This window comes from Malus domestica, chromosome 03 (assembly GCF_042453785.1).
Source record: "Malus domestica chromosome 03, GDT2T_hap1".
Classification (NCBI taxonomy): domain Eukaryota; kingdom Viridiplantae; phylum Streptophyta; class Magnoliopsida; order Rosales; family Rosaceae; genus Malus; species Malus domestica.
Window position 1 is genome coordinate 36844405 of NC_091663.1, and position 117486 is coordinate 36961890.

The window sequence follows — 117486 nt, forward strand, 5'->3', positions numbered from 1 at the left end:
TAATACTATTCACTTTACCCTTTATTTTGTCCTTATCATTAAAACTCAAAGTTTTCAAGACCTTTTCATTAGTTTTCCTTTTTATTATTTGACTTTAACAGTCAAATTTTATCAAATTTTGTTATTTTCGTCCTTGAAATTGATGAAACAACCCTTAATTTTATGAGAAAATTAATTGATGAAGTGATGTTACGGAAACTAAATTTTTAAACTAAATCTAATAAATTAAATAATATTGTTGTTGATTATTGGATTATTACTTAAGTGTTGGTTAACGAATTTATTTCTTATTAGTAATACATCATTCAATCTACAATTATTTTAAAATTTGATCTGCCTAACATTGCCCTAATTGATTTGATATTATAAGTCGATTCATACGTTTTAACAAGTGCTGACCGCCTTGGTGATTGAGGACATCAAATTACTTGCATTATCTTTTTCATTTATAACTTGGGCCCAGGTTTTTCTGGATGGACGAATATTCTAGTTGATGTTATTAATAGAGTTGGGCACTCCTTTCATGATACTTATATATAAGATAGATCCTTATCCTATAAATGTTTCTCTTTGATTGTACTTGAAGTAGTTGTACTTGAAGTTTCTCTCTTTGGATAAATTTATTTTTCCATAAAATAAAATAAAAATTCATACTCGTTAAGTGATGATTGTGTTACTCACACACTCATTGTTAATTTATGTCTTTTAATCTTGTTCAGTTCATGTAATTAGACCGTCGAAAATTAAGGAGGTGTGTGGGAAGTAAAAATGGTGGGCTCTGAAATTCTCCTCCCTCCTAAATTATTGTAAAATTTCGAATCTTCCCTCTTCTTGAATAATAGTAATTTGTTTTTAAATGCCAGGTATAATTATATGTATTTCATCTTAGTACATGAGTGCTTGCTAAGCACTATGCACAAAAGATATTTGGTTCCCATGTGAAATATTTTCCTTATGAATTTTAGTTCACATAGGTATTAGGCTTATGTAATTACAAAAAATATGATTAACCAAATGCTTGCCAAGCCCAATAGCGAGAGCTTGTAATTAAACTAAACATAACATGAACGTGATTGATTGTATAAAACGGTTGAGTGCTGTTTTAAACCTACAAGGAACACCCGACCTACCTAGGTTTGAGATTGAGCAAATGATTTGCCACAACCATTTGATTATGAATAATTGGTACAATCAGTCGCCCACTCGACATACAGTTGATTCATCCAAGAGCAATCAAAATCCTCAAAGATTAGAAAACCCTCAACATTTCCATCCCCTCCCCAAAGGATTGAAAGATAACTCGATCGAAAGGTAACAAGTAATTGTCAGGATTAGGGTTTTTTTCTTTCTTTCTTGTTTCTGTCGGTAGCAGTTGGACTGCCCCTTGTTTGTTTGCATTTGAAAGATAACGTTTGGGAGTGAAAGAATAAGATTGGGTTGTTGGCAGAGAGCATAGTTTTGTTGTTTCTTGGTCTCTACGTGTTATCATTTGCTCCCTCTTATTCCTCATCTGCAAATGGATGGCCATGACTCAGTTCCTTCTAGGTTTAGGGTTAGGGTTAGGGTTTTGATTTATCCACCAAAGGTCTATTCCACCTTCTACATTGATCCAATGCTTAGTTTATATACTACCAAAGGTCAAGTCAATACCGTATGTAACATGATGTGATGGTATTAACGAATGACTGATGCCCAAACATTAACAATCAATGCACATATGTAACAAAATGATATTATAGTGATATTCATATCGAAAAATTACTTGTTATATCAAATTGAATTCAATGTATTAGCTAGAGAACCATTTCATTTTCAGTTATAGGTACGGGGCATGTGTGTCCATGAGTTGATTGGGTTAGGGTACAAAGTTGGTGGCCGACATTGGTTGAGTGTGGACGGACAAGAACAACTAAGCTTGAGTTCAGACCCAATCTCATGTCCCATCTTAAGAGTAGGTTCATCATTCATGCATGCAAATGACAAAAGTTCGTTTAAAAGTGTTTTTAAAATGACTGCAAACGTTTTTTATGATATTGCTTTTAGAATCAGTCCTTAGTAAAAATAAAAGTAAATATTGGAAAAACACTTAAAGTTCTTTTGGAATCCAAAAACACTTTCACTAAAAGCGATTTCAGTTGTATTAAAAGTACGTCCAAACGAACCCAAAGTTTGCCGAATGTCTAACAATATGCATGGATATGTTATAAATTTAAGATACATTATCAATAAATAAATATGCATGTTATAACCTAAACACGCTAGTAGCACTGAGTGACAATGTAACGAACATACTAAAAGTATGTGTATATGTGTATCATCTATTCGCCTATGGTATATACTATTAGTTCGACTCAAAAGTTCACCTAACTTATTGCCACTAGTAACTAACTACAGTCTAGTATATTTCTCTACACTTATAAGTTGAAAAGTTTTGAGTCCGAATCATATGGATAACGAGTTTGATATGCAATCTATTATTGTTGGTCAATTGTATGTCAACCATAGACACCATGAAATAGAACATTGTTATATAAAATACAATTATGACTTATCTGTTAATTGGCTATGCTTGTTCCAATTGCACATCGTAATACAAACTAACTCATTAAATTTCTTTTGATAAATATATCGTTTATAATTTTTGGATTTTGTTCTTGTGTTAGAAATGGAGGGGATGTACATGTGAGAAACGAGGGATATAGAATATAAATAGTAGGATCCAATTTAATATCACTTCATTCAATATTTTGTTATCATTTACTCTTTCATTAACCTTTTTCGCTGTATACTTTTTTTTTTGATAAAAATAATTATGAAACGAGTCTTACATTTCACGATGTAGTTCGATTATGTCCGAAAAAGCTTGAAAATGGAGGGTAAGATTCAACTAGTGTGGAGACAATTAACAATTAGATATTTGGTGAGGCACATGTGCAAATGATTAAAGCTAATCATCAAAAACAAAACCCTAAATTCATGATCAAATCTGCGTGATCCTTATCCACTTTCTAAGGTCCATGTATTCTATGTTAATTATTACTATTAGGGGTGGGAGAATTCTAAATTATTACAATAATTTAAGATAAAAAAAGTTTTGAACTCAAAACACATGAGTACATGAGTATAAACTCAACACATGAATATGTAATTCGCATATCATAATAACTAGATCAACCTTGGAATTGCTATTTAAAATGCACAACAATATGGAAACGGGAATGACCAAAGTTTGAGTAACTACGACGCACTTCCACATTTCCATCAACACCATGAATGCATATGGAACACTGCTCGACTCCTTATAATTAAATAACCTATATGTACATGGAGTCGATGAATTAAAAGCACATAAAGAAAAAATTTCGTTCGAAAATCATGAACTAGCCTAACATACAAGGAGACAAGACATAGAATCGTGGCCATATGACCTTAAAATATTGCGGGCGAGTGCGCATATTCTTCTTCTATTTAGTATTTACAGCCTTGCACTAGTTGGTAACTTGGTATGACAAGAAACCAAGTTGCCTGCATATTTTCATATTGTGGAACTTCCTCAATTTTTTTTCTTCATGGTATTAGAGCAAGTTGTTTATGTGTGAAGCCCAACGACCATCGTACTTCATGTTGCCCGATTTGTATTATCTATGTGGTAGGCTTGACAATTTGCGACACGTGAGATGGTGTATTGAGAGTATTGATCCCACATTGGGAAAATAAGAGACCTTGCATGAACTTATAAGTAATTGAGCTATTTCTTATATTGCCAATTGATTTTATGGTTGAACTTCAATTTTATTCATGAAGATTTGTAAAACTGAATGAATAATATTATTGATAGCACAAGGTGCGATTATATACACGTGTATACTTGACGTACAAGAGACAATAACTTAATACACAAGAAATACAACTATGAAAGGATTCCTAAAACTAAAGAGAGTTGGGTTCCTTGTGTTTCACGCCAAGGCAATCAAGAATTAGGCGAGCAAGACTATACATGCGGGTTTTAGCAGTGAAGTCTCCCTTCCTTCCACTCATAGCAGTTGGAAGGAACCGAAGCATGTTTACTTAAAAAAAATGAAGGAATCGGAAAACTAAAAATGAGAGAAACTTACACTTTTTCGATTTCTTACTTGTAAGTAAACACATGGAAAAATTAAGAATTGAAATGATTCTCATACTTATATTTTAGTAAACGCAAGAAACTCAAGAACCAAATTATTTCAATTCATATTCCTTACATGCCCCAAAATTTCCACATGAAACGCCCCTCGTCCCCCTAAAACCCACTAGCCAAACCAAATAAAACAAAATAAAAAAGGGGAGAAATTAAATGGGAAGGTTCTCCGAATCATGTACAAAAAGAAGGTGAGAAATTAAATGGAAGGCTATCCGAATCATGTACAAAACACTGTTGATCTGTGCAAAATTCATGCAGTTTGGTTGATCAATTTAATCAGTTGGTGTTTGGTGTGGGATGTTGGATTGTACATGGTTGGAGCTAGTTGCATGCACATAACTTATCACTTGGAGTTTTTTAATGATGAAAATATTTGGATGCTTTGGAGTATTCAGTATTTTCGGTATTTTAATTGTTAAATTTAGATTTTGAATTTGTAAATAAAAATTTAATAGTTAAAACACTATGAGTATTTGGCATTCTGCATGTGATCTTGTCGACATAAACTGCAATTTGGCAAGTACAAAATTACGCCAATTCTGCATCAACAAAACAACAGTAAAAGGTCATCTATAAATTCATTGTATGATTTATAAGTGCCAGAAATCGAACACATGATGTAACTTGTAAAGTATGAGTTAGAAATTTGTCCATAATCACTGGACAATCTATGGTGTTGAATTGTGAATAATTAGGCTTCCAATTCGAAATAGTAAATAGTAATGCATCTTACCGATAAATGGAAAATGATATTTTTACTTTCACTTGAAAATCCCATGCTTTGTTATGGAATTTTCATTTTTTTTTTTTTGGTAATTGGAATTTTCATTTATATATATAAAGCCAGCAACCTCTTTTGGGGTCACAAGCTTCACTAAATTTTTTTGAACAAAAATGCTCTCAAAGCAAAAAATTTCAAAAGCAACCCAAAATAATGCACCAAATAATGTAGGGGGTATTTTCGTTATTTTAATAGTATTTTTTTAATAATAAATTCTTTTTGTACAATTTTTTTAATTAATATCTCACAATAGGCTAATAATGTGATTCAATTAGTTGTTCATTAAATACTATTTTCTCTATTTTTAAACACGTTCAAAACATTTTTAGAAGTGTGTAATGCCGGTTATAAAAAAGATCTTTCACATGTGCATAATAATGTGATTAAATTAGTTGTCAAATGATTTTTGTTTTAACAAACGATATTATCTACACTAAGGGTAGGAGGGTGGGCTTAGCCTTATAATAGACTAGCAATAATGTGATTCAATCAGGTTATTAAATATTATTTTATCTATTCTTAATGTAAATTCAATAAAATGTAAATAGAAAATTGAAAAACCGATTTTATTATTTAAATTCAGCTGATTTGATTGATTTGTGAGGAGTTTTTTCTAGCATGATCTAAGATTATTATTTACTTCAAATATTTGATTTGATTTTGTCAATTCACACGTATAAATACATTTAAAACATATAAATCGTGCATAATACATCGTAATTTAAAAAATATCTACGGCACGAACGTGAGTACGAAGGCTAGTTAATACATAATCCGAAATGCGAATCTCTCCAACTCCAAAAGCCGATATCTTGAATAATTATGAAACGTTTCGGAATCGAGAGTCAGAAACTTGTGTTAGCAGCTCTCTCTCTCTCTCTCTCTCTCTCTGTATCTAGCTAGTTAAGCTTTCTAAATACAAATAAAATTACAAACATTTTTCAAACCGGAACCAAAACACAAAAGGCTCATCGCTTCCACCACCGCTTTCATTACTTTCCCCCATTTGTCCTCCTCTCTCTCTCTCTACTCTCTCTCTAGAAACCTTATAAAACCAGGGAGAGAGAATTGAAAAATAAACAAATTAAAAAGCTCAAATTTCTTTTCTGATAACTAATAATAATAATCCCTTCAATCATTCATTCTTTCTACTTCATCTCTCTACCTTGTTTGGATCAGAGACGAAGACCCAGCTCCAACTCGAACGAAAAGCGCCAACTTCACCATGGTAGAAACCAGGCGCAGCTCCTCTTCCAAACGCGCCCTATCGGCCTCCCCTCCTCCCAACCCCAAACGCTCAAAGGTTCGTTCTTTTCCATTTCAATTCAATTCAATTCCTTTTTGCAGAAATGGGTTTTCTGGGTATTTGAATTTTGCGTTGCATGTGGGATTTCGGGGTGAAAGATTTGATCTTTTTGTTCATTTGGGGATTCCCAATTGCTTGATTGATCGGTTAATATTGAAATCCTAGGCGTCTGATGCTTCGTCGTCGAACAACGGAGTTAGGAGTGGGCCGCCGGCGGAGCCTTTGGGTCCGATTAAGGAATCTGGGTCCCAATCTCCGGAACTTGAGCTCCGACCCTCTGATCCGCCGACCACTGATTCGTTGAAGGCAAGTAACGGCTCTGATGCCACCGCGCTGGAGAGATCCCCCGATGCCATACCGGAAGGCGAGGCCTTGGTTTCGCCGCAGCCTTTGGGTACCAATCTTTGCTCTCTATCTCCTTGCATGTCTTTTTTTTTTTTTGTATTTGTATGTGGGTTTTAATTGCATGGATACGTTGGGTTTAGGGTTTGAATTTTGGTTTGTTTTGGGGTTTTGGGTTTGATTTCGAATTTCGGTTGTTGGGGGTTCTCAGGGGAAACTGCAGTCCGTGCGGGTTTGAAGCGGGCTAAGAAGCTTCCAAAGAAGACTGCAAAGTTGAATTCGAAATCTGCTTGGGGAATGCTTATTTCGCAGTGCTCAAAGGTGTGTTTTGTTGCTTATTTTCTCCATGTCATTTGTTATCATTGGTTTCTTTGATCCACAAAACAGAATTTGTTGGTTATTTTAAATATAAAGCCTGTAGAAGATATAAAACTTGATTATGTTATGCTTGATACTCTTTGTTTTGCTAAAAGAGATGACTTTATCGAATTCTTATATCGAGGTAATGATAGCACTCAATAAAGATCTTATTTCCGGTATATCCTTTCAATCAGTTGGACAGATATCTTAGCTAGTGTTAGGTTTTGTTAAATGCAGTACAACATGACACAGAGTAGCTGGGTGAGTGGGCAAGTTTTCCTCAAGAGTGATGGAATGATGGATTAAATTGTCTTAGGAGAGGGCCAAAACAGTGTTTAGGGTATGACAACCAAGAATGTGTAATTGATTGAGTACTACCCCACTTAGTGGGAAAAGGCTTTGTTGTTGTTGTTGTTGATTTCTTTGATCCACAAAACAGAATTTGTTGGTTATTTTAAATATAAAGCCTGTAGAAGATATAAAACTTGATTATGTTATGCTTGATACTCTTTGTTTTGCTAAAAGAGATGACTTTATCAAATTCTTATATTGAGGTAATGATAGCACTCAATAAAGATCTTATTTCGGGTATATCCTTTCAATCAGTTGGACAGATATCTTAGCTAGTGTTAGGTTTTGTTAAATGCAGTACAACATGACATAGAGTAGCTGGGTGAGTGGGCAAGTTTTCCTCAAGAGTGATGGAATGATGGATTAAATTGTCTTAGGAGAGGGCCAAAACAGTGTTTAGGGTATGACAACCAAGAATGTGTAATTGATTGAGTACTATGCCTCCGTCAACACCTACAAGCAGTCATATTGTGTCCATCAGTCCTCACAATAGAAATCCGGTTGTTATATTCACTGTTAGGGTAGATATTGATGGTTCAAGATATCTCTCTTATTCTTCCCGACTTCATATTTGAGCTTAGATATCTCTCTTTTATACTTTTGTGAACGAAGGCAGTTTAGCATACCTAAGTTCAATATGAAGTAGGATTGTAGGAAAGAATATGAAGTACCAGTCTCCATTTGTCAATATGACGATGTCATACATTGCTTTTGCATGCCTTCAACGTGGACCATAGTACTCTTCAGTGGTTCCTTAAAGGTAACTTTATAGTTGTGAGGATCTCATTAACATTGTTGTTGGAGTGCATTCAGTAAAAATAGTTGATGATTATATTGGATTATTTAGGGCATGTCTGGTGATCTTTATGTTTTTGGTTTTTCAGCACCTTTTTACTTTGTTACCGGTAGAGGAACAATGTGTGGGAGAAAGGAGGGAGAAGGGTGAATGTGGATGGTGTGAGGGAGGAGGAAATATGAAAGAGAATGTACCATTCAATATACATTCATTTCTTCCATCTCTTTTCTACCACCCTTTGTCATCCCTCATTTCTCCCATATCTTTCATCTCTATGCCTTTTTATTTATAGAAAGACATCGTATAAAATAGCTAGGTGCCAAAGAAGTGTTTCTTTTGCATTTTCTGTGGCTCATTGTGTGCTTTGAATGTTATCAAGTAGCAAGTTACTGATTTTTTTTATATATTTTTATTGAGGAATGATTCTTACTTGGTCAAGGTGTCCTCTTGTTATTTTAATCTAATTATATGTTTGTTTCTAATGCCTTTCCAGAACCCGCACCTGTTCATTTGTGATACTGTTTTCACTGTTGGTCAAAGTCGTGAGTGCCATTTATGTATTAAAGACCCATCCATTAGTACTACTTTGTGTAAACTGAAACATGTTAAGGTATTTCTTTCATATAGCTTCTACATAAATCTTGACTGGTTATATTTGTTGAACTGGGGTTTGTGAAAAGCTGCTCTTGACTGATATTATTTTCCTTTCAAATAATTTGTTTTTGAATAGCGTGAAGGTTTGTCCACTGCAGAACTAGAAATTATAGGCGGTAACGGTGATGTTCAGGTGAATGAGAAGACTTATCAAAAGGATACGAAGGTAATTCTTAATGGAGGCGATGAGGTTGTATTCAGCTCATCTGGAAGACATGCATATGTATCCTTTTCGCTGTAGTACCATCTAGAGTATAGTAATTATGACATATAATGTTCTCTGTTGGACTTCAGCCCTTCCCTTAACCTAATGCTATGTCTTGTATTGTTCAATTGATTCCTTAACCTTGAATCAGATTTTCCAGCAGCTGACAAATGACAATAATATAGCTGCTCAGGGCATTCCTTCAATTAGCATTATAGAAACCCGGAATGCTCCAGTTAATGGGATGCATATGGAGGCAAGATCAGGGGACCCCTCTGCTGTTGATGGGGCATCAATATTAGCGTCAATGTCAAATGTGCCAAATGACTTGTCACTACTTCCAGAACCTGCTAAAGCTGGTGACGAGCTGCAACAAGATGCAGAGATGACTTCTCTTCCTTCTGCATGTCGAGGTTCAGATGACCATACTCTAGACATTGTGATGAAGGAGAGTACTAACATTAATGATCAGGTTTCAGGTGATAAAGATATTGTTCAGTACCCTGACATTGCGAAAGAAAACCCCAATCTTGATAGCGTTGCATTGGATATGGATACTGAAACCAGGAAGGTCTCTGGGGCAACTCATCAACTAAGGCCACTCCTCCGTATGTTTGGCGGTTCTTCTAGTACCAATTTTGACTTAACTGGCAGCATTTCTAAAATGTTTGACGAGCAAAGGGAAATCAGAGAGCTTCTCCACAATCTTGACCCTCCAATGTTGATATCAACTAGGCGACAAGCATTTAAAGAAAAACTACAACAAGGAATTCTAAGTCCTGATGATATTGATGTCTCCTTTGAAAGTTTCCCATATTACCTAAGGTGCAGCATTTGCCTTTTATGTCGATTAGATCATCATATAATACTGAATTAACTTCCCTAATTGTGATTTGTCCATATTTAGTTGGACTCTTATTGGTAAATTCTGCACTCAGACCTTTACTCATTTTGCATTTTTACAGTGAAACAACAAAGAAGGTTTTGATTGCATCCACCCACCCAAATTTGAAATGTAGTAAGTTTGGAAAGTACTTTTCATCACTACCTACTGGGAGCCCGCGCATATTATTATCTGGTCCAGCAGGTATTTCTACCATTTTATGGTTGGTGATGCTTATAATTCTGTGGTTGATGATGCTTGTAAATTCTGAAATTTTATATTTGCTTTTCCTTTCCTTATTAATTCATTATGTTTTTATTTTAATTATTCTTTTGTAGGTTCTGAGATATATCAGGAGACCTTGGCAAAGGCACTTACGAAACATTTTGGTGCTAGATTACTAATTGTAGATTCTCTTCTCCTGCCTGGTGTATGTTCCTTAATTTCCCCATTTGATCCCTTTTTTAACTTTAATCTTCTTTGCTTACAAGCATATATTTGTTGTTTCTGGTCTTCATTTTTCTAGCTGATTTTCTTTGTCATTTTAGGAATTCAAGTTTAGAATTGTGGATTTTTCTTTTAAATATTTCTTGAAATATACTTCTTAATAGGTTCAGGCACCACCGCCCAAGGATTCTGATTCTGTTAAAGAAGTACCAAGGCCTGAAAGAGTTTCCATTTTTGCGAAACGAGCAGCTCATGCTGCTGGGTTCAAGCACAAGAAACCAACCTCTAGTGTTGAGGCTGAAATTACTGGTGGATCCACTGTGAGTTCTCAGGCACTGCCAAAGCAGGAGACTTCTACTGCATCATCCAGAGGCATTACATTTAAACAAGGCATGATATTTGTTCTTAGAGTGTCGAATGTTCAGTGGATTTCTTATTAGTTTATTGATCCAGAATTATAACTTAACACTATCTGTCTTTGATGTGCTGACCCTTATCGATCTATCCAGGTGACAAGGTCAAATTTGTGGGTGCCATATCTTCTGGTCCTCTGCAGTTGCAGAGTTGTCCTCTTCTAAGGTACTCGATTTGCATGATGGTATAAAATGTTACATTTCTGAGTAATTTGATATTCGTAAGTGGCATTTGTATATATCATTTTCTGAATTAAGAAGAGGGTTTGGTGCCTCAATGTTTGATGTGGCATCTCTTTGTAACTTCCATCTTTTCTCTTCCTTTTATTTCATCTTTACTTAATTGTGTAACTGCAGAATTTATTACTAGTTCATTGTGGCACCTAAGTTGAGAGAAATGATGCTGGTGGAACACCAGTTAAAAATATTCTTCCATGGCAATGCCTTGGCAAGTAATTACGAGCTGCCAAAGGCACTTGATATGTGATAAGTTGGTACATATGAAATTGATTCTCAGCTCCCGTGCCAGTTTGTGGCAAGTTTTCGTAGCAGTCCTTGTTCAAATAGTCCTTTAACAGTTGTTTTACTTGGATTTATAAAAGTATGTCTTCCACAAAACTCCTTGCACTTCAGAATTTTGAATTTGTTGGATGAAGGGTTTCTTTCTTTTATTTGGAAATTTTTACAAATTTCTTTAATATAATTGCCACTATATAAACTTTCTAATGAGTTTGAAACGGAAGAGGAAAAATAGTGCATGGGAAAAACAACAGTAAGCATGCTGTATGAATTTCATGGATCATTGATTGGAAAGTGATTTTGGTTCTAAATTTTGCAGGGGACCATCATATGGTTGTCGAGGCAAAGTTGTTCTTGCTTTTGAAGAAAATGAGGCTGCAAAAATTGGGGTTAGATTTGATAAATCAATACCAGATGGCAATGATCTTGGTGGGCTATGTGAAGAAGATCATGGCTTTTTTTGCTCTGGTGATTTCTGATGTCATGAGTTCTTCCTGTTAGTGCATGATTTTGCTTTATTTTACTTTCTGTATTTTTCTGTTAATAATTAATATTTACTATGCAGCTAGTCATTTACTTCCCTTGGATGTTTCTGGAGGTGATGATATTGACAAGCTCGCTATTGGTGAACTTCTTGAGGTACAATCGCCTGTACTATAGCAAGATTGCCCTTTACTATACCAATATAGTTGCAGTTAATCTGGTATTAATATCTGCACCAAACTTGTGCAGGTTGCATCCCATGAGAGTAAAAGTCTTCCTTTGATAGTGTTTTTGAAAGATATAGAAAAGGTTATGGCAGGTAACCCAGATGCATATAGTGTCTTGAAGAGTAAGCTTGAAAACTTGCCAGAGAATGTTGTTGTGATCGGCTCTCATACCCAGTTGGACACTCGCAAGGAGAAGGTAAAAGGCTGAGGATTTTATCAGTTAGCTGATTTTGAACTCACTATTGTAGTTTGACATTAAAGCATTATTTTATGTTTGCAGTCCCATCCTGGTAGCCTTCTGTTCACAAAATTTGGCTTCAACCAAACGGCTTTGCTTGATCTTGCTTTTCCGGTATGTAAGTTGCCATTATATTTTCCATTTTGTTTTTCTTGGTGGCATGTAATGCTAATGCAAGTTTTAACCACTCATATCTGCATCTATAATCATGCTGATTCTGTAACTATATTCTTATCTGATTAATTTAATTCTTAAAATCTGTTTCTTGTTTGATTTATATTGAATTCTGTCTCGTCCTTTCTCTTTCTCTTGCAACTGTACACAAATTCCCCAAGGTCAATTGAAACGGTGATGAGGGGGCTTTGTTCACATTGAAATATAAATTCAACCATATTTTCTCATCAATTAGGATCACATCTGTATCGGTGCAAATATTTTTCCAGCAGGGAGTCTGGAATTTGTCGTCAATGTTTATCACTAGTTGTTACCCTCTTGTTCATAGATGGTACTTTCCTTCTTAAAATGACACATTTATTGGTTGTGTTCAGGATAACCTTGGTGGTAGGCTGCATGATAGGAGCAAGGAAACTCCTAAAACTATGAAGCAACTCTCTCGGATTTTCCCCAACAAAGTGACCATACAGCTGCCCCAGGTAATCAGCCTTTTTTTCTTGTATGGTCATTGTGCTACTTGTTATTGATTGAAAGCGTTAATATTTGTCGGCTATTTTGGCAGGATGAAGCTTTACTATCGGACTGGAAGCAGCAGTTGGAGCGTGATGGTGAAACTTTGAAAGCCCAGTCAAATATCGTTACCATTCGCTCAGTAAGTACATCTGATCACATCTGCTATTTGTTCCTATTGTTCTTTCTCTTAAATATGTTTCTCATGTATACTGTTCTTACACCCTCTTGTGAACTTATTAAATTACAAGGAATTGAAGATTGATGCACATGTGCTTGCTAACAGCATATGCAGCGTGATCACATCTGCATCTTAGTGGCTAATGTAGTGTTTACTGCTTTCGATGCTATTGCTGTATATTTACATAAGGCTGATGCTTTCAGGTTTTTAACCGAGTTGCTGTGGATTGCCCTGACCTTGAAAGTCTCTGCATTAATGATCTAGCGCTTACAACTGAAAGTGTGTTTTCTTGAACTCAAATTTGCAGGGAATGTTGACTTAAATATTCACTTATGCGGTTCATTGTATAATCTTTTCTTTAACAGGTGTTGAGAAAGTAGCAGGCTGGGCTATTAGTCACCATCTTATGCATTGTTCGGACGCTTTAGTTAAAGATGACAAACTTGTTATTTCTACTGAAAGGTTGTACTATTTCTTAGGACAGTAGTTTAAACATACCGTCTATTATGTTTTCTAATCATATTTTATGATTCTATGCTTACAGCCTTAAGGATGGACTAAACATTCTACACGGCATTCAAAATGAAAACAAGAGCATGAAGAAATCACTTAAGGTATGTTGATTATTCTGGGGGCATACCATAAATGCCTTGCTTCCGACTTTCTGAAGATGAAACGTAAACTAGTTTTTCTATGATCAAGAACTTAAGTGTATATTGTATTGGATTTAACAACATGATTTTTCAGGATGTGGTTACCGGAAACGAATTTGAGAAAAAACTTCTTGTTGATGTTATTCCACCAAGCGATATTGGGGTTAGTTTTGATGACATCGGGGCCTTGGAAAATGTGAAGGACACCCTAAAGGAGTTGGTGATGCTTCCTCTTCAGAGGCCTGAATTGTTTAGCAAAGGACAATTGACTAAGGTAGAAACATGACATACTTTTCGCTTCTCTGTCTTTCATTCTCCCCTGTGGAAAGTGAAACAGTACTATGTTGGTGCTTCTCTTTCATGTTTCCCTTCTGATTACCGTTACTTCTTCTACAGCCTTGCAAAGGAATCTTGCTATTTGGTCCTCCGGGTACTGGAAAAACTATGCTTGCAAAGGCTGTTGCAACTGAAGCTGGTGCAAACTTTATTAACATTTCAATGTCAAGTATTACTTCAAAGGTATTTTTGCATATTATCGTGGTGGTTGGATGTTTATTTTGTGACATCTCTTGAATCCATATTGACACCTTTTAACTTTTTGTTGCAGTGGTTTGGGGAAGGAGAGAAGTACGTTAAAGCTGTGTTCTCCTTAGCTAGTAAAATTGCCCCTAGCGTCATTTTTGTTGATGAGGTTGGTTCAATACATCCATATATTTGTGCTATGTTCAGGGAACTTCTTATTTCTTCTCTTCCCTTTGAGTTTTCTCAAATCGGAAAACAATATTTATACAAAGAGTTTTCTGGAACTGTTTTACAAGCTGACATGATGGGCTATGCAAGAGACCATGTCAGTTTATGAGAGTTTTTTATAGAATCCTTTGTTCATGTGGTTTCACTCAATTTTATTCCCGTGCAAATTAATTTTTTATGGTTACCATTGTAGGTTGACAGCATGTTAGGAAGACGTGAAAATCCTGGGGAGCATGAAGCTATGCGTAAAATGAAAAATGAGTTCATGGTGAACTGGGATGGTTTGCGTACAAAGGATAAAGAACGTGTATTGGTACTTGCTGCTACTAATAGGCCTTTTGACCTTGATGAGGCCGTTATTAGGCGGCTTCCAAGGAGGTAAAATCGCTTGTTTGATTGTTCTGCAGCTACCGCGTCTGTTATATGTCAGTGCAAGTATCATTGACTTCCTGTGTACAAAATTAATCTTATGTGCAGATTGATGGTGAACTTGCCAGATGCCCAGAACAGAGAGAAAATACTGAGAGTTATATTAGCCAAGGAAGATTTGGAAGCTGACGTTGATTTGGAAGCAGTTGCAAATCTTACGGATGGGTATTCAGGAAGTGACTTAAAGGTTGCCTACTAATTTTTCTGAAACCTATCCATGCTGCTTACGAACGTAGTTTTATTTTAATGGTTATATTCTATGTAGTTTTGAATATTTGTGTAATCGGTTGTGTCCCCATTTTGTTGTGCTTGCAGAATCTGTGTGTTGCTGCAGCTCACCTCCCCATCAGGGAAATTTTAGAGAAAGAGAAAAAGGTTGGTTTGCACTGTACTTTTGGTTTTTGAATTCGAAGTGTTGTGTTACAACTAAGTAGTTCTTTCTCCGCACATCGCAGGAGAGAAGTTTAGCTTTGGCGGAGAACAGACCTGTACCCGAGTTGTACTGTAGTACCGACATTCGTCCTTTGAAGATGGAGGACTTTAAACATGCGCATGAGCAGGTACTTTGCGATCTAATATTACTACTTCTTGTAGTATTCTGTGTTGGTCGGAAGCGTTCAGTTGTGTTTCGGGGCTCTGCCGGTCTAATATCGAACTCAATGCAGGTATGTGCAAGTGTGTCATCAGAGTCGACAAATATGAACGAGCTCCTCCAATGGAATGACCTATATGGCGAAGGCGGATCAAGAAAGAAGACGTCTCTCAGTTATTTTATGTAGAGTAGGTATTTTTTTCGGCGTATAGTTCTTTGTTCGGTTTATTCTTCCTTATCGAGCTTATAAGGCGTAGCAAGAGATATCCATGGAAATTCCCGGCGAAGGTCACGCCCCCATTTGTACGATATATATAGGTTTTCTCTTCTTCATTTTCGCCCGTTTCGATATAAATTTTAACTTATCAGTTAGGAATGTCGTTCCGAATGCCTTTTTTATTTGTTATGGGTCCTCCTTTTGCCTGTACATACTAACTGATAAGTGGAAAACATTTTGCAATGTTCTAATATCTGTATTTTTGTCGATCGGTGTACGGAACGGTGATGTTTAGAGTGCTTGAATAGGTCCTGCTTTTGTTAACCAAATGTAGCGAAAATTATGAACAATCTGAACGCTTGAATCGGCGGCGGAAGAAGCCGGCAAGTCGGGTGGGTGAATGGCCTTCGCTTGCTCTTTTTTTTTTTAGGAAATCAGAATCAACAATAACCGGGCAAAGATGCCAAACAGAACAAAGAGAGCCTACACCGAGGCAAACAGCCACCAACTACTAGGAAAGGGTAGAGCGCAGAGGTTACAGAGAAAACACGACGCCGCAACCAATGCTAGAGCGTCCCCTCCACGCAAAACCAAAAACCATTAAGGTGGACAAGGTAAACCATCATTACATAATACATGAATCAAGGAAGATGGGGGTCTATCTACCCACACATGATCACATACTTCCCTACTACTTCGCGACGCCATTAGGTCCGCCGCCGAGTTGGCTAGTCTTGGAACCCAAGACCAGCGGCAATCAAGAAATTCCTTCCCCAATCTAACACACTTCAGAAGAACAGGGAAGACATCCCAACTGCCTTTCTTAGCCATGTCCCTCAGGCAAGAAATCGATTCCAACGAGTCGGACTCAATACTAATCCTCCTCCAACCCATCCTCTTGCCAAGCATACACCCGTGCAAGATTGCCAAGGCCTCACCCATAGCCACACTAGTAGCCAATACACCTGATCTACTGGCAGCAAGAAACCTCCCTGCCTCATCCCGTGCAACAATTCCCGTGAATCCCCTTCCATCACATGAACCCCAACTAGCATCCACATTTATCTTAACGAAGCCCTGACACGGAGGAGACCAACAAGCTTCAACCAACTGCACCTGTCCCCGAGGATGAGGCGTAATCCTAGGACCATCCCTGGCATTTTTAAATGAGGTGACCGATAAGGAAATGACCAAAATAACCTGCCTAGGATGAATTGGTTGCTGGTTGAAAAGCAAATTACATCGGGCTTTCCAAATATTCCAACAAGTGAATGCAATATACGATAGCATATTTTTCCTCACCTCACTCGCCCCCCTCGCTGAATCAAACCTCTGGAGCAGCCAGCCCGCCCAAGACGAAGTATCCGTCTGGTTAATCCTCATACCCAAGCTTCCCCTGAACCAAACAGCCTCCACCCACGGGCATTGCAAAAATAGATGCACAATTGTTTCATCCTGTTTTAGACAAATAGGGCACAACGGAGATGGGGCAGATCTCCTTCGGAACAGGTTTGCCATAGTAGCCACAACTTTGCTCTCTACAATTTGCATGGAAGCTTTAGTTGGGTTCCAACTTTACACAAACTAAGGGTTTCGACCGATTTCTCATTTACACGGGGTCAAGGGCTCGGATTTTTTGTTTTTAGGCTCCGGACATTAAAGTTCAAAGAGGATTCAAATTTCAAATTTGTGTTCAATCAATAGAATCCAAACGAACAAAAATAAGTTCTAACATCAACATGATTATTCATGCCGTGGGTCAAGTTGACACGAGCAGTGTGTCGGTCTCCACCCCTCAGATGTATAAGTTAGTATCGAACTTTTATACTCATATAAGATATTTCACTTATATGTGAATAAAACCAAAAAAAATATTTTAAAAATCCACGTCAGCACGTAGCACTAATAAATAGACAAAGGGTGTGCGGTTGTGCAGATAGCTGACTCAGACTGCGTAACGTGACGATTCGCATTTGCATTTCGTCCACCGCGCAAATCCAAACTACCAGAAAAACAAATCACGCAACCAAAGCGCGACGTCGCCGCCCAAGGACCTCCGAATCCATGGACCTCATGTCTCATTCCTCCACCTTCCTCCTCCCTACGATCCCGCCCAACCAAACGCCGTCTCCCACCTACGCGCTCGTCTTGCTCAACCAGAGCCTCCCGAGATTCGCTCCTTTGCTCTGGAACCACGGTACTTATCCTCCACCTCTCCATTTTCCTCTTCGTTTTTCAAATTTTCAGCTTTCGATTTTGTTTCTCTGAGCTTTTTTGTGGTGCGTGTTTGTGTAGAGCAGCACAACTACGTATGTGTGCCGATGGCGGTGCCAATCGCGTTTACGACGACATGCCCCTTCTGCTGCCGCACGAAAACGCCGTAGATGTTCGGAAAAGGTTTTTTTTTTTATTGTTTTCCTTGATTTTTTAAATTATTTTTTTGGGGGATTTTTACTGTAAGTAAATTGTAAAGTATGGCTTTTGATTGATTCGATTCTTTAACTGTGTTAGCTTAATTGTAAAAGTTGATTGCTTTTTTAAGCTGTTTAAATCCGTTGCTTTTTCCAGACCGCTTTTTGTTGTTTGAAGCAATTTCTGCTTACTTGCTCGATTTTTCTCGAATTTTTTTTGAAGTTGATTGCTTTTTGAAGCTGTTCAAATCCGTTGCTTTTTCCAGACCGCTTTTTGTTGTTTGAAGCAATTTCTACTTGCTCGATTTTTCTCGAAATTTTATGTTTCTTTAGCTATCTGTTGAAGTTTTGAAACTTAAGTGGGGTGCTGTTTGGAAGGCATATGGTGGAGTGTAATTTTCCCTTGTGTTTATGATGACGAATTTCCGCTTTTTGATACTAAGTGCTGATGTTTGTGCCAGGTACAAGCCCGATGTTATTAAAGGCGACATGGATTCAATCCGAAAGGATGTCTTGGAATTTTATGCTAGTATGGTAAGTGAGCTTGTTTGAACACGGATCTTCTGTGTAATTCTTAGTATGTTTAGCTGTCATTCCTTGTCATATCTACCAAACTTGTGGAATTGTTTGTTAATGTTGTCATCCTTGGAGTTATGTTGCATTTGATGTCGCGGTGGTACTGTTGCTAAATTGCTAATTGATTTGCATACATGCGGTGCTCTGGAGTTTTCTCAGGATGTCTCTTTTGCTATTTGAATGCAGGGAACTCAAATTATTAATGAATCTGAGGATCAGGACACAACCGATTTGCATAAGTGTATAACATACATATGTGACTCGGCACCAAACCTAGATAAGTCTAATGTATGTTGTGTATTATTATCTTTCCAACATTCGTTTTGTTTTTCTACTGGAATTTAGTCTGATTTTGTAGGTGCTTTCGTATAACTTTCGGTAACTAAAACTGTGTCCTTACTCCTTGCAACTTATTGTGAGTTGGGTAGTCAAATTTGTTGATTACAGATTTTGACACTTTGCTAAATAGACTGCTAGTTTGTTTTTCACCTCTATACATGAACTGAGTTTCTTCCCGATGTATTGCCAGCTATGCATTCTGGTTGCTGGGGCACTTGGTGGACGGTTTGACCACGAGATTGGAAACATCAACGTGTTATGTCGATTCTCAAACATTCGAATAATTCTCATATCTGATGATTGCCTCATCCATCTTCTTCCAAGAACACACCGCCATGAGATCCATATTCAGTCTTCTGTTGAAGGCCCTCATTGTGGACTCATACCCATTGGGATGCCATCTGGAAGTACTACAACCACTGGACTTCAATGGGATCTCGGTGAGTATCTCTTAAGAGCGTAAGGCTAGTTAATGCTTACTTTTATTGTATTAGGGGTTCACTTAGCATATACTTTTCTGGTCACCTCTTCCAGTTCTGACCTGCTTAAATGTGACCAAAAAGGGTAAAGGTGTGTCTAATATTGATTTCATTGTTCATGTTTCGAGTTATCTAACAGCCCGTGTACGGCAAGACACTGGTCACATATTCTATCTAATTTGAGTGGGAAACGTATGTGCAAGTCACATATGGTTTGTTGGTGGGAACTGCATTGAGACTTGGGTTGAGGGCTTTCTTTTACAGTGTGGTATCATTGGGATGACATGGTGAAAACATTTGATCTGTTCGTAGCTGTGCAATTTATTACCGGAGCCTAACTCGCGCTTTACTTTTCTTTTCCAGCTGAAACGGAGATGAGGTTTGGTGGTCTGATAAGTACATCAAATATCGTCAATGGAGAGAAAATAACAGTGCAGTCAGATTCAGATCTTCTTTGGACTATAAGCATTAAAAAGATGTAGTGCATTTGGAGATGAGGTGGGCAAAGCTGCAGATCCCACAATCTATTCCTTCCGTTTCCAAGGTTCCTTTCACTTAGCTGTGTAAGTTTGTTTTCGGGTTCAATTTTCATTGGTTTTTGGCGATCCTTATACGAAGAACGTTGCATCATGTTTTCGCTCCCCTCTTTTGAATTCTGTAACGTTGTTTAAACTCCATCCATATCATATTGTATTTTTGTAACTATTCTAAATAAAAGTCATATTTACTATGTAGAAGAAGATGTTGGAGTCCTTCTGCACACAATCTTTTGCAAATTTGTGTTCTTTTCTCAATTTCGGCTTAAATTTTGTTGTCACATTTCCTTTTCTTCTTGCCCCCAGTGGCATCAACATTGACCAAGAGCCTAAAATAGTGTGTAGGCACCGGGGGCAAGGTTTTGACGGAATTTCTTAGGGAGTTGACGAAAAAGTTCATAGCTGTATGTTTTGATGAGTTAAGAGATCAATGGTTAATGATTTTTAGTTGATGGATCATTACATTAATTGAGTTAAAGTTGAGAGACCATTGCTACAATTTTCTCTATTCTAATCACTACAAATGTAACTGTTTGTTAGATCTGAAGTGCCACGTAAGATTTTTCCTGCTCTAATAGAATTGAGAAACTCACTCTAGAAGTTTAAAGTTTTTGCCCACTCTCTAAATTTAGAGACTCACTATCTGACGAAGAATTTTTTTTCAGTTATTAAAAGATGCCATGTCAACTTGTTCCTACACAAAATAATTTTTGTCTAGAGATTGTCACTTGGAACCGAAATACGAACCAAATCGAATTGCACCAAACAGTTTGGTTGCGGTTTTGAAACCAAACCGCATTGTAGGGATCGGTTGGGTTTCAATTTTGGCTTTTGAAAACAACATCAAAATCGAACCGCACCGCAAATACTAAAAAACATTTAATTAGATGTCCATATGAGATGTCATGTTTTAATTGGTTTTTTGTTAGAGTTTCAACATTTAGGGGGGTGTATTCAATTGGGATTTTAAGGGATTTTAATTCTTTTAATGAATCTAGGGGTATTCAATCAGGATTTCAAGTGATTCTCTGAAATTTTAGGTGTATTCAATTAGAATTTTAAGATAGTTTATTAAAATCCTTAGAAATCTGGGTGTATTCAATTAGAATTTTAAAGAAGTTTATAACATTCCAGGTGTATTCAATTAGAAATTGATTTTAAAGAATTTGAGAAAGTTGAGGAATTAGAGAGAATTAGAGAGATTTCGTAGTGTATTTTAAGCATCTACAAATCTCACCTCTTCCCATGAGATTTCAAGGGAATTGAATCAAAATTTTATATGGAATCTCTACAAATCAATTAAACTCCATAAAAATCCATGGATTTATAAATCCATTAAAATCTCTCACATTTTCAATTGAATACACCCCCCTTAGTGTCTACTCAACAACATTAGAATATCGTCATTCATCATTTACTGCATGTTTGCTTGCTGCATATATAGTTGCTGGAGGTTTGTTTGTGCATATATTGTCCTAATTTCAAACAGAAATAGATTATCAAAACATCCTCACACATGCGTTCATTAATTAATGTATTGTGTAGAAAATGATACCGTCTTATGGGTAGATAGGTGTGTATTTTAAAATGTACATTTCTTTCTTAAAAACCGAACTGAAACAGCACCGAACTGGACCAAACGATTTGGTTTCATTTCGGTTTTGGTTTCAAAACCTCATCGAACCAAACCGTAAAAAGTTTCAGTTTTGATTTCGGTTTCACTCAAACCGTGCCCAACCCTATTTTTCTCAACTCGATTCTTATTATTAAATGATGAAAATTAATAAAATACTAAAAATATTGTGGAGTCGGTTGGAGCGTGATTGTAAAGTGGCAAAATTTGGTCTTCAAATTGTTACTTAAGTTAACAAATTTGTATTTGTATTTGAAGAGTTGAGTTTGGTGAAAGGGGCCGACTCTTTTTGTTTTGACTTGTAAAAACCCGCTCGATAACCGCTCAGCTCAGAGAGAGAGGGCAAGTGGAAGCAGAAGCCAGCCGCGAAAAGCTCGGTCCTTCTTCGCGATCCAAGCCTGTGTACTGGTAATCTTCTACATTCTTCAGCTAGGGTTTTGTACCGCATCATCGTCTTCTACCTAAGAACTCTTACCTTTTCATAATTTTCAATTTTTTTAGGGTTTTATTTTATTGCTTTTTTGCTTAATTTCTCTCCCTAATTTGTTTCCAGGCCTCTTGATTTTCTCTAGGTTCGATTTCTGAGCCCTAAAAAATGGTACCTTACTCTCCCTGATTTCTTGTTTTGTGATTTTTGTTTGGTTTCTCGGAAAACGGAGGGAATTGAGCTGAAATTATATGAAACCACACAAATCTTAGGGCTTTTTCCCCTTTTGAGCTTGAAATTTTGGATATTTTTGCTTCACTTTGTTAATTTTTACTATTGCAGCTTCCTCTTTCTTTGCTCAAGACTGCCCAAGGGCATCCTATGGTAAGATCTTGTATTGTGCCTTTGTTGTTTGTGATGATTCTGGAGTTAATATCACAATTTGACATAACCCCATTTTTTCAATTTGTTGTCTACTGAGAATTGTAATTTGTGGGTTTTCGTGTGCTGTTCCAGTTGGTAGAACTAAAAAATGGGGAGACTTACAATGGGCATTTGGTCAACTGTGATACTTGGATGAACATCCATCTTCGAGAAGTTATTTGTACCTCCAAAGTAAGGGTCGTTTCACTCATATTGTTAAGTTTTGGTGGACTTGAATTGTTATATTATGATGTTACGAAGAATTTCATTAAATTTTTGTTCGAATACTGTGTAGGATGGAGATAGGTTTTGGAGAATGCCTGAATGCTACATCCGTGGGAATACTATTAAGTATCTTAGGGTTCCCGATGAGGTATGCTTTGTGCTTGCTATAAACTTTTTGTCTTTACTATTCCCAGCATTCGTTTTCTGTCATCAGACCTGGAGTATGGTTCGTGCTGGTTAAGGACAAAAAGTCCGAACAAAAGTTTGATTATGGTTTAAGGGGAGCCATGTGTAACGTTATAAAAATACACTGACACAACCTTGTTACGTTTTGATCAATTACTTCTGTATAGTGTACAAGGATAACACATGCAATAGGAGTTTTGATTTCATCCTGCTTTATTTGCTCTGATTTTGTTCGAATACTTTAGAAGCTTATTGAATTGATCTAGTTCTGTTGCCTTTTGTATTTCAGGTGATTGACAAAGTCCAGGAAGAAACCAAGAATCGTTCAGGTATGATATTGTTATCTCATTTGGTAGTGTAGATCTTTTTATTTTCTCTCCCTGCATCCAAAATGGGTAAAGGAGACTTCTTGGACCATTCTTTATACGAATGCCTTCGACATTAGACAACTATCTATATTATCTGCATGATATAGCTTTATCCATTGAGAAATTGGTCTCTAACGTTGTGTACTTTGATAAACTTCCCCAGATAGGAAACCACCTGGAGTAGGTCGTGGAAGAGGAAGAGGTAGGGAGGATGGTCCTGGTGGACGACAGGCTAAAGGCATTGGACGTGGCTTGGATGATGGTGCTAAAGGTGCTGGTGGAGGCCGAGGCAGAGGTGGACCTGGTGGGAAGGCCGGAGGAAGCAGAGGTAAACACTTGTTTCTCATCCGCCCCTTTCAACAGACACCCTGATAAGTTCATAGCTTATAAGTCATATCATTATGAATCCATATACTGGACTCAAGGTTTATTCTTTGTTTTTCTGTCAGGTGGGGGTCGAGGCCGAGCTTGATTCAGCTTAGATGGGCAATTTGCTACTTTTAAAGGCATTTATTTAGCCCAACGCTTGTGTCAACTGCTGGGTTTTTGTCGTTGTAAGGAAGGCTTCTTATCATGGTAATGCAATTTATATGGAATGGTTCTTTCAGTAAAAACGTAGCCGATGTGTTTCTGTTCTGTAAGAAATGTTTGAAAATTTGACGTTGACGATATATATTCATCTTTTCACTCTTATTACAATCTGTCTTGGTGGTAGTATCTCCAGTGTGAGATGGTAAACTTTAATTAGCAGTACGAGGAGGTTTACAACTCCACCTCTCGATCGGTCAGGGTGGTACATAGTTGGAAAATTAAACAAGTGACATGAATTCAATTTTCTTTGGATCAATCTCTCATCTGTTTCCATTGAAACTTTAGAACATTGTAAATGGTGAATAAATCATACAAATATGGTACAGGCGACCACTATCCTTACCGAAACAGAAATTCAAGAGTTCAAAACATCCTTTTTTTCTAGTAGGGTTGGTGCCGTGTTGTGTTTCGGGTCCTAGGTGATCTTGAAACCAGCGCGCTTGAAATCCATGATCGGTTTATCTCGGGTGCATTATCTGATAACCAGCAACATAACCGGCCATCTTCACCGCCAGTCCATCCAAAAATGCCGTGACCTTGGCTGGATCCGCTGGGCGTGCTCGACATTGGCAACACGCTTCGAACAACACCTGTATGCCCACCTCCAAGAACTGCTTCAGCGGACCCTATAGCTTTGTTTCCTTCATAACTTACAGGGAAGTAACCTAAAGTGCCAGTATCAGTGCCACCAATTACCCATAACTTTTCTGCTTCTCTTGAGTAGTGGCAATCAACAAAATAATCGACCTGCCAAACGGAGTTTTTACTTGGCTTGGCTAAAAAGAAAAGCACTTTCCTACGCTAAAATGATGGCATGCATACGAAGTTTATCGATATCCTCCAATGTAACAGCATACAAGATGCATATCAAACGAATAATATGAAATTTTCAATTAAGGCTAATCAATAACTAGTAGACTAAAAGAGCAGAATCTGTTAAAGAATGACTTACATCGTCGAGTGTCCAGCCTTTAGAAGCCAGAGAACGAGCATCCTGGAAGCTCGTTTCGCTTGCATCTTTCCAGTCCCAGATACTACATGAGCGGTTATCAGGTTATAAGTCAGGGGAAATATAAGAAGCACAAGTACATGTTTGTACTCAAAAGCCAAGCCATCTGTCTTAACTTCGATCCTGTTTCGCGAGTTACTCCACTTGGGGTAAAAGATGCAAATCACTAACCAACCCAATACATGTTTATGAGACTATAGAATAAAAGTGGTGCATAGTATGACGGGGGTAAATTCATGATCAATTGATAGAAAGAGATACCTTAAGGTCTCAATATGGGTTAAACACCAAAGCTTTTGATATGTCTCTCCAAAAAACCCAACCTTCCCAATCGAAGTGCCAACATTTAGTACCTACATATTTTAGAAGGTAAAATGTCATGACTATGCAACACTATAAACTTTAAACCTCTTCAACTTGAACTTACTGAATCTAGATGATTGTCTTCATTGATATCTCCTTCGGTATCAAATATACACATCAATCCATCAATGGAAGCAGAAAGAAGCTTGTTTTGATGATCAGGGATGAAGTGAACCTATTGAAAACATGAAGTTATATATGCCGCCTAGTTTTATCAAGTTGCACAACCTTCATAATGCAATTTGGCGGAAGAAAATTTTTCACATAGCTAACCTAAACTGTCAAATCCATATGTTAAACAAGAAGAAGATGGATTAGAACGAACCTGGGTAACATCTTCTACATGAGAGTCCTCGAGACATGCTACTTGTTTATCGTTCCTCCAATCCCAGAATAGTATCTGAGTATAACAAGTCAAATAGCAAGAATGGGGAAAACAAATGAGATATTATCTGTCGAAATAAGTGAAGAATCATAAGCATAAAAACTTAAAATAGTTTTGCATCCAATGAGGTCTAGCAGACTAAAGAGTAAATGTGGAATGTTGAGCGCGCTATCCTCTGAAATTTTAGCCTATAACTGACACGATCTTCACTAATGTGGAACATCGAGTTATTGATAACACAAACATAAAACTAGAAAAATAACGAGCTACATGACAATCTTGACTAACTAATGACCAGAGCCGCAAAACACAATTAAAGCTGTTACAATAAATGCAGCACCTGAGTATCACACCCTGCGGCTAGAAGATTGTTCCCTGATCCTCCGAACGAAAAGCTGAAAATCTCTTGAGAAGAGCCGGAATGGAAAGATGAAACCTGCAGCATTAACAATCAAACAAAAACAAGTTAAGAAACATATGTTTATGTATGCAAAACATTGTTTGTTTATGTCTGCAACTGCAACTCGAGAAGCGAACCTGTTGGAATGTGCGCGTGTCCCAAGCTCGAATAGTTCCATCAGATGAGCAAGAGTGCAGGATATGTGGAGTTGATGGACCAGAGAATGCAATTTGGTTGATAGTTGCAGAGTGGCCCTTGCATTCTCCGTAGTACTGGCCCGTCACGGGCGAGTACACCTTCACGGCGTTGGTCGAAAGCGAAACTGCCATTGCCGTCCAATCATCCCTTCCACCAAAACCCCACAAAAATTCAACACCCAATGAATAATCATAAAACCCAAATAAGCACAATCCTTCTGGTTTCAGAACAAATTTACAAAAACGAAGAGATTGAGGTAAAGTGCGAGCTGACGAACGCAACCCAAAGGTGGAGTTGTTCAAATCTCAGAATTTTCCTGGGAAACAAACAGAGTAAAAGTTCGAAAAGGGACATACTTGGGGACGATTTGGAAGACATAGTCGTCGCCGAAGTTTGTTTGGATGGAGTTTTTGAGGGAGATACGCTTGAAAGGATCAGGATTGGACGGTGGTCGTTCCTCCACCTCCATGTCCGTGGCTTCCATCTCTGTCTGTCTCTGTCTCTGTCTCTCCCTTTCCGGCAGTCCGGCTGGACAAATGAACGTAATTTGGGGTTTAGGGTTTTAGTTCCGCTACGGTAGAGGTCAGCTAACTCTCGAAGATTTTAGCCACTTGGTAGCACTACGACATGAATAGTTACAAGTGCGAGGTTTTAAAGTTTGATTCTTGTTTATGAGAAATTTAAATCATATTATTATGACTAGTTCATTGTGAGATTTAGTCTACTTTGCAAAACTTTAGTGTAGATACTATTGTTGGTTAAAAAATACATTAAAAAAAAAACACTTCTAATTTTTAGTTGGTTTGAAGAGCTAATAACATTAGATTGTTAGATATTTAATTGTTAAGAGAGAAGAAAATCGGATAAAATTGAACCTGTACTAATATGCATAAGCATTCAACTACAATAAAACGTCATATGCAACCAATCTATCATAAACTTAATGTGTCATTTTCGCCACATTGTAACCTTAAAATTCATGCAGTGTGTTCGAAAAATGTACCAACACACAAAACTTCGTGTGCAACGTTTTAGGCATAAGCAGTATTCTAAAAGATCCTGCGTAAACACTGGAAGTGAGTCATTGCCCCGATTAATCTCGAAACGTTAAAAAAATAAAAAAAGAAACCTATACCCGCCTAACTTCCCACCCAACCCACCTAGACCTGCCTAGGCAACCGCCTAGACAGTTTAGGCTAGTTGGGCGGTTTAGTGACTTGTTGCTTTTTTTGCTTTTATTTAAGAAAATAACTTACTTTGCGACTCTCGCTTAGACAAAAAATTAGTAACTTCCGTTTCACATTTTATTTTTCAAGAAGTTTTAAGAGACTTGTTAGATACTTAGAAGAACATCCATTATATCCTAATTCCCCTACATTTTCAATATGTTCTAGTATTTCATAATTTATAATTCTATAATAAAATTTATATATCTCAAAATAAACATTTATTTATATTATATTTGGCCTATAACTCTTTGGCCCATTCGGTTGGAGATGGTTTTTTGTCAAAGAGCTATGTATGACTTATCGCCCTTTGGCCACATCGGTTGGAGATGATATAAAATATGACATAGCAATGTTCATTAAAATATAATTTCTTGCAGGGCTATAAGGCTAAAGGGAGCCCTTTAGTCATCCTTCGGTTGAAAATGGCCTAACTCTCTTAGTTTTTAGCCACTTGGTACTACTACAATATTCTTATTCACTTATAAGTGAGAGGTCTTAGGTTTGATTCTCGTTTATGGGAAATTTGAACCACATTATTATGGCTAATTCATTGTGAAGCTTAGCCCACTCCATGACACCTTAGTGCATATACTATTGTTTGTTAAAAAATACATAAAATAAAAAAACCTCTTCTAATTTTTAGTTTGTTTGAAGAGCGATGACATTAGATTGTATGATACTTAATTGTTAAGAGAGAAGAAAATCGGATAGAGTCGAACCCGCACTAATGTACATAAGCACTCAACTACAATAAAGCGTCATATGCAACCAATCTATCATAAACTTATGTGTCATTTTCGCCACATTGTAACCTTAAAATTCATGCAGTGTGTTCGAAAAATGTACCAACACACAAAACTTCGTATGCAACGTTTTAGGCATAAGCAGTATTCTAAAAGATCATGTGTAAACGCTGAAAGCAAATCACCGTCCTGATTAATCTATAAGCGTACATAAAGAAAGAAACTTATACCTACCTAACCTCCCACCCAACCCACCTACACAGTTTAGGCGAGCTGGGTGGTTTAGTGACTTTTTGCTTTATTTGTTTTTATTTAAGAAAATGACTTGCTTCATGACTTAGACAAAAAATTAGTAACTTTTATCATATATTTTATTTTTTCAAAAAGTTTTAAGAAACTTGTTAAATACTTAGAGGAACATTCATTATATGCTAGTTCCCCTACGTTTTCAATATGTTCTAGTATTTCATAGTTTATAATCCTATAATGAAATTTATATATCTCAAAATATTTCTGTAATTATAAAATATAAATAAATTTCATTCAATTAAAAAGTCACCTTGATCCCGCCTAGCCCGGACGCCATGCACTAGACTCCACTAGACTCCAACAGCCCGTCCGACTAGCGCCTTTTAGAACTTGAGCATCCGTAGTAATACTATTGAATTTTCCTCTTTTTGGCTTAAATACTGAATAAACAACTTACATAACTAAAAATTTATCAAAAACAACGTTCAGTCCAGGCTTTGAACCCACGATTTTTATTTTTATTAATTTTTAATTTTCCAATTTAAAGATACGTCTATAACAAACACAACATAACTCAGAGGGTAAGAGGACACAATGTAACTCATAGTGTAAAAGGGTTAACCCATAAGCAGGCAAACAAATCAAATATCCATCACTCAGAGGGCCTGGGTGCCTTAAAAAGGACACTAGTAGGAGGATTAAAATCCTTAAAATCCAGATCCGAGAAACAAATAACTAAAAGTACAACACGCTGCGTACCGCAACTTCTCTAAACCCAGAAGAACTCATCATTTAGCTAACACGAATGACGGGCGAGGATTGATTCGCACGGTTAGATAAAAACACACCTTTAGTAACTGAGGTGAAAAAAAGAGAAGAAAACACTCCATAGCCATGCAAGAGCTTGGCTGACCCTATCGGCAAGGGTCAGTAACACAAAATTATGCGTTCGTGGTAGCTTCCTTTTTCTCTTCTGAAGTACCAGCTCCGTCCTTACCAGCATCCTGCTCTTCGGCTTCCTTGTCGGTGGCCTCATCTTCTGGCTTTGACAGTTCTAGGTCTACATTAAAAAGCAAACATTATTGGTAACCAAGACAGAACATGCGACGATTGCTTTAGCAATCTTTATATTACTTATCATCCAACAAATGAACAGATTAAAGTAATTTTACATGCAACGATAAGCAGGCAAAAAATCCAAAGCAAGAGCTTATTCGAGGTAGAAATATTTAAGACAGAGAATTTGACCCTAAGATTAGAGAGCAGGAGCATTACCCCAATGCAATGGTCTGCATCAAAACCACAACGTAAACTCCTCCTAGGCACCCGAAACCTCAGGACTGAGACTGTCTAGGTAGAGTTATGTCCCAGCACCATTCGTACATTTAAAAATGTGGAAATAACTTTTAATATCGTGGAATGTTTAATCCTATATCTTGGTGTTTTGAATTCTAGACCTACACTTCCTAGTGAGATGTTTATCCATACTCGGCATGCCACTAAAGATTAAGCGAATAGTCTTCTTACCTTCGTCACTATCATCGAAGTCACCCATTCCTCCCATATCATCACCTCCCATGCCACCGAATTTCTGCATAGTATAATTAGAGTCAGAACAAAATATAGAAACATCAAAACAATCCAGGCAAGGGAAAACACCATAACTTAATATTTACTAACCGAGAAATCCATTCCTCCCAAATCCATGTCACCAAGACCTGATCCTGCTGAAAACAAGAAGTGGCAGTTTAATCACAAAGTACAACAAACATGCTGTTTTCGTCAAATTAAACATTCTGAGGAAATGCAACAGAATATGCGAGCTGCATACCGGCAGTGTCATCATCCTCATCTACCCATTTGTCCCAATCTACTTTGACATAATGCGGCGTCTTTCCATCTCCACTCAATAGCTTATTCCACCATGCTGGCTCCGCCTTCTCCACAATACAAAAGATACTCCTCACGCCAACATTAATTTTGCTTTCCTACAACACAACGCAACATACATGTCATACAACAAAATAAGAACCAGCATAAACAACAACATCTCGTAATAACGTAAGAGCATTTGTGATTGCATATACAAATCCTCACCTCCACATTAACCTTATCAAAAAGATCCAGTTTGAGTTCATACTGGTGATTCTCCGCACCAGCACTAGCCGAGAAGCTGAACACTCCCTCGGGTTCAAGCTTAACCTTGGCGTCCTTCGCATCAGGCAAAAGCACAGTAATGAAAACCTTATCCACCCTTTGAGCCCACTTCACCTCCGGATGACGACTGCGAAATTCGCAGCACGTTTAGCCAAAAACAAGCCCCAAACATGCATCAAAATCAAGTGAATATCACCCATACAAAAACTAAAATCAAATTCTCTCCGTGATTTCTTTCTGTTTTCTATAAATTTCGAACCCAAATATCAACAGAGAATTAGGGACAAATAAGTATACTTAAATCACTATAACAATTGTTCAATCCAACAGATAAAAAATACCCAATAAAGCAAAAAGATTCCCATATATTAATTCAATTTCTCGAACAATATTAAACATAGAAACACGAATAAAATTGAATTTAACCATAAATTACAGAGTTTACAAGTCTACAGAGAGCAATCGGTATCAGAAAAAACATACAAAAATTGCATACCAAAGAAAACAATGGCAGGAATGTAAAGACGAAGAAATCAGAGGGCGAAAGCAGAAGAATTGAATAAAATTGAAGAGAGAAAGATGAGATTTTTACCTCATGTTTTTGCAGGTAAGGAGAGAGAGAGAGAGAGAGAGAGAGAGAGAGAGAGTGTATGTAAAACCCTAGAAGCTGGAAAGAAAGCAGAGAGAGCAGAGCTTGAGTTTTACGGCCTTGCGGGAAGCCTACGCAATAGCAATAAAGAAAGGAGAGTAAGAGAGATTACGCGATGCTTCTAGACTTGTAGGCTTTCTGGGCTTTCGTACAAGGCCCAAACTCTGTGAAATCAGTCACAGTAAAATGAAGTGGCCCATTAACTCATTTTCCTAGGCCCATTATGTGTTAATTTTTATTTTTTTTAATATACAAAACGATGTTTAGAGAAATGAGTGAGTTGAGCACAGGATCTCGAGTGCATGAGTAAATAAATCTTTCATGTTATTATGTATGTTTTAATAACCCCCAGCCGAACGGGCACGTAGGCATCACTTTAATTTTTGCTTTGCACATATACCCTCATGTTGGGAGGGGCTTATAGCTCAAGTAACGACATTTTTTTGCAGGCATCACTTTAATTTTTGCTTTGCACATATACCCTCATGTTGGGAGGGGCTTATAGCTCAAGTAACGACATTTTTTTGCACATCTGATGCCTCCCAAAATTTACATGGATCATAACATGAGGGTAGTTTGGTGTTGTTGTGTTTTGAAATAAAAAACTGCTTCTATTGTGCTGTGAGAATAAGTTTATTTTTGCCGCTTCACGTTTCAGCTTTTTTTCATCCAAAATTGTGAAAATAAGCTGTTTTTAAGTATTTACCAAACACCTTTTTTAGCTCAGTTTTTTTTTGTACCCACTTTTTATAAAAGCACATCAATACCAAACCAGTACTATATATACTAAGTTATGAAATTTTTATGCACACGTGATGCCTACGTGGCATCGACACGAAGGAATTCAAAGCAACTCTCCCTCCCAAAATTTGTCAAAACATGCATAATATATATATATATATATATATATGTATGTATGTATGTATATGTATATGTATATGTATATAACACGAGGGTATATGCATGGGCTAAGTTTTCTTTGCGCACGTAACGCCTGCATGACATCGACATAAGAAAAGAAATATCACCTTCGCATAGCATTTTGAACGGAAAATTTTGTAGGCATGGCTGATGAGAGTCAAAATGACTTTTGAATGACGAAATGGTATTCACGAACACTTTTAGGAATCGAGAATCTTTCTGGATCTTGCAGTCTGGTGCGAACAGATCGAGAAATCTGGATCACTTATTTTCATATGACTCTCATTAGTTTATTTCACTAGCCCATCTTACACAAACTAGGAAACCAGATCTCTCTCTACCTCTCTTTTGGACGGTTTAGATATCTCAATCAATTAGTTTAGGACTGCGAGATCTGGAGAGATCTGAACTCTTAAGATAAATTTTCTCAAAATAACAAATTTATTAGATTAATTTCAACAACATAGCAAAAACATGCATAAGACAACAAAAGCACTAACGTCAATAGAGAGAAAAACGAGCTCAGATTAACAAAATACTAATAGACAAAATTGGCACAAACAACCGCAAATACACACATTGTTCAGGATGATATTCTCCCGGATCCTTTTTGTAAGGATTTCGAAAAATCACCTTATTACGTCTGTTCATTGTACGTGCATGCAGTTTTTATTAGGTATCATTTGTGTTCAATTTTAAATATAAATATTCAACATAATTTCTAATTGCAGAATAATCGATGATCGGACATATGATTCTCGAAATCCTCAAAAAAAAAAGAATCCTGATAGCATCATATCAGATAAAGAGAATCCGGATCCTTTTGAAGGCAGCATGGAATAATATCAGGGAGAATCCAGGTACGGTTGATATGTCAGCTCCATTAGGTGTTTGGTAAACTGGACGGCTTAACTTCGGCCAAGGTCCATGCTCAGATAAAGCGCGTGGACATAGGATATTAGGGTTTCTAATCCTTATTTGGAAAAGAAAGAATCTGCTAAAATGCAAGTATTTATGAAGAAAAATACACAGTGGTTGCAACAAGCAGTTCAGAACGCAGATCATCGTACCGTTTTCTCTTCTACCTCTTTTGATTGTTTGTACTTAAAACGTAGCTTTCGCCAAAGCCATTTAATTTGGTCCAACAATGCATTTAATTCTGATCCAACATGATCGATAAATTGGTCCAACTATTACGACGGTGTTTCATTTAATTTTGATGAACTTATAAATGCGAGACTCGAGTGAAATTGGACAATCGTCCACCTACTAAAGCTTACAAATTTCTATCTAGAGAATTAAGACTCTGTGGTCTTATTTGGTGTCTACGATTAGAACAATTAAATGACTTCCTAGATCTGACGTATATCTTGAATGAGAAGTGGACTTCAATTTCGATTTTATATCCTAGTTAAGTAAATTAAAAATGGATTAACCATGAAGAAAATTTATCCTTTCCGAAACTGCCATTTTGAGGGGGATGATCATCTAGAATGGAGAAGTGTTCGTCATGCCTAATCCATCTTATGTTTTTAACAAGGACACAAACTTGAGGTTAACATCTCTCATTCAAGATACATTGAATCAAAGGACCTAACCAATTCATTCGAAACCAAAGGATACCTACTTGACTAAGTCTCAATCCCATCGAATCTTGTTTACATACTAGCATCAGAACAGTGTGAGATAATTGAAAGGAAAGGAAAGCTCAGTGTGTGAATCCAATGTAAAGACACTTTAAGACAATAATACGACATGTGGGGCTTTGACTACGGTACCACTTTCATTATTATGTGTTTGTAATTTACATGTTTAGCTTGAAAATTCGTCTGAACTGTGTTTGTGCAATCATCCATTCAACTCCAACCATACGCAGGACTATCAAAGGCAGGGACAATATAGAGTGAGGCCCTGATGGGGACTAGATTAGTCCACCCTTCGATCAGTCCTTGAGAGAAGACACAACAGAAATTTACGTCTACGTTGTTTTGCTTGTTTGGTTTCCTGGATGCTTCAATCAAATGTTAACAAATAAAAATAGTGTTCATCTTTTCAACTTGGGCGTCTATCTATACGTCCAGATTAGGGTTTCCTCAACTCTCTCCATCATATAATGTCAGCTGTGACGTAATTAATATTTGTAATGAAAGGAGGATACTTGCGAACCTGAAATCTGGACCATATTCCTAGATAAAAAATGTTGTTTGAGTAAATTATATGGTGTGCTATCCGTATATCATTTTTTATCTTTCACATACCTTTCTTAATTTGTGACCATTGGATCGAATAAAAATGAGAAGATCAAAGGTCAACAATTTACATAAGGTATTTGAAAGGTAAAAAAGAATGCATGGATAACACCACCAAAATATATAAGATCATATAATTTATATATAAATATTCATGCATATGGTCACGAGATAAAATATTTCAAATGTGAGGAAAGAAATGTTCGCATGCGAAGTTGCTATACAATTACAATGAATGTGTCGTGTTGAATTATTGCACCGAATGCATCTGTTGGGTGAAGAACATGCTATCCAACTAATTATTGGTAATTCAATGTGAAGAACAAAGTGTCGGCTATCTATTTGACACACTTTTTTTTTTTTTGAACTAAAGATTAGCATCGTAAGATAAATTTACATAGACAAAATTACATGCTATATATAACTAATATGAAGAAATTTTTACTTTTAACATCAGATAAAGGTTTAATTTTTGTTATTATTTAAATTCCACTTTTTATATTTTAATCAGTCTCACATATTTTACTGTACTTATCTTTTGTGTTCCAATTTCTTCCATTTCAACTAATTAAATGAGGTATTAGTTTCACTGATGTAACAGGATTATTTGGTCTCCTTTTTTCGGACATCTGAAAATAGGTTGCCCACTGTAAGAGTAAGGTTTAGAATTAGACAGAAAAATGACTTTGAGGCACGTTAATATGTTTTTTTTAAAGTGATATTTGCCACCACTCTAATATGAGTTTGCTAACGGGTCTAAAGCAAATCACTTCCATGATACAACAAAGTTTGAAATTTTAGTTTAGCAAGAACTGAAATTCCCTTAAAATCTTCTAAAATGAAACTGTATGATTTTGATGAAGAGAAAGAGGATAAGAAATTATTGTTTGAAGAATTGTATATCTAAATATGCAGCCAACTTGGACTATTTATAGATTATATGGTACCCGTTGAACTTATTTCAAAATGTGCATAGAAAGGTCACATCCTTCAACTGAAAGTGTGTAAAGATCAAATCTTTCCAGCATTCTTTCATTTGCACCGAATGGATGAAAGTATGGTCATTTCATACATGTGCCTTTTACCAAAAGACAAGGCGCTGCAGCCTTTAGTTGTGCTTCTTCGCACAAGGCACTCCAGTCTTTCTCTCATCATGCATGCAACACCATATTTCATGTGTGTGTATATGGACTAGGATTCTCTCCCCTCTTCATTCCATTCTCTTTCATCTCATCCTTTCACATTCTTTATTTTGTCTTTATCTTTCTATAAAAAATTAATATAAGATGTTGACGTGGCTTAACCGTGACCGTTCAAACAGGAGGAGAGAGAAGGAGAGGGGAAAAAAGAGGGAATATAATCATACTCCTACATATATATATATATAGAAAAAAAAAATATATATATATATATATATGGAAAAATTAGTATCCGGTCCCTAGTTTTCACTGTTCATTGACTAAGACCTTATTAGTTCTCAAATTTTGATTCAAGTCCCTAGCACTAATGTGATAATGAATTTACATGTTTATTATATAATTTTTTTAATATAAAAATTAGTAATTAATTTAGGGTTTAATACTCACACCTCTATTAAACTTCTAATTAATTTATAATTCAAACATTTCCAAAATAATAAAAAATTAAATTAAATTAAGTTTGTACCTATTAGTTTTTTTTTTTATATATATATAAAAAGATGCTCAATTTTTTAATCTTAAATGTACCCATTCATATAATTTTTCAATTTTTTTAATCTTAAATGTACCCATTCTCAAATATATCAATTTGTTGTACGTAAAATGTACCATTTTTTAATATAAAATCCATTCAAATTTTTTAATCCATGTTTAAACTTATATGGGTACATTCTTTTTCGTTGATTTGAGAATGTATCCATGTTTTGGTACAATAACTTTTTTTGTTAATTTTGGTTAATGTACCCATACATATATGTGTATATACACACACACACACACACACAATATAATAGAGAGTATAATTTATATTTTATTATTTTTAATCCCATAAATTATGGGTTTTATTTAAAATCTCATTAATATAAACAATTACAAATTTCAATTTTTTATTTTTAATTAAAAAATATAGTAACTTCCATTATTATATAAATGTCAGGGACCTCAATAAAAAACTAAAAACTAATAAGGTTTCAATCAAATAATATTGATAGTTAGAGATCACATCTAAAGTGTCTATATATATATATATATATATATATATATATATATATATATATATATATATTAATGAAATACACCGACACCCCACAAGGGGAAGAAGTGGCGTTGAATAACACTTGTGAGGGAGAGAACGCGAAAAGGGTAAAGCGAAAGGGAGCAGTCGAGGAAGTGGAGGGGCTAGGAGAAAGGGTGGAGAGGATGGGAAGAGTGGTGGAGAGGATGGAAGGAGTGAGGAGAAGTTGTCACCGGCTCTAAGCCGGAGCAAGGAGCCAACGACTGAGGTGGGTTGCAGATCTAGAATTTTTCCTTTAGGGATGCTGCATGAGAGGCTGCGTTTTCGAAAACTTAAAAAAAACGCCAAATTATCTTCTTAGCTATCCTAAAACCCTAAGGGGTCGTTTGTTTGACATCGTTAGCATTCACTGGACAGGACTGGACTAACAGTCCGTGTAGTCCTGTGTTTGGCGTAGCAAGGGACTAACTTAAATGACGTTAAGTCGGACTCGCCTCGACTCCATACTTCGCTAAGCTTCGCTAGCTAGTCCCGACTGAAACCTTGGTATTAGCTAGGACAAAGTCACTGCCCCTTGTCTTCCCAGAATCCCTCGAGCCACCACCACAAGCTTGCATCGCAAAGGAGTGCAGAACTACCCAGAATCCGATTACGACCCAGAACCCCTAAAAATCTTAGAACCAGAACCACCCAAACGGGAAAACTCGCCATGGCCGCCGATGGAATTGGGGGAGAGAAGGATTTGGCCGGATGGATTTAGATGAGAAAACAAAGGAAAGAGAGAGAGAGAGGTTGTCGGATGAGAAAACTCACCATTGCCGCCGACGGAATTGGAAGTAGCAGCGTTGGGGTTTTTGTTGGGAATTGGAAATTTGGGGAAAAATTAGGAATTGAGAATTGAAGGTGAGGCATGTTTCCATTTTGTAATTATCAATCTGTGCACTGTGACTAACTTGGGGAATACAGGTGAAGAAACGGAAGGGGGAAGGGAATGGAGTTCTAGAAATGAAAAGAAAAGAGAAGAAAAAAAAACGAAAAAGAAAAATAGACGGAGAACAGAAGAGAGTTCTAGAAAATAAATATAATAAGACAAAAGAAAAGAAAAAGAAAAACAGATAGAGAGTTCCAGAAAATGAAAGAAAAAAAAGAAATAAAAAAGAAAAAGAATTTTATTATCCTACTTCTTAGTCCGACACTGTACCAAACGTTTCACTAAGTTAGTCCAGCTTAGTCTAGTCTAAGCCAGTCCAGGTTAGTCTTGCAGCTAGTCCAGTCCGAGATAGTCCGGTGCAACAAACTCCCCCTAAAAGGCTCGGTTTTTCAAGATTGTCAGTAAAACTAATAATTTCTTTAACAACATATAGTTGGTAAATAATGTAGGTAAAACTAATATTTTTTTTTTGTTTGTCAAAAGAGTAAAACTAATAATTTCACATTCCAAAATTCAGATTGTAAAAACTAAAAATATGCTCCTCCTGCATAGTTGGTAAATAATATTCCAAAATTTTAAAGGAACTTGTTTTTAGCATAATTTTATAAAGTATTGTTAAACTCATTCCGTTGTCTTATTTTTCCACTCACGTTTTAATAAAAATATTAGGGACATATTTATTATTTTTGAAAAAGACTTTTAAACCCTATCATGTTTCTCTCCCCACCTTCTCTCTTTGTCCCCCATTCTCTCTTCCCCTCCCCTGTGCTTCTCTCTCTCTCCTATTTCATCTCTCTTCTCGGCTTCTCCACCGACTATCACAGCCAAAAAGTTATTGTTTCTGCATAAAACCACAAACTCAATTCAACCACACTGAACCATTTTAGCACTTTACTGTTGGAGTTTGGAGAAAACAATTTAACACTTTTGCTTAGACACAATCTTTACAGTGAATAACATCTACTGAATAGAAAAGTTCAATCTAAGTTGTGTTTGGTTGATGCGAAAGCGAGGGAGAATTAAAACGGAAACATACCAATTAACACATTTTGCAGCTAAGGGAAGATCAGGAGGGACTGGTGGTTGAAACAGGACAATGGAGGTATGGTGTTGTGATTTAAAGGTTATTTTAGGAATAATAGTGGTTGGGAAATAAGATTTTACATTCTTTAAGTTTTTATAGTGGGTGAAATTATGATGTGGGTAGAAAAATCGGACGGTGGGAAATAACACTCTTTTTATAATGCTGGTAAGGAAATTAACATTAAATTGTGAAGTGATAGAGAGTTCATAAGGAATCTTACTTTAAAAGAGCCTTCTTAGCATTTTTCTTATGAATATGAGAAATGCTAAGGAGGCTCTGTCAAAAGTGAGAGTTTATAGACTCTCTACTACTTATGTTTTTAGTACAATATTTGTAATATTGATACAAAAATTAATGATAAACTGTAAAATAATAGAGAATTCATAGATTCACTTTAAGAAAGCATCCTTAACATTTCTCATATTCATAATTCATGCCCCGTACAGCTTTACTTTTAGTGGCACATGTATATTTTAGGGTAAATCTCAGTTTATTACCTTCAAGTTTTGTAGTTTTCAACATTTAGTATATGAAATTTTTTTTATCCCAGAGTCATACCTAAAATGTTAATTTTGGGATAGTCTCATACATCCGTTAGTTTGGTTGTTAAATCTCCCGTTAACTGATGACGTGCCGCTTATGTGGACAATGACTAAGCTCCACGTGTCATTAAGGGTCCACGTGAAAAGTATTTAAAAAATAATAATAATAAATATAAATAAAAAAAATCCAGAACTCCCATTGTCTTCCCCACCTGACACCCATTCATCCCATCCACCCCCTCCACAACTCCACCCCTCCACTTCTCCATCCCTTCATCCCCTCCACCCGAGCACCCCTCCACTCCCTTTGTCTTCTCCACTCGAGCACCCCTTCTCCCATCCCCCATCACCCACCCCTTGCCCACCCGAGCCACCATTTCTCCGATCCATTCCTCCTTTTTCACCTCCCCGACTCACCTTCTCCCTATCTCTGGCACCTAGGGCATGCTTCGATGTCGATGGGACAATCATCATCACAAGAGCCATCGACCACCCACCATTAAAAAATCGAGGTTTCGGGGCTCTAGGCTGGATATGGTTATATGTGGCAAGCAAGAATTTCAACTCTTCGAACTGTTATTGTCTGTTATACCAGAAAGACCACCAATTCTTAACTGCTTTATTCCGGGGTTGCCTGTAGACTTCAAGGTCCAAGTGTTTTTGCAGCTTCTGACGGAATGGGGGAGAAAGATAAGTGGGAGAAAGGACCATGAATCACTTCCCTTTCGTCCTGGGGTTCGGATTTAAGCATAGGAGGCTCGAATTTGCCTCGATTTCACCGTATTTATTTATGCAGAAATCTGCCTCAATTTCACCATATTGAGTTACTGCAAAAATAGCTGGCTGGTCGCTGCATCGCAGGGCACCCCTTTCTACACTTCCAAATTTAAGGCACCATTTCTAATCCCTAATTTCCTACCTACTGGTACTAAACTATCCCAAATTTTGCAAAAAATTCAAAGTTCCAAATTTTGAGAGAAATTTTCAAAACTCTTTTGAGAATTTGAGAAAAAGAATTTGAGGGTGCCAAGTTGTGTCCCTTGTGGTGTTTTAGGCTAAGGGGTCAACCTTTTTCTGAAAATTGGGGGTTGGGTTATGGAAAGAATTGAAGGAGTGTCGATGTTGTGGCCTTGCAATGGGGGTTAGACTATAGGGAGCTGCGACTGAAGGATGAAGGAAGGGGTGACGGAGGGAGGGATGGGATGGAAGGGTGGAGCTATGGAGGGGGTGGAGGGGATGGAAGGGTGTCGGGTGGGGAAGACGAAGGGTTTTTTTTTTTTTTTTTTAAATAATTTCCACGTAGACCCCTTAATGACACGTTGTGCCTAGTCATTGTCCACATGGGTGCCACGTCATCAGTTAATAAGAGACTTAGCAGTCAGACTAATGGATGTATGAGACTGTTCTAAAATTAAAACTTTAGGTATGACTCTGGGACGAAAAAAACTTCATGTATTAAATGTTGAAAACCACAAAACTTAAGGGTATTAAAGTGAGATTTACCCTATATTTTATATGGGAAAGAAATCCTCTCCGGATCTCTTCCACCAAGGTCATCGAATCAAATGAATTGAACCCTTGAAATTTGATCAAACGACTAAAGTTATTATAACTTTTAAAGGGACTCATGTTTTTACTTGTTTGATCAAATTTTAAGGACCTGAATCACTTGATCCAATGGCCTTAATGAAAGAGATCCGGATCTCTTTCCTATTTTATATGGATATTCATAATTCATGTCCCTTGCAGCTTTACTTTTTGCGGCACATATATATTTTATATTATATGGTAAATGCACCTATGACATCTATATAAAAGAAAATTGGACAAGGATTGTCTGCCCTCCCACTTCCGGTGCCCTCCCGTGCCCTCCTGTTTGTGTGGTCACGGTTAAGCGTTGACGTGGCTTAACCGTGACCACACAAACATGAGGGCAGACAATTCTTGTCCTTTTCGAAAAGGATCCTTGCCGGATTCATTTTCTGGGGATCCCATGAATTTTATGATCGTGATTGTTCATTGTACATCGTACAATAAAAAATCATTTGAAATTAAAATTTAAAATTAAATATAAATAATACATAACGAAAACTGATCACATAATATACGTTGAACGATCACGATCATAAAATCCTTAGAAAAAAAAATCGGCAAGAAATCTTTTTTAAGAAAATTAAGGATCTTGTTGCGAAAATCCACATGTACTATTTGCCAATTTTGCATGCAATGACAGTGGAAAGCAAATGAAAGGTGGCGAATTATTGATAATGATGGATCGAGCTGTTTTTTTCTTGCTAAACCCAAGCAAAATGTCCAATCACAGAACGGCATAAAACGACATGTTACATAAAACGACAACAAAAATGATACCCTTCATATTTTTCCTACCATATTTGTATCATATTTTTAATAAATATGAAATTCATATATGTTAGTGAGTTTTATGTCTATTAAAGAAGTAATATAAATATCTAATGAAAAACGTGATAAGAATTGCACTACTCTTTCGTTTATACGTCCCCGTATATAACATGAGAAATACTAAGGAGATTATTTAAAAGTTAGACTTTTCATAAACTTTATGTCACCTCACACTTTAATGTTAATTCTTATGCTAACATTATAAAATATTATGTTAAAACATGAAATGGTAGATAATCTATGAAGAGTCTTACTTATAAGAGAGTCTCTTTAATATTTCTCTCCACACACACACACATATATATATTCCCTACAAGTATACATACCAACAACTTATCTGCGAGCTACAATCAAGGAATGAGGATTCTCTACCCTCATATTCTCATCATCTTCCATCCTCTCCTCTCACACATTATTTTTTTATCTTATTATCTCTATAAAAAAATCACTATAAGATGTTACGTGATTTAATATTGACCGTTCAAATAAAAGGGCATAAAAGGGTAAAGAATCCTCCTCCACGATGAAGGCCCTCAGTCCTTATCGGGTAAATAAACAAATAAATAAGTCAAGAAATTAAGTAAAAATAAATAAATTAACAAATATATCATTATTTTGAATTGACTAGGAGTATTGCTATGATTAAGCATATGAGGGTAGGTATCACGTGTTGTCACAAGGTCGATGGAGGCTATAATATAATGAACTATTTCAAACCTAATTGTCAAATATAATTAGGTCTTACTCACCTACCAAAATGGATGAATTGTTGACTGTTAGGTGGGTATTTCTGCTTTTGTTGATATTTTTTTATATGTACTGAGCTGTGCTAAATATGCTCTAATTTGGAAGTTTTTCTTTTGACAAAGAAAGGCGTTGGTAGACTAAATTGTTAGTTAAAAGGAGAAAAGATTAGTGAGAGTCTAACTCTATCATGGTGTATAGCAAGCTTGTCAAACATGCCGTGTTTGTGTCATTTTTGTGTTATACCAGTTATTATAATGAGTCATGTCATATCAAACATGTTGAGATAACGAGTTCTTAACAGGTGATCCAATAACGACTTGATTCGTTAATGAGTCGTATCGTTTCGTGTCGAGTTAACGAATCATGCAAGTAATTGTCATATCTATATCTGGCGAACGATGTTATATCGGGTTCTTAACGAGTGACATGATACCAACCCGACACGTTAACGAATTTTTAACGGGTTATCCGATAACGACCTGACACGTAATTTAGGAAGGGCTCTTTAATAATTACTAATTTCCAACTTTTTAATTAATTTGGGAAAATTAAATTAATTTCCAAATCAAAACATATAGATTGGCATGGTTGCAAGTTGCAAAGTCGCAAACAAAAACGTCTCGAGTGGAAAAATAAGCCAAAACTAATAGACAAAGGAACTCATTGTCGTTTAGATTTGGAATTAGTTTGGCCGCTCAAATCTTTCCGTATACATTTTTTATTTATTTTTTGGATCAACGCCTTTATGCATTGCGGTGAGTCAATATATCATGTACAACAAAACAAATCTGAAATCGAAAAAACAAGAGAAAAATGAAAAGTTTGGGTTTAGGTCCACGCAATTTCTAACGCGTCTAGACTCACACTTGCTCATCAAGTATATGAGCTCATTTAGCAAATATTTTTAAACAACTGAAACCATTTTTAGAAAAAAATTTATATGAGCTCTCATCTCAACATAAATCTGATTCACTCTTATCTCATTCCAATTACTACTCAATTCAATTCCGATAAATTTTATTTGAACCCATATAACCTCTTTCTACACCCAACTTAAACTTTAAAAGTGAATTGTCTTTTTTACCCTATAACATAATTACCATTAAGTACAAGATAAAATAAACAATAAAACTAAAATTTATTAATAAACACACACACAATAATCAAACACTCCATAGTATTTATCCTACGTTCACCCTCCATCAAACTGGTTGTGCGGCAAATGCAACCACCAAATGCTTGGAAGATGTTGGCAAATATTGTCTGGTAAACTACCACTTAAATTGTTTAGGGTTAGAGCCAAAATTGTCAAAGAGGACATGTTGAAGACAACAACAAGAATATGACCTTTTAGAGCATTAGCATGCACAAACAACCACTCTCCTATCTTTACTGCCAATCAAGATTAGAATTCTTGAAAAACCAACACATACGTGATACGTATATGTATTGGAATGGTTTCTTTAAAGATTCAAGTCGTTGAAATAAAGCTAATCAACTTCAACCTGTGTAGATGAGACAATTCTGATGGCAAGGTACCACCAAAATTGTTGTTTCTGAATTCCAGCGTACCAAGAAATGGCAAGTTGCCTAGGTGGGGATTTGAAGAGCAGCTCGGTCTGTGCTGAAGTTGGCTTGTCCTGCTACTGAACCTATTTTTAAGATAGGTATGTATATACAAGAGTATTGGACCAGTAGCAACAAAGTTGTCAACGAGGGGAAACGAGTTATTGCCATTGTTGTGTGCTTTGAACCAAGAAATTAGAAGAAATAGGAACTCAAAAGTAGTCTTTTAATCTATTGGGCAAATGAATCTTTGGCGACAAGTACATATTGTCAACCCGGTAAATTTAAAAGTGTAATGAATTTTATGGTTTTTAATTTTTTGAATGGGTGTGAAGATAAATTTACATATTTGATTGGGTTGTGAGGGTGATTTAGGTAGTAAATTTGAGTTTAAAGAGATATCAATAGTTTAATTAAAAATTATATGGATGTAGAGAGTAAATTGAGGGTGCGTTTGTTGCGCCGGACTGTCTCGGACTGGACTAGCTGCCGGGACTAAGCTGGACTGGCTTAGACTGGACTAAGCTGGACTAACTTAGTGAAGCGTTTGGTGTAATGTCGGACTAAGAAGCAGGATAAGAAAAACAGTACTGGTCACCAGATTTATGTTTGCTTAGACTAGGACTACAAATTTTTGTCATTGTGTAATAGAGTAATGCTACAAATCTCATGATATGGGTTAATTGGAGCATATTTTTGCCATGTATATTATGAATCTTAAAAAAAATTGACAATTGTTTTGTTTCTATTACCTGCTAATAGAATTGGGTTTAATTTGCAAATGTAGCTTGGTTTAAACTCTATCACCCAACAGAAGAAAAATAATAGTGCCCAATACATGCAACTTCAACAAATACAAGTACATAAGAAGATCTCCATAATTTAGAAAATCCTAGTTAACATTAGTTAACATTAGCCAAAATAGATCTCCATAATTTACAAAATGGCTAGTTAACATAAGCCAAAATACTAGTGCAAAGCTAAGTTATAAGCCATAACATAAGATTGTATGATTAATAAAATACATCCATGTTAACATTAGCCAAAATCCTCATCCGCTTGCGTTGTCGCTTAAAAGCCTTTGGACGAACACTTTCTTGAGTTCCGGTTTGATTGCCCTGAACACTCCCACATTTTTTGGTTTATCCAAAATAAGAGACAATGCATCAATTTGATCCATAGGAGAGAGACCCATTGCTTCAAGTTCATTAGCTATGTCAGTATGATCTGCAGTACCTTGAACTAAAGCTTCAGTTACCATTTGCATCCTCTTCCCACTTTCAACATAAAAATCTTTCAGTCCACTGATAATTGCCTCGGTTCCATCACTTGAACTTCCCACAACTCTTTTCCTCTTTCTTTGGCTATTTTCAGATGGGATGCTTTGTTGGCTTTGTTGGTTCATTGAAGAAACAAAATTTTCACCTCCAATATCACTTTCACCAACATGATCATGACTTTGTTCCTCCACCATTTGAGCAGGGGTTTCGGCTACATTACCCGTAGCCCGATCTTTTCTAAATATATATGCAAATCTATCAAACAGTGGAAAAGGTTTGCTTCTCCATCCATCGGCTTCTTTATTTCTCTAAGATTATATCAACATAGCAAAACTAAAATTTAGCATGCGTAACAAATATAGCAGCAAGAATATAACTAATGTATAAATAAAATAGGATATGAACCTGCACATAAGTTTGCCATGCGTCATCACTGTCAACTTCAACGCACTTTTTGACATCATTCCATGCAAATCCACTTGTGTTTATCATGTCAACGACCATACTATATGTTTTTTTCCATTTCTTCAACTTGGACTCAATATGTGGATTTGCCTTTATATTTGAATGAGGACATAAAACATTGACAGCTTTTGCTATTTCAACCAAAGTACCTTGTTTGAAAGCACCGGTGTCACACCGTTGCTTCCGAGCAACAAAATCCTCAAGAACTCCTAGTAATACTTCTTCCTCAAATGCTTCCCATTTACGCATTCTTCCTTTTGGCTCTTGAGTAGCATTCAAAATATTTTCGTTATCCATACCTAAACAAAAAATATTTTAATGAAGGAAAATACCATACAAATAATCAATTTGCATAATATCCAATCAACTTGCATAATATCCAATCAACTTGCATAATATGCAATTAATTTGCATACCATCCAATCATTGTGCTAATATCTAACAAATGCATGATAAAAAGGAATACTAAAATAAAATGTTATCATTAACACATATAGCTAGTTCGGTTGCTGGTTCCTAATTGCTCTCCACTCATTATACATTTCCTGAGCTATGTCATTCCTCATTGCAGTCCACTGGTCAGATGTTTGAACACTACCAACATATTCACCTTCTTCTGTATTTTGTCCATCTTCTATTATTGGCAAATTCTCCATTGGATCTACAGACATCTCTTGCCTAATAAGATTGTGTAGTAGGCAACAAGCGGTAATTATTCGACCTTGTGTCCTTATCGGATAGAAAGATGGATTCCTTAGTATCGACCACCTTCCTTTTAGCAAGCCAAAACAGCGTTCAATTACATTCCTTGCCTTAGAATGCTTCATGTTAAAATATTCTTCCTTATTAGAAGGTGTTCGTCCCTCCCATTCAGATAAATGATAAGGTATTCCTCTATAGGGTGCAAGGAATCCTTCACCATTTGTATAACCACCATCTACAAGGTAATAATAACCTAATGAAAAAAAAAAAACAGACCTTATTAGTGTTTTGTAGTTGACAAACACAACTAGACCTAACTTACAAAGTTGAGACTAAGTAATAGTCTTACCCGCTGGTACCTTAAAACCATTAGGCCTAGTAATTGCATCATGTAGCACTCTAGAGTCTGATGCGGAACCCTCCCACCCCGGAAACACATATATGAACTGCATATCTCCTGAACACACACCTAACACATTAGTTGCGACTCGACCCTTTCTTGTTCGGTATCTTGGTTTGTCAATTTCAGGTACATGCACATCAATGTGTGTTCCATCCAATGCTCCCAAGCAATTCTTAAAAAAAAAAAAAAGTTTTTGTTAATTTATACAAAGGGAATGAAGAGTTAAAGATTAGGGAAAATGAAAAAAAAATTCTCATCATACCTTAAAACATCGCCACCTAGGATCTGTAGAATCAATAGGCACAGGCTGAGGGACTTTTAGTAGGATATCTTGTAATCGCAAAATTCCTTGCAATACGCTATTGAAATACCTACTTATAGTCTCTCCCGACCTATAAAATCTACCGCCAACACTACGATTCTTAGTATGATGTGCTAATATTTGTAAAGTCATACACACCTGCTCCTCTACAGACACCAAACCATCAGTTTTTACCCTCCCATCTTGACGAAGTAAGTCACATAATATGCCAAAAGTCCTTCTATCCATTCTCAATTCGTTGACACATTCAGTATCAGTATTCCCTATTATACCATTCATATAACACAAACTAATCTCTCGTCTAATAAGTGAACGGTTAGTCAATGTGGGTCGTTCAACATGTCTCTGTTTGCCACGTAGCATCATCAACACAAGAATCGTACAAATGCAAATTGTCTCCAAATAAGACATCTCTAACAATAAGATCAATAAAAGCTTCCTTCGATCCATATCTATCCAAACAAAAAAAAAACAAAAAAACAAATTAACTAGATCATTATATATGTAATATTTACTGTTATTAAGGGTGATGGAAATGAAGTGATTATGATACGAAATGAACTAGATCAAAGTAACTAGCGAAGTCACAATCCGAGGCATCAAATATACAGGTGGCGTTGAAAAAAAAAAGTTATCATTAACCCAAGGCAACAAATATACAGGTGGCGTTGAAAAAAAAAAGTTATCATTAACCCGAGGCATCATATTCAAAATGTTCTACTCTTATACATCTATAAACATGTGTCTAAGAACACTAGTATGAGGATTGCTATCATTGCTAGGCATTGCATGTGAATAGGGAAATTAAAGGACACCTGTAATGCAGTAGCCTTAGCCTTAGCCTTCCGTTTATGCTCATCTTCTCTGCAACCAACAACCACAAAAAATTGCAATTCAGCATCAACCCCACACAATACAAAACATTCACATTGTAATATCATGGTTATAAACCAATTACACACAATACAAAACATTCACATTGTAATATCATGGTTATAAACCAAGTACACACACACACACTGCATACATACATACACACACACACACACTGCATACATACATACACACACACACACACACTGCATACACACACACACACACTGCATACATACATACACACACTGCATACACTGCATACACACACACACACACACTGCATACATACATACACACACTGCATACACTGCATACACACACACACACCCCCACACGTTAATGAGTACACAAACACACACACACACACACCCCCTCACGTTAATGAGTACACAAACACACACACACACGGTACACTTACACACACACACAATACACACTCACACACTCACACACACACGGAGAACTTACATACACAAACACACACAAACACACACTCACACACACACACACATACTCACTCACACATTCACTCACACTCACAGTACACACTCACACACTCACACACACACGGAGAACTTACATACACAAACACACACACACACAATACACACACACACCCCCCCCCACGTTAATGAGTACACAAACACACACACACACACACACACGGTACACTTACACACACACAGTACACACTCACACACTCACACACACACGGAGAACTTACATACACAAACACACACAAACACACACTCACACACACACACACACACACACACACTCACACACTCACTCACACACTCACACTCACACTCACAGTACACACTCACACACTCACACACTCACACTCACACAATACATACACAAACACACACACACAATACACACACACCCCCCCCCCACGTTAATGAGTACACAAACACACACACACCCCCCCCCACGTTAATGAGTACACAAACACACACACACACCCCCCCACGTTAATGAGTACACAAACACACACACACACAGAGTACACAAACACATACACACACACACACACGGTACACTTACACACACACAGTACACACTCACACACTCACACACACACGGAGAACTTACATACACAAACACACACAAACACACACACACACACACATTCACTCACACACTCACACTCACACTCATAGTACACACTCACACACTCACACACACACACACTTACTCACACACTCACACTCACACTCACAGTACACACTCACACACTCACACACACACGGAGAACTTACATACACAAACACACACAAACACACACTCACACACACACACACACACACACACACTCACTCACACACTCACACTCACACTCACAGTACACACTCACACACTCACACACACACGGAGAACTTACATACATAAACACACACAAAAACACACTCACACACACACACACTCACACACACACACACACACACTCACACACACACACACTCACTCACACACACACACACACTCACTCACACACTCACACTCACACTCACACAGTACACACTCACACACACACGGAGAACTTACATACACAAACACACACACACAATACACACACCCCCCCCACGTTAATGAGTACACAAACACACACACACACACCCCTACGTTAATGAGTACACAAACACACACACACACAGTACACAAACACACACACACACACACGGTACACTTACACACACACACATAGACAGTACACAAACACACACACACAGAGACAATACACACACACACACAGACAATACACAGACACACACACACAGTAGACAAACACACACACACACAGTAGATAAACACACACACACCCCCCACGTTAATGAGTACACACAAACACACACACACACACAGAGAAATTACACACACACATATAGTACACAAACACACACACAGTACACAAACACACACGCACAGAGTACACAAACACACACACACACCCCCCCATGTTAATGAGTACACACAAACACACACACACCCCCCTCATGTTAATGAGTACACATAAACACACACACACACACACAAATTACACACACACACACACAGAAAGTTATAAAGAAACAAAATGAAACAAGAATTAAAAAAATGAAAACAAAAACTTAAGAGAAAAGAGAAATGCACAATCAAGTTATCCATGCTCAGTGACATTAGAATATGCAAACAGAATAATTGACCTCATCATCCAGAATAGTTAAGCTAAAGAAACGCAAATGTTTCGATATGAGCTAAAACATACCAAAACAACTATGCCCAGTTATGTTCGATTAACCTAATTTGGCAGTGAAAGGCCTTCTAGTGAATGACAGACTTTAACACTAAATCGAGAAGAGGAAACTCTTATGTACTAACTCATCAATTCATCCTAATTTGGCAGATAGAAACATACAGTGAAACAGGTGCTTGGAGAGAGTATGCTTGGAGACGAGGATTTTTGGTAATGACATACACATAAATTATACACACACACAGAAACACACACACACACGCACAGAGTACTCCCATTGTTGAAACCCCAATTTTTAAAAATCGAAAACAACATGTGGGTAGGACTTTCAAGTTTTACAACATTGACATCCTAAATTCCCAAGTTCCATCTCATCTTATGAAAAGCCCAAATCCTAATTTCAATTTCACCTAAATATCAAAACCCTAATTTATTCAAGTGCAGATCTCTATGATTCAAAAATTATCAAACCCAAAACAATCAAATCACATAAAACTCAGTAAAATTACCATCTGCAACACAAATACATGCAATTAATAGAAGAATCGAAGTTTACCGTACAACTCAGATGAGGCGAGCAGATGCAGAGATAGGAAGACGCTCAGATGAGGGTGAGGAGGACGAAGATGAGAGAGCACGGCAACGAAGATGAGAGGGAACGTAGAGATGAGGACGAAGGGAAGACAGGACGAAGGGACGAAGGGAAGACAGGACGAAGGGAAGGCAGAAACTCTCTCGGTTTGCTCTGGCTTACGAATCCGCTGGGTTTTGGGGTTGCTCGCGAAGACCACCTAAGGAGGTCCTTAGTCCAAGCGAGTCCGGGTTAAGCTCATTAAAGCTAATCCGGTTGCACACCAAACACAAGACTATAGTCTAGTCCAGTCCAAGCCTTGCTAATCTTATCAAACAAACGTGCCCTTAATCATTTAAAAATACTTATCAAACAAGTTCTTTTTCCATCGCAAGTAATGAGACGTGTCGACTTTTCTATGGGTGTTAGGTGAAGCGGACCAATGAGTTTCACCTTGACATCGTGTTTAGTGTCTTACGTGTGCATTAGTGGAGAAAAGTGTTAGTTATGACCTAATGCCCCAGCCATCCAAAAAGAAAAATCCACGTATGCACAAAGATAGTGCTATCTTGGATTTACACATTCATTTTATCTTTTACGTATTTTTTTTTTAAATTTATGTCATTAGTTTATTTCAATTTAGTTAATTCGATGATCAAAAAGTGAAAAAAGTGTGAAAAGTAAAAGTAGTCGTGTCGATGTCACTGCTACAAAGAATCATGTATTTATTTGTTTTCAATGCCCATTATATGATTTTACCTACTTTGGAGAGATATTAAATAGAAAGGTGTTGAAGAATCGCATATAAGTTAATAAAGGAGAGGATTTGTACTTGTGATTGTATAAGAAACAAACATGAAATTGTAAAACAATAATGACATTAAACCGCTCAAACTTCACATTTTATTAATTAAACACTAGCATATGGGCTCACACAAAGTGTGTGAGAAATTTTTTTATTTTTGTTTTTGAAATAGAAGGAAAGAGGAAGAGACTTTGAATTTTTTAAAAAAAATTAAAGATATGTTAGAATTATATGTAGGTGAGACTTTGAAAAAAAAAAAACAGCAAAATTTGGTTGTGTGAAATTACATTTCAACCCCATATTTCTTATTCATTTTCTGTTTTAACTAGAGAGTTAAACTGATAATTTCATAAAATTTTGGTTGACAATGAGTGTTTTATTAATTAGTAGAGATTAGTCATATGCTTACATGCTATGCGTATGTAATTAAATTGTTTATTTTTATTAAAAATATTCATTTTTATTAAAAATAAAAAAGAAAACTTAAAAAAAAGTTAGAAAAAATTGGGCGTGGCAGAAGGGAAGGGGGTTGAAGAGGGAGACGTGGGGTTAAAAAAACCTTCTCAAATTTTTATTTAATTTTTAAATTGTGCAATGCTATATTTAGATGGCTGTGAGGTTGATGAAAACAACAAAATTCATGTTGTCATGTAATTACAAGTTGTGTATATTTTTTTATTGTTGTTTAGTTTTGGTGAGAGTGTGTAATCATGGAAATTTGACTAACAAAAGAGTTATGTTAATAGGTACTTTACATTAGTTGGTTTGTAATTTTTATTGAAGCGCATATTAGTTGGTTTTTAGTTTTTATTAAAGCACTCTAAGTTTTGATTAACTGCTTTACTTTTATCCATTTTATTTTCTTAATTTCCAAATCAATGCTTTATATAAATGTTAAAGAACATAAGAGTTTTATTATTACTAAAACTTGAGATATAGAGGACCCCAATTCAATGGAAATTGTTTTCTCACTAAGATTTCGAATTTTCCAGAAACGTGAACTAAATAAATATGAGTCATTATTTCAATAATTCCATTAACTTGTTACCTACTAAAATTATGATAATATAACCTACTAGTCGCTGATGCGCATCTAAAAAATTACATAAAGTATGAAAATACTAATTTGTACATAAATTTAGATTACATAATGTAATAATAAAGTACCAAATTATTGGTACGATATATATCCTACGTGTAATATCACCGTTTGTTTGTAATTGAAGTTGTATCCCACGCTCTTACACGGCGCGTGCATGGAGATTTTCTCCTGGTTTGGAAGCCGCGATGAAAGTGGCAAGTACGTAAATGAGAAAACAAATAAGAATTAATTGGGTTAAGAGGTTAGAAACAAACTGTGTCTGTATGTTTTCTGTCCCATCCCTAGCCTCTAGCCCCAATAGAAAAAAATAAAAAAAAATTAAAAAAAAAATGTATATCTCTCTCGACGGAGTGAAGCCTGCAGAACCCCACTCCTCCACGTCTCTGAAGCCATAAATAATTTTCTTGTCCATTTCCTGCTCTGTGGACCGTGAAGCTAATCATACATAGACGGACACAGGCAGACCCTTTAGTCACAGAAAAGCAACTCTCTCTCTCTGTCTCTCTCTCTAAGCGTCTTCCTTTCTGTGTGCGTTAGTTATATATGCAACGCCAATATATTGGGTATGAAGGTCTGAGAGGTCGAGAGCTGATAAGGGACACGTTTCTAGGAACGGTGTTTTATGCCTTGGGATTGTCCAGCAGCTTTCAGTTCTTCCGAGTGTGATTCAATTGTCTGAGTCTCTCTCTCTCTCTCTCTCTCTCTCCCTCTCTCTCCCTCTCTCTCTCCCAAGATCCCTTGCTCTTTTTCCTCTTCAAACTCAACGTTCAAATAGCTTCCAACAAACCCAGGTAAGCATGCATGTCTCTCTCTCTCCCTCTCTCTCTCTCTCTCTCTTGCTTTGTCAATTGGGGTGTTTGGCTTTTACATGCATCAGCTATAAGAGAAAAGATTTACATAAAACAGGTTCATAGTCACCGTGACATTTCTAAGGACTAATTTAAGGTCATGTGTAAGAATCTCTACACATACACTTTGCATTAATTCCCAAGGATGTCTACCACTCAACCTGTTCTATGAAAGTATTTTTTCGAGCTTTAGCCTTCATTTTTACATTTTGTTCAAAATATTTTTGTGCAAGAATTTTCTCATTTTCTCATTCATCACATTCATCTGACTTCTCATTTGCTACCAATTGGTTTTTATTTAATTTACTCAATTAAAGGCTTAAAATGCATTTCGAGAAAGGCCAGAAATGTACGGAAGGGAGAAAATGGGGAAGAAATGAGTTAGAATTTTCTCACCTTCTTCCTTTTCTTGCTGCATATAGGTGAAGCTAACAATTTTTTTAACTGTTCTTAACTTTTTCTTTTTTGCCTTAAAATTTATTAATTTTGAATTGTGATATTGTTTCTGAGGTTAATGTTAAAATTTTGGTTTAATTGATTGAATAGCTCTAATTATTCTCCAACTACTGTAACACTGTGATTATTATAATATAATTCTGTTTATCTCTAGCTTAATTATTCCCGTAATATTTGCTACCAATTGATCTCCATCTGACTTGTCCTCTTCAACTTTACTGGTTATTTAATTCAGACGTTCTTGTAATTGTGTTCATTTGTTTTCTATTGGTTTCGTCTTTGACAAGAATGGTTTATTTAGTTTAATTAATTTAAATTTAAATTTATGTTATTAAATGAGAGCTTTAGTGTGCTAAATCTTTAAATGTTAAGTAACTAGGGAATTGGTGAGGATCAAAACCGCATCATAATGCATGAGCATTATTGTTTTGTGCGATTGTTGTAAAGCGCAATCTACGTTGGTTGTGTTCATGTGCTCTATCTGTGAAAGGAAAAATGTTAGGAAGACACCTTTAAAGTATGACTCTTTATAAACCCTCTGCCACTTCATAATTTGATGCTAATCTATGTGCATACATGACGTGGCGAAAAGTCTACGCAGAGTCTTCTGAGCATTCTCCGAGAAAATACTAAGGAAACTGCCAAGTAGTCAAAACAATGATTCAGTCAAAAACGGCACAAGTCTTGGCCTCATGATTTTCCTCATACTTCCTTAAGGATTTCAAATATTTTATACCTTTTTTTTTGGAACTCTACACTAAATCATATGAAAATTATGAATAATTATGTTGTTTAGCTGATGATATTTGATGTTGGTTATCATTAAATTATTTCTACATTGATAGAATCAATTTTCCATTTTTTTTAAGGTTTGTGTGACTTCTACAAAGAGGTGGTTCCAAAACATGTGTTTTTTTACCTTTCTTTGTTTTTATTACAATAATTTAGCTGTGAATGCAAATTTTCGCATTTTTCTTCTTTGACAAAATTTTACCTAAAAAACAATCAACATATTTGGTCAAGGCCAAGAACCTCACGCGTTCATGATGAATGGGGGCTTTGGTCGAAGAATCTCCGATGCCAAAGTTAGAATTTAGAGAGAAAAAATGTTTAGAGAGTTTTTGGAATTTTGCAAATGTGTTGGAATTAGCTTTTTAGAAGAAATAGGGTCATATATATAGGGAATGAGATGTGGCCGGCCTTTAAGTGTGTTTTGAGATGTTATTTGGTGATTCAATTAGCAATTAATATATTAATTAGGTATAAATATATTAATTGGCTAATTATCATAATAAAAGAAATGTTTTGGGAGGTTTTGAGAGGTTATGTAATGATTTCCTGGTAGAGGATATGGAGTAAAGATGGATGAGATAAATTTGAACTTATTACCTATTTTGGGCACTCTTGACTCGGTTGATGGATGATTCTTCACTGCTCGCATGTAGGAAACCTGGTGTGTCTCGAGGGCAATTTTGTCCTTTTCACCTAAAAATCTACATGTCGCATTTTGATTATTTTTTGCTCCACATTAGCGATATTTTATTTTAAATTAATTTATACAAATGACGCTTTTGTTCTAGACAATTTGGTTACGTTTACGCGTGCTATAATTTTCTATTAATTATTTCAGGGAAAAGGAAGAAGGTTGCTGATTTGATTTCAGCATAAAAGTCTGCAACTTTAGCTGCTGCTACGAAGTTTTTTGTAGCCATGTCTTCCGGGACTTGGATCACATCATTTTCGTGTTCGCCATCCGTGGTTCAGTCCTCGGAGGACACCGCCGTGACACCAATCTTTCAATGGCTGAGATTCATTTTCCTCTCTCCCTGTCCTCAGAGAGCTCTGCTGTCCACTGTCGACCTCCTCTTCTTGCTCTCGCTCTTGGCATTTTCGATACACAAGCTTTATTCCCGCTTCATCTCCGCGGATGGCGGCCGCAACTCCGACCTCAACAAGCCCCTCATTAGGAACAACAGAGCTCATCTCAGAACTACTCTCCTCTTTAAGGCTTCTCTGATGGTGAGCAGTCTGTTGACAATATGTTATGCAGTTGTTTGCATTCTTGCTTTCACTAGAAGCACCGAGTTGCCATGGAAGCTCGTAGACGGGGTTTTCTGGTTGGTTCAGTCCATAACTCATGCAGTGATCACAATTCTGGTGGCGCACGGGAAGAGATTTGAAGCGGTTAAGCACCCGCTTTCTCTTCGGATTTATTGGGTTGCAAACTTTGTGGTTATTTCCTTGTTCACAGCATCGGGGATACTTCGTTTGGTTTATGCTCAAGGAATTCAGGAGCCTAGTTTGAGATTGGATGATATAGTTTCAATGGCTTCTTTCCCTTTGGCGATTGTTCTTCTTGTTATCGCCATTAGAGGATCAACTGGGATTTCTGTGAACAGAGAATTTGAGGGAGTTACAAACGGAGACGCAGTATTATACGAACCCCTTTCGAACAAATCCAATGTGACTGGCTTTGCTTCGGCTTCTATAATTTCTAAAACCTTTTGGATTTGGATGAATCCTCTGCTAAGTAAAGGGTACAAAAGTCCGCTGAAGGTTGACGAAATCCCATCCCTTTCCCCGGAACATAGAGCTGAAGTAATGTCAGTTCTCTTTGAATCGAAGTGGCCAAAACCGCAAGAAAAATCAGACCATCCAGTTCGAACAACATTACTCCGGTGCTTCTGGAAAGAAATTGCTTTCACAGCTTCCCTTGCTGTGATCAGGCTTTGTGTCCTGTATGTTGGGCCTGTGCTTATCCAAAGTTTTGTAGATTACACCGCGGGAATAAGAACCTCGCCATTTGAAGGATACTACCTCGTATTGATCCTTCTATGCGCGAAATTTGTCGAAGTTTTAACCACTCACCAATTTAACTTCAACTCCCAGAAGCTTGGGATGCTCATTCGTTCCACGCTTATTACTTCTTTGTACAAGAAGGGGTTGAGGTTGTCATGCTCAGCTCGGCAGGCTCATGGAGTTGGACAGATTGTGAATTACATGGCGGTTGATGCCCAACAGCTCTCAGATATGATGCTGCAGCTGCACTCTATATGGATGATGCCGGTGCAACTTACCATCGCATTGGCCCTTCTATATAACACCCTTGGTGCAGCAGCGATCACAGCTGTAATCGGAGTCATGTGTATTCTTGTGTTTGTTGTGCTGGGAGCGAGGCGGAACAACAGGTTCAATTTTAATGTGATGAAGAATCGGGATTCAAGGATGAAGGCAACGAACGAGATGCTTAATTATATGCGCGTGATCAAGTTCCAAGCTTGGGAGGATTACTTTAACAAAAGAATCCAAGCTTTCCGCGACTCAGAGTTTAGCTGGCTGACCAAGTTCTTTTACTCAATCAATGCCAATGTCGTGGTTATGTGGTGCACCCCAGTACTTATATCAACTCTCACATTCGGGACTGCACTTTTGTTGGGTGTACAACTCGATGCTGGGACAGTGTTCACAACCACAACCATCTTCAAAATTCTTCAGGAGCCAATCAGGGCATTCCCGCAATCTATGATATCTATTTCTCAAGCTATTATATCGCTTGGGAGGTTGGATCGATATATGATGAGTAGGGAATTGGTGGAGGATTCGGTGGAGAGGGTAGAAGACTGCGATAGTAGGATTGCTGTTGAAGTTAAAGATGCCGCGTTTAGCTGGGACGATGAAAGCAATGAAGAGGCTTTGAAAAACATAAATATAAATGTTAACAAAGGCGAGCTAACCGCGATTGTAGGGACAGTGGGATCCGGAAAGTCTTCCCTTCTCGCCTCAATTCTCGGTGAGATGCACAAGTTATCGGGAACGGTATGATTTGATACTATTAGATCATTTTCCAGATGTCTCTTACGATGTTAAATCCTTTCACTGAAGCTTCAACTCAATCACTTGTTAAATTAACAAAATCTTTGAAAACAGGTACGAGTTTGCGGGAAAACTGCCTACGTGGCTCAAACATCATGGATTCAAAACGGAACCATTGAAGAAAACATCCTATTTGGTTTTCCAATGGACAGAGAGAGATACCGGGAAGTTGTCAGGGTTTGTTGCTTGGAAAAGGACATGGAACTGATGGAGTTTGGAGATCAAACTGAGATAGGAGAGCGTGGCATCAACCTAAGTGGTGGCCAGAAACAGAGGATACAACTTGCTCGTGCTGTGTATCAAAACTGTGACATATATCTTCTCGATGACGTCTTCAGTGCTGTTGATGCTCATACAGGGTCCGAAATATTTAAGGTGACAAAACTTTAGATTTTCTTCTACATTCGATTTCACAGTGATTGAATAGTCTAGCTCATACTTCACTGGTGCTTAGATGATGTATTTGATCTTCGTAATCTACAGGTTTTGAAAGAAAAACGGAAAAACAACGGTCTTATTTAGATCTTTGTAATCTAAAATGGCGCTTATAATTGTAATGTCTGGCTTTCTGCAGGAATGTGTGAGGGGAGCGCTTAAAAACAAGACGGTTTTACTTGTAACTCATCAAGTGGACTTCTTGCATAATGTTGATCTTATTTTGGTAAGTATTTAAGAATTGTTTGTTGATTCTCGAAGAATTTAAAAATGCAATGCGCTTATGTATCCCTTCTGTTTATAAATATCAGGTCATGAGAGACGGGATGATAGTACAAGCAGGAAAGTATAACGATTTGCTAAATTCCGGCCTGGATTTCAAAGAGCTTGTTGCTGCCCACGAAAACTCCATGGAACTTGTAGAAATGAGTACTGCTGATCCCAGCAAAAGTTCCCACGGACCTCAAATATCTCAGCAACTCTCTTCAAAACGTGGGGAAGCAAATGGTGAAAACAGCTCTTTGGACCAGCCAAAGTCTGATAAAGCGAGTTCTAAGCTCATCAAAGAAGAGGAGAAAGAAACCGGCAAAGTAAGCTTGCACATTTACAAAGTTTACTGCACGGAGGCTTACGGATGGGGTGGTGTGGTGGTAGTGTTGTCATTGTCTCTGATGTGGCAAGCATCTCAAATGTCGGGTGATTACTGGCTGTCGTATGAAACTGCAGCAAAGCGTGCAGCGTCATTCAAACCATCGGAGTTTATAATCGTCTATGCAATTATTGCTTGTGTCTCATTCGTTGTGGTATTGATAAGAGCACTTGTCGTGATGTTTGTGGGGCTTAAAACAGCTCAGACATTTTTCAAGCAAATTCTTCATAGCATCCTGCATGCCCCCATGTCGTTTTTCGATACTACACCTTCTGGAAGAATTCTGAGTAGGGTACGTTTTGGTCATACGTGATGACATATCCATAATCTGTTTACTCTAACTTCATGTATGTATTGCTCGATTTGTTAACTGATGAGAGTTTTTCTGTTCACCAGGCATCAACTGATCAGACGAATATCGATCTATTTCTTCCCTTCATAATGGGTGTCACCATTGCCATGTACTTTACTGTGCTTGGCATCTTCATCATCATATGCCAATACTCATGGCCCACTGTATTCTTGCTGATTCCGCTTGTTTGGCTTAATGTCTGGTACCGGGTATGTTTGTTCGTTTTATTACAGCGTTAATTTTAACCAACATTTTACGACTGTCAGCAATGGCGCCACCTTAATTATATACTGAAGATTGTTTTTAAATTTTTAGGGTTACTATCTTGCATCATCTCGAGAGTTAACTCGACTTGATTCAATCACAAAAGCTCCTGTAATCCATCATTTCTCAGAAAGCATATCTGGGGTGATGACAATCCGCTCATTCAGAATGCAAAGCTTGTTCTCCAAGGAAAACATCAAACGAGTTAATGCCAACTTACGTATGGATTTCCACAACAATGGGTCCAATGAGTGGTTGGGTTTCCGATTGGAGATGCTTGGGAGTTTACTTCTCTGTGTATCCGCTATATTCATGATCTTGTTGCCGAGCAGCATTATAAAGCCCGGTATTTAAACACTCCCGATCCTTCTTGTTTTAGTTCATAATAATTACAATGTCTGATTGATTCTCGGTTATGAGCAAGATTTGATGTGTGAGAGCGACAGTAGACGAGTGTGTTGCAGGGATTTGACTAAACCGGTTTTTCCTTTATGGTGCAGAGAATGTTGGTTTAACTCTCTCCTACGGATTGTCCCTTAATGGTGTGCTGTTCTGGGCCATATATTTGAGCTGCTTCGTTGAAAATAGGATGGTGTCGGTTGAGAGGGTAAAACAGTTCACAAACATTCCATCAGAAGCAGCATGGAAGATTGTAGACCGTGTTCCTCCTCCAAATTGGCCTTCTCGTGGCAACGTTGAGCTCAAAGACTTGCAGGTCAGTTTGTCTTCAATTCTATTTGTAACTTCCATGGTTTGAATGCACGTTTTCATTAGTTTGTCATCACCATTACATCGTCTAAAGCTATAAGGCCTCGGTTCCTTTTGTTGATATTTTAAACTTTGTGGTGAGCAGGTCAGATATCGCCCTAATACACCATTGGTTCTGAAAGGCATTAGTTTAAACATTTTCGGGGGTGAGAAGATTGGCGTTGTTGGTCGAACAGGAAGTGGGAAATCCACTATAATCCAAGTGTTCTTTAGGCTGGTAGAACCTTCAGGAGGCAGAATTATCATCGATGGGATCGATATAACCACAATAGGGCTTCACGATCTCAGGTCTCGCTTTGGGATCATTCCTCAAGAACCTGTCCTTTTTGAAGGAACTGTGAGAAGCAACATTGACCCAGTTGGAATGTATTCAGATGAAGAGATTTGGAAGGTAAACACAAGGCTACGTCGAAAGTAATAATATTGAATTACACATAATGTCTGTATGTCATCTTTCGCTTAGTTGAAACAATGCTGTATGCTTATTTGCAATGATCTTAATTTTCTTGTAGAGCCTCGAACGCTGCCAACTTAAAGACGTGGTTGCTGCAAAACCCGAAAAACTTAACTCTTTAGGTATGTGGATCTCCCCATTGTTTACTCTCTGCATCTTGAGACCGACATTTTAGCGCTAGGATTATGTACTGAACTTTACTCATGAAATTTTAACTTGACAGTGGCTGATAACGGAGACAATTGGAGCGTGGGACAAAGACAGCTTCTCTGTTTGGGACGAGTCATGTTAAAGCACAGCCGACTCTTGTTCATGGACGAGGCCACTGCATCAGTGGATTCACAGACCGATGCTGTAATACAAAGGATCATCCGAGAGGATTTCGCTGCCTGTACAATTATCAGCATTGCGCACAGAATACCAACGGTGATGGACTGCAATCGAGTTTTAGTAGTAGATGCAGGTGAGTGCTCCCTCTAACTTAATATCTTGTCACAATCGGCATTCGTTCACCACCTGAAAATTTGTGGCTGACACTCCTCCGTTTCTGTCTTTAACAGGACTAGCTAGGGAATTTGATGCACCATCCCGCTTGCTTGAAAGACCGTCACTGTTTGGTGCCTTGGTTCAGGAGTACGCCAACCGATCATCAGGACTATAACCAACAACGGCATTCTGCATCTCTCACCTCCTCATCGTTGCTTCGAGTGGCGTTTCCATTTACGCTCGCGAATTTTCCAAGAATCACTGGCACCCGTCCTCGAAGCCGGAGTAAAAGGGGCCGACTCCAATCAATTTTCCGAGAACAAGTCTTGCCTGCCACTGCAGGAAGTAGCTAATGTATAATGTATTTAGATTAGAAAACTCATATTTAAGCTTTCTTGCTGCACAAGAAATATGAAGATGCTTCTTGAAGCATTCAGTTATATTATTCCTGGAAATTTCAGAAACTCAAAATTTATGGATGCAATCTCATCAGTTTCCAATTTCAGAAACTCAAAAATTTGCAAAATTTGATTAAGAATCGTGAGTTAACATAAGTTCAGGGTTTTGCGATAAGTATAGCTGATAATTTATTGCATACCACGCGAATGAAGGAAAATGTTTAATCTTATAAGTATTATTAAAGATTTTTAAAGTTGAAAAAAAAAAAAAAAACTAGCGAAAAGTAAAAAAAAAAACTTTAGTTTTAATGAAAAAAGACAAATTAAGGTATAGTGAAAAGTATCAAGAAAATGTAAAAATGTGATTTTTCGTTAAAATTGAATAATACCGGGAGTGTTTCGTTGAAACTTCAAAAAACAAAATCAAGAGAGAAAATACTCACATCTATCAGAACTTTGGAAGTGCCTTTCGAGAGCTGAAGAGTATTCTTTTTTTTTTTGGTTTGGTCAAAGAATGATATGAAACTAGGTTTGATGATGGGCCTTGGAGAAACTTTTTAAACCAACTAAAAATCGTGAGTGCTGTAAGTGGCATTTTATCACAATTATGAAAATGTGTACCCTTGCATAACGGTGTGAGTTCAAATCCCATCATTAGCTAATCTAACATCTAACTTACTAACGCTATCGTGAGTGGTAACTTGTAACTTTTATAAAAAAACACAACCGTTGAGTTTTTGCAAACTCTTTCATGTGAGCGTTAGGAAAAACGTCACAAGTAATTTGAGTGCGAACTTTTCACTCACAAAATACAGTTTTGAAATTAATTAATTAACTCTTTATAAAAATAAAAGGCTAATGTGTAACAAAAATATCTTATCTAGACCAAAGGAACAGCATGGGGCATAATTCGAGAACAAGAGTAACTATTACTAGAGTTTACCGACCAAAACTAAACTTTTGGTAAGTTGAAGGACTTTTGCTACAATTTAACCAAATTGAAAATTATGAAAACTAATGAAAAATGCTTGAAAACTTTGAGTTTTAATGATAAGGACAAAATAAATGGTAAAATAAATAGTACCATATTTGACTTTTTAGTGTAAAAATATGGTTTTTCGTTAAAGTGAACAGTACCGCAGGCTTTTCGTTAAAACTCACTTTAAAATTTTAGGCAAAAGGTCAATACAAAACGCAGCGTTTAAGGGGTTGTTATATGCTTTAGGTCAGAGTAAGCTTTGCAAGCTCTAAAACCCCGGGAAACATAAACCCTTCATTCCGCCGTAAAACAAAGATTCGCAGAGCGGCGGAGAGAAAGAGAGAGAGATGGGAAGGTCACGAAGAAAGTACAAGCAGTCGCGGACGAAGGTGCGCGTGGGGCTGCCAAAGAAGAAGCCCAACGTCTTCAAGCCCGCCTTCTGCCTCCCTCCGAAGCTGCGCGCCTTGCTGGAACAACAAGGCCCGGCCTCCGCCCCCAAGTGGGACGCCGAGGGCTCCGTCATCCAAAACTACAAGTCCTTCGGCTTCGTCTCCAACCCTAACTTGGTCAGCCTCCGAGCTCGCAACTGTCACGTGGTCGAGAGCGATTCTCTCCAGGTCCCCCCACCTCCCTCCGATGACCCCGACGCCGCCGCCGAGCTCGATTTTGGCGACGGTAGCGACCTCGAAGAGGACGGTCAGCTCTCTCTCTCTCTCTCTCTCTCTCTCTCTCTCTCTCTGTTTTTCTGAATTAGAAATTGGGAATTTATGATTTTTCGCTGACATGGGGAATTTGAAGTTTAGGGTTCTTCCAATTGTGGTTGAATAACTGATTGAAATTGGATTCCAGATGTTTTTTTTTTTTAAAGAGTAAAGATTTCTACTTGAGCTTGAGGAGTATTCAAGTTTCCGAATTAGAAATTGAGAAATTACCCAAACCTTTTACTCGGCTATTAGAATCCAAAAGTTCCTAGAAAAATGGTTGTAATAAACTTTAGAATTGCAGGCTCACAACAGAGGTAAAAGATTCACATGGAACTTGTAATCTCATGCCTATTTTCGTACTAGGAATTGGTAATTTTTAAATTTTTGCTGAAATGAGTAATTTGAGGATTAGGGTTCTTCTCATTGGATGGATTAATGATTGAAATTGAAGTACAAATTGGGTTTACTGGAAAGTTTAGTTTTTTAGGGTAAAGTTTTGAGCTTCCGAATTTGGAATTGGGAAATAATCCAAACCACTTACTACTGGTGGGTTATTAGAATCCAAAAATTCCAGAAAAGGGGTTGTAATGAACTTTAGAATTACACCTAACAACAAAGGTAAAAGATTCAGAATGGAACCTGTAATCTCATGCCTATTGTCTACGTTCGTGTTTGGACTTTGCATACTCAAGCTAGAATCTTCTGTTAGATTCCATTTATGCTGTGTTTTCTGAAAAATCTTGCTATCAGTATTTGAGTAAGCTGAATCTTGAAAATCTTGTTACTTAAATCAGATGGTTATATTTGATGGGATGGAAATCACCATATGGAGTTATTTTCATCGTTTACGTACTTCAGTTTCTTTCTTTGAGTGGCATATAAAGACCTTTAGAATGCAATGATGTATAGGCTTAAGTGGATAGTGAAGACGGAATCTTTCTGTCGCTCTAAGAAATAAGTACTTGTAGACCTACTGGTCTTTTGGATTGCATATAGCATTTGTTGCGGAGTTTCTTGGTTCTTTCGTTTTTTTCTCTCTTCAAGTTGGGAAATTGAGATGTAGTTGATCATTTCTGGTGTTCATTTCTGTTTTTTTCCTTTTTAATCACGAGACGTTCCTTGGCTATACAGATTTGAAAACTAGTCTAGGGAAGAAACGGAGAGATGGAAAATCTGCACCACTACAACCATTAACAGCCATGCAGCGTCTTCATATTGGTCGGCTCATTGAGAAGTATGGCGATGACCATCAGGTGGGCTACAGGTTCTTGTCATATGTTAGAAATAGAAGTTTGTAATGTTGCTTTCTTCTCCTAAACGTGGGTTCTTGTTGCGTTCTGCAGAGAATGTTCATGGACACAAAACTAAATGCAATGCAGCATTCCGTTGCAACTTTGGAGAAATTATGCAAACGATATCATGTGCATAAAGATCGAAATCCCTTGATATTGACCCGTTGAGGAATATGCTCGATCTTACACGGCGGGCGACCTCATCCTTCCAGCACTCATGTCATCTCTTTTCCTTTTCAATATGTTGTAGAAACCTTGGCTGATGAATGATTAATTATGCAAAATGGAACGAAGTTTCCAATTCCGACATTAATATTTCTGAATTCGAACCTAAAATGTTGGAATCCGAATATTTTCGAAAAATTGGATTGGAAACTGAAATGCAGTTAGAGATTTTGAGAATTTCAAGTTTCCGATCCAAATTCTTTTTAAGTGTTCCGAACTTATTGCGATCCGATCAGATTCCTAAATTTTACAATGGAAATTGGAAATTTTGTTTCCGACATCACCATTCGAAAATCACCCCTATGTGAGCCAGTGTTTTAAAAGACGTTCCCCGAGGTGCGCCTAGGCGGCTTTGGAGGCGGGACGGGAGTGATAATGCCTCTGTCCAATGGGAGTGGGCGAAAACTCGTCGAGGCGTGTTCGAGGCTTGCCTAAAGGCAGTTGGCGGGCATTCCCAAATCCATCTGCGACCCAAAATTGAAGTCAAATACTCTGTTGTCAGGCTCTGTCATCTGGGTTTAGGGTTGCAGGGCGTGCGGTGTCTTCACGAGGAAGACGACCCTAAAGAAGAAGAGGAGGGACTTTTTTTTTCTTTTCAAGACTTGGTCCAAAACGACGTCGTTTTAGCCAAGTCTTTAATTTTTTTTTTAAATGACTTTGCCCAAAACGACGTCGTGTTGGCCAAGTTTGTTTTTCTTTTATTTTTAAAACCCCAAGAGTTCATGTTTCTTCTGTTTTTCTCAACAATCCCCTATTATTTAAGGTCCCGTAAGACTTCGCCTCACGCCTCACGCCTAAGCAAGAATATCCATGGAAGGCCTCAGCCTTTTAATACATTGGAGCCTATAGTGGAAATATCAGAATACCACCCCCAATACCCACGCTATCTACCAAGAGTTGAACCAAACTTCAACCACCAATCGGCAACTATGAGCAAAGCCAGAAACTTCCAAGGCCGCGCTGGCGACGACAGCGATAACGACAACTAGAACAGCAACCCAAACCAACCCTCCTCCTCCGCCTTCAATCTTAGTAGTCAATAAATATGGTACAAATAGCGTTACAAAATATAATCGCACCATCGGATACTTTGTAGTAAGGTTCAAGGAGCCAGGATGCATTTGACCATAATCCAAAATGCAAATGTACTTGAACCAATTTGGTCATACCCAGTGCACAAGGCTCCCGCTTTACGCAGGGTCTGGGAGAGGTGAATGTCGGCTAGCCTTACCCCCATTTATGGAGAGGCTGCTCCCAAACTTGAACCAATTTGGTGAAAGAAAAAAAACTGTGAATCCTCCCTTATTCATGACCATATGTACAGAGTTAATCAAAAGTTACATACAAGAAACTAAACATCCAGAAACAAGAAGTTAATGGCTTTCCAAACTACAAAATCGTTGGCGGTTTACAGAGCCCCAACCGTGGGGCAGCGACTAAATGCCAACGAATGCCCGGCACTGGAATTCCCAGTGCTGCTTTGCTTGCCGAACCCTCTCTACCCTCTCGGTCTGGAGTCTCTGCTCCCAGTATTCACGGCAGCTGTCAAAACATGAACAGATAACAATGAGAAATTTTGCATATATAGGATGATCATCCACTCGTATACGGATTCTAAGTGAGCGGTATATGCTGGACAAAAACGTACTTTCTGCTAAGTAACATGTTGAGCTCTTCTAAATGCACAGCGCCTTGGAAAACTCTTGCCTGAAATCAACATGAACAATCACAAAACGGTAAGCGATTTTAATTTGAATTGTAGCGATGCAGGTCCTAAAAGGTTTCAATTTTACAACTCCAATTGGAAAGAAGATGTTTACTCACCTCTCGGCATAGAGGGCATTTTTCTTTAGGCTCTGCGGACTTCAATCCATCGACAATAGTCACTGATGCGGCCGAGCAAGCACACATGTAGCAGAATATGTGACCACATTTGAGAGCAACTGGATCAAAAACCGTGTCCTGTAATGTTGAAGACAAAAATATGTCACCAACCTTAAATGAAGCACAACAGCAGCAACATGCTTTCTTCCTACAACTCCTACTGATGTCTTGGTATTCCTACGCTACAGATACTGAAGGTTTATGTTTCAGTGTTGAGCAAATCAAACTCATATCAGTGTTTGCAGTTTGCGGGAAGGAATGTCAAAGCTTTACGAACTAGTCATATGTACTCCTATATCATAACTATGAGGCTTAAAATAGACAACTGAACTATTGAGGAGCGAGAGCGATATTTCATATCAATTTTCGAAAGACTTGAATTCACAGGCAGGATAAGAAAACCAATATATCAGCAACACAAATACGCAGTCAATAATCCAATATATGAAAGCCTTGATACTTACCAAGCATATAGAACAAGTCAAATCGATATCAAGCTTAGCGGAATCAAAGAGCTCAGAGGTGAGAGATGGTTTCCCATCATTAATCTTGAGGGTGGAGTTCATGATTCAACCAAACCGGTTAGTACCCCTTTGGCTTCTCATTTTAAATTGAGTTCTCTACAATGTCCTAAAAATGATAAAGAGAAGCTGCAAATGAAAAAACTGGTAATTAGCAGAGATGTGACATTTGATGAAGAAAGTATGTACAAAGTCTCTGAGAAGAATGTGAAAGATGTCCAACAGGTGGAGCTTGAGAAAGTTGCCTCTGGTACTTCAAATCCTATTTCCGCTGATTTTGAAGTCACTACAAGTGAAGAAGTTGGAGACCATGAGGATGTTGAAGAAGTTGAACTTGAAGATTCTATTCATTTTGAAGAGAAGAAGAAAGTGCTCTTCTTTTTGTTAGCAATCATCCATCATAATTGTTGTTGTAATAGCTTTGAGCTATATGTATAGAGAAGAAATTATACATTATATTTCTTTCTCTATTTGTTTCTGTGGTGTGTGAGAGCTATTGGGTGTATTGGGTTATTTGGGTTGTGAGATTGTCAACACTTTGTAAACTCCCATTTGGTTGATAGTGGATTATTGGGTGAGCTCCTACTGCTCCGAGGACATACTCCATTTACACTGACTGTTGAGGAACCTCGTTAAAATCTTGGTGTCTTTAATATTTTGTTCTTGCATTTCATTTGATAAATTTCCTGTGGGTTAGCTTGAGTTGGTTCCAACGGGTTTGGTGCTATCTTAGCACAACAATTGGTATCAGAGCACTGGTTGCTCTTGGGTACTGTCTAGTTGCCAAAGATGTCAGACGGGCAAGATGAAAATCCTTTTGGAAGCAGCTCCGGGTTTGCAAGAACGACGGTGCAAAATGCAAAGTTCGAAGTGGAAAAGTTTGATGGCACAAACAACTTCGGGATGTGGCAATGTGAGGTCAAAGATGTGTTGGCTCAACAAGATCTACTTGCCGCGTTGGGAGAGAAGCCGGAAACTATGTCGAAGCCGGAATGGGAAAAATTAAATTTGTGGGCTTGCTCTTCAATTAGGTTGTGCCTTGCAAAAACTCAGAAGTATTTTGTGATGCGGGAGACATTGGCAAGTGTGTTGTGGCAAAAATTGGAAGACAAGTATATGACGAAGAGTGCAGAGAACCGACTACACTTGAAGAAAAAACTCTACCGCTTCCAATACAAAGAAGGTACAAAAATGATTAGACACCTTGATGCTTTTAATAAGTTGATTGCCGACTTGTTAAATTTAGATGAGGATATTAAGGATGAAGATAAGGCCTTAATATTGTTGAATTCCTTGCCGGACTCTTATGAGCATTTTGTTACCACTATTATGCATGGTAAAGAAACTGTGAAATTTGAAGATGTGTCAAATGCCTTGATGAATTATGAAATGAGGCATAGAGATAAAAATCATGATAGTACCTCTGAAGCTTTATTTGTTAGAGGTAGATCATCGGAGAGGAGGTCATCTTCTAGCAGGAAAAAATCACAGTCTCGACCTAGAGGAAACTCTAAAGGTAGAAAACCTTTGGAAAGGGATGAATGTGCCTTTTGTCGTAATAAGGGCCATTGGAAGAAAGATTGTCCTAAGTTGAAGACCAAAGGAAAAGAAAGTTCTGAAGCTAATGTTGCAGAGGTTGAAACAGATTTTTCTGATTTTGCTTTAACCACTTCCTCATCATTTGATTGTGGTACTAAGTGGGTGTTGGATACGGGTTGTACTCATCATATGACTCCTCACAAAGATTGGTTTTCAAGCTTGAAAGAGTTTGATGGTGGCGTTGTGTTCATGGGAGATGACAATCCTTGCACAACAAAAGGGATTGGTACAGTTCGTTTGAAGTTGCATGATGGCATGGTTAAAGAGTTGACAGGTGTTCGGTATGTACCGAATTTGAAGAAAAATCTTATTTCTTTGGGTACTTTGGAATCCAAGGGCTTCAGGTTTCATTCAGATGGACATACATTGAAAGTTACTTATGGTGCACTTGTTGTGATGAAAGCTCCTAGATGTGGCCATTTGTATTTATTGCAGGGAAGCACTGTGACAGGTGAAGCATCTGTAGTCTCTGAAAATATGGGCACATCTGATTCAGATACTACTAGATTGTGGCATATGAGATTAGGCCATGCCGGTGTGAAAGCTCTACAAGGGCTTGTGAAACAAGGTCTTTTAAAAGGTGCCACGACTTGTAAACTTGATTTCTGCGAGCATTGTGTCTTGGGGAAGCAAACTAGAGTGAAGTTTGGTACTGCTGTACATCAGACGAAGGGCATTCTTGATTATGTGCATTCGGATGTTTGGGGTCCTACAAAGACTCCCTCTTTGAGTGGTAGACATTGGTTCGTGACCTTTGTTGATGATTATTCAAGAAGGTCTTGGGTTTACACTATGAAGCACAAGAGTGAGGTATTGAGTATTTTCTTGAGTTGGAAGAAAATGGTTGAGAACCAGACTGGGAGAAAGATTAAGATTTTGAGATCGGATAATAGTGGATTATTGGGTGAGCTCCTACTGCTCCGAGGACGTACTCCAGTTACACTGACTGTTGAGGAACCTCGTTAAAATCTTGGTGTTCTTTAATATTTTGTTCTTGCATTTCATTTGATATATTTTCTGTGGGTTATCAAAGAGTTGGTTCTAAAGGGTTTGGTGCTGTCCTAGCACAACAGAGGGAGCATCCCTCAAACAAAGCCGGTGTCTCCCTCGACTTAGTCTTGGTTTCCCTTAAATTGATGTGAAAAGCCATGAGCTCAAAAAGCCACGGGCTCTGGAGGAGTCCAATGCGCATGCTTTGAGCTTGCGACTTGAAGGCCTGTCCTTGCGTTGAGCAATGACTCTGTTCCCATAACACAAACGAAAATTATATACATATTTAACTGGATTACCGAAACTTGGATAAACGAACTATCAAGTCTGAGCAGTTGGATTCACATACCTTATCATATTTCTTTAGTATTTTCAGAATGGCAACAGCGTTGATCAGAGCATAAGTCACCAGGTCCTTGCCTTCTTCGATCAAGGCATCATGGCCCCCTCAATGTTTGCCGTTGAACCAAAACATGTACTTACGAAAGCCGGAAGCCAGATGGAGTTCAAGCAATTTCTGTGCACGCTTATTGAAGAAATCCACCACTGCAGACATCTCATTGAGAAGTGCCCGGAAAAAGCTCCCGTCACACACTGCAAAAATTCAACTAATTAGCATAAAACAATTGACAAACAAAAATTCAAATATCATTCTGGATTCATTGACCCTCAAATTTGCAAGTTAAAACAGATTCCATATGCCTTCAGGCTTGAACATCATTAAAATCCGGTAGTTTTTTGTTGTAAAGACGATGTTCTAAACTACTCTAAACATAATGATAACTCGAGGTTTGACGATTGGGATGGGAACGTTGCTCTAGCCACCAACTGGCCTACTAGAGGACTTGGCTTGTATTCCACCTTCAACTTTTGGCTTTGTTTGCTTTTCATCTCAATGATTTCCGATTAAATTGACAAGCATAAAAGCATGCATGCATACACACACACGGACACAGACACACATACATACATACAGACATACATAACATACATACACACATACATACATACATTCATACATACAAACACATACATACACACAGACACACCTACATACAAACATACACACACAGAGACTGTAACGTCCTGAAAATTTTACTTCGGAAGCCAATTACTAAGATAGGCCCAAATTCCTTTTCTTAGCCAAATTTCAAGAAAAGGTTAATCTCAGTTATTTTATTATGGCTGCATCTAACCTCATTAGACTACCTACTTACCCTACGAAGGGATCAAACCATTCGTAGTTCACATTATGCTTATAGAACAACATCTCTCCACAAAATTTGCAAAAAAACAACCTTATTGGACCTAGTTTAGGCTCCCCTTAGCCAAATCGTGTAATATTATATGGGTTTTGAAGCTTGTGTTCTGTACATTAAAGGCATTTAAAGTTTGTAGAAAACAGAGCTCTAAATTGGAACTTATGCCAAAAAGAAAATGGAGTCTTGAAACTGGAAATCCAGTTTTCTGCTGCTGTCTGGCAGCCCTGTGACTCAACTTTGGACATAATCATATATTTTAAATTTTCAGGGTATTAGACACACATACACACATACATACAGACATACATACATATATACATACAGACATACAAACACATACAGACACATACACACATACACACATATATATAGACATACATACATACATACATACATACACACACATACATACACACACACATACACACATATACACAGACATACATACACACAAACATAGGGATGGGCAAATACTTATCGGTTATGGGTAACCGCGGTTACCTGCCCATTTAAATTTCACGGTTACAGTTATGGGTATTAACCGTGGTTATAAACGGGTAATCATTTACCTATTTATTTTATATATGTAAAATTAACACAAACCATGTTCCCTATCGGACAAAACTTAGATCAATGTTATTGACTATATTGCATGATTTCTATAGCTAATATAATATAGTTTTCCTTAACCACTTTAAATTTCATGGTCCATTATATATTTTATGTTAATATTTTACATTCCGAGTTAAATAACCTAAGAATACCGTTTTTTAACAGTTTTCGTAACCCAAGAATACTTACCAAATTTTATATTACCTTCATTGCTAATAGTTAAAAATATCATATGTAAACTATTATTTCAATTATTGGAATGGTATAAGGATTTAAAAAATTAAAATGCGGAAATGTATGATGAATATACCTATAACGGTATTTAATTGTTAGAAAAAAAATTATGACAAATTCTTCTTTTTTAATTTTCAAATTGTTAAAAAAAACGTGTGAAAAATAAGTAAATGGTAAAAAAGAAAAGATAAACGGGTTTAAAAATGATAAATGGGTAAACGGCACTAAACAGTTACGGTTAAATAAGTACACGGTTATGAGTATGGTTAACCGTTTATAAACGGTTATGGGTATGAGTATAACCGTTTAGACAATTACCCAACGGGTAAACGGTTATGCGAGTAAACGGTTGTGGATAAATAACAGCAGTTACTCGTCCGTCATAACCGTTGCCCATCACTACACACGCACACACATACACACACATAACCGTTGCCCATTCCTACACACGCGCACACACACATACACACACACACACACACACACACATACATACATACATACACACACACATACACAGACACATATACATACATACATACATACATACATACATACATACACATATACATACACACATACATACATACATATGGGACTCAAACAGCCAGAAAATTAACCAAAGTTAAAGCTTTAATCATAAAAATCATCAGAACCAGATTTAAAAAAAAAAAAAAATACCTGGGTAGTGATCAGGGGAGGTACGGACGTCATGGAAATCTTCTCTGCGACATTTCTTCAAGGTCTTCTTAAGCTTCTTGAATTCGACTCCGGGCAGCTTCGTCTTCTGGCCTTGCACGTACTCCTGGTATGTCTTGCCGAACTTCATTTTCCATCAACATTTAACCCAAATCCTTCGACCTTAATTAAATTTACTGGAGAAGGGCTGCGACTGAAAGGCCGAAAAAAAGTCAAACTTTTCTTCTGAAAGTTTTATCCGGTGATGTTTGTGTGTAGGGCTGTGTAACGGTTTCTCTCTCTCTCTCTCTCTCCACTTGAACAAGAAGACGTATATAAAGGGAGAACTGACGACAAATCGGAGAAATACTGAGGCCTGATTTTTCCGAGAAAAAAGGTCAGGATTTTTCTCGGAAAGTTTTTGATTTGGTGGAAGGATTTCTCGGAAACTTTTAAAACGGACTTGAAAACATTTTCTTTTGGGTAAATCCAGGTTGGAAAACATTTACAAATGGACATGACAGCAAAATTGTTTATGTTGCACGTCACCGATGTGACCCTTCCCATTTTTCTTCTTTGTTTTCTTGGTTGATTACTGGCTGAGTAAGGCCCTGATTAAATTACTGGATAATCAGAGATGGGCTGCGACTGAAAGGCCGAAAAAAGTCAGACCTTTCTTCTGAAGGTTTTCTGGTGATTACTGGCTGACACTTCCATTTTTCTTCTTTGTTTTCTAGGTTGATTACCGGCTGTGTAAGTGACTCTAAAAGGTCAGATATCCTTAACTTTTTCCAATATCCATGGATTCCTTGTTTGGATTCATAAACTATAAACTGAGAATTCAGGTAAAAGTTAGAATTTATAAATTAACATGCACAAATTCCTTTATTTCGATTCATAAACATAGAAATTTAGAACTTCCGCTTAGAAAAAAGAACTTGAAATTTGAGATCTCCAATTCCTAAGTTTAAATTCTATGAAAATATGTGTCATTTCAATTTCTATGATTAAAAGTTTAAAAATAACAAATTTTGTATTCAATTCCATTGTTTTTTTAGGTTAACCAAACAAGAAAATTAAAAAATTCTAGAAAATAAAATCTCATCATTTCAATTTCTGTCATTTTAAAGTTCCTTAGTAATATTAAATTTTTTCATCCAAACATAATGTCTTTCACAGTAGGTCGGAAAATTAAGTTTGATTATAATTTTAATAGTTATATTATATAAATTAAAGTCAAACGTGTGTGATTTTTATACACAAGAATCAAAATCACTTGAACCATACAAAAACCTCAAAACATAAAAAATTGTATAAACTGTAAGCGATACACGTTAATTACGTATATGACGATGTGATCGTTGCCTCAAAACATAAAAAATTGTACAAATTGTAAGCGATACACGTTAATTACGTATGTGATGATGTGATCGTTGCACTAAAAGTCTGTTGACAAGAAGCTAGAATAGCAGCAACCACCAAGAACAGGAGAAATTTTTCGGTGGTCTCGGAAAGAAGCTAGAATAGCAGCAACCACCAAGAATAGGAGAAATTTTTCGGTGATCTCGGAACTCCAACTCACTTATACCAGTTGGTGTTCCCCACCAATGTGAATTAGACACCTGGATATTATTTTCTTTATTTTTTAATTAAAATTAATTTTTAAAAGCTGAAGTGCAACCTTCAAACATAAACTAACGAAGGTTTACTTCGAAGCCCCAATGGCGCCGTCGGCAACATTGTTCTCAAGGGCTTCTGCAAATAGCTTTCAACCTACCATCTAAAAAGAGAAGATAGGATTGAGCCAACGTAGATGATGTGAACGGTGATCACGATCCTCTCTCTCTCCCTCCATGGGAACCAACCCAAGCAAGCAAAGCTTGCAGGATGAATAACGACTAATGATAGTGGACAACAAGTGGGGTAAACAGTGTGGCCGGGCATTCTCTCCAACGCCTGCGTCTCACCTCTTTCGACCACCAGCTTAGCCCTCGCAATGGTCGAAATGAAAATAATCTCCGCACCCGCATCGTGGGGTGTCCACTCTCTGGGGTTGAACCCTCTTCTCCCACGACTCTGCCAGCAAAGTCTGGAAAAATAGAATGCTCCAGCATAACACCGTTAAATTGTTTTTGATTTTCCATGGGACGATTCAGCATCTCACTTTAAAAATTAAAAAAACAAAAAGCATATCCAGATGTCTAATTCGCATTGGTGGGGAACACCAGCTAGTATTAATGAGTTGGAGTTCCGGGAACTCCGAAAAATTTCTCCAAGAACCGACTGTTTTGTTACGTGTAAAGCAAGCTGGTGGACACAAAAATCTGAAATAGCCCCCGCCGGCCTGTAGAAGAAGAATGCGTTTCAGTTTTCACACCGTTGCTCAATTTGTTTTGCTTGTTGTCGTCTACGAAAGTTGAGCCCTCCAACTCCATTTCTTTCTCTCAAAGGTTTCTACGTTTATCCAATATTATGAAAAATTAATATGTTGCGAACATGGTCCGGTATCAAGTATTATAATACAAGTGGTAAGATTTTTTTTCAAGTATCAAACCACTTGTATTATGACACTTAGTATTGCAAAGTGTTTTCAGGAGACTGGAAAATCTCTCGCATATTGCTATAATTATTAATCACATTTATTTCATTGTTTCCTCGCATTTTGTAATTATATCATGCTCACTTCTTAATTAATATTTCAACGCATAAAGGAAAAAAATAAACAAACAATAATTACACAACCAAATAGTTATATAGCATGCTTATCATCTTCACTACTGTCATCAAGTTCATCTTATCCCCTGGGGCCTAATGTATTCATCCACCAATTAAAACATGTGAACTTTAACGAAAAGCACATGATATTGTTTGATTTTACGAAAAACCATATTTTTACACTAAAAAGTCAATCATGATACTATTCATTTTACCCTTTATTTTATCTTTATCGTTAAAACTTAAAGTTTTCAAGCAATTTTCATTAGTTTTCCTTTAAAACATTGATTAATGCAGCCTTAAGACAAAAACATAAAAAGCAAATGCGTTCTTCATAATTTAGTATTTTAATATACTTTTGTTTGGGCCCAAAATAACAGTTTGGGCTGAGGGAGGTATCACTTTCGGCCCGGGAAGACGTACGGCGAGAGAGTCATGGGGGCGTTCAGCTCATGGGCTTCTAGGCCTAGATCGGTTAAATCAGAGTGCAAGTCGAGTCCTAATACAATAGGGACCCTCGACGAGATCAGTAAAACTAGAAGGCGAATCCGGCTCAGTTAAGGACTAGATTCGTAGTCCTAGCAGAGATAGGACTGATTGAGGTAACGTTAATCCGGAGAGGGAAACCTAGTTCGAATAGGATTAGAACTCGGGCTTGGTGTTCTGCTACTATAAATACAAGACATTCAGCAATGGAAAAACCCCACAAAAATCAATACAAAATTGCCCTGCGCAAACTCTCACAACTTGAGATCTTTTTCTTTTCCTTTTTCGCTGACACATCTTCCGTTGGCATCAACAGCACTGTGGAAGCAACCGGTGATATCTTAAGTCGGCATAGATAGCTCTGTCACCGTAGAGTCGGTCGGTCTCGCAGTATCTTCCGTTGGCATCAACAGCACTGCGGCGAGAACGGTCGATTGCCTATCCAAGTCTCGGTCGAGAAGGGTTTTCGAATCCTTGTTGGTCGAGGTCATCTCATTAGCCTTCTCGGCGAGGTGAGGTGTTACAGTTATTACATTCGGCACATTGTAAGCCGAATTCGGTTCGTGAACTTTGTAAGAAATAGCAGCCTTGTCTTCAGGCTCGAGAACCCAAGAGGCCGAGACGCGTTCCTTTCTCGGCCGCAATCGCAAGACGCAGAAGTCAGTAGCGCGACCCAACGCAGCATCATCAAATTTACTCCTCGGCCGAGCCTCGGCCGACGAGTTGGCACGCCCCGCAATCACCGAAGGACGTAGTTAGCTTAGAATATATTCGGCCTGCGCGCCACGTAGGCTTTGTAATTTCTAGGGTCAACATTTTGGCACGCCCAGTGGGACCTAGTGCTAAACTACGAAGTTCATGCCAATTGAAACACGATCGGTAAAAAAGAAAACAGCTATGGGAAAGTCGACAGCCGATTTACCGAGTCAGAGCATAGGACAGAGTGTGCCACAGGCGCAGAATCCCCTTAGCGTTGGTACACCTGAGTCCACGAGCGTGACTCGCCGAGAGAGAGAACTTAATCTCGGCGGTCAACTCCGTGGTTTAGAAATCCCCAACAGAAACACATGCGTTCTCAATGAAGGGATAATAGAGGAATGTGACGAGGATGATGGTGAAGGATCAGACCCACCAACGAGGTCGTTTCTCCGAAAGCGACTGGACGAGCAGTCTCGGTCAGTCGAGCAGACGTTCAGTCGAGGCATTGACAAGCTGCAGAACGCGATACTCAGTGCCAATGATCGGCAAACCAAACTGCTCGAAATGCTGGTTAGCCAAGTTGGTGGCAGCAGGCCTTTCGATCTTCGCCAACCTTGTTTACCAGAAAACAACACGGTACCGATTGTACCGGCCGAACCTATTCCTGCCCCGCTCAAAACAATTAACTTGGAGAAGGGAGGAGGGTCGAACAGTAGGTCAGACGGGACCGACCAAAGGGTCGAAGCAGCATCTGTTGATATGACCGAAGTTCAGCGGATGATCGACTCGGCTATGAAGAAAGGGCCGAAGTTTCCCAAGTTTATTCATCCGTACCCAGCTTACGTGGAGACGTTTGGATACCCGAAGGGCTTCAAGATCCCAGATTTTAGTCTTTTTGCTGGTGAATCGTCCCTGTCTTCGTTGGAGCATGTGGCTCGTTTCACCGCGCAATGTGGAGATGTGAATAATGATTTCCACAAGTTACGGCTGTTCAATTTTTCATTGACCGGCTCGGCATTTGCCTGGTACATCAATCTCCCGCCTAATTCCGTCCAAAACTGGGAGGAGTTGGTCGAGAAATTCCACGAGCAATTTTATCGACCGGGGATGGAGATGTCAGTTTCTTCATTAGCACGGATGGCTCAAGCATCTGATGAGTCACCAATGGATTATCTTACTAGGTTTAAATCGGCTAGGAATTGGTGCCGAGTGCCCTTACCCGAAGTCGAATTTGTCAGGCTTGCTTTGAATGGTCTTGACGTCGAATACAAAAAGAAATTCTTGGGGGCAAATTTTCGGGATATGTACGAATTGGCCCAGCATGTCGAGCAGTACGATTATTTGCTCCGCGAGGAAAAGACTTCGAAGACTCCAACTCGGGGAACGATTTACAAGAACCCTACTGTCAATTATGCATCAACCGAGGATGAATGTGTTAGTGTGGATGCGGCTGAGATAGTAATAGATAAACCATACATTTGCAAGGCATTGACTCAGGTTGATTCTAGAGAAGCCAAAAGTCGCTCGGCCACTGAAGGAACATCGAAACCGTCAAAGGTTTATACTTTTGATATTACCAAGGCTGACGCAATTTTTGACCAACTGTTATCAGCAAGAATCATTAAGCTTCGGCCTGGTCATAACATTCCTAAGGCCGAGGAGCTTAAAGGAAAGGTGTATTGCAAATACCACAATTCGAGCAAACACACGACAAACAATTGCGTCGTATTTCGTGATAACGTCCAAAGCTGGATTGATAATGGCAAACTGAAGTTCCCCGAGAAGAGGATGAGTGTTGATACTGATCCGTTCCCCACGGCAACAGTCAATATGGTCGACGCGTACCTACCCAAGGACAAAGGGAAAGGCAAGGCTGAAGTGGTTGAGACACAACGCCCGCGGAACCAGAATGTTCGGCCACGGTTCATGGCCGATTCGCGTTCAAATAAACCATCTGCGGCCTTAACGGGGCCCGCTATTGTCAAATCTTTGACGGAGTGTAGCGCCAATGAAGATAGTGGGACAGCGGTTCTGTGCAGGAAATGTAAAGCGAAGGTCGACAGTGAACCAGAAGAGAAACCTTCTTCGCAACCCATGGCCGCAACTCGGCAAAAGATAGCCAATGAAGACCAACATCATGGGGTTTTTGGGAGGCTCGGTCCTAAAGTACGGATGGAAGAGACACCCCTGGTCAGGCGGCGCCTTGATTTTGATGCTTCATTTTATGACGATGATTACTATAAGCGTAATTCTAGCAGTTCAGGATCATCACGGAGTCAAAAGACCTTCAAGCCTTCTGAGCCTAGAGATCAACGTTGGTACACATACCATTCTTCGAAGGGCGTCTATACCGCGTTGTCCAAATCTCAGAAACGCCGGCATCAACGGATAGATTGCATGGCTCGCCGACAAGCAGCCCAACAAACTTCGGCCCCTAAGTGGCGACCGAAGGATACAGTTGCCACTAATGAAAAGCGACCACCTCCACCAATTATGACAGAGTTGGCTCAGGGGAAACGGCTGGTCGATCAAGACGTCGAGACCATGTTTGAAGAAGCTGATAAGCGGATCAAACTTCTCATTCGACCAGGGGAAATGAAGGCACGTGTTGAACATTTCAGGCAAAAGGCCGAAAGCAAATTATCCCCGCTAGCTATACAAGAGCCTTTGGTCAAAATTCAACGGAATTTGCACCCCCCGTTCCTTGGGGAGTCTTTGGAATATATGCGAGAATTTCATAAGGAACATTCGGCCAACGATTTGTATGGTTTGCCGAAGGCATGTCAGGACACCATTGATCTTGTCTTGACTTGTCCGGATGCTGAGCGGATCATCCAGAAGACCTCAGATCCAGGATTGAAAGCAAGGTTCCAGCACATACGAGAAGCTCGTGTCTTTGGATTTGAAGTTGACCCGTATACCGATATCGATGTCGCTGACCTTCCTTTCTCGCTAGAGGACCTTCAGTATTTACGGTATCACTTTGAAGTATTTTCGGCGGTTTCTCTCTTCGGCCTTACGACCGATGAAATCGCCCGTATTGCCCGTCTGGATGCTTATCTCGACACTAGGGATGCTCGGCTACACTACCAGGAGCAGGTTCAGGACTTGACCCCAAGCTCATTGTCAATCTTGACCTTACCTGAGGCGGTCACGCAGAGCCAACAAGTGGCCGAAGCAGCTCCGCCGAGTGACATTATTGAAGGGACGGAAGAATCTCGTTGTCCGACTCTGACGACAACTGAGTCCGTAGTCGCTAACCAACCGAACGAGGAGGATCTCGACCAGATGGGCCCGTCCGTCCTGGATAATATGGAAATTAGTATGGTTCATGTATTACCTGCCGATTTTCAATCAAGCACGGCTCAACCAAATTTCCTCGATGGAGATGTGGTTGTCGAGGAACCTGGCCATATTGATTTTATATCGATTGCTGAAGGCGAGTCAACAGCAAGAGATGATAGCCTAAAGGCCGCTTTGGCCGAATTGTTCCCTCGTTTATCATCAGCCAAGCTTCACCATTTAAAGCCATTGTATGTAACGGCACACATCGAGGGATATCCGGTTTCTAAAGTTTTTGTCGATTGTGGAGCTACTGTCAATATAATGCCTCTGAACATCATGAAGGCCTTACGCCGTTCAAATGACGAACTTATTCCGTCAGGGATCACAATGAGCAGTTTTGTCGGCGACAAGTCCCACACCAAAGGTGTGCTTCCGTTAACTGTGAATATTGCCGGTCGCACCCATATGACCGCCTTTTTTGTGGTTGATTCCAAAACCGAGTATAATGCACTGCTCGGCCGAGATTGGATTCATCAAACCAGCTGTATTCCTTCCTCATTGTACCAAGTGCTTGTCTTTTGGGACGGTAAATCGGTCACTGTTCATCCGGCCGATAGCCAGCCCTTCGAAGCCAACATGATTCAAGCACGGTATTATGACGATCACGTCGGCTATATTACGTTGCAAGGCTTCAATGAAGAGGGACGGCCGACTCGGATTTCCGTTCAGAAAGCTATCGAGGTTGGCGCCGAGACTGTCCAGCAGGATTCGGCGAGACTCGGATTAGCTAACTTTCTCCCCGAAACCGATGTTTGACGCCGATCGGGAAGCACGTAGGGCCGCGGTTTCATCTACTATGGAACGACTGCTGGCCCATTGGTATACGATATCTAAACAACCAAATTCGGCCGTCAACCTCGTCGAGTTCCTTGCTGAGGGAGATAATGGGCCTGTATTATCTTTTGATAAAATTCGAGCCGCCCCGGCCGAGCTCGAAGATCATCGGCCCCTTGTTAAGGACCCTTTGGAAGAGATTAATGTTGGGACGGCCGATGACCCACGACTTTTGTTTATTAGTGCGTTACTTCCTCAACAAATGAAGGACGAGTTGCGGGCCTTGCTTACGGAATTCAAAGATTGTTTTGCTTGGAGTTATCATGAAATGCCCGGCTTAGATCGTGCTTTGGTCGAGCATGAATTACGTATTAAGCCCGGATTCAAGCCTTTCCGTCAGCCACCTCGTCGATTCTCGACCGAAGTACAACTCAGTGTTAAGGACGAATTAGTTCGGCTTTTGAAAGCCGGGTTCATTCGGACAGCTCGATATGTCGAATGGTTGGCGAATATTGTTCCTGTATTAAAGAAAAGTGGTGCACTGCGCATCTGCACCGATTTTCGCAATCTGAATATGGCAACGCCCAAAGATGAGTATACAATGCCGATTTCAGATCTGTTAATCGATGCCGTGGCGAATCATGCGATCTTATCTTTTCTGGATGGACATGCCGGATACAACCAAATATTTATTGCCAAAGCCGATGTGCACAAAACTGCTTTCCGGTGCCCGGGGGCACTCGGCACTTACGAATGGGTTGTCATGCCATTCGGCCTCAAGAATGCCGGCGCTACGTACCAACGGGCGATGAACACCATCTTCCATGATTTAATTGGCACCATCGTCGAAGTTTATATCGACGATGTTGTCGTCAAATCTAAACGCCGACAGACACATCTGGACGATCTCCGACAGGCTTTCCTCCGTATGCGTCAGCACAACCTCAAGATGAATCCTGCCAAGTGTGCCTTCGGTGTATCGGCCGGGAATTTTCTTGGTTTCCTCGTACATCATCGTGGGATTGAAGTCGATGAGAACAAGGCACGCGCAATCATCACCGCCCCACCCCCAACAACGAAGAAACAATTACAGTCCTTACTCGGCCAGATCAATTTTTTACGCCGATTTATTGCTAATTCGGCAGGTAAACTGAAAGCCTTTTCCACACTTTTGAAACTCAAGGACTCCGATAAGTTCATGTGGAATGAGGAGCACCAGGCGGCGTTCACACAGATCAAGGTTTCCCTTACAAACCCACCTGTCCTGGTCCCTCCTCAGCGCGGTAAGCCTCTCAAGCTGTACATTTCGGCGGCCGACGAGTCCATCGGTTGCCTCCTCGCGCAAGACAATGATGCCGGCCGGGAACAGGCTATCTTCTACCTCAGCCGTAATCTGAATCCTCCGGAGATCAATTATTCCGCCGTTGAGAAGCTCTGTCTCGCCGTGTTCTTCGCTGCATCCAAGCTTCGGCATTACATGCTCCCGTCGGTCACCCAAGTCATTGCCCAGACCGACGTTATCCGGTACATGCTTACCCGGCCAATTGTGAAGGGCCGAATTGGGAAATGGACGATGGCGTTGTCCGAGTTTAGTTTGCAATACGTGCCGCAAAAAGCTGTGAAAGGACAGGCGTTGGCCGATTTCCTTGCCCAGCACCCTTCGCCTTACGATTTCGGGGGTGCTGATGTCGAGATTGGCATGGTGGTGACCCGCGACAACTATTGGACGATGTATTTCGATGGTTCCAGTACTTCGTCTTCGGCCGGTGCAGGCATCGTCATTCAGTCTCCTCACAACGATCGTTGGTATTTTTCGCTCAAATTGGATTTCGACTGTACCAATAATCAGGCCGAGTACGAGGCTCTGGTCATTGGTCTGGGCCTCCTTCTTGACCTACATGCCACTCGTGTCCTCGTCCTCGGGGATTCTGAACTAGTGATTAACCAAATTAATGGGTCTTTTCGCTGCATGAGTTGTACTCTGGCGCCTTACCACATGATCGCCAGCTATTTGGCCGAGTCCTTTGACGGTATTACATTCGAGCATATTTCTCGGGTTCATAATACCGACGCAGACGAGTTGGCTCAAATCGCCTCCGGTGCACAACTCCTGGGGGGCAAGCTAAGCCGGGAGATACCAATATTACAACAATTATACCCGGCCTTGGTTGATCAGCAAATCCTCCGTCGAGACAATGTGATACGTACCAGGGTCATGTCCTTGCCTTCGTTGTTGGATCGGCAGGACCAGGACTCTATAGAAATTTGCGCGGCCGAGGCAGTACCAGATGATTGGAGAAAGCCCATTATGCAGTACCTTGATAATCCTAACGGAAAACACAGTCGCAGGACACGGGCTCACGCCACGAACTATGTCACGTACCAGAGCGAGTTGTACCGAAAGGGCGAAGATGGTTTGTTATTGCTATGCCTCGGCCCTCAAGAGAGTGCTCGAGCGATCGCAGAGGTTCATGAAGGGGTATGCGGAGCTCACCAGTCTGGACGAAAAATGCGATGGCTACTCCGACGACACGGTTATTTTTGGCCGAGAATACTGAAAGATTGTATCGAGTTTGCACGAGGATGCGTGCAGTGCCAAATCCATGGGCCTATACAAAGGGTCCCGGCCGAATCGCTACATTCGGTCATTAAGCCGTGGCCGTTTAGAGGATGGGCCATGGATGTAATCGGCAAAATCACGCCGACTTCTGAAGCTGCTAAGCATGCATGGATAATAGTCGCAACTGATTACTTTACTAAGTGGGTCGAAGCAAAATCATATGCCGAATTAACGTCTAAAGAAGTTTGCGATTTCGTGGAGGAACACATTGTGACCCGGTTCGGTGTGCCAGAAACGATCATAACCGACAATGGAACAATCTTCACAGCCGAAAGGTTTAAGGAATACACGGCCAATTTGAAAATTCGGCTGGAACAGTCCACACCGTATTATCCACAGGCGAATGGGCAGGCCGAGGCAAGTAATAAAGTGTTGATTGGCATCCTCGAAAAAATAATAAAAGAGAGGCCTGGCATGTGGCATTTGAAGTTGAACGAGGCATTATGGGCATACCGAACGTCGTCCCGATCGGCGACTGCAACAACCCCGTACGCATTGACTTACGGACACGATGCGGTGCTACCAGTCGAGTTGAGCATAAATTCGTTGCGATTAATTGAACAAAGTAGTTTGTTTAGCGCCGAATATAATCAGTCCATGAGACAGGAACTAGAAGATTTGGAAGAGGCGCGACTTGACGCTTATAACTTACTGGTGGCACAGAAACAGATTGCCGAGCGAGCCTATAACCAAAAGGTACGACAGAAAACGTTCGGCGAGGGTGAATTGGTGTGGCAAACGGTGTTGCCCGTAGGAATAAAAGATCCTAGGTTCAGCAAGTGGTCGCCGAATTGGGAAGGGCCGTTCATTGTGCATAAGGTATACGGTAAAAGGGCGTATCATCTTAAAGACCGGACTGGAGTAGTTCACAAATTACCAATTAATGGGAAGTTCTTGAAGAAATACTATCCGGTCACATGGGAAATGCGTGAATAAAAAGTTTGTTGTAGGAAAAGTCATTCCATTAAAATTGACAGGTATTACAAAAATGAGTAGGTCTAATACATTCAAGGAGACGAGGGAAGAAGAGTGCTGAGCAGAGCTTTCAATTCCAACCACCGCACGTCGGCCATGATGACTTCGGCTTGCCGATTCTTTTTGTCTAGCCTCAGGCGCTCGACCCGTTTTTTGGCCGCCGCATACTCAGTTAGGCGATCCTTCCCACCTGACTCGAAGTCCCTCGCAAGTTCAGAAGCAATGACCGACCGGCGTTTTGCTAGTTCGGCCATCTGACGGTCGAGCTCGCCTAACGCTTCTCCTTTTGCCCGTAGATCGTCAATCTTCGGACGGAGGGTGTCTTGAACGGCCGTGGCGGCTTGCAGGTCCTGTTCGGCCTTCAGAGCAGTCTGGAAGATGCCAAATGTCTCCCGAACGCGCTCCAAAGCAGACGATGCCCGAACAATGGCATCTCCGCTTAGGCGACCGTCGGCCCCAAGGTCGTTCAGACACACGCCGAGCAGATCAAGACCGTTGCGCTCAAGTACTTGCGATGAAGAGAGCGACAGGACTTCTCGCAACTGGGTTAGGGCGCTTGGATCGGCAGCCTCAGTTGGAGCGGCCGAAGGGCCGGACTCTGCAGTCGTGCTGGAGAGGAGAGCTTTGAATTCAACCTCCCATGAAGCCTGCACGAATAAACAAGGTTAAGCTTAAAGGAAGTCATGACAAGAATAGCAAGAAGGTGTCGTTTTTTAACCTGCCGAGAGGAGACCTCGGCCATGTCCCCAGGGTCGTTGCTCAAACCTAAAGAACTCAATGGCCGAGCCCAGTGTCTCAGATTGCTTCTCACTTCACGAGGCCGATGGAGGTTATCTACGTTTGATGGCCACTGAGGCGGCCAGGAAATATAGATAACGCCCTTCGGCGAATAGAATTGACGGTGAAAAGAATGTACAGGCACCTGACATTTAGTTTTTCCTTGTTTAGAATTCTAAAGCAGAAAAGCAATCAGGAGGAAAATTGAAGGTACTTACAAAAGCCGAGGTAACCTCTTGTGGAGGGATGTGGAAGCCTTGGTCTTGAGGATGGATCGGCGATTTCGCCGTGGCCTCGGGTTCCTCGAGCAGGCGTTTGCCACGGTCGGCTGCCGATGGGCCGACTGGCGCAGCTGCTTCAGTGGAGGCAGGGACGTCCTGGTCTTGAGAAGGAACGAGAGGTTCGGCCGCCGGGGTCGGTTCCTCGACCGTGCGCTTGCCACGATTAGCCGAGGAGGGGCCGGGTTGAACCGCCATCTCGGATACTGGAGGAGTTTGTTGACGAGTAGGAGGACGACGCGCCAGCGGGACCTCGTCGCTCCCCTCACTCTCTTCCAGCACGAAGACCGTGGGCTTTGGATTCTTGGGAGAGGTTTCCTCGGTCGTAGGAACCGCCTGGTGTGAGACAGGTGCCTTCTCGACAGAGGGAGGTACGACTGATTCGCCGGCCACAGAAGCAGGCCGCGCTGGGACCGTCTCTATGGCCGAAGCCGGCTGTTTCTTGACCCCAGAATGGCCGGCGGCGGGAGAAGGGGAAGCACTGGGAGTCGTCGTGTGGCTGGAAATAACGTGGATCTCCCGTGCACCTTTCTTCGCCAGTTGTTTGACCCGCTTGGCAGGCGGGGAAGGCTCGATAGCCGGCCCGGCCTCTTGGCGAGGCCGTTTGATCAGCCCGGCCCTACCAGCAGGTTTGTCCTTTTTGGCCACGACCGATTTTTTCCCGGCCATAGCAGCGGCAACTGCCTCTGTCTTTCTCAAAGGCCGACTACCTAAAAGGATAAAGACAATTCAGTAGGGCGTACAATATGCAAGGTTGAAGAAAAATGGGGAATTGAACAACTACCTTGAGAGTAGGGGGCCGGGGCTTTCTTAGGTCGGTTACCGAAGAGCCTGTTTAGTACATCTTCGACCGGCGCACCGAAGAACTCCTGAGTGTAATTTTCCCACCACTCACCGAAGGTGTCAGTGCAATGGGTTTCTGGGGTGGCCGGTCGTAGGCGAAATCTTTGGCAGTACTCTTGAAACTCCTTCGCGGCAGTCCTGCACTCGTTCTCTGAAGAGCGAGGCTCGCGTCCGCGGCTCAATACTGTGCGGGAAGAGAGAAGGGGGACGGGACAACCCTGAAGATAGCCGAGCTGACGGGCAAGGAAGTTCGGATGGTACACTTCCCACCCCGATCGTTTCCCGTCGCAGCCGAGAGGAAGGTCGCGAGCAAGCACGAACGACCCCCAGGTTTGGCGAAGAGCGACATCCTCCTCTGCGGCCCACGTAGAGGTAGGCAGACTGATGGAGGGGGGGTAATCGCGACGACGACAAATCAGGAATTCGTCGCTTGAGAGATCGTCAAGGGCAAAGAGGTACCTAAATACCTCTTCGGCCTGATGAGGAGGCGTTGGTCGGGAGGCTAGCTGAGGACCAAGAGCCTCCGTTGCTGAGAAATCAGCTATAGCCGGCCGAAGGGAGGCGAAGTACACCTGCAACCAGAGCTGGAAGACCCAGAGAGGGCCATTCTGGTGGGGGTCCACCGTGTGGAGAGTCGCCTCGGCCAGGCAACGGAAGAGGTGGGCAAGAATATTAGAACTCAGCGCCAGGACGTGACCACTGGCCAGGGCTTCGGCCACTGGCATATTCTCGACCAAACATTTGTTTGATTTGGTACAACAAATGTATTTGTTGTACCAGTAGAAGAGAAAGGCTTCATGCTCTCCCTCTCGCAGGTCCTCTTCCCCTCGACCGGCGAAGTGAAGGTAGAGGGTGTTGTAGTTGAGAAAGTTCTTGTGGAGCTTCTGTATTTCATCCCTCGACGGGATGTGACCGTCACTGTTCAGGGTCTCGAAGGCTCGACGGTCGAAGAGCGTCTTCAGATCGATATTCGACGGGTGCCCGGAGAGGGTCGCGTCGATAGGGATCCCGGTGGCCGAGGTCCCCAAAATGGCGGTGATGTCCAGGATGGTGGGACCAATGGGACCAAGGGGAAGGACCATTGTGTTGGTGGCTGAGCACCAGAAGCATAGAGCGGCTAGGAGCAGCTCCTTGTCAGGGACAATGTCCATCGACGAAAGGAGGATGGCGTCGTAGATACCCAGGATTTTCCATTTTTCGCCGAAGAGCCGTTCCATTCGGACAACCCAGGTCGCCCAGGTGGTGGTCGTCGAGGGCCAGGAGCCTTGGGGTTTTGCCGCCTCCCATCTCGACCATTCAAACCCTTGGAGCAAGGGTGTAAGGCAGTGTTCCTGGAGAAGACCAGTGATGGTCGGCGGGATTGTTGCCTTGAAGAGAGGACCCAGGATTTGGTGGACGGTGCTCATGTCGTTCTCGAACCGTATATTCTTGATCGAGCTCCGATCAAGGATCTTTTGATGCTGGTCGCATTCCCGGGAAAGCTTGGAGATGAAGGAGGCCATTGTAAAAGCACAGCGTAAGGAGGTTTTCTGGGTTGGGGATTTGAGGACGAAAACTTGGAATGGAGGAATGCACTTGAGAGCAAGGGTAGGGGATTTCAGGAAGTTTGAGAACGTAAAGTACAAATGAGGAAATTTCGGTATTTATAGAGTAATGGGAGGAAGAGCAATCGTTCGAAATTCAAAACAAAGGGCAAAGTCGACCGGAGGAATCGTTGATCATGATGAGCATTTGGGGAATGCGGTTGAGAAGACCGACGGTTTTAGGTTTTGGGGGCGCACGATCGCGTGTGACGGCGAAGTTAATGACGAAAGACGGTTCGACGCCTGCACGATGACAGGAGGGCTCACGGACTGATGAAATGGCTCGCGAATTGAGATAGTGGTCATAATGGCGAGACGGTTCGGGCAGGCGCACGCTTCAGACGTCATTATCGGGGATTGGCCATGTTAGGGGATGCCACGTGGCGAGTGGTTTAGCAGGATCAAGATCGTGCGATCATGTTCAATAAATGCGCCTTGGAACTCGGGTATTGGGATCCTGAGTGGTAGATTCGCTTCTTCAAGGCCGAAACTCGGCCGAAGGTTTCAGGCCGAGGACCTCAAAAGCGAGGGGGCAATGTTTGGGCCCAAAATAACAGTTTGGGCCGAGGGAGGTATCACTTTCGGCCCGGGAAGACGTACGGCGAGAGAGTCATGGGGGCGTTCAGCTCATGGGCTTCTAGGCCTAGATCGGTTAAATCAGAGTGCAAGTCGAGTCCTAATACAATAGGGACCCTCGACGAGATCAGTAAAACTAGAAGGCGAATCCGGCTCAGTTAAGGACTAGATTCGTAGTCCTAGCAGAGATAGGACTGATTGAGGTAACGTTAATCCGGAGAGGGAAACCTAGTTCGAATAGGATTAGAACTCGGGCTTGGTGTTCTGCTACTATAAATACAAGACATTCAGCAATGGAAAAACCCCACAAAAATCAATACAAAATTGCCCTGCGCAAACTCTCACAACTTGAGATCTTTTTCTTTTCCTTTTTCGCTGACACATCTTCCGTTGGCATCAACAGCACTGTGGAAGCAACCGGTGATATCTTAAGTCGGCATAGATAGCTCTGTCACCGTAGAGTCGGTCGGTCTCGCAGTATCTTCCGTTGGCATCAACAGCACTGCGGCGAGAACGGTCGATTGCCTATCCAAGTCTCGGTCGAGAAGGGTTTTCGAATCCTTGTTGGTCGAGGTCATCTCATTAGCCTTCTCGGCGAGGTGAGGTGTTACAGTTATTACATTCGGCACATTGTAAGCCGAATTCGGTTCGTGAACTTTGTAAGAAATAGCAGCCTTGTCTTCAGGCTCGAGAACCCAAGAGGCCGAGACGCGTTCCTTTCTCGGCCGCAATCGCAAGACGCAGAAGTCAGTAGCGCGACCCAACGCAGCATCATCAAATTTACTCCTCGGCCGAGCCTCGGCCGACGAGTTGGCACGCCCCGCAATCACCGAAGGACGTAGTTAGCTTAGAATATATTCGGCCTGCGCGCCACGTAGGCTTTGTAATTTCTAGGGTCAACAACTTTTTAATAAAGTAAATTGTTATTATCATTTCAAAAATCTCATTCTGCATTCCTTACTGGTGTATTTTTCATTTTAATTATAGAAAAATTTGGAGTATATAGAACGGCAATTACAATTTCCTTAATAAATTAGTGAAATAAGAAAATTTTATAATCATGTCTACCGTCCATCACACATTAGATTAGACTAGAAATTTGAGCCTGCAGTGCTGCAAGATTGAAAATTGTATGAAAGATTATGCAATTTCATTTTTTTCATAAGCAATATTTGATTCAAGAACTAAGAATTACAAACGCCAAAGCAAGCAGAATGGAAGCAAGTTGCTGACCCTAGTTTTTTTGGTGAACACTAATAAAATTCAATCAACATCTACCAAACAAATGCATACATAGAAACTAACAGAGTAAACCTTCTCATTTTGTGTTCGAAAAGTCATGCAAGCGTCGGAAGTTCGCTGCTGAAGGACTTCAATTCTCTTGTTTTCAGTTCAAGAGTCGTTCCTGCAACAACATCAATCAATGTGATTCTGAATATAATGGTATATTTGAAGAGTAACGTAGTTTTAAATTGGATTGTATGCAGAGTTTCTTAACAAATTTTTAGTTAATTTAAAATATGGTAATCTGCAAGTAATTTAGGGGGTGTATTCAATTGAGACTTTGAGAAATTTGAATGGATTTATAAATCCATACATTTTTATGGAGTTTAATTTATTTGTATAGATTTCATATAAAATTTTGACTCAATTCCCTCAAAATCTCATGGGGAGAGGTGAGATTTGTGGATGCTTAAAATACATTACAAAATATCTCCAATTCCCTCTAATTTCTCAATTTTCTCAAATTCTTTAAAATCAATTTCTAATTGAATACACCTAGAATGTTATAAATTTCTTTAAAATCCTAATTGAATACACCTGGATTTCTAAGGATTTTAATAAACTATCTTAAAATTCTAATTGAATACACCTTGAATTTCAAAGAATCACTTAAAATTCTAATTGAATTCCCCTAGATTCATTAAAAGAATTAAAATCTCTCAAAATCTCAATTGAATACACCCCCTTAGAAACTCGTTCCAACCTAAAAAGTAGTTCAAATCTTTGAAATTGCAGTTTTACAAGTCACTAAACCCAAACAGATTATGCAAAAAGAACATATACTACTTATTACACATCGAAAGATGAAAAACAATACCATTTCTTTGACATTTTTCAGTGAAAGTACCTCATCAAACGCCTTTTGGAAATAAACTCTTGCTTGCCTCATCCTTCCAGCACTCATGTCATCTCTTTTCCTTTTTCAATATGTTGTATGTTATTCATGACTTATAATAGAAACCTTGGCTGATGAATGATTAATTTAATTATGCAAATTGGAACGAAGTTTCCAATTCCGACTTTAATGTTTCTGAATTCGAACCTAAAATGTTTGGAATCAGAATATTTTCCAAAAATTGGATTGGAAATTGAAATGCAGTTAGAGATTCTGAGAATTTCAAATTTCCAATCCAAATTCTTCCAAGTGTTCCGAACTTATTGCGATTCGTTCAGATTCCTAAATTTTAGAATGCAAATGTACTTGAACCAATTTGGTGAAAAAGAAAACTGTGAATCCTCCCTTATACATGACCATATGTACAGAGTTATTCAAAAGTTACATACAAGAAACTAAACATCCAGAAACAAGAAGTTAATGGCTTTCCAAACTACAAAATCGTTGGCGGTTTACAGAGCCCCAACAGCGGGGCAGCGACTAAACGCCAACGAATGCCCGGCACTGGAATTCCCAGTGCTGCTTTGCTTGCCGAACCCTCTCTACCCTCTCGGTCTGGAGTCTCTGCTCCCAGTATTCACGGCAGCTGTCAAAACATGAACAGATAACAGTGAGAAATTTTGCATATATAGGATGATCATCCACTCGCATACGGATTCTAAGTGAGCGGTATATGCTGGACAAAAACGTACTTTCTGCTAAGTAACATGTTGAGCTCTTCTAAATGCACAGCGCCTTGGAAAACTCTTGCCTGAAATCAACATATGAACAATCACACAACGGTAAGCGATTTTAATTTGAATTGTAGCCATGCAGGTCCTAAAAGGTTTCAATTTTACAACTCCAATTGGAAAGAAGATGTTTACTCACCTCTCGGCATAGAGGGCATTTTTCTTTAGGCTCTGCGGACTTCAATCCATCGACAATACTCACTGATGCGGCCGAGCAAGCACACATGTAGCAGAATATGTGACCACAGGCGAGAGCAACTGGATCAAACACCGTGTCCTGTAACATTGAAGACAAAAATATGTCACACAACCTTAAATGAAACACAACAACAGCAACATGCAGGATAAGAAAACCAATATATCAACACAAATACGCAGTCAATAATCCAATATATGAAAACCTTGATACTTACCAAGCATATAGAACAAGTCAAATCGATGTCAAGCTTAACGGAATCAAAGAGCTCACAGGCGAGAGATGGTTTCCCATCATTAATCTTGAGGGAGCATCCCTCAAACAAAGCCGGTGTCTTACTCGACTTAGTCTTGGTTTCCCTTAAATTGATGTGAAAAGCCATGAGCTCAAAAAGCCACGGGCTCTGAAGGAGTCCAATGTGCATGCTTTGAGCTTGCGACTTGAAGGCCTGTCCTTGCGTCGAGTAATGAATCTGTTCCCATAAATACATATTTAACTGGATTACCGAAACTTGGATAAACGAACTATCAAGTCTGAGCGGTTGGATTCACATACCTTATCATATTTCTTGAGTATTTTCCGAATGGCAACAGCGTTGATCAGAGCATAAGTCACGAGGTCCTTGCCTTCTTCGATCAAGGCAACATGGCCCCCTCGACCTTTGCCTTTGAACCAAAACACGTACTTACGAAAGCCGGAAGCCAGATGGAGTTCAAGCAATTTCTGTGCACGCTTATTGAAGAAACCCACCACTGCAGACATCTCATTGAGAAGGGCCGGGAAAAAGCTCCCGTCACACACTGCAAAAATTCAACTAATTAGCATAAAACAATTGACAAACAAAAAATCAAATATCATTCTGGATTCAATGACCCTCAAATTTGCAAGTTAAAACAGATTCCATATGCCTTCAGGCTTGAACATCATTAAAATCCGGCATTTTTTTTTTTAAGACGATATTCTAAACTACTCTAAGCATAATGATAACTCAAGGGACGGGAACGCTGCATCAGCTGGCCTAATAGAGGACTTGGCTTGTACTCCACCTTCAACTTTTGGCTTTCAAACAATTGCATGAAAGCATGCAAGATGTTTGCTTTTCATCTCAATGATTTCCGATTAAATTGACAAGAAAACATACATACATACATAATATATATGGGATTCGAAAAGTTAAAACTTTAATCATTAAAATCATCAGAACCAGATTTAAAAACAAAAAATACCTGGGCAGTGATCAGGACAGGTACGGACGTCATGGAAATCTTCTCGGCGGCATTTCTTCAAGATCTTCTTAAGCTTCTTGAATCCGACTCCGGGCAGCTTCTTCTTCTGGCCTTGCATGTACTCCTGGTATGTCTTGCAGAACTTCATTTTTCATCAATATTTAACCCAAATCCTTCGACCTTAATGAAATTTACTGGATAATCAGAGATGGGCTGCGACTGAAAGGCCGAAAAAACCAAACTTTTCTTCTGAAAGTTTTATCTGGTGATGTTTGCGTGTAGGGCTGTGTAACGGTTTCTCTCTCTCTCTCTCTCCACTTGAACAAGAAGACGTATAAAAAGGGAGAACTGACGACAAATCGGAGAAATACTGAGGTCCTGATTTTCCCGAGAAAAGGTCAAGGATTTTTCTCGGAAAGTTTCTGATTTGGTGAAAGGATTTCTCGGAAACTTTTAAAACGGATTTGAAACATTTTCTTTTGGGTAAATCCAGGTTGGAAAACATTTCCAAATCGACTTACTGCAAAATTATTTATGTTCCACTTGTCACCGATGTGACACTTCCCATTTTTCTTCTTTGTTTTCTTGGTTGATTACTGGCTGAGAAAGTGACTCTAAAATTAGGTGAGATATCCAAAAGAAGTTGTCTGGACTCTACTTTTTCCTTGAACAAAAAAAATTATATAGCTAATAATAGTATATGTAAGTTCGTTGGAAAAGGATATTATTCACTTATTCATAGTAAAAAAATAGTAAAATTATTATATAAGTGCATGATAACTTATTTAGATGCTGACAATCTTGTAATAGATTAATTGAAATACTCATCAATTAGGGTTTTATCTTTATCTCAACTCATATTTTGACCGTTGATAACTTATTATTAAAGTTGTGTCAGGTAATAATATCAATTGGAATAGGAGTCGGTTAGGGCTCCATCCTTATCTCAACTTGTATTTTAGATGTTCATAACCTATTAAGGTTGTGCCATGTAAAATATGGATTGAAATAGCCTAATTTTTCTTTTTTTTTTCTTGTAAAAAAATATTAAAAGGAAAAAAGGAAGATAATCATCACATGATGTTTACATAGGATCATGTCATGTCTTTGAAAAACCAAGTATCATGTGACCTTGCTAGCTACCAAAGAAAATAAATGGAAAGGAAATATAATGTCGTGATATCCAACCATCTCTTTAAAAAAATTCGTTGGCATGCAAACTAATATCATGCATAATTCCAATGTGAAAATCCTCGATTTTCAACCCATTAAATTTGATGGTGGAGTCTCCACCTCCATGTCCATGTACGCATGAGCATTCATTATCTAATAACGACATTAAGGGGGTGTTTGTTTGCCCTCATTAAGTGGGACAGGACTGGACTGGACTAGCTGTTAGTCCAATACCGTGTTTGTTCCATGCTGGGACTAACATTAATTAGACTAAAGGGGACTAACATAGATAAAACCCTTCACTAAGAGGTCTTAGCGAGACCCCCCAAAAACCATGTGACTAGCTAAGACTATCCTCTCTCGTCCTCGTCATGCTCAACAACCACTCCCGATAGACTCCTCGTCATCCCATTAAATTTGATGGTGGAATCTCCACATACATGTCCATGTACGCATGAGCGTTCATTATCTAACAACAACGACATTAAGAGTCTTAGATTTTTCATAGTGGGTCGGAAAATTAAGTTTGATTATAATTTTAATAGTTATATTATATAAATTAAACTCAAAGTGTGTGATTTTTATACACAATAATCAAAATCACTTAAACGATTGTGAAAAGCCTTAAAGCGTAAAAAATTGTTTAAATTGTAAGCGATACACATTACAACACGTACGTGACGATGTGATTGTTGCACTTTAAGTATGTCGACAAGAAGCTGGAATAGCAGCAACCACCAAGAACCGACTGTTTGTTACGTGTAAAGCAAGCTGGTGGACACCAAAATCTGAGGTGGCCCCCGCCGGTCTGTAGAAGAAGAATGCGTTTCAGTTGTCACACCGTTGCTCAATTTGTTTTGCTTGTCGTCTACGAAAGTTGAGCCCTCCCACTCCATTTCTTTATCTCAAAGTTTTCTAAATCTATCCATATTCTGAGAAATTAGTTCTATCCATATTATGAGAAATTAGTTACCGAAAACATGGTTCGGTATCAACTATCATAATACAAGTGATAAATTTTATTTTTCAAGTACCGAACCATTTGTGTTATGATACTTAATGTTACAAAGTGTTCTCAGCAAAATGAAAAATCTCTTACATATTGTTATGATTATTAATCACATTTATTTCGTTGTTTCCTGTTTTTGTTATATATCATGCTCACTTCTTAATTAATATTTCAACGCATAAAGGAAAAAAGAAACAAACAGTAATAGTTATATAGCACATGCTTATCATCTTCACTACTATCATCAAGTCAAATTAATCTTATCCCATGGGGCCTAATGTATTCATCCACCAATTAAAACATTGATTAATGCAGCCTTACGACAAAAACAAAAAAGCAAATGCATTCTTCCTAATTTAGTATTTTAATATACTTTTTAATAAAGTAAACTGTTATTAGCACTTCAAAATTTTCATTCTGCACTTTTTACTAGTGTATTTTTCATTTTAATTATAGAAAAATTTGGAGTGTAAAATGAAATTTTTGGAGCGGCAATAACAATTTCCTTAATAAATTAGTGAAATAAGAAAATTTTATAATCCTATCTACCATCCATAACACATTAGATTAGATTTAGGAAAATATCTTTTGTCGAGAATATCATGAATAAATATTTTTTTTGGATTAAATGTTAAAATGGTCCCGGTGTCTTAGTCATTGGGTTAATTTAGTCTCTGTATTTTCAATTTGGCCAATTTGGTCTTTGTATTTATCTCCGTTAGCCAATCAAGAACATTTCCATCTAACTTCTGTAAAAAAAATTATAAATTATCATAAACTTATTTATAAAATTATTTATTTGATTTAAAATATTTAAAAATGAAATAAAATTAAAAATTAAAAGATAAATTATTCTCCTCCCAACTCCCCGATCTCGTCCCTAACATTACCCCTCTCTTTTCTATGTCACAACCTTAATCATTTTCCAGATTGAAAGTTTCACCTCTTATATGTGTTTTTCTCATTGATTTTCATTTTTCCGTAAAGAGAAAATGTAATTATATCTCATATAATTTTTTTTATGAATTTTTTAAAAGAGATTGAATGAAATATCTTTAATTGGCTAACAGAGACAAACACGAGGAAAAAATTGGCCAAATCGAAAACACGGGACTAAATTGGCCATATGACTATAACACATGAGACATTTTGACATTTAAACTTCGTTTTTTTTTTATAAAGATATTTGTAAAATAAACGTGTGAAGGCGTATGAAGCTTAATTCAAAGTGAAGCTCATGACACATGCGTTGTTTTCCTTACCTTCTTAACCGAATCTAATTTTAGTCCAACCCTATAAAACCACCTGAGATAACACTACAAGTTGTTATCAAGTTGCCACCAAGTTGTTTCCTATTCCTCTAGTACCATGATGCTCATATGCAAATTGTATGGTTGCTTTTCCACGATCGATTAACGAGTGGTGGTGAGTTTCTGTTGAAGGATGTAAAGTCTCACGTCAAAAATGAAAGAATCAAAGATTTATTTTCTTATCACTTTGGAAAACATAAAATTTAAGGCCTATAAGGGGAAAAAGGGTTTGTGAGTGGAAGAAGCACCATTAGTGGTCGATCGAGAGCACTCAATTGCTCAAGCTCCCCCATCCAGTCAGTCCAAAGCACAATGCAAAAAGGAGACATATATTCTTCTGTTTGAATACTTTGTTGATTTATTTAGTCAGCAGGGAAGGTTTAGTGAAAGTTAACCAAATGGAGTAGTGAAGGTTAACCAAATCCATCGTTCACAGGGTGTGAGGTCGTATTAAACACGCCTTATGCTATTCAGATTAGTACAACACTGCACTTTCCACTGGTGGATAGCAAACCAACAAAGTTAACCTAATGCATGCAAATTTTGACCTATGATGCCATATGCTGAATGACGATAGTGATTATCTCACGATCTCATAATTATCACCCAAACCAATTTGGTGATCCCTCTTGTTCTCTCTTATCTATTGTTCGTGTAAAAGGTTGGCTCGATACAAGCCGAGATGAATGTGAAGAGAATCTCACAACGGATAAGTACGACAATAATTTAAGATTTAAATATAGGTGTTCCATTTTTACTTACACCGAGGCTTTTTGAGATAGAATCTCACAGTTGAAGTCCACTGGACTTGACTCCACCTAGGAGTTGGCCCTAGGTGGTTAAGTGGGACAATACCAATGCATATAGCCTTAGTAGTGGACACTTATGAGATAAATTTTTAGGTGTGACGAGAACACAAGTGATGTACCACATGTTTTAATAGGAGTGGTGAGAAATTTTATTTTTTAAGTTATTAACTTTTTAACACATATATCCCGTAATTTGTATAGTGACACGTGGTGTACCACCCCGTGCACTAGTCACACTGAAAAATCTCTCCACTTATGGAGCTCGTGACACAACACCTATAAGGAAGAAAATAAATGTTATGAGGCATGTATTTGTGATTTGTGCAAGTGTTATGTTTTAAATTGTGAATCGTTAGCTTTTGTGAAATTGACAGAAATAATGAATTCAAAAATTCCAATTCTTGAGCTGATTAATATCAAATAACGGCAACATGCGGATCAAGTATTAAAAGTGATTATTACAACAATTGGAATTTGCATTTCATCATATTTCAGTGAATTTTTCATTTTCTTCTTCTGTTTTTAGTGCCATTTTGTTTTATTTTCATGTGATTTACATGATCTCTTGCTTGGTTCAACGTGATATGGAGAAAAATTTAACTATACCAACTTCATCCTCTCTCAGGCTCTCACAATCTGTTTTTGTAAGAAGAGAGATAAAGAGATAGAAGGTATGAACTCGTGACACGCAAATGTCTCTCTCAATACGATAGATAAGTTTGGGATTTCACCGACCATTATATTTTTGGGCCATCACAGGCTCGAATGTTAGATGACACTCATGTCTTATTAGGCCTTTTTGTTTTGGGCCAGATTTCGTGTAAAAGAAAATAAGAAAGGATGCACATGATAAGGGTGATTCCTGTGACTAACTCCATGAGGTTATTTGGGTTGCTTTCTCATTTAATTTTCTGTTAGTGCGGTGATGTGGAACATGAGCGAGTTTTAAGTATTCAATTCTATCATTCTATCATGTCACGTGAATTAATCATACAACTAAACTTTTATTTACAAAAATTAAAAAATTAAAAATTAATGAAAACAGAAAGGGGAACTAAACATCATCGTCTTTAATCATGTTCCCACCAGAGTTGGAGCGAGCAAGTTTAATGTGAGGGCCTTTTGCTCGTCACTCTCTATCTTTCGCTTCGTTTCGCCAAATCCAAGGTGAAGAAAGTTCTGGCCGTCACGAAAACGATGCCTTGAACGGTCGCCGACTACCAAGAACATTTAGGTATCAAATTGATGAATTTTCTATATAAGTTACCATTTTAATTGAAAGGTTCAATTTTAGAAACAACCGTGATGAAAATACCATTATTCATGCTAAAAATTGAGTATTCAATAAAAAATCATCCTTATATTGACTATTGTAGGAAGATTCGTATTTTCTATTAAAAATGATAGGATATTCAGTTCTTCAACATACTGTAACCTACAAACAAGAAGTCACAATGGATCTCAACTAGATATAGAGCTCACTAAAAGTATATCATTCTCACATTCATGTGACCTAAACCTAAGACATTCTTCTTTCAAGTGGATATCAGTTCACGATTAATCATGTGTCATGATAGTTTAGTGTGTTATGTTGAATAAACTTGTGATTTCACCCCGAGTGCATAAACATTATTAATTTTCATCATTGCCTGATTGTTTTATCAGTTACAATCAAAATGACATCTAATTCTTTTATCGGTTACAATATGAAAATGACGTTTACAAGTCATTGAACATGTGAACGAAACCCAATCAATGATTCAACGGTGGTCCCCAACCAAAAAAAGGAAGAAACCAAATCAGTGGTCAGTAGCAATTACCAATTACCAATTACCACTTTCCCACTACTACTACATAACGTAACGCCCATTGAAATGTGGATGGTTTTCAACTTTTAATCATTCCTAATCCTAATCAAACAAAAGCCAAACAGTATTAGTAGATTTAATTAACAATTAGTCATATGTCATTTTCACCCAAACTTCTTTCAGCTATTTTAAAAGCATTTCCAGACGAGTCTTTAATAGCAAAGAAAAATAATTATAAGCGTAATGTCAATAAAAAATGTTAGATAAATGTTAAGGAAGCTCTCTCAAAAGTTGGACTCTACGTAAACTCTCAAACAGCTTCTGTTTTTTGCACAATATTTTATCACGTTGGCATGAATATTGTGAAAGAAAACATAAATGGCGGATAGCCTCATTTTTGAGGAATAAAATTTCGAAGTTGCCTTAATTAACTTGGGAATTAAGCTAAACTCTCAGATAGCTTATGTTTTTGCCACAATATTTTATCGACTTGCCAATCAGTGATTGTTTAGCCTTAATCTCCCGTCGTTTCTAGATGTATCCCGAATGGTTAGGAATCAAGCTATATCCACGACCACCAAATCAAACGACGCCGTCTGTATCGAATACGACGAAACACGGAAGCTCGCTCGTTCGAATCGATTCCGTTGAAAGCACAAGTCCTTCAAATAATAGCCGGCCAGAAAGAAGGTGAAGAAATAGAGAGAGAAAGAGAGAGAAAGGTGAGCATTAATGGCGGCAGAGAAGCAAGTGATGGTGATCGGGGCGGACGACAGCGAGGAGAGCCATTACGCTCTGGAATGGACTTTGGATCACTTCTTCAAGCCTTTAGGCGGCGACACAGCTCCGTTCAAGCTCATCATCGTCTACGCCAAGCCATCGGTTTCCGCCGTCGTTGGCTTCGCCGGCCCCGGTAAGAATCACAACTGCAACGGGAAGTGATCTGTGAAAACCTTTGTGTCTTACATGCTGATTAATCAATTGTTTGTTTAGCTAATTATGATTAGCTAATTTGCTTGTTGTGCCGAATTGCAGGAGCGGCGGAGGTTCTGCCGATCGTGGACTCTGATTTGAAGAAGATGGCTGCCCGTGTAACTGAGAAGGCCAAGGAATTTTGCGCTTCTAAATCGGTATTTGTCAAATTTTATTTATTTATTTTGGATTTTTATCACAAACCGTCTCTGAAATTGACTCAAACTACCAAACTACCAAGATAGTCGCTAAAATTGAAATTAAACGAAGGTCAATTTATATAATTTATAAAGGATATCGAACTTGAGCATAAGCAGGCGACAACTAACCTAACTCACATCTGTAACGTTTTTCTATACGAGCGTTTCCGGCATATACTCAAAAAAGAGATTTGAAATTCTTACGCTATCATAGATTAAAACGGAACCTAATGATCGCACACCGATGTGATACGAAGAAGTTGCGTTTCGCTGGCGGCTTTTCTGAGCATTACATGTTCTAATGGTTGCAGGTGACCGATGTGGTCGCGGAGGTTGTGGAAGGAGATGCTAGGAACGTTCTGTGTGAGGCTGTTGAAAGACACCACGCATCCATCTTGGTTGTGGGAAGCCATGGCTATGGTGCCATCAAAAGGTATTCCCTCAAACTTGTTCCAACCATTTCGATCGAGTGGAACAACCATCGCTGATTTGTGTGATTAAGTTTGAGCCGAGCTTGAGGATACTTGTTTTCTGTGGAAAATTTAATGCTTTGTTTGGTTCTGGTGCAGGGCGGTTCTGGGAAGCGTAAGCGACTACTGCACTCATCACGCTCACTGCACCGTGATGATTGTGAAGAAGCCTAAAATCAAGCACTGAGTGGCCTCTGGGGTTCAGTTAAGCACGACGAACTCAGATTCGTGTTTGAAAAATTGCTGATATATAGATAATAAATTTGTCCCCTTGAGAGTTGAATCTTGAAAGGTTGTATGTTTATATACTTTGTACTTATGGTTTGATCGTTCAAAATTCAGAGTATGGCATGTATTTTATAGGTTGAAACAAGATTCCGAGATTTAGTAATCAACTACCGAATTAGAATACTTATTTCCCGCTCAAAGTGATTAGAAATGACTAACTCCCTTCCTGATAGACTCAAATATGAAAGCAAAATGCTTCACAGAACTCAAAGGCTAATAAGTTTTTATCTCTATATATATACCCATACACGCATACGTACATGTAGAAAAGTCGGAGATGCACCGACCGGATTAGAGTCCAATCTCCAGTAATTCTCGTCGGGACCAAGCTTGCGCTCGAGCCCAAAGTCGGAGTTCTCGAAGAGGACGCCAGAGTGGTGGAGGCCAGGGCAGCAGACAGCGACCTTGTGAAGGGAGGCCCAGCCGCCGGAGGCTCGGAGGAGCCGGTAAGGAGATCAGAGATGACGGAGGGGATGACCTTGTAGCACTCGGTCTTCCAGTAGACATTGCGGATCAAGGCGGAGAACTCGGTGCAGGAGAACTTAAGAAATAAAACTTGGTGCGGGAGAACTTACCTCATCAATAATTATTGTACATCAAGTGAACTTCTTTACCCGTTTTCACTTATGGTGTAGTTTGTTGCTGTTAGATTCGGTTAAGGGCATGAGATGCTTTTGAATGTAATTATGATTTTGTCAATCGAGAAAAGTACTATTCTCATCGTCATGTATCAAAAGTTCGAATTAGCTGTCGAGAAAAGTACCATTCTCTTCATCTCATTGAGAAGTATGATTTTCGTTTTTGAATTATTCGATTTTGTAGACTATTAAAGAAGTTATGAACATTTAAAATTTATCCAGTTTTTTACGAGTTTTCCAGTTTTTCCGCTGATCAGTCATCTTTCAGGCTATTTTTCGACCATCTCCAGCAACCATTGGTCTTCCAAATAAGTATAATCTTGTTCTACACTTTCTCATCTTCATTTTGATATATTATGTGTCGAATTTGGTTAAGAAACGATTGAGTTACAAAGCTTTGAAAATTGTCCAAACTTCTGGCCAAGAGCTTCGGCATACTTAACGGAGTTTTTAACGAAATGACCAAAATAATGGATGGTGGATAATTTCACACACCATTCCTATTGATTTTCAATCTCAAAGGCTAAAATAATAGATGGTGGATAATCTCAGACATCATTTCAGAGAAATTTTATTTCTTAAGTTATTAACTTTTTGATATACATATTTGATGATTTGTATAATAAATGTACCATCCATATCATTGAAAAATCTTTCCATTTAAATAATAGCCGGCCAGAAAGAAGAAGGAACTAGAAACGAGAACACAACAAAGAAGGTGAAGAACGAGAGAGAGAGAGAAAGGTGAGCATTAATGGCGGCAGGGAAGCATGGTTAAGAAACGATTGAGTTACAAAGCTTTGAAAATTGTCTAAACTTCTGGAGTTTTTAACGGAATGACCAAAATAATGGATGGTGGATAATCTCATGCACCATTTCTATTGATTTTTAATCTTAGAGACCAAAATAATGGATGGTGGATAATCTCAGCACCATTTTAGAGAAATTTTATTTCTTAAGTTATTAACTTTTTGACATACATATTTCATGATTTGTATATGTTGACCCTAAAAACTACCAAGCCTACGTGGCGCGCAGGTCAAGTAATTAATAAGTTAACTACGTCCTTTGGTTGTGTGCGGGGCGTGCCACTTGTCAGCCGAGCTCGGCCGATGAGTAAATTTGTTGATGTTGGGTGCGCGGCTGACTTCTGCGTCTTGCGATTGCGGTTGAGAAAGGAACACGTCTCGGCCTCTTGGGCTCTTGAACCTGAAGACAAGGTTACTATTCTTACGAAGTTCAATATCAAATTCGGCTTTCAATGTGCCGAATGCAATAACTTGTAACACCTCACTTCGCCGAGAAGGCTGATGAGATGACCTCGACCAATAAGGATTCAGAAATCCTTCTCGACCGAGACTTGGATAGGTAATCAACCGTCCTCGCCGCAGTGCTGTTGATGCCAACGGAAGATGCTGCGAGATCGGTTGATTCTACGGTGACAGAGCTATCTATGTCGACTTAAGATATCACCGGTTGCTTTCACAGTGCTGTTGATGCCAACGGAAGATGTGTCAGCGAAAAGAGAAAATAAAAAATCTCAAAGTTATTGAGAGAGTTTGCGCAGGGCAGTTTTGTGTGTTGAATTGGAGGTCCCCTTGAACGTTGCACAATCACTCCTATTTATAGAGACATGCATGCTTGACGTGGCTTAATCTCCAAAGAATTGTATTTGACCTTTGGCATGACTTGTGCCGATTAATCTCCCACTAGTCTTTATCTTAAATTAGGTCAATACCAATTTGATAGGATCAGAACCATCATAATTGTACGCGGTTATCCAACCGAATCAAACCATGCTTTATTCAAAATCTCCACATCCTTGGCCGTAGGATTTGATGGAATCAAACCATCAATGCATGTGTGTTTATGCCCTGAAGACTATGCTAATTATTAGCATATAATTCTTATGCCAACAATTATCTCAATCTAGGATACGTGTGGCTCCATTATTTTTTGTGGTTATTAGGGATTTCATCTTGGTATTATCCCACGCATAGAAGAAGATCATGCACCTCGACAATTCTAGTCACACCCATCACGCTACTCCAATCTGATAACAAGAATTCCAAGTCTATTCGAACTATACTGCTTGTTTGGAGATAATTATTTTCATAAGAAAATGTCGAGATAAACCATTATTAAAATATAAATATTATGATTAAAAAAAACCATAACATTATCCTTTAATAACAAAATTATCCTCACTTCTCCATCCAACGGTCGGGAACCATGCTCACTTAACGGCCTCGATCGCTTGGGTCGATGGTGTAAAATTGGGTCCAAACATTGCCCCCCAGTTTTCTTGAGCTTCGGCTCGTAAGTCGAATGGTGAAGGAAATTATAATTTTTGAACATTCCACAGATCCACTGCACCCGAGCATTCATAAAACCGAGACATTGAAACCAACTCATTTACCACAAAGGGACAATGCGTCGGACAAGCAAACCTTTTTAATACATGACTCGGCAAAAATTTGACTGACCTGCCGAGTCCGGTGAGAAAAATACCCCAAATACCTCGACAAACTGTTGGATGCTGACTTTGAAACTGTGGGCGTGCAGTTTTATAGGACACTGCTTGTTAATTTCATCACTAAACTGGGATGAGGGATTAAATTGTTAGAAAATGCTTGCCACATAGAATGTTTTTGGCAAGGTAGACAATTTAAAGCAAATCCCTCAAGGAGCAGATTGTCTTCAGGGCCCACCCTCAGTGGCCTCTTTTATGTGTGTGTATATATATATATAGATATATATATATATATATTGGCCGGGGCATACATATGCAACTATGGCCGAGGTCTTTGTTTGGTCGAGGCCGAGACCTTTGTAGAATGGTCGAGGCCGAGACCGAAACCAAGAAACATCTAAGCCGACTGCCACACTTCTTTCATTTGGGCATTTTGGCTGATTCTCATATATATATTATATTCGGCCAAAAACTCTACTCCTTTTCGACCTTTTTTTTTTTTTTTTTTTTTTTTTTTTTTTTTTTTTTTTTGCTTTGCCGCCAACCTTTCGAATTGTCATCAACCCTTTTCTTATTCGGCCTCGGCCTAGACGGCCGAAATGCTTTTTTTTTTTTTTTTTTTTTTCAGTTAGTGCATAAAAAATCATTCCTACTTTTTCTCTCTTCTGCACCGAGTATCAAATTTCACGAAGCAGCCTCTTTATATATGCTCATCCTCGGCGAGATTAAAAAAATTTAAACCGCCGATTATATATGTGTTGCCCCCTTATTTTCTTATGCATCGGCCTAAAAAGCCGAATGGTTAAGAAAATAATTTATTCAATATTTTATTTTTTAACAAAAGAAAATGAAAACTGCCGAAACATAATCAGGGGGAGGCCAGCGATGCTTGGTTCCAAGCCGAGATCTTTTAAGACCATCATAGCCAATCAAACTTTGCACTGTGCCGAATAAAAAATGATCTCCATATATATTTGACTTGGAGAAATATTTTTCATTTTCGGCCGCCGAATGTGTTGAACAATTATTATGCCCCCGGGGCATAATAATTTCGCCGATTTTGGCTTTTAACTCGAATAACTTAGCCGAATGGGATTTCTCTATATCGGCTTTATCGCCAATAATCATATCGACTGGCGTGGTTTTTCTGGCTAGGTCTATGTCTCGGCCTTGTTCGTCATTGGAGCACTCCTCTGACGAATCATTTTCTGAGTCGACTTTTGGCTCAGAAACTTGAACTTTTTCTTCTAGGCTTACCACACTTTCAGTCTCGACCGAAAAAATAGGTGGCCTTTGTTCTTCGGCCAAATTAACAATTTTCTTAGGCCAAATATTGGTTGTGGCCGGAGTGGAAATTTGCCCCCCGGCTTCTTGCCTTTCAGAAATTCTTCCCAATCTCTCGAGAAGTTGCTTTTGCTTCTTTAATAGGCGATGACACTCATCCCTTGAAGCTTGATCGAGATAGATCATGTGAACTTCATAGTTTTAGCACTGGGTCCCACTGGGCGTGCCAAAATGTTGACCCTAAAAACTACCAAGCCTGCATGGCGCGCAGGCCGAGTAATTAATAAGCTAACTACGTCCTTCGGTTGTGTGCGGAGCGTGCCAACTCGTCGGCTGAGCTCGGCTGAGGAGTAAATTTGTTGATGTTGGGTGCGCGGCTGACTTCTGCGTCTTGCGATTGCGGCCGAGAAAGGAACACGTCTCGACCTCTTGGGCTCTCGAACCTGAAGACAAGGTTACTATTCTTACGAAGTTCAATATCAAATTCGACTTTCAATGTGCCGAATGCAATAACTTTTAACACCTCACTTCGCCGAGAAGGCTGATGAGATGACCTCGACCAATAAGGATTCAAAAATCCTTCTCGACCGAGACTTGGATAGGTAATCAACCGTCCTCGCCGCAGTGCTGTTGATGCCAACGGAAGATGCTGCGAGATCGGCTGATTCTACGATGACAGAGCTATCTATGCCGACTTAAGATATCACCGGTTGCTTTCACAGTGCTGTTGATGCCAACGGAAGATGTGTCAGCGAAAAGAGAAAATAAAAAATCTCAAAGTTATTGAGAGAGTTTGCGCAAGGCAGTTTTGTGTGTTGAATTGGAGGTCCCCTTGAACGTTGCACAATCACTCCTATTTATAGAGACATGCATGCTTGACGTGGCTTAATCTCCACAGAATTGTATTTGACCTTTGGCATGACTTGTGTAGATTAATCTCCCACTAGTCTTTATCTTAAATTAGGTCAATACCAATTTGATGGGATCAGAACCATCATAATTGTACGCGGTTATCCAACCGAATCAAACCATGCTTTATTCAAAATCTCCACATCCTTGGCCGTAGGATTTGATGGAATCAAACCATCAATTTGCATCAAAATCTCCACATCATCTTGGCCGTAGGATTTGATGGAATCAAACCATCAATGCATGCGTGTTTATCCCCTGAAGACTATGCTAATTATTAGCATATAATTATTATGCCAACAATTATCTCAATCTAGGATATGTGTTGCTCCATTATTTTTTGTGGTTATCAGGGATTTCATCTTGGTATTATCCCGTACATAGAAGAAGATCATGCACCTCGACAATTCTAGTCACACCCATCACGCTACTCCAATCTGATAACAAGAATTCCAAGTCTATTCGAACTATACTGCTTGTTTGGAGATAATTATTTTCATAAGAAAATATCAAGATAAATCATTATTAAAAAATAAATATTATGATAAAAAAAAAACCATAACATTATCCTTTAATAACAAAATTATCCATACTTCTCCATCCAACGGTCGGGAACTATGCTCACTTAACGGTCTCGAACGCTTGGATCGATGATGTAAAATTGAGTCCAAACAGTATAATAAATGCACCATCCGTATCCCGATTTGAAAAATCTTTCCATTTAAATAATAGCCGGCCAGAAAGAAGAAGGAACTAGAAACGAGAACACAACAAAGAAGGTGAAGAACTAGAGAGAGAGAGAAAGGTGAGCATTAATGGCGGCAGGGAAGCAAGTGATGGTGATCGGAGCGGACGACAGCGAGGAGAGCCACTACGCTCTGGAATGGACTTTGGATCACCTCTTCAAGCCTTTGGGCGGCGACACAGCTCCGTTCAAGCTCATCATCGTCCACGCCAAGCCATCGGTTTCCTCCGTCGTTGGCTTCGTCGGCCCCGGTAAGAGTCCTAACTGCAACGGGAAGTGATCTCTGAAAACCTTTATGTCTTACCTGCTAATTAATCAATTAATTGTTTAGTTAATTATGATTAGCTAATTTGCGTGTTGTGCCGAATTGCAGCAGGGGCGGAGGTTCTGCCGATCGTGGACGCTGATTTGAAGAAGATGGCTGCCCGTGTAACTGAGAGGGCCAAGGAATTTTGCGCTTCTAAATCGGTATTTGTCAAATTTTATTTATTGGACTTTTATCACACACCGTCCTTGAAAATGACCCAAATGGTCCCTAAAATTGAAATTCGATTAATATAATCTCTGAAAACGGATGTCAATTTATATAATTTATAAAGGATATCGAACTTGAGCATGAGCAGGGTGAACGCAATGATATGAACAACTCACATTTGTAACGTCTTTCCATATGAGCGTTTCCGGCATATATTCAAAAAGAGATTTGAAATTCTTACGCTATCATATGTCAGAACGGAACCTAATGATCTCACACCGATGTGATACGAAGAAGTTGCGCTTTCGCTGGCAGCTTTTCTGAGCATTACATGTTCTAATGGTTGCAGGTGACCGATGTGGTCGTGGAGGTTATGGAAGGAGATGCTAGGAACGTTCTGTGTGAGGCTGTTGAAAGACACCACGCATCCATCTTGGTTGTGGGAAGTCATGGCTATGGAGCCATCAAAAGGTTTTCCCTCAAACTTGTTACAACCTTTTCGATCAAGTGGAACAATCATCGCTAATTTGTGCGATTAAGTTTGAGCCGAGCTTGGGGTTACTTGTTTTCTGTGGAAATCTTAATGCTTTGTTTGGTTCTGGTGCAGGGCGGTTCTGGGAAGCGTAAGCGACTACTGCGCTCATCACGTTCACTGCACCGTGATGATTGTGAAGAAGCCAAAAACCAAGCACTGAGTAGCCTCTGGGTTCAGTTAAGCACAACAAACGCATATTCGTGTTTGAAAAATTACGATATTTAGATAATAAATTTGTCCCCTCGAGAGTTGAATCTGGAAAGGTTATATGTATATATACTTTGTACTTATGGTTCGATCGTACAAAATTCAGCGTATGGCATGTATTTTATAGGTTGAAGGATGAAGCTTTCAAACTTCTGTATGACGAGTTGAATCTTGACAAGATGAAGCTTTCATGGCAACACAACAATTGAGAAAAATGGAGCCAATAGCCATCGGTTGGAAATTAAAAGATTATGCAAGTCAGACTACAAGTAAAGTTTGGTCTTCGGACTACAAACGCAGCAGTCAACTCTCTTATTAGTGCAAAACATATAGAAAGAATCAAGATTCCGAGACTTAGTCATCAACTACCGAATTAGAATACTTCTTTCCTGCTCACAGCGATTACAAATGACTAAGAGCTGGTTTGGTATTGCAGTGCTTTAAAAAAAAAAACTGCTTCTGCTGAGATGTGGGAATAAGCAGTTGTGAAATAAAGTAGCAGAGTGTTTAGTAAACTTTTTTGTAAAAGTGCTTTTGGAAAAAAAAAACAGTATTATAGTGTTTGGTAAACTTTTATGTAAAACAGATATGATTATATGAAATAACCAAAAAATGTATAATACTAGATGTGCCATTAATTTAATTTTCTTAAGTCTTACCCCTTTATTTTCTCCATTTGCATCGAGAAGTCTCTCCAACTACCCCACTACTGAAACAGACTTTCCAAAAACCAAAAACGTCTCTCAAGAAGTCTCCCTCACAACCCCAATTCTCTCAGTTTTTTTTTTTTTTGTGGCTCCGTCTTCTTCTTTTTTATTTTCTACTCCGTTCCTCAATCTTTCTCACCTGTCATCTGATTTGCAATACATACATGGTCTAGCTGCTTGAGGAGTTCATTATATACATCAAGTAGGGCCAACGCTCCACGATGCTGGTTTTTTTCTTCTTCCAGGACTAATTATTTTTTCTTTTTGAAACTATATAGTGTGAATTTGATCATACGAAGTAGTTTCCTGTATTTAATTTTGGGTATTTGGAATAATTGAGTTTTGATGTCTGTCTGGGCAATCTGGGCTCTCTTAATTTGCAGAAATACAAAGATCAGTAGCCTGTAAGCGATGTAATCTGGGAAATCTGGGCAAATCTGCAATGCCTAAACCGAATCTAGTCCTCGCCGGAAAAGATAGTGGTATTTCTTAGCTCGATTTTGTCAGCATAGGAGTGAGAGATGACGGACAAGAGATGGGAGGAAGGACAAAGGCAGAAACAACGTCCTAGGGTATGGAATCCAAGGTCAATAACGGTGATTGTTGAAACTAGGAGTGAACGGCGTTGTGGCGTGATCGACGAGGACGACCTTCCAATTGAAGTCGGCGACGTTTTTTAGTTGGTATTATGTGTAATTATTTAATTGTTTAAGGTCATTTTGGGTGTTTGAAAGTTTCATTAAAGGGTTTAGCGCCTCTTGCAAGATAAAACGTATATCTACACATGCCACTTTGAATGTTAAGTTTTCCTAATTTATATTCTACTTGGAACCTCCAACATAGAACGTATATCTAACATGCAATCCATCTGGACATTCGGATAAACTCTGAACATGAGAGACTCATTATGCTTTATGAAAACCCTTTTGAAAAACTATGCAACCCTTAAGACGTGGTGTTCATCTTAAATGAAATTACAATTATTAACCACAAGAAGCCAGCGTCAATTTCAGGGAACTTTCCGACTAAAATTGCATCAAATTACTTTTCTAAAGATCCTAATGGTGACCAGGCATTAAGACAATTAGATCGTTTTAATCATGGTGATTAATAATTCAAAGTAAGCATGCAATCAATCATAAGTGATTAAATAAAAATTACATATTCATGATAAGGCTCAAGGTTTTACCTTAAGAAAATGAATTAGTTACCCATATTCATAATTAAAATCATAGAAAATATTATTATAAAGAAAAGGATTGAAAACACCTTAAAAGTAGAAAATCTTCAAGAACCCTTGCAATTCTCTCTATCTCCAAAGTTTCATAAAAGCAAGCGTACCCTAAAACTGAGAACGGCAAAGTAATATATCCTGCTATGCCATCGCACAATCCCTAAAACTCAGGTCTTTTACTCCAACTAGGAAACTAAATAATAATAAAATAACTTAGAAAATAAAATCCTAATTGAACTAGGAGAATCTGCCAAGTACTTGTCCAGCCACGTTTTAGCCTCAAATATCCCCCAAATCTGGCCCATGATAGCTTGTTTTGAAGATCAGGACGTTTTGAACACATCTCTAAAAGGCCACGAACCCATCCGATGTTATCTTGAGCTCCAAAAACGTAATTCAAACCCAAAATGTCATTATTCCAGCACTGCGCATCGCTCCTTTATTTTATGGGAGTTTTAACGAAAAGCCCATAGTACTGTTCACTTTAACGAAAAACCACATTTTAACACTAAAAAGTCAAACCTGTTACTATTCACTTTACCCTTTATTTTGTCATTATCGTTAAAATTCAAAGTTTTCAAGCCTTTTATATTAGTTTTCCTTTATTTTATTGCCAGAAAGTCACCGCTAGGTAGAAAATTCCAAATTTTGACACAATCAAGCCAAGTGACTCACGAACGTCCTCCAACTGGAATTACTCCAAAATTCATTTATTTGACCGTGTTTTGTTCTAGAGAAAGTTGAAAGTCCTATATTAAAAATATAATTCAAAGTATCAAAAAATTTTCAAAATATTAATTAAAATATACTAAATATAGGATTAAATATATAATATAAAATATAGTAATCAATCACATTGAAAAATCTTTTCTTTTAAATAATAGCCGGCCAGAAATAAGAACTGGAGAGAGAAACGAGAACACAAGAAAGAAGGTGAAGAACGAGAGAGAGAGAGAGAGAGAGAGGTGAGCATTAATGGCGGCAGAGAAGCAAGTGATGGTGATCGGGGCAGACGACAGCGAGGAGAGCCACTACGCTCTGGAATGGACTTTGGATCATTTCTTCAAGCCTTTCGGCGGCGACACAGCTCCGTTCAAGCTCATCATCGTCCACGCCAAGCCATCGGTTTCCTCCGTCGTTGGCTTCGTCGGCGCCGGTAAGAATCTTAACTGCAACGGGAAGTGATCTCTGAAAACCTTTATGTCTTACCTGCAAATTAATCAATTGTTTGTTTAGTTAATTATGATTAGCTAATTTGCGTGTTGTGCCGAATTGCAGCAGGGGCGGAGATTCTGCCGATCGTGGACGCTGATTTGAAGAAGATGGCTGCCCGTGTAACTGAGAAGGCCAAGGAATTTTGCGCTTCTAAATCGGTATTTGTCAAATTTTATTTATTTGGTTTTTTATCGCACACCGTAATTGACCCCAACTATCAAGATGGTCCTTAAAATTGAAATTCGATCAATATAATCTCTGAAAACGGATGTCAATTTATATAATTTATAAAGGATATCGAACTTGAGCATGAGCAGGGCGAACGCAATGATATGAACAACTAACCTAACTCACATTTGTAACGTCTTTTTATATGAGCCTTTCTGAGCATTACATGTTCTAATGGTTGCAGGTGACCGATGTGGTCGTGGAGGTTATGGAAGGAGATGCTAGGAACGTTCTGTGTGAGGCTGCTGAAAGACACCACGCATCCATCTTGGTTGTGGGAAGCCATGGCTATGGAGCCATCAAAAGGTTTTCCCTCAAACTTGTGCCACCCTTTTCGATCTAGTGGAACAACCATCGCTAATTTGCGTGATTAAGTTTGAGCCAAGCTTGAGGATACTTGTTTTCTGTGGAAATTTTAATGCTTTGCTTGGTTCTGGTGCAGGGCGTTTCTGGGAAGCGTAAGCGACTACTGCGCTCATCAAGCTCACTGCACCGTGATGATTGTGAAGAAGCCTAAAACCAAGCACTGAGTGACCTCTGGGGTTCAGTTAAGCGCAACGAACACATACTCGTGTTTGAAAAATTACGATGTATAGATAATAATTTTGTCCCCTTGAGAGTTGAATCTTGAAAGGTTATATGTATATATACTTTGTACTTATGGTTTGATCGTTCAAAATTCAGAGTGTGGCATGTATTTTGGTTGAAAGTTGAAGCTTTCAAACTTCTGTATGACAAGTTGATCCGTGTATCAAAAGTTTGATTGGCAAAATTATGGTTATTGGAAGAACTCATGGCAACACAACAATTGAGAAAAATGGAGGCAATAGCCATCAGTTGGAAATTAAAAGATTAGGCGAGTCAGACTGCACGTAAAGTTTGGTCTTTGGACTACAAACACAGCAGTCAACTCTCTTATTTGTGCAATACATATAGAGAAAATCAAGATTCCGAGATTTAGTCATCAACTACCGAACTAGAATACTTCTCTCCCGTTCAAAGCGATTAGAAATGACTAACTCCCTTCCTGACAGACTCAAGTAAGAAAGCAAAATGCTTCACAGAACTCAAAGGCTGATAAGTTTTTATCTACACACGCACGCATAAGTACATGTTTTTGCAAAAGTCGAATTTTGCAGGGGATGCTCGTAACGTACTCTTTGAGGCTAACGTTTTTGTTTAATTTGACGTTGTAGGTGAATGATATGGTGGTGGAGATGGTGGCGGAGATGGTGGCAGGGGATCCTCGAAACGTACTGTGTGAGGCTGTAGAAAAACACAAGGCATCCCTCTTGGTTTCTGGAAGCCATGGCTGGCTATGGTGCTACCTTAGCTGCTTCAAACAAGTGAACACATCTCTACCAGAGAACGGTAGCTGCCGTGTCCAGCAGTCCACCGGCAAATAGTTTTAGGCATGGTTGCCGTTTTTATCCTCGTAAAGAATTGTTACTCGATCGGAAAATGTTCCGGCCCGTGGATCCTGAGCATCTACATTTAGGGGGGTGTATTCAATTGAGAATGTAAGAGATTTTAATGGATTTATAAATCCATGGATTTTTATGGAGTTTAATTGATTTGTAGAGATTCCATATAAAATTTTGATTTAATTCCCTCGAAATCTCATGGGAAGAGGTGAGATTTGTGGATACTTAAAATACACTACGAAATCTCTCCAATTCCCTCTAATTCCTTAACTTTATCAAAATCTTTAAAATCAATTTCTAATTGAATACACCTGAAATGTTATAAACTTCTTTAAAATCTTAATTGAATACACCTGGATTTTTAAGGATTTTAATAAACTATTTTAAAATTCTAATTGAATACACCTAGAATTTCAGAGAATCACTTAAAATCCTGATTGAATACCCCTAGATTCATTAAAAGAATTAAAATCCTTTAAAATCCCAATTGAATACACCCCCTTAGAAGTTGTGCATTTATCCGACGACATACACACGACGCATTCGAAATCTCAATTTAAATTTAGAATCTTATCAAAATCTTACAACATGACATTGAAATTATACATCTTTGTTGAAACGCAAACAGCAATACAACAATACAACGAATAAGGCTTTGAAAACACAAAGATTACAGAAGCAACTCTTGAAAAAACTGACGTACATTGAAATAAAAACACAATCCTTCTTCCTCGGATTCTCGGGAGCGAAAACTCCATGGTGCTTCGGAGTATCTTATACTCTGAGATTTTTAACCGTTAGGTGTCAAGAGTACAATGGCAGGTCGGTCCAAGCCCCAGAGACGTGCCCATTTTCACAGACATAAGCTCGAACAACCGGCTCGCCATCGTCATGGTACCCGAAAACCCGCCTCAAGCAGAATGCAGAATGCAAATCCCAAGTGTCTTTGCAGGCGCAAAACGCGCAGTTCAGATCAATCTTGCTGCGGTTCCCATCCTTGATCGTCCTCCACACTTGGGACCCCTTGAAATCCTTGAAAATCCCTCTGAAAAGCATGTAATTTCGCTTCTCTTCGATGTGCACGCAGCCGGGCCAATCACAAATGTACAAGCGATCGCCGCGGAACCGGCTGTGGAGAAGCTTGTTGCCCTGCTCACGGCTCAGATTCCAGACCCCAGAAGCCAAATGCGACCTCATCGGTCTGCAGACCTTCCTTTTCTTGCAAATCGAAAATTCGCCGCCCACTCGAACGGCGCCATTCTCCACGGCGACTTGATCCGCCTCCGCCGCTGCTGATTCTAATTGGGGATTATCTTGCTCTTGATGGGCTTCAGAATCGTTATAGACTGTATCGAAATAAAGATCATCGAACAGAGACCAAGAACAATCATTTCCAGAAGATCCCACCTCCTGATTCGCGCCAATTTGGCTCGAGGAAGCCTCGGTCGGAGGATTCGGCGCCGGAGATGCGTCGACCGGATTGGAGTCCAATCTCCGGTAATTCTCGTCGGGACCGAGCTCGCGCTCGAGCCCAAAGTCGGAGTTCTCGAAGAGGACGCCGGAGTGGAGGAGGCCAGGACAGCAGACAGCGAGCTTGTGAAGGGCGGCCCAGCCGCCAGCAGGCTCGGTGGAGCCGGTAAGGAGAGCGGAGACGACGGAGGGGATGACCTTGTAGCACTTGGTCTTCCAGCAGACGTTGCGGATCATGGAGGAGAACTTGGTGCAGGAGCAGGCGAGCCGAGCCCAGTTCCGCGGGTCCTCCTCGAGCTTGAAGAGGATGTTCAGAACGACGTCGTCGGAGAGCTTCGAGAACAGGGTTCCGGCCATCGGATTTCGAATTTGTCTGAGAAATGAGGGGACAAAAAGGTCGGAACTTGACGTTGGATTTGGGTATTTTCGGGGATTTTGAGAGCTGGGTTAACGGAATTTCTGTTTGATTGGTTCGAATTTGATTTTCCGTTTGTTTCTGGTGAACTGATTTGGGGAGAGTGTGAGTGTCTGGTTAAAAGGAATGGCGAGAAAGAGAGAGAGAGGGAGGTGATCTTCTTTTGCCGTTGGAAACTTGGAATCTGTTGGCCGGGGGCTTTTGGGGGCGGACTTTACAGCTATTCGATTATTTCTATTTGACGAAGCAATATTTTAAACTACTCTAATTTACGAGATTAGAGACACAAACTCGAAATCAAGTACAATTGCACATAGGTTGAGAGTCGGGAGAGATTTTATTTTTCACTTATTTATTATGTGATAAGTATTTATTGAACTAAGACGTTAAATGAATTAGATACATTATCGTGTCATGCTGGTGTTCAAATTAATAACACAATATCATAAAAAATTATATAAATATGTGATATTACGTCATTGAAATGTAACGTCACATGATAAATAATTATTGGTCGGATGTCCTCATGAGAATTATATCTTAGTTACAAGACATAATTTATTCAAGAAAACGACACGTATCTTTACAACTGACTAGATTATAATTGCCTTTATGTACCAAAACACTTTTCTTTCTTTTTTTAACAAATGTACAAAAAGAAAATTTAAATACCCTGTTTTAGCCAATTAATCTTGCTTGATTCCTTTTCATTTGTTTGCTTTCTTCTAAGTAGAACATTTGTTTATTTTTATTTGACGGCCCTTGAATTCCTCACGAGTCTTGTGAATCTTGAAAATTATGCATTTTGTTATTATCTTAAAAAGAATTTAGTACGTTAGAAACACGACCTTGTGCACTTGATTTGGAGGAAACAAGTGGCTCTCCTTCTCCGCACGTTGTGATATGATATTTGAGGATTTTGATGCTCTTATCCATACTCGTTGAGAAAATCCACCATTTAGTAAGATTATAATGGATAGAGACGTTAAAGTTCCAGCAAGTCCACCCTAAGGATTTTGTGTCAGCATCCAGCCTATTTATCCACTCTAGTGAACAGTAACAGACTAACTTAATTTTTGAAAACGTTAAATGAATTAGATACATTATCGTGTAATGTTGGTGTCCAAATTAATAACACAAAATCATGTAAAATTATATCAACATGTGATATTACGTCATTGAAATGCAACGTCACATGATAAATATTTATTGGTCGAACGTCCTTATCAAAATTATATTTTAGTTACAAGACATAATTTATTCAAGAAAACGCCACATATCTTTGCAACTGACTAGATTATAATTGCCTTTATGTACAAAGACTTTTTTTTTTTGACAAATGTACAAAAAGAAGAGTCTAGATTCTCGCCGGATCTTCTTTGTGAGGATCCCATGGATTCATGAATCGTGTCTGTTTATCATACATCGTACGGTCAGAAATTATTTTAAATATTTTTTTATTTAAAAACAAACAAACACAAACATAAACGGATCTTCTTTGTGAGGTTCCCAGAGATCTATGAAAATTATGCATTTTGTTATTATCTTAAGAGGAAATTCAAACGTCAGGAATACCGCCTTGTACACCGAGCTCTTCATGCCACTTGATTTGGAGGAAACGAGTGGCTATCCTTCTCCGCACGTTATGATATGATATTCGAGGATTGTGATGCTCTTATCCATACTCGTTGAGAAAATCCACCATTTGGTAAAATAATAGTAGATAGAGACGTTAAAGTTCCCTTATAATAATCAGTCATCTGGTTTCCAATGTGGGCATGTTTGGTTTGTGGAATAAGGTTGGTTAGCAACCAGATTCTCGTGTCTGATTACAAAGCTAGTTTATTGAAAAGAAAATTCTCGTGTCTAATTCGGAAATAAGTCCATTGAAAATAAAGTTTTTGATCTTAATAAAAATAAGTTCATAGGTAATAAAACTCACATGTACTTTTAAAATGAAATTCTCGTAGCGAATCGCAACGTAATAGGATCGTTGAATTGTAACTCTCATGTCTAAGCACGACATTATAGGTACAATTAAAAATAAAACTCTAGTGCCTAATCACAAGATAGGTTCTTTGAAAAGAAAACTCTTGTGTCTAATCACGACATACTAGGTATACTGAAAATGATCTCTCATGTCATGTCTAATCACAAAATAGGTTCATTAAAAATGTCTCATGAATAATTATGGAATAAGTTAATTGAAACAAAACTCTGGTGCTCGATCACGACATATAGACTCACTAAAAATGAGTCTCATCTCATTTCTATTAAAAAAAAAAGCAATGAAACTTTCATGTTTTTATTACAACGTCATAAGTTTATCTGAAACGAAACTCTCATATCTAATCACAAAACAAGTTCCTTAAGTGCTGTATATTTTGGCATAAAGATGTAAACGGAAATAATAATATGGTATTGTGTTTTCTCGAAAAATAATTTGAACCTCCATAAATATTATTTCATTGGATTTTGTTTTTCCATAGACCGACCCCCTATGGTGGAATGTGGTTGTTAGGTGTAGGAAGTTTGAGTCCACAAATCAGAACGCTGTCGTTTTCTCACAAAAGGCAAAGATTTGAATGGCATAACACCAAAAGAAAAAGGCCACTCCGTGGACCACCATTTTCCGCAGGTTGCACCGCCAGTCTGGATCTCTTCATGTCATTTCATATCACAGTCACCACAACGCGAGAGATTCTCCCATGCAACCAAAACACAGTGCGATATCACTCGTCGATTGACGCTTGCTACGCATTTGAAAAGAGAATTACTCGTCCGATACACACCTCGTGTGAATATCACAAGACTT

The 117486-nt window shown here is 38.9% G+C and overlaps 15 protein-coding genes and 1 pseudogene across 27 annotated transcripts; 8 read left to right on the top strand and 8 right to left on the bottom strand.

The window, feature by feature from the left end:
• Positions 1-5816: 5816 nt before the first annotated feature.
• LOC103432576 (uncharacterized) lies at positions 5817-15944 on the top strand. Of its 3 annotated transcripts, none has more exons than XM_008370770.4 (27): positions 5817-6264; positions 6433-6661; positions 6821-6930; positions 8610-8726; positions 8847-8993; positions 9127-9800; positions 9941-10062; positions 10197-10288; positions 10470-10695; positions 10815-10884; positions 11557-11705; positions 11803-11876; positions 11970-12143; positions 12228-12299; positions 12734-12838; positions 12922-13011; positions 13254-13329; positions 13416-13512; positions 13595-13664; positions 13798-13977; positions 14100-14222; positions 14311-14394; positions 14647-14831; positions 14931-15069; positions 15198-15257; positions 15338-15442; positions 15548-15944. In XM_008370770.4, exons 1-27 carry the CDS (start codon positions 6187-6189, stop codon positions 15659-15661), a joined length of 3762 nt encoding a protein of 1253 aa, XP_008368992.1. In that variant the 5' UTR covers positions 5817-6186; the 3' UTR covers positions 15662-15944. The 3 variants fall into 3 exon arrangements, with proteins under 3 accessions (XP_008368992.1, XP_008368993.1, XP_017187036.1); XM_017331547.3 differs by having other exon boundaries at positions 5893-6264; positions 10476-10695; XM_008370771.4 differs by lacking the exon at positions 8610-8726 and having other exon boundaries at positions 5831-6264.
• Positions 15945-17588: 1644 nt separating this feature from the next.
• Positions 17589-20272, top strand: LOC103432577 (thiamine pyrophosphokinase 1-like). 3 transcript variants are annotated; one of them, XM_070818515.1, is made up of 7 exons: positions 17589-17678; positions 17734-17888; positions 17992-18088; positions 18564-18636; positions 18865-18966; positions 19208-19457; positions 19860-20272. In XM_070818515.1, the coding sequence occupies exons 2-7, from the start codon at positions 17756-17758 to the stop codon at positions 19976-19978; spliced, it is 774 nt and encodes a 257-aa protein (XP_070674616.1). In that variant the 5' UTR covers positions 17589-17678; positions 17734-17755; the 3' UTR covers positions 19979-20272. The 3 variants fall into 3 exon arrangements, with proteins under 3 accessions (XP_070674616.1, XP_008368994.1, XP_008368995.1); XM_008370772.4 differs by having other exon boundaries at positions 17623-17888; XM_008370773.4 differs by having other exon boundaries at positions 17638-17888; positions 17987-18088.
• A 1532-nt stretch (positions 20273-21804) lies between these two features.
• Positions 21805-23987, top strand: LOC103432578 (probable U6 snRNA-associated Sm-like protein LSm4). Of its 2 annotated transcripts, none has more exons than XM_070818516.1 (8): positions 21805-22073; positions 22219-22263; positions 22435-22476; positions 22609-22707; positions 22811-22888; positions 23216-23255; positions 23458-23622; positions 23744-23987. In XM_070818516.1, exons 2-8 carry the CDS (start codon positions 22261-22263, stop codon positions 23764-23766), a joined length of 450 nt encoding a protein of 149 aa, XP_070674617.1. In that variant the 5' UTR covers positions 21805-22073; positions 22219-22260; the 3' UTR covers positions 23767-23987. The 2 variants fall into 2 exon arrangements, with proteins under 2 accessions (XP_070674617.1, XP_070674618.1); XM_070818517.1 differs by having other exon boundaries at positions 22031-22126.
• Positions 23988-24126: 139 nt separating this feature from the next.
• LOC103432580 (WD repeat-containing protein GTS1) lies at positions 24127-26889 on the bottom strand. Its single transcript, XM_008370776.4, has 8 exons — positions 26597-26889; positions 26180-26387; positions 25983-26078; positions 25583-25657; positions 25322-25432; positions 25156-25247; positions 24838-24919; positions 24127-24632 (listed from the first exon to the last, which is right to left on the bottom strand). Exons 1-8 carry the CDS (start codon positions 26722-26724, stop codon positions 24267-24269), a joined length of 1158 nt encoding a protein of 385 aa, XP_008368998.1. The 5' UTR covers positions 26725-26889; the 3' UTR covers positions 24127-24266.
• A 2154-nt stretch (positions 26890-29043) lies between these two features.
• Positions 29044-31579, bottom strand: LOC103432581 (uncharacterized protein OsI_027940-like). 2 transcript variants are annotated; one of them, XM_017331550.3, is made up of 6 exons: positions 31211-31579; positions 30559-30745; positions 30293-30449; positions 30142-30188; positions 29989-30052; positions 29044-29521 (listed from the first exon to the last, which is right to left on the bottom strand). In XM_017331550.3, exons 1-6 carry the CDS (start codon positions 31213-31215, stop codon positions 29403-29405), a joined length of 579 nt encoding a protein of 192 aa, XP_017187039.2. In that variant the 5' UTR covers positions 31216-31579; the 3' UTR covers positions 29044-29402. The 2 variants fall into 2 exon arrangements, with proteins under 2 accessions (XP_017187039.2, XP_017187040.2); XM_017331551.3 differs by having other exon boundaries at positions 30142-30185; positions 31211-31374.
• A 13176-nt stretch (positions 31580-44755) lies between these two features.
• On the bottom strand, positions 44756-46010 carry LOC139194145 (uncharacterized). Its single transcript, XM_070818519.1, has 2 exons — positions 45628-46010; positions 44756-45530 (listed from the first exon to the last, which is right to left on the bottom strand). Exons 1-2 carry the CDS (start codon positions 45982-45984, stop codon positions 44994-44996), a joined length of 894 nt encoding a protein of 297 aa, XP_070674620.1. The 5' UTR covers positions 45985-46010; the 3' UTR covers positions 44756-44993.
• Positions 46011-46121: 111 nt separating this feature from the next.
• On the bottom strand, positions 46122-47559 carry LOC139194144 (protein ANTAGONIST OF LIKE HETEROCHROMATIN PROTEIN 1-like). Its single transcript, XM_070818518.1, has 3 exons — positions 47055-47559; positions 46739-46964; positions 46122-46642 (listed from the first exon to the last, which is right to left on the bottom strand). Exons 1-3 carry the CDS (start codon positions 47523-47525, stop codon positions 46185-46187), a joined length of 1155 nt encoding a protein of 384 aa, XP_070674619.1. The 5' UTR covers positions 47526-47559; the 3' UTR covers positions 46122-46184.
• A 5403-nt stretch (positions 47560-52962) lies between these two features.
• LOC103432582 (ABC transporter C family member 14-like) lies at positions 52963-61776 on the top strand. Of its 2 annotated transcripts, none has more exons than XM_008370778.4 (12): positions 52963-53498; positions 55642-57827; positions 57939-58259; positions 58459-58545; positions 58631-59260; positions 59365-59529; positions 59636-59930; positions 60085-60299; positions 60438-60743; positions 60865-60928; positions 61030-61269; positions 61367-61776. In XM_008370778.4, the coding sequence occupies exons 2-12, from the start codon at positions 55722-55724 to the stop codon at positions 61465-61467; spliced, it is 4530 nt and encodes a 1509-aa protein (XP_008369000.2). In that variant the 5' UTR covers positions 52963-53498; positions 55642-55721; the 3' UTR covers positions 61468-61776. The 2 variants fall into 2 exon arrangements, with proteins under 2 accessions (XP_008369000.2, XP_070674621.1); XM_070818520.1 differs by lacking the exon at positions 52963-53498 and adding an exon at positions 54605-54692.
• Positions 61777-62884: 1108 nt separating this feature from the next.
• LOC103432663 (nucleolar protein 16-like) lies at positions 62885-90611 on the top strand. 2 transcript variants are annotated; one of them, XR_011578912.1, is made up of 4 exons: positions 62926-63365; positions 64505-64626; positions 64717-64898; positions 90545-90611. XR_011578912.1 is itself a non-coding variant. In XM_029100407.2 (3 exons), exons 1-3 carry the CDS (start codon positions 63017-63019, stop codon positions 64831-64833), a joined length of 588 nt encoding a protein of 195 aa, XP_028956240.1. In that variant the 5' UTR covers positions 62885-63016; the 3' UTR covers positions 64834-64978. The 2 variants fall into 2 exon arrangements, 1 of the variants encoding a protein (XP_028956240.1); XM_029100407.2 differs by lacking the exon at positions 90545-90611 and having other exon boundaries at positions 62885-63365; positions 64717-64978.
• On the bottom strand, positions 66160-73304 carry LOC103432583 (probable E3 ubiquitin-protein ligase BAH1-like 1; annotated as a pseudogene).
• LOC139194861 (uncharacterized) lies at positions 84317-87684 on the bottom strand. The gene is made up of 4 exons (XM_070819790.1): positions 86124-87684; positions 85280-86049; positions 84683-84931; positions 84317-84589 (listed from the first exon to the last, which is right to left on the bottom strand). The coding sequence occupies exons 1-4, from the start codon at positions 87682-87684 to the stop codon at positions 84317-84319; spliced, it is 2853 nt and encodes a 950-aa protein (XP_070675891.1).
• Positions 90612-90835: 224 nt separating the features above from the next.
• On the bottom strand, positions 90836-93177 carry LOC103432585 (probable E3 ubiquitin-protein ligase BAH1-like 1). The gene is made up of 6 exons (XM_008370780.4): positions 92674-93177; positions 92003-92247; positions 91665-91919; positions 91391-91528; positions 91213-91271; positions 90836-91106 (listed from the first exon to the last, which is right to left on the bottom strand). Exons 1-6 carry the CDS (start codon positions 92819-92821, stop codon positions 91001-91003), a joined length of 951 nt encoding a protein of 316 aa, XP_008369002.1. The 5' UTR covers positions 92822-93177; the 3' UTR covers positions 90836-91000.
• A 6100-nt stretch (positions 93178-99277) lies between these two features.
• On the top strand, positions 99278-100835 carry LOC103432589 (universal stress protein PHOS34-like). Its single transcript, XM_008370787.4, has 4 exons — positions 99278-99695; positions 99818-99912; positions 100266-100387; positions 100524-100835. Exons 1-4 carry the CDS (start codon positions 99515-99517, stop codon positions 100609-100611), a joined length of 486 nt encoding a protein of 161 aa, XP_008369009.1. The 5' UTR covers positions 99278-99514; the 3' UTR covers positions 100612-100835.
• A 5890-nt stretch (positions 100836-106725) lies between these two features.
• Positions 106726-108111, top strand: LOC103432587 (universal stress protein PHOS34-like). Of its 4 annotated transcripts, none has more exons than XM_008370784.4 (5): positions 106726-107012; positions 107135-107229; positions 107586-107707; positions 107844-107947; positions 108085-108111. In XM_008370784.4, the coding sequence occupies exons 1-4, from the start codon at positions 106832-106834 to the stop codon at positions 107929-107931; spliced, it is 486 nt and encodes a 161-aa protein (XP_008369006.3). In that variant the 5' UTR covers positions 106726-106831; the 3' UTR covers positions 107932-107947; positions 108085-108111. The 4 variants fall into 4 exon arrangements, with proteins under 4 accessions (XP_008369006.3, XP_008369005.3, XP_070674623.1 ...); XM_070818522.1 differs by having other exon boundaries at positions 106728-107012; positions 107138-107229; XM_008370783.4 differs by having other exon boundaries at positions 107844-108111.
• A 2666-nt stretch (positions 108112-110777) lies between these two features.
• Positions 110778-112134, top strand: LOC103432586 (universal stress protein PHOS34-like). 2 transcript variants are annotated; one of them, XM_008370781.4, is made up of 4 exons: positions 110778-111075; positions 111198-111292; positions 111547-111668; positions 111805-112134. In XM_008370781.4, the coding sequence occupies exons 1-4, from the start codon at positions 110895-110897 to the stop codon at positions 111890-111892; spliced, it is 486 nt and encodes a 161-aa protein (XP_008369003.3). In that variant the 5' UTR covers positions 110778-110894; the 3' UTR covers positions 111893-112134. The 2 variants fall into 2 exon arrangements, with proteins under 2 accessions (XP_008369003.3, XP_008369004.3); XM_008370782.4 differs by having other exon boundaries at positions 110780-111075; positions 111201-111292.
• A 1194-nt stretch (positions 112135-113328) lies between these two features.
• LOC103408124 (phytochrome A-associated F-box protein-like) lies at positions 113329-114992 on the bottom strand. Its single transcript, XM_008346989.4, has one exon. It carries the CDS (start codon positions 114611-114613, stop codon positions 113591-113593), a length of 1023 nt encoding a protein of 340 aa, XP_008345211.3. The 5' UTR covers positions 114614-114992; the 3' UTR covers positions 113329-113590.
• Between the last annotated feature and the right edge of the window lie 2494 nt (positions 114993-117486).

Bases quoted from the DNA above. Each gene is read 5' to 3' on its own strand.
- LOC103432578 (XM_070818516.1), top strand. The intron at 22,477-22,608 runs GTAAGATCTTGT...GTGCTGTTCCAG, and splicing joins CTGCCCAAGGGCATCCTATG to TTGGTAGAACTAAAAAATGG. The intron at 22,708-22,810 runs GTAAGGGTCGTT...AATACTGTGTAG, and splicing joins AAGTTATTTGTACCTCCAAA to GATGGAGATAGGTTTTGGAG.
- LOC103432581 (XM_017331550.3), bottom strand. The intron at 30,189-30,292 runs GTATGCAGCTCG...TCTTGTTTTCAG, and splicing joins TGAGGATGATGACACTGCCG to CAGGATCAGGTCTTGGTGAC. The intron at 29,522-29,988 runs GTAAGAAGACTA...TTTTTAATGTAG, and splicing joins CTTCGATGATAGTGACGAAG to ACCTAGAACTGTCAAAGCCA.
- LOC103432663 (XM_029100407.2), top strand. From the start codon at position 63,017: ATGGGAAGGTCACGAAGAAAGTACAAGCAGTCGCGGACGAAGGTGCGC. The intron at 63,366-64,504 runs GTCAGCTCTCTC...TTGGCTATACAG, and splicing joins TAGCGACCTCGAAGAGGACG to ATTTGAAAACTAGTCTAGGG. The intron at 64,627-64,716 runs GTGGGCTACAGG...TGCGTTCTGCAG, and splicing joins AGTATGGCGATGACCATCAG to AGAATGTTCATGGACACAAA.
- LOC103432587 (XM_008370783.4), top strand. From the start codon at position 106,832: ATGGCGGCAGGGAAGCAAGTGATGGTGATCGGAGCGGACGACAGCGAG. The intron at 107,013-107,134 runs GTAAGAGTCCTA...GCCGAATTGCAG, and splicing joins CGTTGGCTTCGTCGGCCCCG to CAGGGGCGGAGGTTCTGCCG. The intron at 107,708-107,843 runs GTTTTCCCTCAA...GTTCTGGTGCAG, and splicing joins GGCTATGGAGCCATCAAAAG to GGCGGTTCTGGGAAGCGTAA.
- LOC103432585 (XM_008370780.4), bottom strand. From the start codon at position 92,821: ATGAAGTTCTGCAAGACATACCAGGAGTACATGCAAGGCCAGAAGAAG. The intron at 91,920-92,002 runs GTATGTGAATCC...TTATGGGAACAG, and splicing joins TACTCAAGAAATATGATAAG to ATTCATTACTCGACGCAAGG. The intron at 91,272-91,390 runs GTGAGTAAACAT...TGTTGATTTCAG, and splicing joins AATGCCCTCTATGCCGAGAG to GCAAGAGTTTTCCAAGGCGC.
- LOC139194144 (XM_070818518.1), bottom strand. From the start codon at position 47,525: ATGTCTTATTTGGAGACAATTTGCATTTGTACGATTCTTGTGTTGATG. The intron at 46,965-47,054 runs GTATGATGAGAA...TTTTTTTTTAAG, and splicing joins CTAGGTGGCGATGTTTTAAG to AATTGCTTGGGAGCATTGGA. The intron at 46,643-46,738 runs GTAAGACTATTA...TTTTTTCATTAG, and splicing joins TGGTTTTAAGGTACCAGCGG to GTTATTATTACCTTGTAGAT.
- LOC103432580 (XM_008370776.4), bottom strand. From the start codon at position 26,724: ATGGAAGCCACGGACATGGAGGTGGAGGAACGACCACCGTCCAATCCT. The intron at 26,388-26,596 runs GTATGTCCCTTT...TTTTGGTGGAAG, and splicing joins GTCTTCCAAATCGTCCCCAA to GGATGATTGGACGGCAATGG. The intron at 25,248-25,321 runs GTAAGTTCAAGT...TAAAATATGTAG, and splicing joins AAGACAATCATCTAGATTCA to GTACTAAATGTTGGCACTTC.
- LOC139194861 (XM_070819790.1), bottom strand. From the start codon at position 87,684: ATGGCCTCCTTCATCTCCAAGCTTTCCCGGGAATGCGACCAGCATCAA. The intron at 86,050-86,123 runs GTAGTTGTTCAA...TTATCCTTTTAG, and splicing joins CCCGGCCCCCTACTCTCAAG to GTAGTCGGCCTTTGAGAAAG. The intron at 84,932-85,279 runs GTAAGTACCTTC...TTATTCGTGCAG, and splicing joins AAGAGGTTACCTCGGCTTTT to GCTTCATGGGAGGTTGAATT.
- LOC139194145 (XM_070818519.1), bottom strand. From the start codon at position 45,984: ATGGATAACGAAAATATTTTGAATGCTACTCAAGAGCCAAAAGGAAGA. The intron at 45,531-45,627 runs GTTCATATCCTA...ATATAATCTTAG, and splicing joins CATGGCAAACTTATGTGCAG to AGAAATAAAGAAGCCGATGG.
- LOC103432589 (XM_008370787.4), top strand. From the start codon at position 99,515: ATGGCGGCAGAGAAGCAAGTGATGGTGATCGGGGCGGACGACAGCGAG. The intron at 99,696-99,817 runs GTAAGAATCACA...GCCGAATTGCAG, and splicing joins CGTTGGCTTCGCCGGCCCCG to GAGCGGCGGAGGTTCTGCCG. The intron at 100,388-100,523 runs GTATTCCCTCAA...GTTCTGGTGCAG, and splicing joins GGCTATGGTGCCATCAAAAG to GGCGGTTCTGGGAAGCGTAA.
- LOC103432586 (XM_008370781.4), top strand. From the start codon at position 110,895: ATGGCGGCAGAGAAGCAAGTGATGGTGATCGGGGCAGACGACAGCGAG. The intron at 111,293-111,546 runs GTATTTGTCAAA...TAATGGTTGCAG, and splicing joins AATTTTGCGCTTCTAAATCG to GTGACCGATGTGGTCGTGGA. The intron at 111,669-111,804 runs GTTTTCCCTCAA...GTTCTGGTGCAG, and splicing joins GGCTATGGAGCCATCAAAAG to GGCGTTTCTGGGAAGCGTAA.
- LOC103432576 (XM_008370770.4), top strand. From the start codon at position 6,187: ATGGTAGAAACCAGGCGCAGCTCCTCTTCCAAACGCGCCCTATCGGCC. The intron at 6,662-6,820 runs GTACCAATCTTT...GGGGGTTCTCAG, and splicing joins GGTTTCGCCGCAGCCTTTGG to GGGAAACTGCAGTCCGTGCG. The intron at 10,885-11,556 runs GTACTCGATTTG...TAAATTTTGCAG, and splicing joins CAGAGTTGTCCTCTTCTAAG to GGGACCATCATATGGTTGTC.
- LOC103432577 (XM_070818515.1), top strand. From the start codon at position 17,756: ATGGACCTCATGTCTCATTCCTCCACCTTCCTCCTCCCTACGATCCCG. The intron at 18,089-18,563 runs GTTTTTTTTTTT...TGTTTGTGCCAG, and splicing joins GCCGTAGATGTTCGGAAAAG to GTACAAGCCCGATGTTATTA. The intron at 18,967-19,207 runs GTATGTTGTGTA...ATGTATTGCCAG, and splicing joins CAAACCTAGATAAGTCTAAT to CTATGCATTCTGGTTGCTGG.
- LOC103408124 (XM_008346989.4), bottom strand. From the start codon at position 114,613: ATGGCCGGAACCCTGTTCTCGAAGCTCTCCGACGACGTCGTTCTGAAC.
- LOC103432582 (XM_008370778.4), top strand. From the start codon at position 55,722: ATGTCTTCCGGGACTTGGATCACATCATTTTCGTGTTCGCCATCCGTG. The intron at 58,546-58,630 runs GTAAGTATTTAA...TATAAATATCAG, and splicing joins ATAATGTTGATCTTATTTTG to GTCATGAGAGACGGGATGAT. The intron at 60,744-60,864 runs GTAAACACAAGG...ATTTTCTTGTAG, and splicing joins CAGATGAAGAGATTTGGAAG to AGCCTCGAACGCTGCCAACT.